At 40.1% G+C, this 115,073-nt stretch overlaps 1 protein-coding gene across 1 annotated transcript; it reads right to left on the minus strand.

The window, feature by feature from the left end:
• Positions 1-31,791: 31,791 nt before the first annotated feature.
• nalf1b (NALCN channel auxiliary factor 1b) lies at positions 31,792-108,381 on the minus strand (the record flags this gene model as incomplete). The annotated part of the gene is given in 4 exon segments (XM_083921024.1): positions 31,792-32,093; positions 34,688-34,859; positions 107,651-107,742; positions 107,745-108,381. Coding segments are annotated over 4 exon segments (1,203 nt in total).
• Positions 108,382-115,073: the final 6,692 nt, after the last annotated feature.

Consider the following 115,073-nt stretch of genomic DNA (forward strand, 5'->3'; position numbering starts at 1 on the left):
GGCTGCAAAGCCAGGTGCATGCATGACAAATCCGCTCAGCAGTGGCAAAATGATGACAAAAAGAAGCTTGGTTATCTGAATTGCAAATACAACTTTTTGCCTGAATCCTCAGGCAATGTTACGGAATTGTTGGTACTGCAATGGTTATAATTTCAGCTCGCCATTTAGGAGAAGATATTTCATATTTCAATGTTTTCTTGACCCGTCCATCCATTCAGCCCAACCAAACAAAGGCAGATTTTTCTGGCTCTATAATAATGTCACCTGACTTCCTTTGCTCCTGTCAAAATCACAACCGTCGCTAAGTCTATATCACTAACGTGAATATTTGTTGTTTTGGGGTACTTTGTGAAATGACTGGTGCTGTTGGTCTTCTTCAGAGGACATCCTCAATGCCTCTGGGCAAATAGATAAGCTGACGGGCACATACTGATCCCCCACCGCTCTAATTTTGTGCAATGGGTCTTAAAGTTCCAGTTATGTCCAGAGCAACCTGTAGCCCAGTGCTACAGTAGAATGAATCCCTAAAATAGCGGTCTATTATCGTAATTTTAATAAAAAATACTCTATTAGAAATATGCATAATGCGATTTTAGTATAAACTAAAATAAGAAAGCACTAAAACTTGATTTTAACACTGGGCCCTACGAATTCACTAACACATTTGCAATTAATCAATTTACCAAAGCCACATAGTTCATTTGGGGCTTTTGGGGCCTCACAAGGTCTAAAGCCCCCACAAGAGTTTGTCTGGCTGGCAGTCCAGGCTGGCTCTTCTGATTACATATTTCATTGTCGATTAAAAGCAACAGAAAGCAAACAAACAACACAATGCAGTCTTTTTTTGAAGGCTGTCACAAACATCTTTGTTTGATTGCTTTCCTGCTCATGTGCAGCAAGTTTCATTGTGAGTTATATTTTAATATAGTCTTCAACGTTGTGTCATAATGAAGATGTAATCGTCATTTCAGCCATCATATCAATATGATCCATGTGGGGTGAATGTAGGAATCATATTGTGGAACACGATGATGAGGATTTAAGGCTGTGTCGTCTGGGTATTGTTTCATTAGTGTTGATGTTTACTGTCTCTGGGGCGGATTTGGATTCGTGCAGCCTTCTTCCTGTGAATGTGCAGCAACAAGCCTTCTTTAACAGCATGCAAATAAAAATTGTATTTGCTCCATAGCTGTGCCGATACCTGTATCCTTATTAATATACATATATTATTCTGAATTATACTGAAATCAGATGTTAATAATATGGAATATTTAGTATATGAAGTATTCTCTTGTATATTTGCTTAGTGATGTTCCGTGGAGGAAAGAGCTGATCTTGTGTTTCAGTGATCTGTAATAGTGTTTCATGTTTCTAAGCAGCTGGTTCATACCGCAGGCTCATATGGGATAAACAGGGATGAAGGGTTAGAGAAGCATACGAGGGCACATTTAGATCTACTCCAATGGTCACAGTTGCCAGGCCACCATTGCCTTAAGTGTGTTTTGAGTGTACAGTATCTGTATGTGTGTGTGTGTGTGTGTGTGTGTGTGTGTGTGTGTGTGTGTGTGTGTGTGTGTGTGTGTGTCTCTCTCATGCATTTACTGTGTGTATACATGAGTAACTGTTATTTGAGGTAAAAACGAGAGCTGGAGATGAAAGCATTAGGCAGCCTTGTTTGCCCATCGATGGAAAAGACGTGGACAGAGGTTACTGCGACTATTATCTATTCTGAAAAAAACTTTGAGAAAACAATCTGTGAAAAATAGTTGATGTGGTTCTCTTGGCTGCTGTCCACGCTGTTATCTTGACAAGTACGTTTGTGCTGCTATGACGCTATACAGCCTTTAATGTTTACTTGTAGTTTGGAATGTGTAGTTTTCCGTTCTGGTTTATGCTCTAGACGGAGGAGGTTCAACCGGTTAACCTCCCTTATGACAGCGCAGATTCATTGCTATTATGATTGTCATTAAAGCCACTATTCATTGTTTCTGTCTTAGCAGACAGAGGGGACATGTTATCTCTCAGCATGAGGATCATCTGGATAACATTTTTGCTTTCTACCTAAGGGAAGTGTGTGTGTGTGTGTGTGTGTGTGTGTGTGTGTGTGTGTGTGTGTGTGTGTGTGTGTGAGAGAGAGGAGAGAGAGAGAGAGAGAGAGAGAGAGAGAGAGAGAGAGAGAGAGAGAGAGAGGAGCCAGGATCATATGTAAACTGCCAGCATGACATGAAGTATACTGTATAAAAGAAATTGTTTTATTTAACAGTTACAATACTGATACAGCACTTAAAATACAATTTTGACGTTTTTTATTAATTCTACTTTAACACTTTATCCTAAACCAAAACTACAAAAATTTGAAATTCCTTTGTTATATTTTACAGTTCCTTTGTTATAGTTTACAAAATACAGTGATTGGAAATTTTAATTTACAGCTTCATGGTTGTTTTTTTCATGAGATTTTGTGCCACATACTGTATCTTCAATCAGATTTGATGTTGGCTATTGTGGCTTAATTAATAGGCAATCCTAATGTGTGACAGATTTGACAGACACATTTTGTTCTTCTCTGTCTCTCTCTATGTCTCTCTCATACACACCGTAATGAATGTGTATGTACAACTGGATGTCTAACCAGCTGGTAGTACTCTGCTTTTTTGTGTAATGTTATTTATGTCTAATAAAGTCTCTATGTCAAATTATACCTCAAACCTCCTCATGTATTCTTTGACATCCCATTGAATTCTAAGTGATTTTTTATTCCCCTGTGCTTTGGATGCTTTTCATGAATTTGAAACTACTTTAGTGACCATTTAAATGGGAACAAAAACATCATCAGGCTCCTGTAAGCAAAATACAAGGCCATGCTGAAACTCTACAAGGTAAAGTGCACAGTCAATGCCGATGACTCATTCTCTTTGTTACTTGATAGTTCTGCTCAGAGTGATCTTAATGGAATCAAGAAGAAATGTGATGTTAGCTTATACATGCTCTCTCAAAACACCGGCAGCATGCATAATGTAAATAAATCTATGTAATGTACTACTAAAACAACCACTTGTTCCTAATGGACGGTAAAAACATACAAAAAACTGTAAAAAGAGCATTCCATCACATGCTTTAATGAAACACTTCATGCATGACAGCTACTACTGTTTGAGCACCGATGGCTTGACCTTCAAAACACAATCCATTTCAGTTGGCATGACTTTACAGCATTTCAATTATAATAGTTAACAGAGTGTGCATGAAGAGGTACTCGCTGTAAACTGAATACAATATGGTCAAAAGGTTATGTGTAATGGATGACTATTGATGAAGGGAGGACTTGCTATCAATATAGCGACTCTGACCAGGATTAGCACCGCCTGACTAAATTGGTAAATGGATGAGCATTTAGCCTAACAATCAATATAGAGTTTTCATTATTCCTTCCTGTCAATACTGACACAAATATCTTTCTGCGCCAACTGAATCGGAAAGGGTGCTCTCCTAAGGCAAATTTTGGTGCAGTAAAGGCTCTTTTTATGTAAAAAAACTTGTTTAGGGGAACTTTATGGTGAAATGGTAGAGGAGACAGCTGTCCTATGAATCACTTGGGGCTCCTCTCTCACCGTCTTTAGGGGCAAGTCCTAAGGATGACCTTGAAGACCCAGCTGCTCGGCTGCTGAGTGAAGAAGCAAGGTACGCCTTGAACCACCATCCAGTATGGCATACATCTTCTATGTTTGAGGAAAACACAGTGTTCCTGTGAAGGTTTGCCAATGTACAGGACCTCTTCTGCTTCGTTTGGCTGAGTAGACTTGACTGGGCCTGATATTGCTGGTGCAGGCTTGTTGTCAACCATATCAGATTTTCCAGGGGGTTCACACTGATCTCGTGTAGAGCAAGCAGATTTTCGCAACACATTTTCTGGTCTCACACGACCACACAATGGTTTCTGACTGCAAGTGAGAAGCTTAAAGTTGGCACAGTTGTGAGTGCTTGTTGTTGTCTCGTGGGTTTGGTTTGCCAGTAGAAGAAATGAGGCCTTAGTAGATTACTTAGTTTCACTTCTCATGTCTTTGTGTTTAGAATTGAATGCTTGTAAGGTGGAGTGATTAAATAGTTAAAAGTGATGTACCGTATCAATCATGAAATGCCTTTTTTGTCCCTATATGAGATACAAGCAAGCCACCAGCCATATGGTCTGACAACTGTCGGATATACAAATATGTAGGCTGTTAGTCATGGTGATGGAGAGACAGAGTAGTACGTAAACAGGCACGCAAGCAGAAAGATTGACATACAAAGCACCATAATGAATCCCATCACTGCAATACAGCAGCCTGCAGTTTACAGGGTTAAAGATAACAGGACCCCTCAGAGAACAAATAAGAGAAACACAATGCATTTTTTGGAAGTCTTTTGAATGGAACATTTCATCAGTGGATTTGAGTAACTTAGCAACTAACTCTGTGATTAAAAAGAGGGAAATAAGATCTTTTGTTTGTGTCACTGTGGTGGGATGCAAGCTTCTTACCATACACAGAAAAATAGCTAATAGAATATATGCATTAATGCCTGCCATTCATTTAAAATGAAAGCACAGATAAAGCAAGATAAATTATAATTCATTTAATTAAATTTTGATAGATACTAAATGCTCGTGTGTGTGTGTGTTGGTTAAGTTATCGAGACATTTCATGATAGATACTTTTTCTGAAGTTGGGTTGGGGATACATTTAAAAGCCTTATCTGGATGTGTTGTATCTGGGCGATAAAAACAAAAATATAAACAATCAGTTTAATATACATTTCCTTATCACGACGTGTATGATTTGACCTTACTCCCCAAGAAAGTAGTGGATGCGAAAGCATAGTAAATGAAAGGAAGTCAGAGCATCCACACTATTCGCCATTAAAAACACCAACTTCTTTTCTCATCCTATTAGAATCAGAATCAGATCAGAATCAGAATCAGGTTTATTGCCAAGTAATTTGCATTACAATTAATTTGCCTTGATTTGACGGTGCTTACATGTAAACAGACATAAACATAAGCATAAAAATAAACCTAAGCATATTATTACAGAGTTGAAGCCTATATGTAAGTATATTGTAGTATTCAGATAAATGACGCTTCTTTAGGAATTCTGGTATTCTGTATTGTCACACTGTATTTCCTACACTTTGTGTTCTTTTCACATTAGTACCCCATATTGTAATTTAGTGTAAAAGTGTAAAATATTAAACACATTAGAATTCACATTGTAAAACAATATGATTTAAACCGAAAGTGACTTTATTTCATGTACATTATTGTCTCCCAGGAGTATATTTTTTATCTATACTCAAATTTTTGACAAAGGGAGTACAATGTTGCATTCAGGTGGGGAAAAACAGAAAAGAAGACGGATACACTAAAAGAAAAGGAAAGGGAAAAGGACATAGTGGTGATCGGTTACTCTTCCATCTCCTCTGACCTAATTGCCACATTAAAAGACAGGATGGAAAAATGGACAGGGCACAGACAAGAGAGACTTTTAATGCAGAGTACAGCAATTCCACAGACCTGAGGGAACCCTGTGTAGATATTATTTCCACCTAGCTAAAAGCCTACCTCAGAGAAGCCTGAGCTCTCTTATTTTCCAAACCTACTACTTTAAAATCCATTATGGAACCATTGCATTTCCTGCCTAGAATATAGACATAATCCAATAATTTACAAAATTAGGCTGTATAAGGAATCTGACAATTTCTGTTCTAAAATAAGAGCACAACAGTCTTGAACAAATGCAGAGTTACCCTGTAACACAATCAACTGGAATCCAAACGTTTGCTGTTTAAGACTCCTGAATTAAACTTTTAATTATCAAGATCTAAACCCTCATATGCTAACACCGCCTTTATTTTAGGAGAGGAAACTGCTGCGTTTTAGGGAGTGGATAAGAGGTTAAGGGATTGTAGGCCTTTATTCAGACCTGCCAATTGGATAGACAGGTGACCTTTATGTTGTTGTGCCATGCTAATAGGATATCTCCACAGGGAGAAGGGTAAAGTGCATTAGAATCATTGCTGCCATCATCAGGGACGCAATGTGATGGAACTGCTGATTAATTCAAAAATCAATAGTTTTAGGCCGTTTCAAGGTCACTGGAACTCAACTCTCAACAAAGCATCTCAAAATCTAGATCTTAAATTTGCATGTATTTGAATCAATAATTTAAGTAGTCATGCTGCATTTTTTTTCACCATCAGGTATTATAATCTTCTATCTGCCATAAAATAAAGAAATGTGTTCTCCATTTGCTACAGACAATTGGTCACTTGTTTTAATGTCAGTTTAGCCTTTACCCTTTTCCATCATTTTTTTGTGGATGTTTAACTGCATATGTCAATTATGTCATTTGTAGCATGCATATGTTGCAGTATAATACATGACCAATACTACTTGGAAAAAATATGCTATTTAAAGGTTCCAGGGTGAGTTGTCCTTGCAATTTACATAGTATCATGCAGTTCATACCCTCACACATTTACATACATTACCCTTCAAAGGTCCAGCAACATGAGCAAGCTGTTAAGGCAACAAAACTACATGGTTAGGTTTAAGATCACTTTGACGTTAAATTAGTTTGTTTGATGTTTAACTCGTATATGTGGCGTTCAGTTCGTAAGTTGTAAGAAGAAGAAGAAGAATACCGACTCTATCAATCCAGGGGAAATTAAATATGTTTCACTGATTTTATACATAATACCCATACATGCAAACAGAGCCAATACACATGCATTTAATGGAGAGATGTCGGAGCGAGCAGGTTGCCTGTCAGTTGAGGGTTCCGTGCATTACTCCTCCACAGTGCCAACGAGGTGAACCGACACCTCTCCAGGTACCAGTCCACACTCCATACTAGGTCCATGTATGGAACTAGAACCGGCAACCCTCTGGTTCCCAAGCCAAACTTAACTTGACTTGATGGTAAAGAAGTAATATATCTAAATACTTATATTCAGCAACTCAATCATGCATAACTCTGCCAGGGCATAGTTTGTGTTGCTGTACATGTACAGTGGAGATCAGAATTAGAGAACAACTAATAGATACTTGATTTATTCCTAAATACTGTTATTTTGTAATGTCCATAATTTGACAGAACATCCGCTGTAGCTGTACCACTACTGTACTAACATGTTTTTTTCTAAATAACCAAGTGCACTTCATTGATGAAAGTGCGTTCAAATTATTTGGGTCTGATAGGAAACATTATGTTCGGGGTAGGATTGGGGAAAGACTGAACCCAAAGTGTGTTAAGAAGTCAGTTAAATTTGGAGGAGGATGTGTCATGGTTTGGGTGATGTTTTCTGCAGCAGGAGTTGGGACTCTTGTACAGCTACATGGCAGGGTGAATGCAAATATTCAGCAACATGCAATACCTTCACTGCAATTGTCTCCCAATCAGCCTGCAATTTTCTTGCAAGACAATGCTTCCCGTCACACTGCAAAGATGGTTAAGCGGCTCCTTTGAAGTTATGAGTATATGAAATGGCCAGCCCAGGGTCCAGATCTTATCCCTGTAGAGAATCTCAGGAAATTCTTTGGCAATGACGTGATGGCTAAGAAACCTACTACAGTTACCAAACTCTAGAAAAGCGATTGAAGAAGAAAGGACCAAGATCGAACCAGAGCAGTGTGAGAAACAGTGATGTCCTGTGGGCGCAGATGTTCTGAAGTCATTCAAAGCAAGGGTCTCTGCACTTCCTATTAATGTTTTTATCCTTTAGCCCTAAGATAACATTCTTCAAATCATTTCTTCTGACAAAATGTTTACTGTTAGTTTGCTCACTTTCTTTTTGTGTGGTATAGCCACAGCGGATATTCTATCAAAGTATGGACAATAAAAAAAATAAAAAAACGTATTTAAGAAAAAAAAAATTATCTCCACTGTAAAGTATACATACAGTATATGTAAATATATAACCAATTCATAGTTTTGTTGTAGCGGTTCTGTGGAAGGCAAACATTTCCTACCATGAGGCGTACTTTGCTTTGAATGTTCAACAGCTCAAACAACGTTAGGCTGCAGGATTGATCTAATATTTTTATTCCTGTTTCTGTTTTAGACCACTTCAGGTGGTCTCAAGATCCTTATTGAATCAGTCAAACTTTGAGGTTACAAGATGATAAATTAAACCGATGCTTCAGCTACATTATTCGATTGTAGCAAATACCAGTCAGTTCAATTGACATTGAATTAATTAGTGTCCAAAGAAGCCCACACATGCGCACAAAAATGGTTAAACTGTTGTTCGTGCTTTTGTGCAGACAGGCATGCTCACACACACACACACACACACACACACACACACACACACACACACACACACACACACACACACACACACACACACACACACACACACACACACAAACACAAATCCTAATTTTAGTGTGGGCTCCATCTCATTGAAAGAGTTAAAGTTAATCATGGATTTCAGGTGCACCTCATTCCCTAACAATGTTTGATGTAGTCTGTAGGAGGGAAAGAAGTATGGCTGTGGCGTAAATTCAGTGTCTTCTCTGTTTGCCTGTGGGAAACTGGTAAATGGTAAATGGACAGAGCTGAATTCTAACGTGTTAATCAAAGAGTGAGACAGTTTTCCCATCCATCCATCTTCAAAAGCTTTTCCCTATCGGGGTAGCAGGGGGGCTGGAGCCAATCCCAGCCAACCAAGACAGTCCCTCCCACGCACTGAACCACACAGCTGTGGCAAAGTTATGAGACCAGGGATGTGACTAAGAGTATTTAATAACAATAATCACCCCATCCACTAACATATTCACCTTCAGCCAGCCCTATTGCACATTGTGCTGCTGCACATACATGAACCAAAGTAGAGGGTATCCATGCGCATTATACCTACCACCTTGTGCTTGGAATTTATTATTAAAATCCCAACTAAATTTTATGAACTAGCAATGGCCTGATAAATTAACTTAGTCTTCAGCAAAGACCAGCCGTGAATGTCACAGGGATGAGGAGGGAGTCATGGTATCTTAAATAATAAATTAAATATTAATAGGCAAGGCGAGGCTTAATATGTGCGCTCTGCTTCAGGCATGAAAGATTTCGTCAACCTTCAATTAACCTTGCGGCTCCTCATCTCCGCATCTCCTCTGCCCCTTTCCTCTTGTTTTTTTGAGGTGCGGATGTCCATAGGCACAGTTTACAGTTGTACCGCAGGTTGACTAAGGTAATCAAATCTATCAGCGCTAATTGCTGGCTTCCCCTCAGTGCCTCTCACTGGAGGTAGAATCTGTGCTGTATCAAAACAGAGCAGCAAAAAAGCAGCAAAAATGATTTCACTTGTTAAGGTGAAGAAGATGTCTTACATCCTTCTGCCTCTTCTTTGTCCTTTTCAGCCAGCGTCTTCTTTCTCTGACCCTTTTTACCGCACTTCCTGCTTCTGTTTTATGTGATTTTACTGCTGCAAGTTTTCACTTTCTTACAATCTTTTTTTCGTTTTTTTAAATGAAAGGGAAAATGCTTGAGTTGTCTTTTCATTTTTGGGACTTAATGGACGATGGGAGGCCAGAACTGCCTCACCACCAGCCTCTGCCACTGAAAAGATGCCCGCTGACACCTTCAGCTGTCTCTGTCTTTCAGCTGTCTCAGTCTTTCATATGACACTCGCTTGCATGATACAGGGATCGCTCGAGTCTTCCACTTTAGGCATCCATCCGTGGAGGCCAGGCAAGGTTTCAACCTGATGACAGGCTGACCTGTCATCATTTGATGAACTGGTCCAATTTAGTGCATACACATTCAATATAATCTGGATGTCAGTGAGTAGGCATGTCAGTGGCTGAGCAAAAATTATTCTGCTTTAGGTTGTTTTTTACTGCTCTGCATAAAATACTTTATAGACATAATATAATTTAGTTTTAAATATCCTTCAGTACCCCGACTATTCGTACATGTATACAGCGTTTTCGGAGTATGATTGGGTTAAGCTTCTTCTGCGCATGTTCCGTGGGTTATAAGTCCTTCTCCCCAACTCGGCGGCAGTGGCTTTTGACCCAGAAATAGAATAGATCAGGAAGCAACAGCGCAGAAAGAATGTGAAAAAATCACGACAACACAAGCATTACCTTTAAACCGACAGAGGACTTCACAAATGCAACATTACTACCAAGGACACCCATTTTGGTCTTAATTCTCTCAAAAAGTAATCTACCCTACCACGCAGCCCCCCACCCCCCTTATAAGTTGTTGTGAACTGGAAGAAAATGGCCGATTCCGACCAGTTGTACGTTGGCACAGCGCTTCGCCACCTACTGTGTTTGAGGTAGGCTTACTCCTTGAATTTCCACATTCACCCCATTTCATTTATACGTTTGGAACAATAACCCAATTATTCACCAAACAGGAGTGAGGCCATACTCTGGTTACTGCTGTGCATGTAAACCCACTCTGTGTGTGTCAGCCCTGTGATAGTCTGGCAACCTGTCCAGGGTGTACCCTGCCTCTTGCCCAATGTCAGCTAGGATCAGCTTCAGCCCCCCTGCGACCCTGAATAGGATAAGCAGTAACAGATAATGGATAGATGGATGAATGAATGAATGGATGGATGGATGGATGGATGGATGGATGGATGGATGTCATGGAGACTGTAACACAGTGTCTGCCTGCTGTCGACCACCCAACTCATAACAGTAGACTGACCTTGGGACCTCTCATCAGCCTCTCTGATGGAAAACAAAGATGGTAACACTGCCGACTTTGTATGATAAGGACTGGTGATAAAGTTTCCACTTCTGGGCGGAAAAGTACATGACACAGACAACACTCAGCCTTGACGGGTAGGTGCCCACCCACAGCAGCTTAACTGACTGGAATCCCCTGTTGACGCACTGATCTGGTAGGGCTTAACTGGTGGCTCAATACAGCATGCAGAAGAAATAGGAACACGTCCAGAAGGCTTTACCCACTGTGTCCTTTGCACTGCATTCATTATCACAAACATCACACAGTGTATATACTACGTGTTTGATCAGACACACATAAAGACAGAATGACTCACTCAGAGGTTGAAAATCTGAGAGAGAATAAGTGCATCTATTCCCAATACACAAAAGAATGACAGAGAGCTAGAAAGTTAATTATCTTGCTATGCTAAAACATTTGATTCTCAGAAGCAGAGAAATTATGCGAGGTCGAATTGACCTCAGCATTTTGATTCCTGATGTGCTTTTATTGGATTAAACGGGCAACTAAAAGCCATTGGCAGGGTTGCTACAGTTGTACATTATAAACAACTATTTAACATAGGTTACAAAATTTTGTGCACTCTTTTTTGAGGTCTTTTTAAAGCTCATGTGTGACTTTGGTATTTTTCTGCGATTTGCTGCAATTCATTTATACACCACTCTCATAAATATGGACAGCTGTACAGGTGCATTTCTTATGATTACATTAATCATGATAAAAAAAAGCTTGTAGATAACTTTGCTAACACAGTCAAACATCAGGAAAAATGCAACAACACAAGACATAGCAAGCCAGCTAATATTGCTTACTAGTCAAACAGCAAGATGGCCAGCTAGGCGTCTGTCTTACATTCTTACGCAAAGCTCTCACCAACGACGAAACACCAGTCTAAGATTTACTCTTGTGGTGGACTCTCACTTGTTCACTCTCTCCTTCTTAGTTTCAACCATCAGTGTTCACTTTAGTCTCTATGCCTCCACAATGATATCCTTAGAGGCTGCCTTAGTCCACTCGCCTGGCATAGTGCTGCCAGGACACCACTTTCCACTCCCCTCCAGAGCATGTAAGCGAAGTAGAGCACCGCAAATTCCCCCTCCTTGCTTGTGGCGCTATTGGTTACCACTCAAAGCCGTTCTGGGTCACTCACCACTCATTTCAAAGAAATAGTAATAGCTGTATTGTATTTATCATCTGCATGTACTACCACTCTGTAGTATCACAGAGAAAATAGTTATTGGGGCGACCAGTGACTGAGTGGTTAGAGAAGCCGCCCCATGTGTAGAGGCTGCAGCAGCTGCGGGTTTGACTCAGACCCGCGGCCCTTTGCTGTATGCACCCCAACCCCATTTCCTGTCTGTCCTATATAATAAAGGCTTGAAAAACAAAATACATTAGGCCAAAACAATGATTTGGATTGAATTTTTTTTGTGTGCTTTTTAAAAAATTTACTTTAAACACATAGCGGCTTAATGTTTAACAGCAGGTAGATTATAATGCAGGTGATTTATGAAGTGAATGTTCGATGCTATGTGAAAAGCCCTTGTGCTGCCAGTGCAAACAGTGAGGAGAGAGCCAAAGTGTGTTGTCAGGACTGATATTTAGAAGGTCTGAGCTGGGGAGGACTGCACTCTGAGCACAGCTGGGGTCCAAGCAAGCACTAGTTGCTATTTTTACTCGCCAAGCCGCTTAGAAGCAGTATTTCATAACATTGGTTTATATTTTTGCACCACGGCGAAAACATCTGTTTATATACAGTCATACTCCTTTCAAATTCAATCGGGTGTGAGGATTAACTACATTCCAGGTTCAGGGGTCATGTGTTGGTCAGCTAAAATGTTTCCTTTAATTTTATTCCTTTCTGTCTGTAAATTGAGCTGTGTTTGTGAAGAATGTTAAAAACATGAAGACAGCAAATTGATTGAAAAAGATGAATACAGCCTATGTTAGTTACACAAGCACACCTGAGACTATACACTTAGTGATGCCTATCATATTAAATGCTAGTGACAGCTAATGACAGTTTCTTTCAAATGAACTTCAGTATTTCTTAAACCTTGATTCTGACATTTGCTACGTGCCTGCTTAAACCCGTGCATGATCTTTAAACTTTGGATTCCGTCGCCTGCCCCTCCACAAAATTTGTTTGTCTATTTGGAGGTTGGATGCTTGCCTGCCTCATGATTTCTGTACCTGGTAGTACTTTATGTAATCACTGAAATGATCCTGTCTGCCGGCTTAGTCTGTGTAAAAAAAAGAAGAAGAAATTCCTAGTCGTGTCGCCACATACGTACCTCACAGGTACAGGTAAAAACAGTTGGTGAGGCAGCTGCATTGGCAGCTCAGTATGTTCTGATGTACCGCAGTGATTGGGGACATGTACTGGTCTAGGGGGCAAAAAAAATGTCCTGACTTGTTTTTATTGCTTTGAACCAATCACAATCATCTTGGAGAGATGCTAAGCCCTGCATGCAGAGACATTACCTTAGCAGAGATGAAAGAATTGGAGGAGAGTGCCGTCTGAAATAAGTGGCCAATAGCAGGATCTTCACTAATAGTTTCCATCCGGTGAGTCACAACAATCTACATCTGACTACTTAAAGCCTAGTTGGCTAAATAAAACAGCTCAGAAGCTTTCTGGCGTCCTGAGCCTGCACTGGGAGGTCTTCTGTGCTGCTGTGCTGATGACAACATTGAGTTAATCTCTGCTCAGCTAGTCTGGTCTTTCAGCCTGAACGCCCCAAAAATCCTCCTTTGCAGGTTAACTGCAACAAAAGGTTTGTCAAGTACAGTATCCAATGTGAACCCAAATATTTGCTTTGTGCAGGGGGTTTGTCAGCATTTTACTTGAATGCTGCCATTGTAAAGTTGCAGACCCTATGAATTTACAGTGCTGATCCAATATAAAAATCTATAATTTATATTGGGTGTACATGTATCTTGTTTTGGTTTAACACTTAGGTATACAGTACACATATACATTTTGGATTTAACACAGCTTTTACATTACATTTACTTTCAACACTTTATCCAAAGCGACTTACGCATTCAACATTGGGGGCAATCAAAAAAATGCAAGAATCATGAGTAGCAAACTGATCGACAGTGGTGGTTGATGGTTTGTCCTGGATGAAGGATGGTCCTGAGTATCTCTGAGATTCTTTCCTTCACTCTGTAATTCTCACATTCAAACATACAGTATATATTTCATGTTCACTGAGTGCGCCTGGCCTGAGTGGTGTGCTTTGAACTGTATTTCACAATTACTACTTCACTCAAATACTACTTCACACATTATGGATTCTTTCATTGCTGACTTTGTAGGAAATGTACTGTATGTACATAGCATTTTTAGCTGGTGTAATCGATAATAAATCATGTCCCATTTGCTAGAGTTAGAGTATACATGGACACTGTGAGGCATGATAAACAGGAAAGCAAAAACATATAAGAAATCTTATAAGGGAATATGAAAAAAGCCTTTATTATATTGGCTAAATCATTTAAAAAGCCTACATGTTTCAGACAATGTATGTCTTTGTCAGGGCTTTTAACAAACAATGTGAAGCATATTTTAAAACCACAACACACATCCAAGGATAGTCCAAATTTAGACTCGCTGATAAAAAAGATTGTTTTCAAAAACACTTAAGCTGAAATCAGATATCACTCTTTTGAATCCAAATGTAATTGCCATAAGGTAATGCTAGAAACAGAGCAGAAAGAAAACAGCCATCGCTGCCTGCCAAGGTGATGTATGGGTAGACAACGTCCTGCGTTCAGGATATACTCTGCTTTCTCTGTATTAGATTTTTTTTGCATTAAAAAAATCACTAATGCTTCACTACCATTTCATTTGACTGTGTGACACAGAATAACTAGGTTTAAAGTTTCTATCTCTCTGTGTAATGCCATTTTATTTGTGTGTCTAGACATTATTCTGCCAGCAGCAGGTAGTTTCAGTTAGTAGCAACAATGAGTGGTACAATAGCAGTTTTACTGACATTACAATTGTCATTCTGTTAGATCAGTGACCAGGCAATATTCTAAGTTAATCCCTCTAAAATCCTTATTGTTCATTATTTGTAGGTACTTTATTTTGTAACAGTTTTAGGCTAAGTCTTGCTAAGATAGCTCTGCTATTTTACCCTTTTTGCTTTAAGTCTGGTTGGCTCGTATATGTTGACTCGATTAGCTATTACTCTCATCAATGTAAAACATTATTGATCAAGTGTATGTTCTTTCATTGGTGATCATTTGTTTCTTGAATAAGGGATGAAATAATTTGGTCATACTGTTTCTGAATTTGTTTTTTTTCTTATTTACAATTATCATCACTAACTTAGTTATTATCCAATAGTGTTAAGAACATTTGAAGGCCAACTTTTGTCCTAAGCTTTCATTTATAGTGGGTTTTTCTTGCTGCATAGCTGTGCACCTACATTCATGGTGAGGGCAGAGGATGCATATGAGGTAACAAAGTTGTAATCAAATGAAGTAAACTGGAAATATATCTTTTAAATTATATCTGGCAAAAGAACAAGGGTGATTTACAATAGTGGTTTGCATGCTTTACAGCAGAAATCCTTCACACTCCTTGTTAACTGTTCTGGCATAAAAGTACAGGGGCAGTTGTCTCAATATTTTACATTTTTACATTGTGGTTTATTCCGTGTTTTTTTTTACAGGTTAAGCAAACCAGGGTGCATTATTACTTTGTTCAATCTGTTTTGAGTATATGATTCAACAATATTGGCCGTTATATTATTAAAGCATCGCAAGCATGATTTGTGCGGTGTCAAGATTGTGTGCTGCAAAGTAAAATACATTATTACATTGACCTTCTTATCCTGGCATAAAGGAAGATAATTAACCATAGTTATAACCTTGAGCTTTGTTTTCTGTGGCATGGTAATGGGTTTATACAATCTGGATATGTAGACATTATCGAAAGAAGCACAGACCTCTGATTAAAAGATTTAACATTTTTAAGCTCCATTATCATTAATATCTTAATGAATTATACCCTATACCGAGGATAGACACCATGGAAATATATCCAGAGTTCTTTAGATGTATATTAGAAAAGTCTAGGTCTTTTTACTCTACACAATGTGTCATATTCTACATCATGCTCCCTCTTTCTTGCACACGATTACTCAATTTAAGGTCAAGGTTCAATCTCTGGTAATGAGTTAATCGGGATCAGTCGTGCCATCCCTATGATTAGGTTAATATCATGTTATCAGCTGTGCTGTGAAGTCTGAAAAGTGCATACATATGTGTGTATGTGTGAGGACTTGGGGGAGGAAGGAAGTCATATGACGGAAAAAAGAAACATTTCATAAACTTTCATTTCAGTGCAACCATTACATTCATGAGCGATTGTTTAATTTCCTGTTATGGTACTTCCATTCTTAGTATGCTATTTACTCTATGTGATTCAGTTCCCCTGAGGCCACAGCAGCATATTTCCTCTGAGGCTGTGGTCCCTTAGGTCTATTCCTCGGCAGAAATAGTGTGTAGCCTGTATTTTATTGTATTTGTTGTGAAAATTTGCACAAAATGTTGCTTTGTTTGTCGCTCCTTCCCCTCGATTTGGCACTGTAAATGCCTGAAGGGGCGAATGTCTCCCTCTCCATCCATACACAGTCACTCTCCATCTCTGTCCGTGTGCTGTCTTTATCCTCTATTTCACCCCCCCTCCATTTCCTTCTTCTCATCCACCTAAATTGAACTATTTGTCCTGTTGAAAGTAGGTATTCTGCATCTCTTTATTCTTTTTTTATTATGAAGCGATTTGTGCTGGGAGACGAAGTGGATCATTCAGTTTATCATATGGTTTGGATGTTGTTTGCATCATGTGCTGTTGTTCTGACTGGTCAAACGGCTTTTCACAGGTCCACCTGGCGCAAAGCTCTTTATGACGAAGAGATGCAGAATGTAAGCTAACATAGGTTTGATTATAGTTTACACATCAGATAGTAATCTAATTTTCTCACCAATGACACCCTAATAAAATATAGGCTCTGATTGGATTGCTGTAAATAATTAATTAAAGGCTATGCATTCTGTAAGTTCTCAGTCATTGTTTGTTTTCTGCTCCCAGCTCGATGAACATCTCATTGTGGGCCTTTTCCACTGCAGATGTTTTAACTTGTCCTTGTAGGAAAAGCCCATACAAATAACATTAAGATTGATTCTGTTCCATAAGCCATGACAGTGTGACAGTGAGCCAACATGAACAACAATGCTTGGAAATTCAGCTATATGTTGGTGCTGGGCTTTAAGGAACCAGCTTACAAGTTGTTGAGATCACAACCGTTTTAACAGTTTTGGCACTTTATTTAACACAAACCAAATCAAATATGAATTGATATTATTTTGCGCTGCATAAACAACATAATGCAAGTCTCGCCGTGAATGCTCTATTTATTGCAGACACAGTCAGCCCATCATCCTCCAGCCGGCTGATGTCTGCGGCAGATGGCATTATAAACAGATGCTATCAGTCAAGGTTCAGTTCCATTTGAGTCTAATAACTGATGCTCTGTGAGACCTGTGTATGCGTGTGCATGTGTTAATGCGTGCATACACATGTGCATGTGAGAAAGAGAGACAGTTGAGTATTTATGTCAATGAATTTAATCCCTTAGCTCCTGTTGAGACAACTATAAATTGCTTACTACATCAGCATGGTGTGTTTCTGTCTACTTACACAGTGTGTGTGTGTGTGTGTGTGTGTGTGTGTGTGTGTGTGTGTGTGTGTGTGTGTGTGTGTGTGTGTGTGTGTGCGCGTGTGTATACAGGATTAGTCTGGCCATGCCGCAGTAGAGAGCTAGACAGACAACAATATTACCCATTACCCAATCACTTTTAAATCTTCTGTCCATCCCATCTGTGTGGCCTGTGACCTCTTCGGTGATTGTGATACAGCGTGTACACTGATTTAGCTGTAACAGTAATCACAAAATCAACTGCAGCTGGATGTCTATGTTAAAACTTCTTGTTCATTGACGAGCTCTGTAGTAGGGAAAAGTAAAGAGACACTTCAAGAGCACAACAAAATCGGTGGTTTTGCTCTGGCACTTTTCACATGTTGAAGGTATTCATTTGTGACCCAAAAGTGCCAGAAAGTAAGAAGATGAGGGATTGAAATCGGGGGAGCTATAACATCTCAGTAATAGGGCAGATCTTCTTATCCAAGCTTTGAACATTTTAAATATCAGGAGACTCATAGTCTTATTGGGGAGAAGTATTTGATGGCATGTGGCTCCTACTCTCCATTATGTCACAATGACATGCAAACTTGGGTTAGGACAGCATAAATAGCTCTTTGAAGTATGACAGAAAGAGTTGTTATTTTGGAATATATTGAGGAGTGCAGTTTTTGTCCTTTTGATCTAAACTGTTTTGAGTTGAAATGCATATTCTCAGATGCATTTAATAACTATCACAGCTGATTTTTCCATACATCATCATCAATTCATCAATTCATCAATTTATCATCCATCAATCCATCAATCCTAATCTCACTTAAGAGTTGCAGCAATAGGCAATCTGGAACCATTGTCATTTCCTTATACACAATCTTGGCTCTGGTGCAAAATAAGTAAGATTTATATACTCATATGTTCAAAATGTTAGTGTTTAAGTGCCCCATCTCCAAGACAAGTCTCTAGGAATGGCACACTAGAGTTTCAGACCAGAGAGCTATTTTACAAAAGCAGAATCAAGAATTCCAGGATAACAGAGAAAGCCACGCCTCAGTGCATCCTGTCTTAATGTGCTTCACATTGGCTAAGCAAGGCTGAGTAGGTGCGACTAGGTCAAGCCAGGTGTAAGTAATTCAGATTAATTCACATTCATGGCTTTCTTCAACAGACGAGTTCTATCACAGATGTACTGATGCTGAAATGAAAAGGAGCCGTTCCTTGTACTTTACACCCAGTAAGCAAAATCTACTAATGGAAGCTAAAAGGGAAGTAAAGCATACATATAAAAAGGAAACACGGCCGCCGTAATAAACTGCAAGAAATAGTGGCAGAGGTCTTTATCTCAAATATGTGAAGTTTTGTGGCTGTGACTGTTAAAAATCAACACTATGTACATCACCTTCTGATGGTATAACCATATCAATTTGATCAACTCACCCACTCACTCTCTCACTCACTCATCTTCAACCGCTTATCTGGAGTTGGGTCACAGGGTTAGCTCTAGCAGGGGACCCCAACACCTCCCTAGGGAGGCACCCAGGGAGCATCCTTACTAGATGCCCGAACCACCTCAGCTGAGAGGCAAATTTGGTCAACTATCAAACATATTTAATCGGTCTTCTGACTCCATCAATCAATGTGCATCACAATCCTCATACACAACACACCTGCTCCTCCCCCTGACAGGGTGCCTGCAACAACATTCTGTTTACTTAGCAAATGCAGTGATGAACATAAAACAATATTTGCATCCAGATCTGTAACAGCATTCTGCAATGCAGAGATTATCAAATCTGCATACTTTGAATAATGAACAAGCCATAACCTACTCTATAACTACAGCACAATGAACAAACAACAGGCAAGATTCAATGTGACTGTGTGTTCTACCAGACTTTCTAAATTTAAGTAGTTGTTAAATATTGGATACATCTTTGTTTTGTTTTGTTTAGAGCTATGCCTTTCCTGTCCTTGCTGTTTACTGCATGATTTATTTCTGGTAGCTTTTCCAAAAATGCAAAACACAGGTAAAAAACTGTTGACAAACCAATAACTTTTTTGTCTTTACATCTCATTTGACCATGGACATGTGCCACTATTGCACATTAGTTTTAAAGGCCATTTACTGTATCTACAAAAATGTATTTTTTTCTCTCTAAAGGTCTATCACTTTAGAATTTGATAATGTGGAGATCGACTATCCACTGGACTGTTTTAGAAGTAAAGGGATACTTTACCTTTTTTATTTCAGGTCTGTTTCATGGCAAAGAACTAGTGTCTCAGTGGTGGAAGTCCCCATGACACAGAGCATTACCTGAATACAATACCCACATTGCCATGACACAGACCTGGATTAAAATCAGCAAAATATATCCTTAAAGATGTTTCATGAATAATCAAAAAGACGTCATTATTTCTGTCTCGTGATGATCCCAGGCATCTGAACCACCTGTAAGGTAATTTACACCATGTGTTCAAATGCACGTACTAAAGGTCTCACGTCACTCATGTAAGCGTGGCTTACAGGGCATTTAGACTGAGAAAAGCACTGCATTTAAAAAAGACAAGGAGCTCTTTTGGTGTTGCGTCAGACACTGGTGAGGCAAATAAACATGATCCAGGAAGTGCAGATGGAGTACCACATCCAGAAATGTGTCTGGACTAAACATTGCACAACTGTTTATAATACAGTGAGACAGGATTTTGAATTTTTTTTAAACTGTGGAAGTTATCACAGCGATTGTCTTTGACCTCTGCTTAGGTGAATCCAGAAATGTAAGCTTGCATGTGATCAGCCAAAGCAATGCATTGCCAGATGACATCACATTGAGTTATGACCATGTATTTTTTAATCTGAGCCCTCTGCTCGGCCCCTGTATTGTGTCAACATGGTGGTCTAATTTAATTAATAGGGCTGTGGCTTATGGGTGGGTTGCATGGTTGTATTATTTGAATTTATTTTATTTTATTCATTTATTCGAGTGAAAGTTGCTCACAGAAGAAATGGCAAAAAAAAAAACCTTACTTATAGTAGTGGAAGACATATTCAGAGCTGTAGCAATACTAGAGTGAAAAATGTCTCCGTTACAAAAAAAGGCTTGCTTATAGTACAAGCATAAAATTTACTTATACTCATTGTGCAGAATGGCCCATGTCAGAATCATATAAGATTACTGGATCATAATTAATTACGCATTCATGTATTCATCACTTAAATGTTGCAGCTGGTGAGGGGGGAGATCATTTTAATGATCTAATATACTGCAGGGTTTTAACCTATAATACTTTATTATAATTTATTAGTTGATTTATATTTTTCACTTATAATCTAATCAAAGTGACTAGTAGCTGAAGTTAACAAATAGTAGAGTGGAAGTATTAAATAGCATAAAATGAAAATACACAAGTAAAAAATAACTAAAAAAATTAATATACTTGAGTAAATGTACTTAGTTACATTCCGCCACTGCTTATTCCATTTGTTTGAGCTGGTTTCAATGCTGTCGAAGTCTGGTATGGACCAAACAACTGCATTAATGAAAAGCCTGAAAAGGAGGGTTTTCAGTCCAAGCAAACTCTCAATGACAGGAGGATCAGAGGCTTCATGATGGTCCTCTGATGGGTCCATTCTCTGTATTAGTTCAGTCCTGCCACCACTAAAAAGCACAAGACAGGATATGATATGAAAAGACACATCAGCCCTATCCATGCAAGCATCCTCTTAGATGTTGAAGTAAGCTTGTGGCAAATGCAGACCTACTCGAAAGTGCATTATATGGTAACAGGGGGATAGCTAAATAGGATGCCTGCTCCAGCCATGTAGATATGTGCAGCACATATTAATGAAGCTGGTGTTATTCACTTGAATAACATCAACATTTGGATGTTGTCTGTTCCTCCCAACCGAGCAGCTATTATTATGCAATTCATAAAAACATTGTAACATTTATTCTTAACTCCTCCCCGTGTGTCAGTGTTTACAACTTTGATAAGAGCATGAAGAGGAACTAAAATGAAAAGAGGAAAAGCAGCAACATCCTGAGAAAAGAAGCAAATGCAGAAATACCAAAAAGTGCAGTTCATCGAGCGGTCACCCAAGGCTGCAAACAGGACAAATCTCTATACAGCCCTTTGTTACAATGCCCAACTTCACAGCAGAGATAAACATGTTTATAGCCTGGTGTAAATTGTTTTGGCTTCTACAGCTAATTTCACATGATAACACATCAGTTTAACTTATGACCTAAATTCAGTTAAACTGATTTGCTTCAAATTGGGCTAGACCCAGTTCTGCTGCTACTGCTGGCCTCCAGCCTGCTGTGACCCCCTGGGCTGCAGTTCTGCACTGCCTGAATCCAGAATGATACAGCCGCTAACTCCATCTCCAGGCATCCGACCTCATTTTTTAGACTAGCTAGATTCTTAGCATTGCTTGTTAGCCTTGCTAGCTTGGTAGCTTTGAGCCAGACTTTGTTCAGCAAGCCTCAGCTCCACCTCTTTGCCCATTTTTGGATTACCTGGGTGCAGGCTGAGTCATGACACTGCAAAGATGGTGATGGCCGGAGTCCCCAGGAGCCGCCCACTTTGAGCCTCATTTCGGCTCCCGGAACGGTGAAGTCACAGAGACTATGTCCATATTTTAGTTAATGTGCTAATGATAGTTTGCACTGCATCTCTCTGTACTCTGTCTGTCTGTCTTGCTAACTTAGCAGTCAGTCAGTGCATCTTTCAATCTCTCTGTGTCTTGGTTGTTTGCAGCCCCTTGCACCTCATCACTAACCAAGGGACAGTGACAAATAATCATCAGTCTAATTGGGCTTCTCTGGCTGTGACTGACCCTTGCCACAGTGCCACTTATTTTGTCGTAAGCAACATTTACAACCCAGTGTCCAACTCTGCTCATTTAATTCATTAAGCATCTGTTTAATTATGCCTAATCCATGGAGCCCTTATCAGAGACCAACACTGATGCTCACAGATCAGAAACACTGCAGCGCAATCAATTAAGTCCCTGTAGTCAAAATGTTGCTTTTGCCCCCTCCTTCTTGTTATACAACCTGAACAACACACTTGACACGCAAAAACTAGTGGGAAAAAACAGGAGAATGCGCCAGAGACTTGGCTTAAAGGAGGGACCATTACATAAGGACTTCAGAGGGTTTAACTTCGTGAAGTATTAAACAATGCTTTTCTCAGGCCTGTGATGCTTTTCTCCACTCTTTTCACAAGCCTACACAAGAAATATATGCATAATCAAAATCCAAAATTAGAGAACAAAGAATTTAAAACTGGATTTATTCTGAAATATTGTCATTTTTTATCATTCATAATTTGATAGAATATCCACTGTGGCTTTACCACTGCTGTACTAGCATGTTTTTTCAAATAACCATGGCACTTCAACAAAACCCTTTATTTTGTGAAGAAAAAAAAAACACGTTAGCAAAATTAGAGAACAGTAACTATTGTGCCAGGAGAGAAGATTTAAACAATGTTTTCTTAGGGCTAAATAATTTAAAAAATCAACTGGAAGTGCAGAGGCCCTTGCTTCAAATGACTTCAGCACAACTGCGCCCAAAGGACATCACTAGTTTCTCACACTGCTCTGGTCTGACCTTGGTCCATTTTTCTTGCAGTCTCTTCCACGGTTTGGTAACTGTTGTGGGTTTCTTAGTCATTACTTTGTTGCCAAGGCTTTTCCAGAGATTCTCTCTGGGGTTTAGATCTGGACTCCGGGCTGGCCATTGTTTCAATATTCTTAGCTTCAAGGAACTGCGTAACCCATTTAACAACGTGATAGGGGACATTGCCTTCCACGAAAATTGTGCGCTGTTTGGGAGACAATTGCAGAGAATGTATTGCATGTTGCCAAAGGAGGTTTACACAAACATTTGCATTCTCCCTGCCATAGCTTTACCACAGGCCCAACTCCTGCTGCAAAAAACATTCCCCACACCATGACATGACATTGCTAAAGTTCAATTTATTTGGGTCTGATGGGAAACATCATGTTTTGCATTGGACTGGGAACGACTGAACCCAAAGTGTCTAAATAAGTCAATTAAATTTTGAGGAGGAAGTGTTAGAGTCCAGATCTAAACCCCATAGAGAATCTCCGGGAAATCCATGACAAAGTAATGGCTAAGAAAGCCACTACAGTGTGACAGAAATTTATAATTATGACTCTGTGTAACTCAAAACACAGAACAAGTCACCCTTGTGTGCTGTTATGTTGCCGTACACATCATGCCAGCTGAGCTGTTTGCACTATCTGTATTTAAACTCTACAGAACCTGAACTTCGAGGCACTCTTCCTGATGGGAGCCGTTTTTGCAGGCATCATGAAGATGGCTTTCCTTGCAAGAAAATTGTTTGGAAATAAATTCACATGGAGAAAGTCGATCTTATTGTGTCTTTATCTTACCCTTATTAACTACCACAACAACAATTACGAAACTGTGGAAGCGACTGCAAGAAGAATGGATCAAGATCAAACCAGAGCAGTGTGTGAAACTATTGACATACTGTGGTCACAGCTAAAGTCATTCAAAGCAAGGGCCTCTTAACAAAAGCTGAATCCTATAGCCCTAAGAAAACATTGTTTAAATCTTCTCTTGTAACAACAATGGTTACTGTTCTCTAATTTGCTCACTGCTTTTTCCACAAAATTAAGTTTTGTTGTCGAAGTGCCTTGGTTATTTAAAAAAAAATGCTAGTACAGCAGTGGTATAGCCACAGCGAATATTCTATCAAATTCTGAACAATAAAAATAACAATATTTCAGAATAAATCAAGTTTTAATACTTTGCTCTCCAATTTTAATCTCCAGTATAAGTAGCAACACTTCCATGAGAGACAATGTAAGTAATTTATGCCAAAGTAAAACTAGGGGGTGGTGAAAGAGGGATTCGAAGCCTGTGTAAAATGTTTATTCATTCCTGTTATTCCTCACACTTACAAAGCTCCCAGCAGAACTGACAAATGGTTGTTCTGAAGGATTAGCTAACAACCAATTAACAGCATTCAGACTGGTGGAAAAAAATACATGCCTCAGTCCAAACAAGCTCAGCTCGGCACAGCTTGGTTCAGGGGTCTCGTCCCACCCAGTTTCTGCTTTTTGATTGAAGGATTGTAAGGATTTAAAGCAAAAACACACATGTATAGGCTTTTGGCATTTGTTGTAAAAGCAATTCCATTGAACAATTTTTGTTTCCAAGGGCCATGTTGTCTCTAAAATACATTTTCCCTTTAATAATTGAAACCAAGCTTAATATATACTGTAGGTGATGTTATATTTCCTTTAATGCCTACATTATACTGACCTCTGTTGGTGGGTGGATGGCAGCACATAACCCATCCATTACATTCAAGAACTCCTGACATGCAAGATTGATAAACCACTGTTTAAGTAAAAATATCATATAATATACTCTATCGTTGTTCATTTGTTTTACTGACTTACATGACCAACTGTACTACCACTCTATCGAGAGTGCTGCATGCCAAGTTCTTCTTGAAAATATACAGTAAAACCTGACCTTTTAAAAGCACATACACACGCACATGCACGCGCGCGCACACACACACACACACACACACACACACACACACACACACACACACACACACACACACACACACTCGCTCACAAGGGGAATATTGGATGCTGACTATTGGCGGGCTAGTTGAGGATTAGTCAGAAGAGCTCATCCCCCCCAACAAGCTGAAATAGAAATGAGGGCTTTAATCCAAAGTGGAAGGGCTACTGGCACACATTGGAATATATGCAATTTGTTATTGTTCCTCAGTTTTATAATCCACAATTACAATATCACTGAATTTGGAGCCTGTCTGTATGCAATATAGCCTAGTGAAAAATAAAGATCAGGCAGCCCATCTCACTGACATATCTCAGCAGGTCTTGGTCAGCATTTTCATAATGCATGACCAACAAATATATCCAGGCTGAATTCAGCTCAGAGGGAAAGGTGTATGCTGAAAGTATGTGGTATGAGCTAATCCCGGAGCTGATGTGAAGATGCACCAAGTTCAGCAGTCAATAAATGCCCAACATTCATTCATCCCTCTGGTCATGCTGTCTAATTTTTTTTTTCATGGTCAATTCTAGTGCTGCTGGATTTACTCACTACCTCTATGCTGATACTGCCATTTTGTGGATTTAAGTGGAACTGCAAGTTGTGAAGGTGCACAGCTTTTCTTCAACTCATGGCTGGATACAGTATAGACTGTGGGGAATCTATTAATTTATCATAAGAGGCCCCGGGGTAGACCCAGAACAAGCCGGAGAGTTCAAATATCTCGTCTTGATTGGGGACGCCCCCGGGTTTCCCAGGAAGAGCTGGAAAATGTTGCTTGGCAAAGGGTCATCTGGAATGCCTTGCTTAGCCCGCTGCCGCTGCAACCAATCATCATTTAATATTGACAGGTGGGTAAACTTTTCCTCCTAGGCAGCTGATAACATACATTATTAAATCTGAAGAACATGACATTATCACCCACCAAAATGCATCATAAGGGATCATTAGCTGTTGTCAGCACCTGCATCTCTGTAGAAAACATGTCATATGATTGCTCTCTGTGTCCACATTGTGGTTTGTTAACAGGTTGTGGAAACTGACGATTCAGACACTGATTGGAGGCCCGCCCTCGTCTTTTGCACACTTCAAGGTAAAAACAGCCGCCCTTCCATTTTCAGTTTATGAAAGCCTGTTTTACAAAGATACAAAAAGCTGCCAAGCTGTTTTTGCATTTTAAGAAACACATCACATCATACAAAAACACAACAGAGGAACAGATTATATGTCTGTATTTATTTTCATCAGAACACAATTTTAATCATTGTAGCAGTAGTTTTCATACTTTTCGAAAAGATCATGACTTGTGAGAGTGTTTTATAAATCATTTCATCAAAGTTGTTTGTAAAAAAATTAAAGAAGTTACTTGAACTAAAGCATCTATAATATTACAATATACTGGTAGTATAATAGTAATCATAATAATCATAATCGCAATGATACTCCTATATGACTTTGAACCTTTTTCATTTCTATAATCATAAATCTTTCGCGTTCACACACAGAAACACAACCTTTCACAATAAGGTTGCGAAGCTGAGGACAAGTCTATTGGTTAAACCTCACCACATTCTCTTTTAACATCAATGATTTCAGAGGCTCAGAAAGAAAAAAATAATAATTATAAGAAGAAGAAAGTAACTGCATGACATCAACTTAAAATACACAAGGAAACCTGGACGTAAAGACATACATTGTTCAGCATACTAGGAAACGTATTTACAACCAAAAAAGAAATGGGCTTCTGCATAGATCCACAGGATAGAGAACGGAACTATTGTGAAAACAGAGACAGGCTGAGAGGGAGTGAAAGAGGGCAATATTTGTGTACATACCATTTGGTTGTGGGTGCACAAAGGATTAGGGGCAAGAGGCATACATAGTCTATATATGCAAGGGAAAAACACAAAATTTGTTTTTGTAGGTTGGTGTGTTATGGAATGTGACAGACCATACCCTACGACTGCTACAGACCATTGTCAGGGATCTAGACTGAATCTATAGGACCCTACACAATTTCTTCTCAGTATTATGCAGAAAAATGTGACAAACCAAAACACAAAAAAAAATAAAAATTTATCACAGCAGAGTAACTGTTGCATGCACGCCTGAATTACCAACAAAAGTCAAATCAGAGATATACATCAGTCAAATCTAATTCTATTATTGTCTGGAAGAAACCTCGGACGCAAGGTCCATCCTAGGTGCTAACATGTCTGAAGTGGCATGAAGGACAGCACATATGCACAGCATTCACACCCATGCAGCCACAGTGAAGATGCATTTCTGCATGTAAAGCAGACCTGGTTTATCATCTGGATAAATGTCAAACAGTTGGTTTGAGATGGCTGTTACATCACGGCATTGACTGCTGATATGGAAGGCAAAATTAAATCACATGTACGTTTGTCTTAAAGAGATACCTTACATGTGTTTATGGTGAGGGTTGTGTGATGCTCAGGAGACGCAATCCCCATATCGCTGACATGGCACATAGCTCTAACACTGACAGACCCTGTTTTCCTCCTGTGACCATTATGTTTGATTATGAAAAGCAGCGTGTCATATCAGATTCAAACTGGCTTTATTTGACTCAATAGGTATGCTTTGGCACCAATTACAGGTCATTGCCCACCTCATTCTCCTTGTCCATGAAAAAATATTGTGCTGGGGGAATAAGCTAATAGGCAAGTTAGTATGTTTTGGGTCTTGGGGCACTGAAACAGTTATAATACACTGCACAGGAGCTTTAGGGATGCAGTGAATAATGAGAAAACTATGCAGCAGGTCCCTTCGGGTCTAAAGACATTTTGCCACACCTGTCCTGTGGGCCCAAAGGTCATAGCAATGCTAATTAGCTCTCTAGAGAACACAATTTAGCAACGCACACACACACACACACACACACACACACACACACACACACACACACACACACACACACACACACACACACACACACACACACACACACTTAGGTCACTTTTGGGGACATTGACTCACAATAATGTCTTTGAGACCTATCCTAACCATAACTACTATTTTCCTTACCTTAACCTAAGCCTAACCTACACACTGACCCCAAAAATCAGCAGTCCCCCATCAACTGGTCTTTAGTCCCCAAAGGTAACCTAAGTTAGAAACACACACACACACACACACACACACGTATGCACACAACCACAAACTTTTACTCACAGGTCCATCACTTTTTTATCCAAAGCTCGGCGTTCCTGACCCCTGTCTGTGATAGGTCTTAAGCAGCAGTAGCAATATAAAAGAATAAAAATATCTCCATCTACTGGTGACAAATAGAAGAGCAGCATTTTTTCGATCACTGACCAACCAATATGGGTATGGATGTGCTGTGCTGAATGACAATGAGCAGATATGCGTTTCATTCAAGCAGGAATGGTAATGTCTAGATTGGGGCAGGGTGTCAAAATAAGCCAATATACTGGTTAGATATAGGTATGATGTGAATTATGATGAATGTAAATCCTCATATAAGCTGTATAATAAAATTCTTGACATCAGATATCAGATTGGACATCTCATTTAAGTTATCAACATACTTGAGAGTGGAAAAAAAATGCATTCAACAACATCTGTTTATCTTTGAATACCTGATCTCACAGCCTTGTTCATCGAAGAGACAAAAGAAAACTTAGAAACTGAAGAAGAAGTCAGCCCTTAAGGTCACACGTTCCTTTCTGTTCACACGCTGGTAAACATTTATAAAATAAAAATAAATGTCAGCTGACTTAGACGATTATCAGGTTATGCCATTAGTGCTTACACTAACAGTGACATGCTCCTCTCTGCATTTGTCTCCTGCTCTCCAGCAACAGCCAGTGGAATGCCTCTGTACTGCAGGTATCCAGCTGTTAAGACGTGACATAACACCCTTTCAAAATATGATATGTGGGTCCAAGCTGCTCTGAGTTGTTTCAAGGGAGCGTTTGGTCCAAGAAATTGTATTTTGAAAGGGTGTTACGTCAGACTTAACAGCCAGATACGAGTTTAAAAAGAAACAGGAAGTGAGCCATGTTTTTTGTGTGTCTGACCATGTTGATGATGTTGGTACTGTATATCTTAATAAGCCCTTTACTTAATGAGACATTAGTTTGATGTTTTGAGGAGAAAAGTAGAAGACAGTGGGCATGCTACAGGAGCTGATTTGGGCTCAAATGTGGAGTGCGGAGCGGGGCTGACGACAATCAACAAAAGGGGCTGTCATAACCTTGCAGAGAGCCTCCACATGCAGTTTATGGAAATAAATTACACATTTTGATTCAACAGAAACAAACTGGCAATTTATAACAAGTTGTGTCTGTGTTGGTAATATGTAGAGTGTGAGTCTATACGTACGGTATGGTATGCCATGGGGAATAGACTAATACACCTTTTAGTTGACAGAGAATTTCCTTTCCTCCAACACTGCATGGGACTGCATGGGATTTACAGTTAACCAATTTATAAAAAGTCCTTAAAGGTAACATCCAGTCATCATGTTTCCTGTGTATAGAAAGGCCTGAGGTCAAAATGTCACCCCTGAATAGACTAAATATATTTTTCGAGGGCAAACTGTAAATTGAGTTTTGGTTTGAGTGATGATAGAATAAAATGATTTACACTTGAACTGCTGGTCATATTTAATTATTAATTAAATGTGACGAACAGGGGAGAAAGAAAAAAACAAGGCTTTTGAGGCAGAGGAGACGAATGGCCTTCAATAACCATAGTTTTTGTTGCGGATTGTTTGACTGGATAGTACCTTTGAAATACCCTCTAAAATAACAACAGTTCTTCAGCTGGAGCAACAGTGAAAAGTATTAATTGATCCAGTGCTATCACCATGATGTCCGTTAACTTTACTGAGCAATATTGCTGAGAAGTGACCACAAACTGAATGAGGTTTTGGTAAAACGCCTGAAATAACATCTTTGGTTAAGACCAGCTTAACACAGTTTCATGTTTTGTTCTATGAGATAAAATGATCCTATCTGTGCTTTTTCTGTACAGTAATTAACAAAGTTGCTAACAAGTGGCTAACTCTTTAAAAACTGAAGGACAGAAGATCTTTTGCAAAAATCTTCATGTTATTTCCCAGCCTTTAATAGCTAACCTTTATTCCAGGTAAAATACCTCTTCAACTAGTATCAGTACTAGTATAAAAATATATAAATATATATTTTAAACTTTTTTAAAGTTAAAATTCATTGTCAGTTTGTTATTTTATAAGTATTTTGGTTCCGATTTTGTTCATTTGGCTCATCATCGTCTTAGCCTGCAGCTGAGATGATCATTCTGGTTTAATACAGCTTGGGTCATACTCTTATAGTTTTGCTGTAAGTTTGATTTATTATGATAACATTTTATTAGACAAAGTAACTGTTGAGACCAGGCAAAGCGCCAATATCACTGAAGTGAAGTCCAATGGTGCAAGAAAAGCAGTCAGATGACATTTATTAAATAATTATTATTAACAAGTTATTATTTAGCCAGAATATATAAATCATTGTATTTGGTGTAAACACTGAAAGTGAGTGTACCGGAAAAAATCATAATGATGTTTAATTGCACACAAAAACTATGTGCATACACTCAGTATTCAATTTGTCTCCAAAATCTTTTTGTCTGGTGGGTTTTGGGTTTGTCTAAACTGCTCATGTCTTTCTCCATGTAAGACCTCAGTGCCGTGAGAGGAATCACAGTCAAAACTATGAAAAGAGGTCCCAAGTTGTAAATAAAAATTGAGAAACCGATATTGGAGGAATACACCCTGTTTGTTCCTGAAGTGTTTCACAGTTTGGCAGGTGTTAGCAATTTACTGATGCTAATTACAGAAATGTTTGGATCCTTTAAAACAGTGTTAATAGGCGAATATTATCTCACAAAACAAAGTGTCCATCAACCTGTGTTAAATGCAGTGCTTATTATGGACATCAGAACCACATTCAAAACCCAGTGAAGTTTTAATGGGATTGTGGCCAAAAAAACAGCATGGCAGAGCTAAGTGACATCTGGGGGAGGCCTCCATAAAAACATCATCGCTGCGCCAGCCTGTTAAGTAGACTTTTAGGGTATGTGCCAGCAACACACACTCACTCACTCACACACACACACACACACACACACACACACACACACACACACACACACACACGTAAAGACATGCATACTTGCACACATACACAGTCATTTAATCTGGAAACACAAACCATCACACACACATACTTGCAGCTAATTATTTTTTACACATTATCTGTCTTATTTAGAGAACACATTTTCTTCCTGTATGAGATAACCAGAAAAAAAAACACAAAAGATGAACATTAGAAAGAGAATATGATTGTGTTATTCCATAGTCAGCCAGTGCAACAGAAACCAATAATTGGAACACAGTGTAAAAAAGCGTAGTGAGAGAAACTCAGCCATGGGGAAGCCGACCTTCCCACTCAACAAAGGCTGTGGCATTGTCCCCTTTCTAGGTAAGGAACTGCTCGAGTCCCTTAATATGTCTATTTGTTTACTTATTTATTTGTCTTGATTGATTTGTGTGTCTTTCGTCTCAAATCCTCCCACATTTTCCATTTGCCAGAAAGTGTTGCAGAATGTCCACAGGCACACATCTCCAGGCGTTTGCACAACTGTGGCTGTATTTTTCCACATCGGTTGTCATGGTGAAGGAATTCCCCACCCCGACAACCTCACCTCCTCCTGGCAGCTCCATCACTCCTCATTGGCAGGGCTCTCCTCCAGAGGCGTGATGGTGGGGAGGCCCAGTCCTGTTGCATTGTGGGATGCAGTGAGGCTGGCAACAGTGTGTAGGAGGACGAGAACCAGCAGGCAGAGTTTGAGCCGGCTGTTACACAGTCTGCAGGCTGCCGAGGAGCTGAGGGAGGTACGGTACTGGCATGGCGGGTGAGTTCTTTTCAGGGTCCCCTGGGAACGGTTGTTCACTTTCAAGTCCCACCGCACATCACAGCACTCTGCCCTGGGGTCAGCACCTGATGGATAGTCCTCCAGCAGCCCTAGTAGTTGTTTTGAGGTAAGGGGGATGGTGGAGGTGATGGAGATATAAACCGTTAACACACAAGTTGTCTCAAAAATTCCGCATGTAGCATTTTTTTTTAAATTTATAAATCCTGTCCTTGCTTTCTGTCACAAAAAGAGCATTGTTGTTTGTCCAGCTTCCCCCTCAAGCACTGCTTTGAGAACCAAAAGAAATAAAAGACAATAATGACAAAAGATCTCTGTGAGATTTTATTATTATGAACTTGATCATTATTAAAAATATAGTTTGAAAGCACCACGGCCAAGAGAGAATGTAAAACAATGCAAGCAAATGGGGGGGAAAATAGCACAAAAACATTGTTACTTAATTTTCCAACTCAAAATCTTTCCTCGACACTATCGGTTTTAACTTTTTATTGTACCCTGAAAACTTGGTAGTCAATTGACAGAAAATTAGTAGAAAACAATAGTTTTGATAATACATTACTTTTTCAAGCAGAAATACAAAAACATCACTGGTTAGAATTTCTCAAATATCCCTATTTGAGGAATTTCTGTATTACAGTATCAATGGCTTTACTGTTTGGATTGCTGTTTGGACATGATAAGCTGGAATATGTCCTATTGGGCTTTCCGTATAATCTGACATTTTATAAACCAAACAATGAATTGATTAATCAGCATTTGACAATAATTGATAGATACAGCCCTTATGCAGTATTATTTTGTTTCTGTGACAAATCTTATTTTTGATGTATGAATACTTTACAAATTTTGTCCAAAAGTATGCAGTATTTGGTGATTTTTTTTAAAGAAACATTAAAAAACAAAATACATACTAAAGATGAATTCAATTTAGCAACAAAAGTATTATTCATCAAAATGTACTGCATGGACACACAAAGAATGAAATCACAAACTGACACTCTCTACTAGCAAAGACCGTTCATCGTAGACTGTATGCATGCAAATGTGGGGTGTGAACTTTGAAGGAGCTTGTGCCCACTCAGCAAAGTTTGACTGTCAACAGCTTAACTGTTTGTGAAAAGAGGAACCATGTAATTACTGCATGTTACTGATGAACCTGCATTTAGAGCTACCACGTCTGCAGAGTTATTGACAAAATACACACATACATGCAAAGGTGAAATACTCTACCGGAAGTGATGCAATTGCTGCTATCATGTCACTAATTTACCTATTCACCCAAGTACTTGCTTTTTCTTTCCCACTACATCAGCTTGTGTTTACAGAGCAGCATGTACATTTACAACTGATTGCAACATGGTACCACCTTTTCATCTTGTTAAAAAAGTTCCGTGACTTTTCTTTTTATTGTCAGTAAAGCCGATGAAAAGACCAAACCAATTAAGTGATACAACTAACTAAGTCATATTAACTGCAATCAAAGCCTTATATAGTTTATATGGATGTGCCATATTTCTCCATAATTGTCCAACAATTATTTAAATGTTGCTTGTTTATTTTGACTCCATCCCAAGTACACAGTCCTGTTGCCGTAAATACTCACTGGAGCAGTGAACGTGTATTAATCTACCAGACAAATATACTATTCGATCAACTGTGCCAAACTGATTTAGCAAATTATCGTTATGTATGTTAAAAATGTAAGTATGTACAATGTATGCGATATGTTTATAAGGATCATTTTCAATGGGATGAACGGGTAGAAAATAGAGAAAATTGCCAGCCTTCTCCTTCATTTTCAAAGAGAGACAAAGACGCCTTGTTTAGTTTTCTTCATAAATACATAAATCAATACAAATGATGATTGGAAAAACATGCACAAATAAGAAAACAAACACTATTATTAATGTTTTCTGCCATACTGCACGAGTGTAAGCTGATACTTAAAATGACCACCAGAGAGCAGCACCAACATGTGGTCTAAGTGTACTTTGCTTCTGTGGGGACAAAATTCTGCTCATAGTAATTGTGTGCCCCCACTCTCTCACTTCCCATGTTCATGGAGACAAAAATCTGGTCCTGACAAGATTAACTATGTATCTAGGATTCGGATTTCTACCCAGGGCATGTAAGCACTAACACTGACCCACAGTGTGGTGCTATATGCTGTTCAGTACAGGAAGATCATACAGACTTATTGTCACAGTGCTACAAAGTACAAATGTCTCTTGGTGCTGTGAGGAATTGGCATTATTGTGTTGTTATGGTGCATGACCCTGTTAGTCTGGTGATTAAACAGAACACCCTGTAACTGTAAAGTCACAAGTGTTCACTCTGTGACCATCATAGGTTGTGTGTCCTATTGAAGTATCATTGAGCAAGACTCCTCGCTCACTCTGTGCTCACTACAGTATGTGTGCGCGGTGCACAGTACATTGGGTTAGAGAGGCTTGTTACTCATGGCTATGAATCCCAGGATTTGGGGAAGTAATGCTCTTTTATCCCTCAAATAGTCAATAAAGCTCTTCGCCCCAAGCTGTTGAGTACTAAAGTTACACTGGGCAGTTGCATGTACTGAACTGATGCTTATCTTTAAAATAAGAATACAAAAAAAAAAATAACACAGAAGCTAAAAACAAAACAAACAGAAAAATTCAAAAACTGTGAGATGATTTTTGTGTACCTGTGCATATAAAACTGGGGCTGCCTCCATGAATGAGATCATCATTGTCGGGCAGGACGAAGGGGCACCGCTGCTGTACCTCCAAGCAGTACTGACCACAGGGGATTCGCTTAGTGCAGTGCATCTGGGTGGTCTGGAAGTACTGAGAACACAGCCAGGGCTTATAAACCATCTAGGTGGGAGACAGAGAAGTGAGGGCAGGGGAGAGAGAAAGACAGATGGAGGGGGTGCAGAGAGAGGATATTGATGAGTTAGTGAGGGTTGGATACGCACATGCACACTCTCACATGTATTTGCATCATCCATGACCTCTCCAGCCATTGATTCACACAGGACTGAGAAGATATCCTGGCGGTCCTGATATTCACTGTTTCATGAATGTGGCAGTTGCTGTGCAGTCATCACTTTGTCAGTCAATAAACAGTATTACCCAACCTTCTCTTCAGAACAACGTGGTATCACTGTGTACTGTGGCTGCATTTCACAGCTTTCAGAAGGTGGCCTTTGACATGCACACATGCACTTCACTACTCATTCATTCATTAATTCATTAATTCATTTGTATTTCTGTTATGCAAAACATTTGGTCATTCCCACATGCATTTACAAGATACTACTTCAATAGTTTGAAGTTAATACTGTTTATACACAATTGACCCTTAAAAGGATCAAGTGGAATGTTTTACTTGGAAGTCATGTATTTACATTGTTGCGGTTATTGTGAAAAAGGCATCGGATGTGCAGGAAACACACATTTCTTGCAGTTATTCATTCATTCATTGGAGCTAATTTTTTTGCTCCTTGTCTTATTTTAAGGTAAAATTAGGAATATAACAGAATCAGAATAATTTTTGAAAGAAAAAAAATAAAGTTTGAAATAACTGACTTGTCCTTTTGTGCTTTATAATCATATTGAGTATGCAACACAGAGCATGGCCAGGGTGAGTCTATAACACTGGATTTGAAAATGTTTGTTAGAGACTCCATCTCTGTCACTTTAAATCTAATGGCTAAGAGCTTTTTGAAATTGCCTGTGTTCGTTTTAGAGCTAATGGTGGGTTGGTGGTGCTGAAGTGGGTGTGGATTAGGGACCCAGGTTGGAGAATGTTGTCACCCTGTACACAATTCCCTAATGGGTTGCCTGGCCCCAACACCAAAAATCATAACGACAGATTAAAACCTGTTATCACTCTCTTAAGGCGGGGACTAACATCGCCAATAGCTGGATCATATTTACAGTACTGTTTCCTGAAGCTATTTAGGATTTGTTTACATCAGTCATGTAAAATAGGCCCGCAATATAATGATCCATTACAAGACAACAAAAGTTGTCTCCATGACAACTGGGCAAACTGTGATGTGGTTGGGAGATTTAGAAAAGCTAGTAAGCAGGACTTCAAAAATCGAAACAACAAACTGGACAATGTATCTCTCAAATGAAATGCTCTAATATCAACAGTAGACAACGATCTAAGTTATTAATGGTATCTGTCTGATGTTGTAAGGTTTGTTTACATCAGGGGGCTAATGCTTGTAAATGCAGCAGGAAAACTGTCTTGGATTTAGAATCATCATCATATCACTCACACCTCATAACACAAACACTGGTGTTGTGTTAAGACAAATTGCATTGTAAATTATGTATGTGAGATTTGCTGAAATATGCCGTATATGGTCAGAACAGAACAGGGCTGTATTATGTTATGTTTATGTGCGGTAATTTGGTAATGTTTTCTCACCCATTTTCTCAACTCTTCAATTGCACAAGTGGGGACAAATTATTTACTTAGCACCTTGTTTTTCTTTTCTCGCTCAATAAGCTAGTTGCCTTATACGGTATTATCACCTGCAGCAATTTGCTGGCATTTCCTGTGAAACACTCCAGGGACTGTGAGGCAAGCTAGCACCTGCTATGGCGCCTTAAATCAGTGCACCAAACCATACCGATACATACAGTACGTAGGCTACTTGTTGCTATTGTGTGTGTGTGTGTGTGTGTGTGTGTGTGTGTGTGTGTGTGTGTTTGCGTGTGTGTGTGTGTGTGTGTGTGTGTGTGTGTGTGTGTGTGTGTGTGTGTGTGTGTGTGTGTGTGTGTGTGTGCTAGAAAAAGAGGAAGAGATTAAGATGTAATGTGTATGTTGATATATTTATTTATTCTTCTGGATAAAATACAGAAATACAAAAAACTGCGTGGGTATAGTATGAGTACAAAAGCTTTCTTTCCTAACTGAACTATTAATCAATCTGTAGCTGTAGATGGCTGCAATCTAGCCAAGATGAAAAACCCAAGACAGGACAAGAAAAAATATTGATGGTAAAAAAGGAATGAACACAATACAGGGTGAATATCAGACATTGTTTGCTATGTTTTGGGATAACAAAGCTAATGAGGATAATAATATGGGGATTTAATCTAACATGACTAATCATCCTATTATTAAAACATTTTTGGCAATTCTGTAATGCCATCACAGGTTCGACTATTATTACTATATGTTTGTGAATATAAAGATAAATAAGAAAAAGAAATGGCCATATGTGATTCGTCATATTGGGAACTTACTTGGATCAAACGCACTTGGACTTCAATTTTATCTAATTACACAACTGTAAAGTGTTGTGACTGTACGGTTGACAGTATCACGGTGACAAAATCTGTTCACATATACACACCTGAATACTAAATACTCAATGCCTCTGTGTAAGTTCCCCCTACAGTAGATGTTGCCAGAACCACATTTTGCCATGATGACACGCAGACACACACAGACTCACTAGGTGAAAACAATACCAGCATTGTTGCCATGGCTGGTAACAATGGTCTTTATTGTGACAAAACCTGTTGCATAATAAATATCCTTTGTGCCTTTAATGACCATACTGGGATGTCATTTTGTAGCACATGACATTTATCACACCATAATATAATTATGTAAATATTGCTTCAGCATAACATAGTACCTGTTGCTTTGAATCATATGTCATGCTTATTTACAGTGAGAGGCAAATACTATATGCATGACTGAACACATGCACACTGACATTCTGCACACAGTAAATTGCTGTGCCTTAATAATTAGAAAGCCATGTAAAGAACACACACACACACACACACACACACACACACACACACACACACACACACACACACACACACACACACACACACACACACACACACACACACACACACACACACACACACACACACACACACACACACACACACACACACACTGTCCTTCTCTCTAATCTATCACTGTGTAAAAGTCAAATCTTGTAGGTATACGTACAGCATGGATACATATTTCTAAATGATCAACTTTCTGTGCGTCAGCGTACGTGTAAATAAAGTATGTGTGAGAGCACTCAGTTGTCTTTTGCATTTTGCTTGTGCAACACATTTTCCACCTCATGTCCTACTCTGTGTTTGGACAGCTCCTCATCCTGTAGCTGTCAGCATGGGGAGATAGAGACAAAACAGGGTGAAATTCAGCAACATATCACGTTGCAATAACAATGTCACTGGCAATGAGTGTCAAGTAGAGTCTGTTTCGGTATTTATCAGACATTTTCAGTACTCAGCAGGATCTCAGAAAACAATGTTAAATCAAGGTCCGTTTGGTTGCACCTAGATGGGACATGAATTGAAAAGCTGAATACTCAATGACATCACAACTGAAGAGATTATCTTTAAACAGCACCTTGATCCTTGATCTTGATCCTATCAAAAAAAGGTCTCACACAAGTGGTCACCTTTTGCTTATCCGTTTCACATTCCCATACATTGGAATTCAAGACACTGAGTAGGCCTGTGAATGTTCTCATTTGTCCAAGTCATCGTTATCCCCAAAGCAATTTCAGTCAAAAATTGGTTGCTGAGTATGTTCACAAGTACACTAATATTCCACCATATTCTGAATAAGACAGAATTGTGTATCCGATAAAGGTAATGTAAACAGTAAACTTCAAAATAATGTTATTTTTATGAATGTAGCGTTGTCCAATTAAGATGTGGCATATGCCTGTATTATTCAGGACATGTATACAGCAAATATGTGTCTCAGTTGAGGTTTTACTGCAGTTTAGAGCCAGTTTACAGCCTGTTGTCTGTAATGGTGGAAAAAATAATTTTCAAAATTTTCAAAAACGGATATACAGACAATATTTTGTTCATGCTAACGTTGTCTGTGTTTAATAAAGCTCATTTACAAGGACGTAGAACTAAAGTAGGTTGGATCTAGAGGACACCTACCCTTGCCACTAGAATAAAAGGGCAAACATGCCCTGTGAGCCTGCCAGTCAACAGAACATCTGTCTAAAGTGCAACAGATGCAGTTTCTTTTTGGCCCTTTGCCAAACAGTTGCATCCTTTTACACTCAGTTGTCGTTAGTGAGACTCACTGCCTCCTACAAGATCTCTGCTCCCTCAACCATCATTCTACTGTAGAGCCACGGCTAGTAATTTATCTTCCTGCTGTCAAATCTCAGAGAGGGAGAAAGAGACGAGTGAGGGAGATAAGGAGAGAAGTGGCATGATAGAGATAGTGGTAAGATGGACTCTTTTCCTCCTTTATATAACTTTTTCCAATCTGGTGTGTTCTGTCAACCCTCTAGGGGAGAGAGTAAAATACTGCTTCCTCCTCAATCACTGACTTAGTGAGTTAGAGGTCAGGCAGGTGGCTCTCAAATTTTTATTATCCTTATTTTTGTCACCTTTCACTTGCTTTTACAACTCCTTTTCACTTTTGCTTCCTGAACTCCTGTCATTGTGTCATTTTTCTCATGGTTTGATTTGTTTTTGATGCTTTTATCGTAAATTCACAAATAGCAGCACACATGGAAAACCTACTCAATGTATTTCCAAACAATGACAACAACCTATAATGTACTACAATGGATCACAACACTAATTCTGTCTGGATTACACCCCCACACACACACACCTTTAAATTTAGGCTATTTACACACATCAGTACAGCATAGTCTTGTAATTCTCAATGCTCTGTTGCTTTTAGCTTTTCTTTTTTAAGGAATTACTGTTTTTTATTCACAAAGTATTTACAATCACTTATATCTGTGGTGCAAAATGTACATTGCTTGGGTAAAAGCCTCGATAAAATGTACTGTAGGTATATAAATGTAATACATGTAAATGGATATATGCAGTGTAAAATAATATCCTCATGGAGATGAATAACAAATGTTAAACTGTTACTTAGTCCATGGAAAGAAGACAGTGGAGATGAACAGACACAAACATGCTCTTGTCTTCAACTTCAGTGGATATTTGTGATTGATGAGTATAGAGATCACAGACTGTATGAAGAGAGATATCAGCATAAGAGTCTGCTCAGTGCAATCACACAGAGGGTTGGCACCTGCTTTAACAGCAAATGTCAGTCACGAAATGTATTCATTGCTTTTTGCCAAAAAGACTAAAAACTCTCTTGAAAGTTTTGAATTTTTGAGATAAGACACTTAAATTTATTTAGACAATGCATACCATTATTGCATTGCAAAATATATCAACACAATATTTTGTTACAACCAACTCTGCTTGCCTGCTGGATATCTGCAGAGTTGAGACTCAGCTGTCTCCACAGTAGATTGGATTATTTCATAACGATTAGGCTAATAAGGTTGTAATTGATGGAAGGCCTTACCCTACCCTGTGGTATTGGTTTTAAGTGGCCCCGGAGGCCCTGCCTTGTCTTTAATGTTTTATCTGAACTTGTGGTTGTGGCTGAACTGCTGACAGAGACTGAGGGAGCTGGTAGCATCACACCAGATTACTGCAACCCCTTCCTCTCTCATATGCAGTACAGAACAGTAGTGCTACAGAGAGGCACAGACGCACCTAAACACAAGAGTCTCATGAGCTACATTGTCAATTACAACTAATACAGCCATTCACTGCCCCACTGCTTTTAGGCTATCCACTTTTCTTTTATCCTCTTTTCTGCTTAAACTGAAACTATCCCCGGCTGAAATAATGGACCAGGACAAGTGTACAGCACAATAGGATGAATTAGCATACTTTTAACCTGTGTCAGCCTGGGGCATGGGAGTAAAACCATGGAAGGAAATGATGAGAAAATGTCTATACTCAACAATTTTAGCCAGCTTTTCTTTAGGTTTTCAGATTTTTAAACTGATTATATCTGCTCTATTATTGTCCCATGCTGCAAAAAGTACCTTACAATCAACAAGCACAGCAGAAAACACAACTGCATCATATTCCTTGCAAGTGTGTGCAAGAACTACAGTAGAAATGGTTAAACTACAGAATGCTTTGGCATTTGTTTGCCTTGTTTTGTCAAATTCTAAATGAAAAGATACATTTCAAGATTTATCTTTTTAATAATGAATGAATTAATAGACCCTATACACTGTATAGTGTCCACTGACGTAAATGCAATTTCTTTCCCCCAATCCACAGAAGTACAGATTATCATTCTGCAGGCTTTCTACAGTGTTGGATGAAATGAGCAGTCCATTCAAGCAGTGACACTAAGGCAGTACAAGATATAAGGGTCAAATAGAGGTTGTTCTTTAGTAGGACCCAGCATGTAAACTATCACTTTAATTTCTACAGCAGCAGTAGCAGCAGTGCCCCATGGGAGTTCCACTACAAGATGGGGGCTGAAGGGTCAAATCGCAAAGGTTACACCAAATATAATCTGTAAAACAACATCCACATTCACATATGCAAACAAACGAGTGTGCATGGCTAAACACACCAGTGAGTCAATGAATGTAATCAAGCATGAACTCAAACACGAAGAAAAAACAAACCCCGGGTCTCTGAACGGAAAATGCATGTATAATCAGTTCAATATCATTGCAGAACAACCCTGCTAACTCAAGCAGATAACATTTGATTGGCTGTGATGTACTTATGTGCAATTCCTTTTATGTACATTGAAAACATGCATGTTTGTATACTAGCCAGGGGCGCCAGCACAGGTCTGAAAAGCACAAACTGTGTCAACAGTGGTTATATAAAGAAAATGTAATTTAGCTAATGATCTTCGCCAAGGTGGTTAGAGGAGCCAATGAGAATGTAATAGTAAAACAAAGGATGAGCGAGGCTGTCGCAGACTGAAGCCACAGCACAGTACATTGATTGAAAGAGAAGTGGTGCAGAAGACACTCATGCAACTCCCTGAGAGGCACCTATTTAATTACATTCATATTATATTTGAATGACTGTGTGGATACATGACGCCTGGTTTCTCATTATGACCCACCTGCTGTTTGTGGTGGATGCCCACACACACACACACACACACACACACACACACACACACACACACACACACACACACACACACACACACACACACACACACACACACACACACACACACCATCACACACCATCACAAACAGCTAAAAAACACCTCATATCTTTTAATATGGGCTGCTCATTTGGCAAACAAAATCCACACTGATGTAATTACCGCACACCGAGGACATACAGTGTTATATTGAGTGAGCTTATTAAAGGCAGAATAACCAAGTTCTCCATATAGTTATGCCGAGACATTTGACATGGCATGTTTCATTTTGATTCTTGTGAAAAGGGAAGAATAAAAACAAGCATTTTGAGAGCTGAATCGCAAAATAGCAGCGGTACACGGATACATGAAAAATGAATGAATGAAAGCTACGGCAGTGCATGAATCAATAATGAAAGCATCATCCGTGCAGGAGAAATTCAGTGCCTACAAGAGTGTCAGGTAGAGCAGGTGTGATCCTCTGTTAGGATGTCTATCTGGACCAGTTGATTGAGCTATCACAAGCTATACTATCGCACACACACATTTAGAAACATAGACTGTGTAAAACAAGTGCTATTTTGTAAAACAAATTTCACTGTTATTCTATTGTTTGTTTGTTGTTGGTTGCATTTATTTCGAATATTTCTCAAAAAAATAATACACACATATGTGTACATACACATAAATGCACATACATATCTACAACAGTAATCGCATTCATCATGAAATAAAATATTCGAAAAGGAGTGAGAAGAAGTTAAACTTATAAACTTCCACCCCTTATCCTTCTTTATAACTTACAACAAAAATAGAAATGAGCTTACTAGCCCAACAGATTTCTTATATATAAAAAAAATAAAATAGAAAACGCTTTCCCGAGTGCTAAGCAAAAAAAAGTCCTCAACGCACAATAAAGTAACACACATATAGCTGAACGTGTGTTTACCAAAAAATTAATATGTGATTCAGATACACACAGAAAGATATAGAGAAAAAAAAAAATCCACCCCCATACTTTACAGTACACCCCATCACACCCTTGTGCCCATTATACCACTTAGTGGTCCTGGGTAACTTCATCCCTATTAAGACAAAACTTGTATGGTATCATTGTCCCTTCCTTTCTGTCTGCTGTGTGTGTGTGCTTGCTGTGGAGTTCTGATTCAGGAGCCAATAAACACAGTCAGTGGATTACACCTGAGCAGTTTGGGCCTTATTCACAACTATAAATTCACTTTTCGGCATGGCCCTAGATAGACGGATTTTTAACATATATTCATTGTTCCCAGAGAATAAATCCTGATTAATGGTTTTGATGATCCAGACTTTTCCTCTAGCACTACCAGCAGGTTGACATAACAAATGAAGCTTAGCGATGCTTACTCTATTAATTTATTCTCTCTCTGTCTCTCGCTCTTTTGAATTATGCACAACAAGTTCCTGCAAATGTTTCACAATAAAAGCCTTGTTAATAAATGAGGGGACCCACTGCAATGCTACAGGGCATTTTAAAAAGGATACAAGAAGTATTTAACAGGGCATATGAGAACAGATCATTAAAGAAGAAAGCTACTAAAACATTTCCAAATTATCAATACATAGTGAATTTCAAAATAAAGGACTGCTTGAAATAAAGGCCATGCACCCTTAGCAGTTCTGTTACCAGCGGAATCACTGTCACTTATTTGGAAAGAGCAACAGTCAATGGGGGAACTCATTGGTTTTTCTGGGGCCCAGCCAAGGAGAAAAGATTATTGTCTTGACAGCACCCTGTCCCGGTAGTCTAAACCTAAAAACAGAGAAAGTGTCGCAGAAAGGTACGACAAGTAATTATGGATGTGAGGATGGAGATGGGTGAAGAAGGAGGAGGAGGACATTTTCTTCAAAGAGCACATCCATATGCACAAACCATTTGCCCTAAAATTAATTTTGTTGATTAATCGAGGTTATCTGGATGTAATTCATCGGCACTGTCATGCTGACACTTACACTGGTAATTAATTTGACAAAGATAATTATCAGCAAGATGGGCCTACTGTTAGTTAGAGTGATGAATCAACACCCACTGCAATCATGCAGCCTGCTGTTAGCTCTATGGGCCATGCTTGTATGCATGTGTGTATAGGCTACCTGCAGCTCAGTAATCAACTCTCTCTGCCTCTGTGGGGTCCTATTCTTGCATCCTCAGCAATGCAAAGCTGTTATCCAAGCATCAGACAACTGTTCACCATAACCGCACTATCACAGGAAAATCCCTTTCTCTTTGCTGAACTGCTATCTCCCCTGCTGCTACATACCCCCCCCCCATACAATCCACCTCACTCCCCCCTTGTCTCCCTCTGCAGTGTGTACTGCAGCAGTTGGATGAAAAATGGCCTGGAAGGGGGGGCTGGCGCAAGGTTGCCAGCAGAGACATAACAGATATACACGCTCACCTTCAGACACACACTGTGTGCTCGCTCTCTCTCTCTCTCTCTCTCTCTCTCTCTCTCTCTCTCTCTCTCTCTCTCTCTCTCTCTCTCTCTCTCTCTCTCTCTCTCTCTCTCTCTCTCTCTCTCTCTCCCTCTCCCTGGTGTTATTTCTCTAGCTTGCTTTCTTTCTGTCTCTTTTACAGGTAAAGCAGAACAGAGAGAAAGAGTTGCATATAGACGAGGAGGGACGGAGGTGTCTTAACAGGTTATTACAGTATAAAAACCGTACAGTTGTCATAGCTTGTTAATCAGATGGCTTTCCTCCCACAGGTGCCACTGACAGGCCAGCCCTGTCCGGCCCTGTGGTGATCACTCAAAATTGAGCCCATGTCCTAAATTGTTAAATCATATTCCTCTTTGTTTTAAAGTTTGTTTCAAATGGGCACAGTGCAGACATAACAACCACATGTGTGAATCCACGTAGATACAACTTTACAACTTTGCTTTAGTAACTCCCCTGTGATGTTTTGCTATTTGCATCATTCCATCAATGTTTATCTGGAACAGGCATCAAAAGATAAAGTCAAAGAGAAAGGAGGGAAGAATCCTAAAGGGTGTCAGTGTATAGTAATCAATCATTCATCATCATTTTGTGTACAGTTTAAGACTATGACCATCAACCCATTTTAACAAAACATGTTGTCCTTCTGTCAAGATACAACGCAATGATTTCAAAGTCATGCAGTAACTGTGGGTCGATTTCCTATTCGTGTTCGAGTGGTTTCTGCTTAAGTCAGCAAATCCTACTACACACTGCTGCTAAAGCATGATGCAACATCTCATGCATGAGCTAATCCAGACAGATTTTTTTAAGATTACATCATATGTTTGAAAAGTAAAATTTTCCCATTTTAAAAACATTCTGCCATATGGAGATACTGTAATGATTATGTTCACTGCTGCTAACAAAGTTCAAACATTGTTTTTATTTCATCCTTTTGGAGCCAGAACTGCTATGCTGCATTCAAGTGTAAGTAGGACGGTCCAATTACTGCATTGTTTTTTATTCTTCTATTCAAGAAACTGTGTCTTTATCGTCATTGTCTTTATTTCAAGCTCACCATTAATAATGTGACCTTGAAAAGTCACCCTCTTGCTCAGTGTCCCAAATCACTTTTAAGCTGAGAAAATAGAATAATATGATCCTGACAGACATCCATTTAATAATAAATAACAAAAATAATTAGGCAAGTAAATTTAGATTTACATAAAAACAAATAAGGTGCTTTGTACATTCAGACTGAAACACGTGAGTCCTTTCTGCATATACAAGTAGTATACTCATGTACACACACATGCACAATATCTTAGAACACAGCAGAACATCAGCTCCACCACCTGCTTAATTATCAGATGAGCTGCTACCAGAGTTGAAGAGGTACAGATAATGGAGGTTTTGTCTGGGCAGGTCCAGCCACGTAGTGAGCCACACACACACCCACACACACACACACACACACCCACACACCCACACACACACACACACACACACACATCTGACAACGACATCTAAAGTTCTACTCTCTTTATAAACTAATTTTCATTCTAGTAAAATGAAAACATTGCACTACCCATGTGTTCTCAGACTTGGCTGAAGGTCAAAAAAATTAATAAATGAAACATTGACTGAATCAAATAGCTAGCAAACTGAATGGTACATTTAATATACAGTAATGTTAACATATTAAATTAATCAAATGATATACGATTAAATTAAATACTGAAGTGTTAAAAGAACCAATTACCCAAATTGCATGATTTCACAGTGTTCAAAATAAATTGTCAACAAATCATTTAATGATTATATTTGATTAGCCTGACATTCATTCCTCAACAAAAATGTAAACAAGTTGATTTATTACATCATTCAAGCTGACATCTAACCACCCAACACAAACGTATCTCCCCATTGATAATGCCATCCCAGTGGGTTTGTGCACAGTAACTAAAAAGGTGTCACACATTCTTATGGTCTCTAACGGAAAACTATGGAACAGTCTCTTGAATTATTCAGCATCTTTGTAGCTACTTACATGACAAACCACTGGGACAAACCCAGGAGGTCCTGTTGAGTTAAATACTGTGACCTCCATATCATCTGATACCTATCTATTCCACACCTCATATCAGATTATATGCTTTTATGGTGCACAGGGTTGTGCCTACTGGTTGTGTATAACAATGCAGAGCCTGTTTTGGCTTATTTATGCTGCTAATTCAAAATAAAGGCAGGACAGAAGGAGGCAGTTGCGTGGTTTCATGAACTAGAAAAAAATACATATTTCGCATTTTTTGCATACACAAATAGTTGGACTTCTATCCACACATAGGTTGACATATGTGCCCTGCCAACCCTGTATTGATATACACACTTGACATGCTTTGCAAGTTTTGTCTGCTGGTGTTGACTTCAACAACAGAGGGCATGAAGAGGTGTTTATGACAGTTTAGGTGAATCGTTTTCTGATCAAAGGTAAAGTGAGAAGCTGCCATTTCACTATCGAGAGTTCACTATATCCTGATGTTGTTGATTGCAAAACAGGGACAGGGAACAGCAGCTCTTAAGCGCATCATCATTGACAGGACAAGTACTGTATGTGTTTATTTAGGATATTTTTGGAACAGCTCAGGTCAAACAAAACATGCTTTGCCAGCAATGCTTCTGAGAAGATGAATTTCTAATAGCATTATCCCACAAAGAAGGAGCAAACTCAAGGGCAATGTCCCAAGTTATTTAATTTTATCTGTCTTATGTTTATCTGTGTTTATGCATATGCACACGTGCACACAGATACAGTAAGTGCAGCACCCCCCCCCCCCCCCCCCCCCCCACACACACACACACACACATGCACAGACACTATGTAGAACTCATCACTATGGTGGCAAAACCTTTCTTTTTGTTTACTTTTGTTTGCAAATCAAGGACGTTATAATTTCGCTATCATTGTAAAGTGCACACACATGCACAGACACTATGTAGAACTCATCATTATACCATTACCAATGGTAGAGCCAGAGCCAGAGAGGTCAGTTTTTACCTAATGAATCATTAACCTGGGTCACAATTCCGTAAATCCCTCAACATGTCTCCACCTGTCACTTTTCCTACCTTCCCTCTTACTCCCATCTTTACTGGTTTCTCTGGTTACAGCGTGGCATCTGCTAAAAGATCACTGATCTCTTTAACATTCATTCCTCTTCATTCAAAGCACACATCCATTAACCCACATATTTGCACATAGGGATTACATTTTTGACTCTGATTTTTGCAACAGCACACTAGCACACAGGTAGCTTTTTTTTACTGTCATTTTTACCCAACTCTCTTTCTCAATCAGCTTTCCATCTTTTCATGTTCTCTCTGATGTTTTTGTTTTTTTATTCTCACATACGGATGGAAAAGTGGGCCAGGATTTGGCCTGTGTTTTAAATGCAGGATAAAATTAGAAAGGAATGGTAGAATCCGATGGGTTCACATCGTCTGGGCCAAGCCTGAGACATAGCTGCTTTGTTGCCCCCAATTAGACTAAAAACTACAAGCCGAAAGTCTGATATGTTCAACCAGGCCACATTCCACCCATGTGCTTCTATCTGTCAGAGAAAGAAAGGAAATGGGAGAGCAGAGAGAAATGGGGAGATGCAAACATTAGAAAAGAGAAGGAAGGAAAGACTGAAGATAAATTGGTCAGCCCTCCCCCCACCTCTCTCCCTCCCTCTGCCTCCCTCTCTCGGGACTGCTGTGTGTGAGACTGCAGATAGATTCTGATGTTCTCATTTATGTCTTAATGATTGGGTTAGTATTCAGCTTGTGCTCTGCAATGCTGCGCTTAGACAGGAAGCAAGATCACAGAGGCACACAAGCATACATGGGCTCATAAACACATACACTGCAAGATGAAAGGATTATAAGAGGGATAGAGATCTAATGCATGCACAGGCACATATGTAGATGGATGTTTCAGCAGAACTGGAGATGACACTATTTTTTGCAAAGCCAACTTGGTATGTATGTATATTTGATCAGTATTAAGTCATAATCTTGTACAAGATACACAAGAATGCAATCATATGCAAAGGGGGAATTGAGGTAAGAGAGAGAGGGTCAGACAGAGATACTTGTGATGTACTTGTAATGATATGTCATAACATCATGGGTGGTTAATGCTTGAAATTTCATGATGAGTGTCCTTTTAGTAAACAGCCATATCACTTGAATATTTCATTGAGGACAATTACAAGCTTGTTTACTTATTAATCTGATTGCTGCAGCCAGAATAAGATGCAGCTCTATATAATGGAGAGAATAAGAGTTTGTGCAAGCAGAGAAGAGCAGAACAGAGCAGCCCCCACACTGCTGGTAGGCCTACTGCAGGGAAAAGCATCACATTTACACTGAATTATAATGATAGCTTGGAGAATATTATCATGATGATCGAGTTAAGCAGTCAAGGCCGTATAAGACATGCACCTGTGTATCCATGACCACTATACACTTGTCAGTGCAGAACAGCTCTAATGTGAAAACACCAGAAGCACAAACAGCTATGGATGAAAAGCTAGCATTTCAGAATCATTAAAAGTAACAGGCCATTTGCTAAAGCCCTCCTCCCAAAAAGCAATCATAACTGAGAAACTGTAACAAGGCACAGTAGGCCTGTCAAGCTTTGAATCTCAAACATGCTTGATGAACCAATCTCAAAGTAACGATAGTATCTCACACTCTATATTGTATTTGGGATTGTTTTCCCCCTCAACTCCTCAGTTAGTCCTTAAAGTCTTCTGTCATGTAAAAAAAAATTGTTGCATATGTTTTGTTGCTTTAGTCTTTTGTCTTTTTTGCATCATTAGACATCGATTAGTCAGCACTGCAATCAAAGCATATTAAAACCCTTTTCTATGGCTCTGATTTTTTAACAAGTCAGCTAGAAAAATTGAAGAGTCTAAAAGTATGGCAGTAATACTGCAGCTATCATCTCTGGTGGCAAAAACTTTCTTTTTGTTTACTTTTGTTTGCAAATCAAGGACGTTATAATTTTGCTATCATTGTAAAGTGCAGCCATAACTGAACAGCAACTTAAGGGGCCGAGGCTTTGCAAAACATCTGGTCAACTACGACAACAGTAAACAATGTATTTTCCATTGAACAATAAAGTACAGTTGGTGATAAAAAAGGGTACATAGCCAGGTAGAAGTAGGGCAAGATGGGATTTTCCCAAAACAGCAAAACTAGACAGTGTGTAGGATTTAATGGGATATAGCTGTGAGGTTTCAGATTGCAACCAACTGAAACTTCCCCTGTGTGCCGAGTGTGCGCAAAAATATGCATATCTAGAGCCAGTGATCGGTTTTCAATTATTTTCTGTTCAATTCGTATGTACACATTCTAAGGAAACAAAAACAAAACGATTCTTAATTTTTCAGGTGATTATACACAGAATGCAGAAAACATATTTTATTCCCTTTTTGCCAGTAGATCCCCCTAAATTCTACACACTGGCCCTTTGAAGTGTTGATTAACAGTTTCCGCTCATTATCAAATTCCAAACATCTGAATGAGTTTTTTGCCAAACTGCTGAAAATTACATTTGAACTATACATTCCAGAGCTGTACGGTGCGTCTTATGTTCTGTAAAATGCAGTGTGATTCATACAGGAGATGTACACGTGCCAATGGGGGTTCATGTGTCCTGTGCTGGACCTGTTTATGAGTCACGCTGACACGCTGTCATGTTAGTAGAGACTCCAACCTGCCGTTTAGTTCATACACTTCACTGATAAACCAGAGAATTATACAGTAACACGATATCATGATCAAATAAAGTATTTCTCTCTCTGACTCTCTTTCTCTATCTCTCTTGTATAGCGTGAGTTAACATATAGTGCTGTATGCACAAAAACTTAATATGTTTCTCAGGTCAATGTGGACCATATGTTTAGACCAAGCAATGGCAGGTCCATTAATCTAAGATATATATCCCGTTACAAGAGGCTGTGCTGCATCCCATTACCTGCTGGCTTATTACAACTCAAGGGCCCCATCAAACCACCTTAGCTGTCATCTCATATCATCGATTTAGACTCATGTAACAGAATACATATTTTACACTCGCAATCAGAGAAAAATAATTAAAAGATAATGGGCAAGGAATCCTTTGTCACATCCAGTATTTATCTTAGACAAGAACATGGCTGTAATTCCATTGGGCTTTAATGACAAAAATGGACCATCTAAACGCATCATTGGCTGGGAAAGAGCGAGCCTGGGAGCCCAGCTCACCACTGCTTAGGGGAGTTGATATATGAGAGGATGAGAGGAGAGCAGGATGGTGGAGAGGAGCTTTGGGGCAGCAGCAGTTTCCCATAATAGTAACACTGCAATACCTGCAAACACATGACCATCATGTTGTGTGTACAGCGCAGGTGCACCAGCATAGCAGTTTTACATAAATGGGTTGAGTGCAGTGTGTGTGTGTGTGTGTGTATGTGTGTGTGTGTGTGTGTGTGTGTGTGTGTGTGTGTGTGTGTGTGTGTGTGTGTGTGTCCTTTTCCCTGGGTCAGGCTCTTCATAATCCCAGAGATTTTCCACTCTGCTGCCTCCATTGTGAGGAGGAGAGAACACAGGAACTCTTGGTGCACTCTGCTCCACTTGCAAACACAAGCTCCATGTAACAAAGGGTAATACAGTACTACACTTCAGCCTCATCAAGTATATGTGTCCTCTTCAGCACTAATCACTGTCACCCACTCATAAAGGGCTTGCTTAATGAGGAACATTCTCACCAACTGTCTGCTGTGATGAAAGTGCAACATTCTTTTCCGCGCACAGCAATAATAGATAACTCATATCTCGCTTCAATAATTGATAGCCTATATCTCCCCACAGTTGGTCTGCTCAGCTGGACATTAGAGCTCAGGGCCCTTTCAGATAAATCTTCCAAGAATAGGTGTTAGTGACGAGCTGTAGTAGGATCACAAGTCAGGTCATGTGACCATATCTCTTTCAGAATTCGCTGCAATATTCTGTATTTCTATTATTATTGACAAATCCCATGAAAAAAAAACCCAACAACAATGCATTAGTCCGTCTCTCAGTGCTTTCTGGCTCACTGTGTCTGCAGCTCTCAACCCTAAGCCTGTTCATCTCTATATGGGTATATGAGTACAATATACTAGTTTTCAACAAATGTCACTCAAAAGGAGTAAATACTGCATTTATTGGCGACTGTTTTCAGATGCAGGTGTGATACGCAAAGACAATTGTGCATAGGTTTTTTGTAAATTATCACGAACTCATTGATGAGAAACAATACAGGATGTGCCTGCCTTCTTTTCTTGCTTACAATTCTTACATGTGAACATGTTCAACCATACTGGCAAAATTGTTCAAATAAAAAAAACTTTAATTTAAACTCACCCAAACCCAACGTTTTCAAAGAAACAAAACATGTAAAGATGAATTTGTAAGAATAATGCAAAACATTATAATATAATTATTTATATACAGTATAAATCAATTTTGGAATGAATTAACATGTCCAATGGCCATTAAGAAATAATTGAGATTTGATGCATCATGCATGTAAAGGCTGTAAGGGTTTGCTTAGTTATTAAGACCTTTAATATTCTCTGTAGATAATCAGTAAAAAGTTTAGCCACAGTGGTGTGTTAACCTATGGTGCTATGATCATTCACTGTGCAGTTCCAAAATTGTTCCTGTTCCCCGTAAGATTAAGCATCTGTTGGTGATTGGCTGTAAATTTGGCACCTGTACAATTCTAAATCTCTCTTATTCCAATGCGTATCTTTTTTGTCTGACCTTGACAATTACCCTGCCCTTTTCCTCAATTTCAGTTCACATTTTCTCACCATTTGCCACCTCTTTCATGTGCTTTTTGCTCATTCGCTCTATTTAATTTGCTACCCAGTACAGTTACACTAATAAAGGGGGCATAGATATGATTTATGCGCGGCAGAGTAGTATCTGAGTATGGAGACACAGCTTGCTGAGCCGTGACAATGTGCTTTATGCAATTGTAAATTTAGAATGTATTTCTGCAGAGTCACAGAGTCTGTTATATATCATCATGTAAATGAGTCTGTAAGCGTTAGTCCTGAGAATTTATGAAAGCAGGGCAGATTTTTACAAAGAGTGGGCATACAGTATGCTGGATCCTCCACTGGACTTGGCTGCAAAGGCCGGACTTTTAGCTGACAGAGGTACCATGACAATATACTTGGACAGTAATTAACAGCTTTTGAAATGTAACAGAGCTGCACAGCTTTCCTTGGCATGAAGAAAGTGTTGACCTTCTTCGGCTTATTCTCTGGCAGCTGTAATGATCTCACCAGGTCTTGCCCCTGGAGATCTTTACTGACAACAACCAATCATGGGTAATATGCTCAGGCCTCTAAACATCCCTGTACACACATATATACATATCCCACTTTCGTCTCCACTCCTAGTGTCTCTGCACTTTGCCGGAGCCCACATTCCCAACATTTGCATTTAAATTGAAAACAGAGTAAGTAATTCTTTAATTCCCTGAGAATTCACGGTCCCAGATGACCCCACTCCACAGTGTCCTCCCACACACATCTACAAGAACAGAACAATCTTTTCCTGGATACCGCTGTGTGCTTGACACCTCCTCTTCCTCCCCCACATACTATGCACAAAAGGGTGTACATACAAATATGTGCTTGCACATACATGGACAAACAGACTAAACACGCTTACGGATTATTCTGGCCAAGATCAACGTGATTACCAATATAATCCCGATAATGATCGGAATATACTTAAAACTCTTAAAATGGCACTAAAACATACTGTAATAACTTATACTTATATTTTGTGAAGAATATTTTTATAGCACCACAGATCATCCTCCTTTATAAATAATCACAGAATAGCATGTCATAAAAAATTGATATGTCCGAGAGAGAGGGGAATTTAGAGAAGCCAAGTGGAAATGTTATACTGTAGACGTTGGTGATTGATCAATACAGTGCACAGCAATGTTAATTGTTAATGCAACAAACACTTTCACTTTATAATTCTTCTTTTAAAGGTCCTGTGTAAGTAACATTTCATATATTAAGAAATAGTATGTATTAATTGTTTATCTTATTGCCAATGGGCGAATGGGCGGTGGACTGACTTCTATGTAAAGGTTTTAGGGCAGATTTTCCAGGAAACTCTAATAGATTTGACATTGTCGTGCTCTGTTGCCTTTCTGACTTCAGCTCGCCTACAGCCAACAGTGATAGCTAAATGGAGTCTGCTTATGTCAAAGAATGACTGGCAGACTGCACACCTAAGGTTGACGGCTGTCGTAAAATGGCAGCAGCTAGTTTGATGATCTAGCGGGGAGTCAGACTCAGGACAGTCCAGCTAAGTTACAGATAGCTGGCTATGGTTAGCTTGCTTGATAATGTTAGCAACCTAAGCTTGCTGTGGCTTGGCTGCGCGGGATTTACCAGTTGCTTTGTGGCACTGGCAGAGGGAGGAATAAGCAAACATTGAGCTAACAATATTGTAAATATGATTGTAACTCATTTAACAGCATTCTAACAACATAATAACAATTCATTTTCTGAAAGTTACACAGAGAACCTTTAAAAGGCTACATTAAATGAGAAGATGGATTCAAAATCCACATGATTTACTTTTGAATTCAGCATGGTTAGATAATAAAACTATAAACTGCAGGCAAATCACAGTCAAGTCACTCATGAGGATATCCACAATATTCACGATTATCCTGATTATGTAAATTCACCAAAAGCAACTTACTGTGAGTGTTTTTCTTTGTCTCAGTCCACCATGAAATCGTATATTGTCCCAGCCCTAAACATGCTCATACACACCCACCAAACAATGTCAGTGTCAAGAGAGGATGTGTAAGGATCTGTGTTGTCATAAGGGGGAGTACAGTGACTGCTGCACTGTTGTGGGCTATTTGCTTTCTTAGTGATGTGTCTGTTTTATGTGGGCAGTAGCTATGGTCTGAGGACAACCTTTGTCTGCTGCCTTCCATCAACCAGGGAAATAATGCTAAGGAAGACACAATTAACTTGTAGAAAATGCAGGGAGATGTCAACCATAGTGACATCATTTGAATTGACTTAATCACAAAGTTGAAATTGCCAGGCTACTATTTTTATCAATCTCCTGAAACTCATATTCAGCATCATCCGGCTTATACTCATATGTACTGTTCATAGATCGTAAAGCCCGCTGAGGGTTAAAATATAAAATATTAAAACAAAATGTGTCATTTTGAATTTTGGTGCCCTGCGGACAGGAGATTTGAAGCATCAGTAATCAAACCTGTGGTATGCAAAAATGAAATAAAGTCCAATGGTCAGCTCTATAACATTTATCTATAATCTGGTGATTAGTTTGAACAACTGTGTGTAAATTGTTCTTATTTCAGCCAGCCAACTCACATAGCATAGAATGTATTGAATGTAGCTTTAATGTTTGACATCTATGCGCTGACCTTGTCACTCCTACAATTATATAATACATGAGAATTTACTGGTAAAACTAAATGTAAATGATCTTGTACATATTGGTTACGCTTGGTTAAGGCCTGCTTTGGTTCAATTGTATATTTGTTATTTTATTTTAGCAAAATGTGTGGGTCTGTGACTTAAATAACTGAGATCCAGGGGTTAGCATGCAGGGCTGTGATACTATAGGATATAATGCTAAATTAGGCTAAAATAAATCTTTCCATGCTTTCACATGACACATGACATGATACTTTCACTGCTCATTGGGCTACCAAATTGCATCTAATGCCTCAGGTGCACCATGGCCTTACATGTTCCGCAGTTATATAATACAGAAATGCCAGGATGTGCATCGCCTGCTCTCTCGCGTCTCCTTGCCAGTGCCAGCTTTGTGGCATCAAAACGGATTGTGTCATCTGTACATGACTGGCTCTTCACCACCACCACCGCTGTCTCTCTGCCTGGCAGCTCTGACCTGCAGGCCTGCTGAGCAGCAGTCTGGAGTATAAACACCAGCAGGCTTCACTTTTTTCTTCTGACTTAACTCCAGAGTCAAGTCGTTCCTCGGGACAGTGTGATATTCACCGATGAAAAATAAATGTGCAACTTATAAACTCAAAAATCATTAAATGTATCTTTATACTCTTCCAATCAATGTTTAGCTTTATCTTTCTGACAGAACAACACAGAGAAGTCCATTTTTCAATAGTAAGTGTGTGGTAAGGGTGTGAAAACTTAAAAAAAAAATAATACACAACAGGTGTGGTATGGAGTTATTTCTCTCTTTACTTGAGCTTGGGACTTCCTCTTTCAAAAGATGCAACGATGACAACTTCTATGCTAATAGAGCAAAAAAGCATGTCTTTTGGGGATTCACTCCACTTATCAGTTTTGATATTATGACTTTGGTCTGCCAGTTTACAGCCATGTCTTAATGTCTCCATCGTCTAAATAAGGTTCCCTGACTCCCCACTCAGCTAAATGTCATCAGCATGTGATTGTGGTAGCCACAAACCTCCCATAAGTGGCTTCTGTCTCTAAGCCTTGAAGGGAAAGGTTCCTGCCTTAATATGCTAAGTAAAGATGAGAGCCTCAGTGCTCTCCTGGCCTGTATCAATTATTAATAAAAGAGCTAAGAGGTCCTCTCTCTGGGGTTCTGATCAATGCTGAGGCGCTTAATGTAGTTTAGTGGGTCTAGTGTGTGTGTGTGTGTGTGTGTGTGTGTGTGTGTGTGTGTGTGTGTGTGTGTGTGTGTGGGTGTGTATGTGTGTGTGTGTGTGTGTGAGAGTGTGTGTGTGTGTGTGTGTGTGTGTGTGTGTGTGTGTGTGTGTGTGTGTGTGTGTGTGTGTGTGTGTGTGTGTGTGTGTGTGTGTGTGTGTGTGTGCGTGATGATCAAGATGATTATGATGATGATGAAGAAAGTGACATGGCAAATGTCACCTTGTCATTGTAGGTTACCGTTACTCTATATGCAAACAATATACATCTTCAGAAACTGAATTTAGTTGTAATGTAAGCAATGTAAGCAGGCCATGGACCCGGGCCATGTTTTTGTTGGGTTATTGGGTACCTGGAGGTACTAATATTCTACTTTTTTATTTTACACATAGTAGGTATTTTACTGACTGATGATAATATTGTGGACTCTGTATATTTACCTTGGTTAGCTAGCGTTTGTCTTCCATTTCAAATGCATTGATGGCTTCCATCAAGAGCTTCTTTGGATGAATGTGATCAAAGTAAGTCATAAATAAGTCATAGAGTGTGGTCTATACCTACTCTGAAGAGTGTCCTGAGATAACTTTTGTTATGATTTGGCACTGTAAATAAAATTGAATTGAAAAGTTGAATTGAAAGTAAATGTTAAAAGTAAAAAAGTAGCTTAAGATAGTGTGTAAACTTGACAAAACGTGATTAAATTCTAACTAAAATGTCCCTGATTAAGGCTGTAATGGTATCAGTATCACACTTCAAATAGTAGTAGTCAATAAATTAATCAATTCTTAGTTGTTGTAACACACAGCACCAGCCAAACAAGTATGAAGCAAGTAAGAAACAAATGAGGTGTGTCCTGAGGTGCCATTAGGTTTAAACAACTTAAAACACAGACTCCATGTCTCCTCAACAACTGCGACATAGCAACTTTTAAAAACCATTGACAGGTATGATGTGAATGAGAAGAGGATGCAGCATGGTCAAAATAAAAAAAACCCAATGGTGTTTACAGATGACAAAGACCAGTTGCCTCAAACACATATCTTCACCAAACGATCAAAAAAGGTGAAATCTGCCCATTCATTTTCTCAGTGCAAAGCTGCTGCTGGGCCGTTTAGAAATGTTAGCTACAGTAGCAGGTTATAACTCCCTTGGCACACATAAACAAACCAACATCAGAGGCCAGCAAGATCTGAGTAAGCTACATTGCTTCCAGCTCCTGAAGGTGTGCAAATGTGTGAGTGTTTGTGTGCGCAAACTAGGTCTGTTTATATGTTACTGTTTATATGTAAAATTGAATTATATATTTATATGTTACAGTTGCGTTTCTCCTTATTACTCCTTTTCATCATTTTTAATATAATGTCATGGGGACAAAAAACACAATAAAGGAATTATTTAAAATGATTATTCCCTGTGTTGTGAATGTAATATAATTGTGTATTTACCTGAGTCTTCCCTTACAGCACCTGTAGCACTGAGGTAAACAAACAGCAGATGAGTCACAACTGCAAACACAGAGATCCCAGTTCCTGGATCATCATATGATCAAGTGTATGTTTCTGTTGTTTTGTGTCTTGGTCTGTCACCAATGCCTTTGTGCCAAAGTCTATGTTCCAAGTTCTTGTCTATGACTAAGAATGTAACTGCAGCACTGTGAATTTACCTTGGATGGTAAATCATCAATCATCATTTATTACACCATCTCATCAGGTCTCAGACCTTTTTTTGAGATCTATATTAAATAAGTTTTTCTTGATTATGGCAAGACCTTTCGTGGTAGAGGTTGTTGCTTTAATGTAGTGTGCAGCATAGCACTTCCAACTGTGTACAATACATTTACTGGGGTAACAACACCTCCCCATCCCAAACCAAACAATCATAAGTTTATATTTTGACAGAAATATAAAAATATAAAAAAAGTTTTCTCTCAAAAACTGGTATACAGCTAATAGCTAGAGAAAAATGTTTGGTCTTAGACAGTACAGATAAACTATAAGACCAAGTTTCAAGTCCTCTAAATCGGTCACATGGACATATGAAAGTGGGCAATGTCTGATTGGAAAAAAATCTGATTTTGTCCACATTATCCTGAAACAATCAGATCTGTGTCACATGAGGATCTAGGCCACATTTGCTTGTAATGTTAGTCTGTACTAAAAAGTATTGCACCAAGCCCTGACTGACATCACAATTAACTGGCATCTCAACAAATCAGTTAACTGATCACATAAACAGGGTCACTACATCAATAAATGACTCCCATATTGTCTGTATACAGTAATCAGTGTGCGCATGTGTGTTTGCATGTGTTTCTGTACCTGTTTTCATCTATGTGTTGTACTGCTGTGAGTGTGAGTGAGGATAATATGTCTGATGCTGGCTAAGAGAGAGAGAGAGAGAGAGAGAGAGAGAGAGAGAGAGAGAGAGAGAGAGAGAGAGAGAGAGAGAGAGAGAGAGAGAGAGAGAGAGAGAGAGAGAGAGAGAGAGAGAGAGAGAGAGAGAGAGAGAGAGAGAGAGATTTTGGGGGGTCTCTCAGAATGCACAATGGAGCAAGTGATGGGACAGGAATGTCAATATACCCTATGAGCGTTGCCTGGAATACTTAAACGTGGTGGCAAGTAGAGACACAGTAGGACAGTCTCAGCCTTGAGGTGGTGTGTGTGTGTGTGTGTGTGTGTGTGTGTGTGTGTGTGTGTGTGTGTGTGTGTGTGTGTGTGTGTGTGTGTGTGTGTGTGTGTGTGTGTGTGTGTGTGTGTGTGTGTGTGAGTGTGTGTGTGTGTGTATGTGCGTGCGTGTGTGTGCGTGTGTGTGTGTGTGTGTGTGTGTGTGTGTGTGTGTGTGTGTGTGTGTGTGTGTGTGTGTGCAGCTATAAGACAAATAACCAGTACATACATTGTAGATACTGACAAACACGCACATCAAAATCATGTGCAGCACTTGTGTAATGACTGAGTGAGGGAGACAGATGGTGACTCATACCCCACTTTAGATTGCCAGCACTACATTTCCCATGAGGCCACTCGTAACGCCTGCTGTCAGAGGCAATGTTCTTCCTGTTTTTCTGTGATTGGAGTGCAGCCTCGTGGGAAAAGGTCAGATGTCAGAGCAAGAGAGGGTGACCAGAAGCGACATGTCACAGAGGAAGATTACAAATAGCATCAATTAGTTATGTTCAACGAAGGCCAGAAGTTATTTTCCAATTTAAGTGGTCTGATTTATTTTCTTGCTTGCCTCACGTTATTCTCCTGCTGTGCTTTCACTTCTAACATCTCTTCAATGACTTTCAGTTACCTTCTAAAGAGAAAGGCTAAACTTTGTTATGTGTGACTTTGTTAAATTAGTTTGAGATACGACACTTATTGACACTTGTTGTCTAATCATATATTTTCTGTATAGTAATGGCATCTATAACAATTGATCTGTTTGATTTGTTTACAAGTTATTTGCAAGTTTATACAGGGGTTTATGTGTTAGTGAGTGAGTCAGTACAAGCCAAGTGAAGGTCGTGACCCGTTCCAAACACAGTATGTCTTGTTGATGTGTCCTGTGAGGCAGCTGTCAGCGAAGAGATTAGTATCACTTCCTCATTTATGATGGATTTGTCCTTGTTGAACATTGATGCACATTATATCACTGAGTCTAGAATGAAGTCCTTGACATAATTTCAGAATGCAACTAATTATATTTTATGGTCGATTACTTTTTCAATTAACTGATGAATTGTTAGACTATGAAATGTCAGCAAATAGTAAAAAAAAAAAAAAAAGAATGCCAGAGAAAAGCATCAAATCCTCACATTTAAGAAACTAAAAGCAGATAATGCCATAGTGAAGTAGTAGCAGTCGTTATTTTCTGACATTTACTTTGGATAAATCAGATTCAATTTCATGATTGTTATGTTAAACTGTACTGCAATTGGGGCTGAAAAAAGCACTTGTACCGCAGCTCTCTCAACACACTTTAGCTGTTTATTTGAGAGGTTTAATTTCCAATTTTGGATGACATTTAGCTCTTAGTGCTTGAGTCTCGAGTTTGTACCTTGACTGAAAGCACTATGAACAAAAGCCGCTGCCAAACTTGTAATGTAAATTACTGCTATCCTGCTGGTACTCTGACTGCACACAAAAACACACAAACAATCAGAGGTAGTGGGCAACATTTTCAACCAAAGCAACGCGTTCTCCGAAAAGAGGCAATTACCTGCAAACCACTGGATCCTCTTGTTTACTAAAAACATGAAGGAGCCGCTACATGTTTTTAGACCTAACATGAAACCTCTTTAAAAGGAGCCCCTTAAAACTGACACCTTTAACCTGGTTTCAGTACAGAAATACAATATTTCCATTTCCTGTACCAAAAAAAAAACCAGCTAGACTAAAAGTGAAGTTTTTATCTTTGTGTCATTATACTATTTTTTATGTCACCACAATGACACTGAAATCAAGACCAGAAACCTTTATGACATTGACAGTTTGTCAGTTATGTAAGAGAAAATGCAGCAAAAAACAGAATGGTCAAGGTGAGAACTTTGCCAGTGGCTATTTGTTGAACAGTGTTGCACTGTTAAGGGTGAATTATTCCTTTTACATCATTTATGTTCTCATACTTTGCTATGGAGCTCAAGGCAGGCTGAAAGGTCTTTCTAGCCACCTTGTAATGCCCCGAGGCTAACACTTACAGCGCTTATACAGTTCCCTTGAAGGTAGTGTAAGATTGATGCACCAGTATGAGGTGTTTGTGGATGTAAATGTGTCAAATATGTCTACAGGGACAAACAGATCCTCACCCACAGAACTAAGAGCTGACAGCTGCTGGTCAGACATTGAGCGCAGAAGAAGACACATGTCTACCCCCATAAAGGAAAGTGAGTCAGCTAAAGAGAAAGTATTTCTACAATGAAACTCTCAGAGCTACACAACTACAACGTCTCCATATTCACATGTGCAAGCTCTTGACTGTTGCAGTAAGAACATCTCAAATAGCTTTCAATTTGTCACTGTTTTAAAGTTAGTGCATGCTAACGAACTTGCATCATATTCTCATATTTGGCCTGTTTCCAGGCGATCAAGCTCAAATGTCCAAGGTGGAACGCAAACAGGAAGCAGTCGTACATTACCCGGCATGAATAGAGCGGTTTCCATGACAACCAGCAGACCTAGTTTCACCAACAGCACTTGTTAGGAAGTGTGAGTGGTGAAAAGTAAAACCATGTTTTCCATGGTTACACTTCTCTGTCAAGGGCTGCATTTATAATCTATCACAGTGTATTACAGTATCCATGGAGACTAAATATAGACATAAATATAGCACAATAGATATTTCCAGTTCCATTGTATTACTCATTGAACTTTGTAATCCATAGTACAAAATAAAATGAACAATGTCAAACCTAAAGCTTTAGGCTTTACTACAAATGTGTTATTTATTGTTAAATTGTGTTCCTAAATAGATGTTTGGAACAAAATGATTCAATACACAATTTCAAGATACTTTCAACATTCAGGAATATAAAAAAATGAATTTAAAGCAACCTATAACATATTAAATATTTACAAGGTAACTGCTGTATTACAGTCAAAACAGCTCTACTAGATGAGGTGTTGTGGAGTAATGAACTGTAATATAACTTTGCACTGTAATTAAAGTGTATTATTTACATAACACTTATAGGGGAATTTTGCACCATTGATATATGTGTTGCAAGTGGGCTTACAAAGCATGATATTTTAATATTAACAAACAAATGACAACGTGAAATTCATTAAATTCAGGAGTTTCTCGTCGTGTTGAACCTACAGGGAATTATTACCAGACTCTGCAGTTAAAATTTGCGATACAGGCTTATTCTGCATATTGTAAACACAATATGGTGTCTATGTGTGCCAAGTTAAATAGAGAACATTTGAATACACAGAAAGTAAATTTGCAGCCACACGACTTGATCTTTCTGCAATCTGAGTGAAGTTTGGAGAGGATTAGGAAAAGAAAGGTTTCACTTGGCCCAATCCTAAAAATAAACAACTATATTACAACTGAAGATTTTCTAACAGATTCACAGAGTACAAAACTAATTCCTACTTACATCTCTCCTTTATGCTGTTTATCAGATGTAGCCAGCAATGCGCCATGTCTGCAGGTTTTCATTCCACCTCAGCAGGTGATTTAACCAAAAAGTTCTTTCTTTCTGCTAGAAACTGTGATATTCAGTGGTTAGAGTTTTTGGTTGGAATGAAAACCTGCAGACTTCTGACATAGGGTGGCCACCCCTGCATTATATTAATTAAAAGATGACACCACTTTATTTCCGAAAGAAATACAATAACGAGTCTCTCTCAGATATTTGTAATAAAATAAGAATAATTGCTGGGTTAATGGGAAAGCATAGGCCTATGGGTTTTGTAATGACAACTCCAAATCATGGTCTGTATTGTCTGTATAAAGAAACAAGGATGTTGTATTAGTGCTGAAATTTGAGAGGAAACTTAAATATGGATTTGCGTTTAGTGATTTCAGTTTCTGGCTGGAGCGAGAAACCCCAAATGTGGTCTGAGTGGGAGGTTCAAACTGAGGTGTCGAAGGTTTTTTTTGCCACTACTGGCGATATGGAGCAACGTGTTCCTATTGTATTTGTACTATTTGCACTGCCAGCATGTAGCATGTAAAGATAAACATTCCTGTTCATTGCAGAGGTAAGCAATGCAAAAGTTCCATGCATACATTTCCAAAAGAAGGACTAATGGCTGGAAACATCTCATTAGTTGCATTACAGGCATGTATATTAAAATGCCTAATGTGATGGTTAACCAAACTGGCATTTATTTCAAACGTTGGACATGATAACTAATATGAGGGAGCCACATTTTTTTGCTGATGAAGTGATGGTGGCAGTAAAGCTCCAAGAAACATAGCAAGAAACCAGTATAACACAGAGAAGACAGCTAGCCGAGATAAACATGGTTGTTAACAATGCAAGTTTAAAAAAATTAAAGTCATTGTCATTGCAAATGTTTAATGAGGAATGAGAGGTATATAACAGGCTTGTTAGGCCTAAAGATATTCATAATCTGTGTCGCTACATAAAACATAAATTCAAAAGAAGACATTTAAAGATTAAAAAAAAACAAAAAACAGACTCAATATCAAGGAAGAACAGTCCAATGCCAACCAATGGTGATGATGTGTGATACTGTAACCCCTACTTGTACCTGTTATGTTGAGGCAGCGTAGTATCAAACAATAAAATTAGGGTTAACTTTTATTCTAGACCCGATGAGGAGACTGCTGATATTTACCAGGCTGATTGCTGGACCAGACCTGTAACATCTACCCCAAAAAATTACACCGAAACACAGACTTGACAATTATGGCGCCAGTGCTTCGGTTAAAAATACTGCCTTCAGAGAGAACATGCAAAATGTTGAAATAAATTGAATTACTGTACATCGTATTGAATGATTTCACACTTACACATGTGTCTGTACAGTTAGCTGTCACTTATAAAGGAGCAGAGTGATATTTATAAATATCTGATCAATCAGCTTATCAGGCTTATCTGATAACGTGGTTTCTCTGAAACACAAGTACACACAAAGACACTGATACACAATGAGTGTGTGTCAGATCGAGAGAGGGAGAGAGAGTAGAAAAGAGAACCAGGCTTGTGTGCTGACGTAAAACATTTATTTTCACACCATATTTCTATGGCTGCAGCTATGGAGAGTATGGTGGATGTATCGTATTTTTCTGGGTCAGGGATAGGGCCCCTCTGTTGAATCCCATATTGGCCTTTTTTGCATGCAGCATAACAGAAGATAGTTTATGATGTTCACTTGCCTGTACAGTTATGTACAGTTATGTGATGTATGTTGATTTAGAAGTTAATTATTCATATTAATAATTAGACTAAAACAATAATTGCATATCTATCCATGGACCATGATGACACAGGGTTTGAGAGAGACTATCATCAGACAGAGAAAAGATTGGTTGCTTTGAAGACAGGTTGCCTGGCCAGAATCAAGCTTGTAGTTGAAGCACCCAACACTGATCTCCTACATCAAGTAATAAAAACGGATATAATCAATATCTTTATAACATTGGATCAAACGACTATGTCTAATGTGAAAGAGGTCGTTTGAAGTGACGAACCCACAGAGAATTATTTCCTAATCCTGCAGTTCCCCTCATCGCTAAAGAGATTTATCACGTCTTTCAAGCTTTACTGTTTTGGCCCATTCTCACAACACTCATAGCCTCATTTTGGGCCAAAGAAGGCAGCAAGTTTTAGCTATAAAGCTCTAAAGACCAGATTTCCTCAGGAGTTCATCAGATCACCAGAAACACGACCAATGAGGTCACCAAGTGATATAATAAATTATAGAAGTTGTGAAATAATCACATAAAAGAAGAGAAGATAACGCTCATCCTGACTGCAGTCATTGCTTGTGTGTGCGTGTGTGTGTGTGTGTGTGTGTGTGTGTGTGTGTGTGTGTGTGTGTGTGTGTGTGTGTGTGTGTGTTTGGTCTTGTCCACACATCTTTGCTCAACACGGTGTTTCTCTGATCTCTATCCACATCTCAACAACTTGAAGAAATCAGACAGGCAGTTGAATCTGCTATAGTTCATTCATTCCCTGATTTCATCTGACAAAAATGGCACCATAATGGTTACGCTACTGTATGTGAAACAGCTAACATAAATTACGTTCATCCATTGGTCTAATAAACCATAAAACATGGACTGATAAACTTGCATCAATGTAGCTCTGCCCAAGATGGCTGTGATTGGTTTAAAGAAATACAAACGAGTCAGAGCATTTTTTTTCTTTCTTTTCCACAACGATAAGACAGCTTTGCCAGAGCAATACAAGACTACAGTGTGTGTAACTGTGTGAGTAGTACAGTCCCTTAGAAATTACAGCTCCATCAGAAACAGACCAATATGAGTAATATATCACACAATCAAGCACCAGTATTGTTTTCACCACTTGTACATCACCTCCTGCAGTAGGTCAACTAATCCAGTGCTGTTAGCTTACTAAGTTTTTGACTACATTACCTCTCATTTACAGCTACAAGCAGACTGAGGCTAAATTCCATTGGGACCAGTGTAAGCGACTGTTACATTAAACGGAAGCTATCTGATTTTTAATGTTTGTATGACATAAAAAATTAGTTTGGGATGAAATGATCCAGCTTGTGTGGTAGTCAGCAACTGAATGCAAGGCCGATCATAATGATGAATTGAACTGAAAACTCATCTCACACCACAAGTACTACATTTTTAACACTCCAAAACTAACTGTTTGATTGAATTACTTGAGAAAATGATTAGTTTGTTTGGTGCAAAAATATACAAATAACACACACACACACACACTCACACACACACACACACACACACACACACACACACACACACACACTGATAAGCTGCACAGACAAACACATACTCACCCTAGTGCACACAGGTGCTCTGACCAGTAACTGATTGAATTTACAGCAGCCTAAGCCTGGTGAGTGGTGCCCAGAGAGCGTCCATGGCGTGTGTTTAGAGGTCCCCCTGGACTATTAAATCAGCCCAGAGTGGATCAGGAAGCCATTGCCATAGCGACCAGGAAAAGAACGGGTCTGATTTACAGTGGCCCCACCACATGCTGTAAACACATCCTACTATCATGATCAATCACACATGGTCCCACACTTGCACAAAGATAAACTTCCTGGGCCTCCTGCTTTTCCTCCTTTAGCCATTTAATCTTGGGGTTGATGGTGTAAAGCTGGGCCCTTTTCCCCTAGACAGAGCTCTTGAACAGTGGTCAGTAGCCCCTTCATGGTTCAGTAGCTGAGCAGTGCACAATCTACTCAGCTCCAAGAGAAGGCGAAGACCTTGTGTTACAGAGGAGGCTGAGCAATATTGTATATTTCATGGCCTCAGTGGTGCTATAAGGGACAAGGCCATGTTGGCAATTTGTCCTGTTTAATCAAAGATGTTGTGCTGATTTTAGAGGAATTTTCCACTACAGGGACTAACAGAACTAAAAGCATTTAACTTGTGTAATCATTGTCTCAGGTTCTCCAGCGTCGGGCTTTGGGGGCTCCTGGAACTACATTTTTCGCCGCTGCTCAGTAGGGGACACTAGTGTTAAATTCAGCCTGCAGCACAGAACAGCTTTTGCAACACGTAAAATCCCCAGAGTGCTGGGGAGTACACAACTGGTTTAACATTTCCCAGTATTCAGGTAGAATAATCCAATAAAGTTCAAAATCCTATAACGTACCCATAGTGAGCTGTTTTTTTCTACTGAGGCAGTTTGACCAAACACTACATCCCTTGTTATATTTTGTAAACTCTTGATGATTTTGTTCCTCTCTTCTTCTGCTCTTCCCACATCTGCTGATTCAGGAGATAATAAAGCCGCTGGTTATTTTAACAATTCAGAAAAAAATATTTCCTTCACAGTAGATGTCTGTGTTTCAGAATCGTTGCTGACAGCGGTATGATCAGCCTTTATATGGCTTGGAGTCAGCCCATACCTGAGCACCTGTGAATGAAGACCTGCAGTGTTTACAGAAAGAGGGAGGGAGGCGGAAGGACTCCAGAGCACTGAATCTGTAGGACAGCAGGAGATGTTAAGTTGGAGGTGAGAAATAACTGGTGCAATGCAGGTGAGCGAAGGAGAGGGGGTAGAGGGGAGTGAGACTCAGGCCTCTGCAGTGCTTTGCTGTGGAGAACATCAATCCGGAGCCCACTTAGCTGCCATATTTGCCTTCAGACTCCAATGGGACCCTGCGTTCAGACAAAAGGAAGGACATGAGGCAGCCCTGCAGCACTCTACACTGCTTACTGCACAATGCAACATTATTCACTGTTATTATTGACCCCATGTGTGCATTGCAGTAAATACAATTATCTTGTATTTAGTCCCTTAATCACCCCTCAGTTTTATGGGAGCATTATTGAATCTACTCTACTGTGACAAGGGTGAATGAAGCTATGTTTTTTCTATCAACATGCCACCATGCACTTTATAAATCATCCCATTTGGCTTTGTTCTTGAGGTTTATTCTCCATTTTCAACGGTTTCCGCTGTAATAAGACTCTAAATCTTGCCCTCCTCCTGTGAACCAGCTGTAGCATTAATAATCGCATTACAATTGATACAGCCTCTTCACACAAGGAAAAGGCCACTTCAGCTGTCCAACGCAGATCGTCTGAAACGGGATCCATTATCAGCATAAGTCACAATGCTCCAATGTGTAAAACATTGGCCCGATATCAATTTATGTCTGTGTAGTTTGTGTATATTCTTGTCCCCTTCCCTCTGTGTTGTTTGGTTTGCCTCCCATTAGATTGTTGACAGACAGTGGATGCTCCATGCTGTGGAGATGCAGAGAGCGTGGGAGTTGATGGCCAGGATTATATCACAAAGCGCTGTAGATGCCTGCATCCTAGTGTTGAACCATTACGAGAAAAAATAATCTATATGAAGCAAAATGTACTTTCAATTGTATGTGCTTGGTTGTAGTTGGTGTAGGTTTGGTTTGGTTTGAATAAGCATTTATTTATCTTGTTTGTATACTTTGATTTTGTTTGCTTTTCCCATTACCTGAATGCTGAATATATGTCAAGAAAGGCTTCCATGTTTTTTTTTTTTTTTACATAATTATAATCTATTTTCAATTTAATTTTCATAATATATCATAAAGTAATCTGTTTTATCATATTGTTTTTCACATTTTTCCCCACACTAACCTGCATTGCATATGTAAAAATGTTTGTGCCAAAAACATCTGTGTTAATGCCTTCCTCAGTTTAGCCTCACACCTACTGTGCATCTCCCACTCTGCAGATTAACTGTAGCTATTTTCTCAATATATACATCCTCAGTCCAGTGCCTCTTTTCTATTTAAGTTCTCCTTTTCTTTTCTTCTCTCCTCTCTCAACATCTGCTTCATATCTAGTTCTTTTTAACAGCAATCAGAAAATATGCAATATCAAACCTTAGACATTTTTTTATCAAAGGCTGCTAAACAACAAATATGTGGTCTTCAAAAGTGCAGACTCTTTTGCACTCTCATGAAGAATATAACCCTTGATATAATCATTTTCCTTTATATAACACTTGGTCTAGCCTCAATAGTAGCAATGTTTAGGCATTCAAACAGGTGTCTGCGGCATAAATGTTCCACGTTGGATCTGTTAAAATGTGACAGAACCACACTAAGTAAAGTGTTCTTTATCTTGGTGGCTTAAAGGTACCCTGTGGAGTATTGGTCACTGTTGTCTGTGTCATGCATGCACACATGGACAAACATGGAGTGACATACAGATGTGAGCAGTGCATTTCACTTTCTGCCTTTAGTTCAACGTTATTCCAATGCTCAACACTAATGTGCCAACAAAAGCAGTGAAGAAGAAGACTTCAAGCTAGCAGGCTTGATGTAAAAAAGTGTAGGATTTAAAACATTTTTAAAATGACTTAGCAGATGTTTTATGAAGAAGGAAGTGCATCAAATGCTTCGTTGGGCCTTGATAACACATATGCATTACAGTGAGTAACACTGAATGTAAACTTGTTGGTTTGGTTAGAGGAAAACTTCACAGGACACTTTTAATTAATGACAACTGTGAGTGTGAGTGACACTCACCGCCTCTTCTCACAAGCCAAATCAACCAAGAGATCCCTTAAACTGTTTCATTAGATTACAATCTTACAATCCAACAGCACCCAAGCAGTAGTAAAAAGAAAATACTCGTTTCATTTCTATTTGCTCACACGTTGCAACATTCTGCCAGACTTAAAGGCTACTGTAACTTTATCTTGATAAAAGATAAAGGTTAGAATGATGGTCTGATAATTTGGTTTTTCTGATTTTTTTTTAGATTTTTCTTTTTTTAGTTCTTGTTCTCTTTTGTAGGTCTGACCCAGAAAGACTGCTATCACAGCTTTTATGGAAAGTATCTCGGAGGCCTAATCATGAGACTGACATACATGTAAAACCGCCATCACATTTATGGAGCAAGGCATTTCTGCAAAGGAGTTCTGTAATACGGTATGCTTTCTATCCTTTCTGCCCAATAAATAATGTAAAAAGATAGCTCATCTAACTAATGCAATCTTTCCCCCATTGCCAAAACAAAGGTGGTTTTCTTTCTCCTAACTGGATTATCAGTAATCAATAATGATTATGGGGTGGATGTGCCATGGCCTGTAGATGGGGTGTATGTGCCAGGAGTCAGGAGTCAGTAATCAGTACAGAATAAGGCTGAAGGGGGCCAGAGTCTTTTCTCAGCCAAATAACACTACTGCCAGGTCATCACTATCTACTCCAACAGAGGAATACCCAGTTACACTGCTGCACCCACCAATCCTCACGCATACCGACAGAAAGATAAGCATAGTCCTATAAACAAATGCACATTTGATCACTAGACCTGCTGTTTGTATTATGGAGAAACGTTTATGCAAGAACCGGGACACACACACACCTGCAGTATACACACACACACTATGTAGCTCACATAATATGCCTGGAAGCAACAGTCTAAAAAAAGTAAGAACGTGAGTTATCACTCAGGGTTATTTTCTGATACCCCTGAGGCTTCCTTCAAGCCATGAAGACAATTAGTAGTCATATCTGGCTAGAATCAGGAGGTGTAGGAGTGAAAGCTGCTTAAAACAGCAGCAACAACACCCTAATGTGAGGGTGAAAGCTACTGTAGAATGCTAATTTCCCAACGTGAAACTGTTTCTGCTCAGTGAAACATTGCAGGAAAAGACTGCAAACTTGCCAGCCTGGATCTGAGTTGAAATTCATTTGAAGTGCAAAAGAGGGTTCAAGCTCATGTAGTTGCAGCTATTTAAAATGTAGAAGGTGTGATGCATATGAAAGTGTTGCCTCGGATACTGTAACAGTACGGTGGTTTGGTTACATAATGCCCTCAAACTTCTTAAGGGAACGGTGCCATGCATTTTCTTTGACTGCAGTTACCCTTTAGGCCCCCACCAAACGCATGGAAATACACATAACAATCTGAGAAAATGGTTGGAGGCTAGTCAGACCCTTACTCATGCACATTGTTATATAAAATCATTCATCCAATCAAAACTTGAACACTGTTGGATTTCGTTGGACAGACTTAAAGATACCAACATGTACCATTTATGAGTATGACATCAATAACTACTTGAGTAGGTGATATGATAATGTTTTCCAACTGGCTACATCTTGAAATTACTGATTCCCCTCCACCAATTCAAAATAAATCCTTCATTCACAGAGTAAGATGTGAAAAGATTTTGGCTCAAAACAGTGTTTTTCTCTGCTGCCTGCTGAGCAGCTGTCCGCTGAGCAACAGCTCGGTCTTCCAAGGCATACCACTAAATTAGCAAGATAAAATTATAACAATCACACAAAAGAATGCTCCAAAAATACAACCAACTAACAACTGGTAGTTGATATATTAGTCCAATCATGTCCAATCAATTCTGAACATTCAATTTCTATTATTATGAATAATTTAAATGCGGTCTGTGCATATGGTCTATGCATAAGCTTACAGCACAAATAAGCTGAGATATATTAAAAGATTATATATTATATTAACCCCATAATCCCATAATGTGCTTTCTTTACCTTGGCACTGTTTTCATAGCTCATGTGCATCAGTCTCTCTCTCCGCTCTCTGTGGAAAACTTTATTCACGGACTGGCAAGAAGTTATTGCACAGGGGACTCACAAAAAATCTGCGTTCCTGTATTTGTGTGCATGTGCGCATGTGGGTGTGTGTAATAATTTGTTTTCGAAAATGTTTTGCAGCCAAATATGCGTACCAAAACACTCACCACCGGGAGACCGGGTAAGGATTTCCTGTCTCTGTCTACCTGCTTACACACACCAAGAGCTATTTATTCCAACAACACAAACACACACACACACGCACGCACGCACGCACGCACGCACGCACGCACGCACGCACGCACGCACGCACGCACGCACGCACGCACGCACACACACACACACACACACACACACACACACACACACACACACACACACACACACACACACACACTCTCTCTCTCTCTCCATTGTGATAACTATGACTCACCAATCAAGCACCTGTATCTTTTTTGGACCCAGACTGACATTCACACATCACATGCTTATTAAAAAGAGAAGACGCATTTTCACCTCTGTCTTAACATCTATGCCTGAAATAGCTATGAGAGTTAATTAAGAATTGGAAAATGTTCACGAGAAAAGAGACTTTTTTTGAAGCAACTTTGTTTCGAAAACTAAATCTATCTCTCCAAATTGTCCTCTCTTTATCCATCTCTCTCTCTCTCTCTCTCTCTCTCTCACACACACACACACACACACAAACACACACACACACACACACACACACACACACACACACACACACACACACACACACACACACACACACACAAACCCAGAAGCCTGTAACTTTGTAGCATGTATATGGTTTCTCTCTAAGAAAACAAATACCTTTCCTCAATGCCGCCCTTCTGTCCTTGACTGTCCTTACCTCATGTCCTCACTTTCCCCCTCCCTGGGTCTCCCAGCCCTATTTTCCTGCAGAATCAGACAATGTACAGCCTTAACAGACAAAATTGTATATGCACCATAGTGGAACAACAGCTGCAATAGGAGGTGTATTGTTGGCAATCTAGTGGCACACTACGTTTCTGGTGTGTAAGGTATGAATATGTTGTGCCTTGTGCATCATCCACCTGCTCAGACCAGGTGAAAAGGATACTGCACGCAGCACAAACATGTTTGCTGCAAATTATGTCACATTAAGAAGGAGAAACACCTATACATATACGTAACAAAAGTGGCATTTTCCCATTTCGCATGCCAAGTTGAAGTTTGCTGCCGGTTTCTACAGAGATGTCTTTAGGAGTGGGTGGACAAATAATCCAGATGTACACAGTAGCTTCCTCAGTGGTCTCCCTCAGGTCAGTGCTGACCAAAGCTCCCAGCTGGCAGCAGAGATGACTCTGCAGGAGCTTCTCACAGCACTGACCAGCATGCACAATGGCAGAGCTCCGGGGATGGACGGCCTTCCTGTTGACTTTTTGGTCCATTATAAGACAGGACCTGCTGGAGGTGCTGAACTAAAGCCTCCTGACTGGAAGACTGCCTCTGAGCTGCAGGAGGGCCGTCATCACCCTGCTGCCGAAGAAGGGAGACCTACAAGACCTGAAGGACTGGAGGCCGGTCTTGCTGCTGTGCACGGATTATAAAATCCTGTCTAAAACTCTAGCCCTCAGACTGAGGGAGGTGATAGCATCCGTCATCCACCCTTAGCAGACTTACTGTGTGCCCAGCAATCTCATAAGTGATAACATCACTTCAATTCGAGATTTTTTGGACCTCTCCAGTTCATTGGCTGTAAAAACTGGTCTTATTTCCATAGAACAGGAAAAGGCTTTTGACCGGGCTGAACACAAGTATTTAGGGCAGACTCTGGCTGCCTTTGGGTTCAACCAAGGCTTTATAGCCATGATCCGGGTTCTATATATTGACATTGCGAGTGTCCTGAAGATAAATGGCGGGTTGAGTGCTCCGTTTGGAGTCCAGAGAGGCAGGGCTGCTCTCTCTCTTTGGGATGTTGTACTCTCTGGCCATCAAGCCTCTGCTTCATAAACTAAGGAACATTTTGAACAGTGTGTGTTTCCCCCAGTGTGATGTGTCTTTTAAACTGTCTGTTTATGACCTCATTGCGTTGGTCAATACACAAAAAGATATTGCTGTTTTAACGGATACTGTGAAGGACTTTGGTTTTATTTCTTCGGCAAAGGTGAACTGGGGGAAGAGCGAGGCTCTAATGGTTGGGGAGGAGCTCTGGGAATGGCTCAGGCTGCCCGGTGGCCTACATTGGAAAAAAGGAGGACTCAAATATCTTTGGGTCTTTCTGGGGGGAGAGACCCATAAAAAGAAAAACTGGGAGAATGTTGCCATGAAGATGAAGGGGCGCCTCGACAATTGGAAATGGCTTTTACCTGTCACACAGAGGTCGCACCCTAATCCTCAACAACCTGGTCTCGTCCGCCCTGTGGCACAGGCTGTCCTGTGCAGAGGTGCAACGGGTTTTAGTTGATTTTTTTTGGGACAGGATGCACTGGGTCCCACAGAGTCTCCTCTTTCTTCCGACGGAAGAGGATGGCCATGGAGGACCCTTTTCCTGCCTAACCCTTTTCTTGCAGTGGATTTTAAAGACTGCTCTGGGCCTCTGTTGGAGGCAACACACCCGGTCTCCCTGGAGGGGGCCTCGGGGAAAACTCTCTACAAACTTTTGGAACACTGAACAGGAAAAAACTGAACAAGAAAAAACTGAATGGACGGACGGACACTCCTTGGAGGACTTTTTTAGGGCTGGACCTGGGATCCAGGCCTCAGTTGAGGTCGCTCTACAAGCCTCCACTGTAAGTCCCCATGTCTCTTGCACAGCTGCTCCATGCCATCATGGCAGTGAACTCTTTTGTGGCCATGATAAAGGATTCTGTGGAGGACAAATGCCCATTCTGTGGCTTAAGAGGGAAAATTTTCCACTGTTTGTAGTGTCACCGTCTGTCAGCACTGTTTCTGTTTTTACAAGTTGTTTTTACCAGTTTTAAAGAGAGTTTTAGTAGGCAGGTTTTTATTTGTGATTTTAGATACACTCACCAGCACAAACACAAGAGCCAGCTTTTAAACTTCGTTTTAGGGCAGGCTAAGATGGCGATGTAAGTGACCAGGAAGAGAAAGAGAAAGGTGGAGGAAAACCTCCATGTGGAGTCGGTTCCTGTCTGTGTAAATATAATTAAGGCCAGACTGTAGGTTGATTTTAGTTTTTATAAAACTGCAGGTGACCCAGACTCTTTTAAAGATCTGTGGTGAAACTGTCGAATGCAAATTTCCTCATGTAAATGTTTTATTTATTCATTCATCAAGGCTGCATTTAAAAAAATAATAAATTATTAGGCATTAACTTGTACACTGTGTACAGGTGAAAAATGACTGCCAAATAAAGTAGATTTCAAAAATCAAAATATCTCTCTCTCTCTCTCTCTCTCTCTCTCTCTCTCTCTCTCTGTCAACCTCCAACTGTGCAAAAAAATGATTACTGATTACTGCATTATATTTGCTTAGGCGCTGTGTTTACAGAAACAAATCAGCGACAGGAAATATGAAACACTACAGTCCACATTTTAAGGTGGAATGTTTTCCTCCATGTTACTTGGTGCATGAGTTGACATCGTGAATCAAGCGAGCCACCGTAAATGTCAAAATGATAACAAACCTTGTTTTCTTTTCAATGTTTTCATCATCTTTCTTGAACTACAGTCTGATCTTGAAGTGCTCATAAAAAAATGTCTAAATGTCAAGCAGATTATTCAAACTGTAACTATTCTGGTTTTCTCACTTGGAGAAAGAAGTGCCGCAGCATCACTCTGGTGTATCAATCATTACCCGACAATCGAAGCCCATTCAGTTTGAAACGTTACCTCCGGTCTTTTTTTGTAACGGAGAGATGCTGAGTAAGAGGACATTTGAGAGGGAGTGCCCTGCAACTTTCCTAGTGGACGCGATTTACCGAAATGCACTTTAAGGCTCTGTATTATGTATAATGATAGAAGGGTTGTGATTCAATATATTGGGGATATATTGGGATACTCCAAGCAAGGCGGAATATTGCACTAATTTTACTCTATCATAGTATACAGTGAGGTCATGTTTTAAACAATGGTCTACATTGCTACATTGAAATGGCTACTATTGGGACTAACATCATCATACATGAATACAATTGGATTTAATGAATCCCCAAAAGTCTCACCTTTCCAGTCATACCCATAAAGTAGGTATTTATGTATTGTTGGAGCATTATTTAACCCCTTTGAGCACACTACAGCCTTTTAAAAAATAGTAATGCCGACGGAAATCACCAGCAGTCCCAGGGGTCTCAGACAAGTGATTAAATATCAATACAGTGTTTTTTACAATCAATACAATATCACAAAACATTGCATCACAATACTCAAGTGTATCAACATTTTCCTACACCCCTATATGTTACTCTCGATAAATGGAAGATGGTTTATTGCATCTTGTATTTACTGCACCAGAGTGCTGCAAATACGCACATATGTATACAGTACTCTTCTGCACAGTTTATTCATAGTTACTCATCAGACATGTACTTTAGTGTATCTGAGAAAGTAATGCACAAAGTAGGTACAGAGGAAACTGTCCAGTTAGGAGAAGGAGAAACTCTTGCTACATCAAGGTGGGACACTGCTTTTAAAGGAGATGGTGTAACTGATACCAGACTGTAATCACCCCCTAGCATGTCCTATGACCATGTTTAATAATGGATTACTTCATATTCCACTTTGTCCAAGTTTGCCTGGTTGCATGGGACGCCAAAACATCCCTGCCACACCCTGATGTCTGCACAATGCTTGCCTGACTGTACGTTGCATGTTAAAGCTGCAGTCTGCAAGTCTGGCGGATCGAGTTGACTCAGTCAAATTTGGAATGTTTACAACTCTCACCTGCCTCCCCCACTATCTCCCTCCCATCGAGTGCTCGTCAGCGCGTGCACCAGATTCCTGTGAAGGCGCCCCTGTCTTCTTTCATCAACAAACAGCATGGGGTACACGCTAAGCGAAACTTGGCTGGCTAACTTGCTCATAGATAGCAACTACTAACATTATTTAATGTATGCCTAGCTTGAAGCGTGTGCCTGTGATATTGTAACGTGTGCACAAACTGTGAACTGAGCTGAGTGGACAGGATGATACGGGCGTGGTGGATTTTTGCAAAACAAACAACAAGCTCTAGGTGCAAGTAGAGGCGCATTTTTTTTCTAAAACCGGATGATTTATGTTGTTCTATCCGAGCATAGTGTCGGCTTCAGTGAATATGAAGAAAAAACTTCATGAAGAACTGCTCTACCCCGGTACTGTAAATGTTGTGAAGTGGAGGCCATCTGAAATAGGCTGGTACAGTAAGTGATGACTGTGCCGGCCACAATGACACCCAGGAGCCTAGAGCTACAGCACACTTACTCAGAACAGAGCACAGTCTCTAATTAACTAATGCAATATTAAGCACCTCTTCATTCTCCTTCTATTCTGTCTGCCCCCATCTACACTTTTATTTCCATGCCTCTCATTACCCATCCTCTTTAACCCCATTTTTCACAGATGTTTCATGTTCTGATTTGCCATATAGATGAAGTCTTTCTGTAAAACGAGGGTAAGGTGATAAGATGTATTTGTATGCCATGTTCTCATTTCCCATGATTCATTATAGTCATTACTTGGATGAAATAAATCATGACATTTAAAAATGAGAGGCAAAAGTATAAAGAAAAACGGATGGGGTTTTAATGACATATCCTCTATTTCATTGAAAATACTTTACTTTCCAAAGCAGACCAATCCCATGTTAGGCTGACATTGCACAAGTGTGTGTGTGTGTGTGTGTGTGTGTGTGTGTGTGTGTGTGTGTGTGTGTGTGTGTGTGTGTGTGTGTGTGTGTGTGTGTGTGTGTGTGTGTGTGTGTGTGTGTGTGTGTGTGTGTGTGTGTGTGTGTGTGTGTGTGTGTGTGTGTGTGTGTGTGTGAGTGTGTGTGTGAGTGTGTGTGTGTGTGTGTGTGTGTGAAAGCATTTGTATGCAGGCATGGCTGTTTGGATGTTCAAAAGCATTTTTTTCTTACATGCTATACATGCTTCTTACATTCTATCATAGATGGAAAACAAAACAAGGAGAAAGCAAAAGTGCCAAAATGAAGAGAGAGACACACACACACACATAGAGTACACAAAGAACCCCCCCCCACACACACACACACACACACACACACACACACACAGACACTCACACACAACGCATAACGGCCACTAGATCCATGTGCTGCTGTGATATTGGCAGCTGGGCTCAGTGCCTATCAATAAAGCTCTGGAAAAGGCCAGAGGGCCAGGACCACATGCTGCTCTCCCAGGTGCCTAATCTATATTAAGGTGGGTTTCCAGACCAGCTGAGTTGGCAGGGGGTGCACAGCGAGGGGAGATGAAGCGGCCTGAAGAGTAGTTGGCTCCTGCCACGACTCTCTCAAAAAAACACTTATTAGCCTCACAGACCCAAAGGAGCAAACAGGTTAACACACAGTCCGGAAATTTCCCTTCTTATGACAGTGGTCTGAGAGAGGGAGGTGAGTCTTAGTGTGATCATGGGAGTGTGTGCAAAAATGACTGCATTATAATTGTATTTCTTATCGCTTTATTTTAATTATGTTTATAACAAATTAGTTAACGTGAATACATATACATATATCCATTCATCTTCAACCGCTTATTGCGGGGGGGCTGGAGCCAATCCCAGCTGACATCGGGCGTGTGGCGGGGTACACCCTGGACAGGATGCCAGTCTATCACAGGGAACACAGAGACGTACAGAGACATATATATATATATATCAATTGTGTCTTACTCTTTAGTTACTTCTGCGTCTTGCTGCGTCTTGTTGCATCTATGTGTGATGTTGAGCACTACTGGGTGGACCCGGGAACAACACAATACACAGGCTCTCTGCTATCCTTCAGGTCACTGGGTTTATTTTAGGTGAAACAGCCACTGGTTCTCTCTCCTCAGGCGCAGAGCAGACGAGGCATTTTGTTAAAACATGTTTATGCTACAGAAAGGTCATCCTGTTCTCTATTTCGTAAGTATGATCTATATTTTACATCTCCATTCATTGCACTTTGTTCATCTTTTTTATTTGGTGTTGGGCTAGAATTAAACTCAAAACTTCTAGAAGAGATATTTCACAATCAAAGCCTTCCAGGGACTCAATAGTGGCATAATCCTGATATTTCATAGTTTGCTTTAATGTGAAACAGGACTAAGCTTAAAGTGGAATTTTTGTATTTTATTTTTTTACCTTTACCCTATTCCCCATGTATTTCTGTGTCTGTGTGGCAAGTTTCCATCTTTCGACAATGTAGGCCAACAACCACAATAACAATCTGAGCCAGTGGTAAAAACAAACACTTTTTGTGGACGTATATTGGCCGTTATGACACGGCCAACACCGGGTATATTACTATTTCCAAATAGGCATACACTCACAACTAGGGCTTCCGAGGCTTGGCTGCCCATTCATACGTTTCAGAAGGGAACGAACCGGCTGCCAGGCTAGGGGGTACGGCAATCTTCTCTCCTCGAGGTACTGAGGGTCACTCTTCTCCGCAACTCTCCCCCAACACCTGTCCTCGAACGCTCTCTTAATTACTCAGGCCGGATGGAACTAGGTAAGCCCACCCCCCTAGCCTCACAGCCATACATCACAGCCAATCATAAGATGTGTGTGTGTGCCGTGAGACGGTGTAGTGTTGCCCCGTTTAATTACATTGCAGCCCGGTTTGCAGTGGCCATGCTGCAGCTCTTGCACTACATGAAAAATACTAAAATTCCACTTTAGGAATGAAAGAATCACAATGCAAAGAGATTTGAATTTATCTGAGCTCCATATTAGTATTTGTGTTGAACACAAGAAAAAGGGGAAATTCAGAATAGCAGATTGGTACGTATGATATGCCTATTGATGCACTTATTAATGTTATGTACATTAACTACCATTTACCAATATACTAAATGTACATATGTTAGCAGATCTCCCTTCACATTACAATACATTATGTCACTGTACTACGACTAATTTCATAAGTAACATTGATCATTATGTATCTGATAATGAATGCCAATTTATACCATGGACACTTTAAGATACTCAATCCCTTAGCTTGCTAAAGATACAACTGGCTGCCTACTTTATGATTTCTATTTTTGATAAATTTTAAGACCTCAAAGGGATTTGTAATGATCAAGAAGGAAATCTGTGCTCAATAAAGTTTCCCTACCGTAACATTCAGGCCAACCCTCCCAAAAGCTTCACAGTAAAACAACAAATATGTATTTCAACTTCAGCTTATTCAATATAAAATGAAAAGTAGAAGGTAAACAGTGATGTACACACTATTCTATTGGGAAAAAAAGACTTGTTGACTAATAGCATGTGACATAGTCCTTCTCTTCCTCAAAGCTTTTTCACACAACAGTTATCCTTCCCAGTAGAAATGCAGCATCACTGAAATATTGAGCAGAGGCTTCGACACCTAATATAAACTCACTGTCCTGAAAGAGTGCCTGTGTATCGTGTTGTTCCATGGCCCGCCCAGATGTATTTAACGTCACACATACGTAGATGCAGCAAGTTTTCTAAGGATAAAAAGGGAGAGGAAGATGTTGAAGAGGATGAATCATTTGAGGATAAGGAGAGTTTGTTTGGTCTTACTGAATCAACAATTGCTCATCAAAAATGCTCGCCTGGAAAGCAGACGGTCCTGCTGAGTTCATGTTTAATTTGCTATTGCAGATACATCTGGCCCTTCTCCCATTCAGACACATTTCCAGCAGCTTGAGATCTGATGAGCTCATCACATCCATTTATCAAATGTGGGGCTGGTTTAAGATGACTCTCGCAGTTTTCAAGCTCACAAAAGTTGGATCAAACTGTCAAAATAGGCAGCGCTGATCAAATAATCAAAATCAAAATTCTGTGACTGTATACCTATTTCTCATATAAAATGTATTAAAAAACTAATTTTAGTTACCCAGCCACTATTGTTTTGCTGCTTCAAAACGGACCAAGCCACGCACCAAGCTACACCGTTTCATTACTGTGATTGTTTGTAGGTCTGTCCAATTACATAATTTTGGTCAATAAACATTTAGCCAGGCTACAAAAATTTGTTTCTGCATTTTTTCAGTGGATCAGTTTTTTAACCGTTAGATGTAAGTAGCAGGCGGCAGATTGCTCACCTCCAACTTCTTAGCAAGGTGTGTGTCCCGTTGTTGCGTGGAAAAGTATTCACCTATAGGCAACATGAAATCAGACTGTTGTTGCAATTATTATTGACTAAATTCTTTATTATGATGACATTAGTTTGTTTAGCTCGCTGCAAACAGATACATCATTTGTATGCCTGAGTGTAGCTGCACAATATATATATATATATATATATATATATATATATATATATATATATATATTTCAATGAAACAGTCAAATAATCATTGACCTTTACAATGAAGATAGACTTAATAATAAAATCACCTTTAATCTACCTTGACCGACCTCAGCGATCCCCCCCCTCAGCGTCATCTCAGTGGCAACCCCCCCCCCCCCCCCCCCCCCCCCCCCCCCCCACAAAGGTGTACTTCACAAACCCTCAGCCCTACTTCGCCCCTCTCACGTCAACCCCCTCTACGCCCTCAACGTCCACCTTCAGTAGTTCGTTCCAGCTCTGACGCTGCTCACTCCTCCTCCCCCTCATGGCCACCCCCGCCCCGCCCTGACAGCAGTCCTGAATATTGCTGATACAGAAAAGGGTTCAGCCGTAGACCACATTATCAGCTGGGCCCAAGGCTGCCTATGTCAAAGCTTGGCACCTTCTACATTCCTGTTGTGACTACCGAGAGAGTGAACATTGGGAAACTTAGACACCCTGCTAACCTAAAAAATCTCATTCCTATTCTCTCCAAATCAAAGTCAACATCGAAGCCTGTCAATAAAACCATCAGGATGGGTCTGCTCAATGTTAGGTCTCTGAATAAAAAAATAATTTTTAGTCAATGATTTTATTACCACTTCCAAACTTGATTTTATGTTTTTAACTGAAACATGGCTGGAGCAAAAATAACAGTTCTGATCGAGACAGCACCCCCGAACTATAACTTTATTGATGTATGCAGATCTGGGAAAAGGGGGGGGGGGGGGGTTGCTGCTATATTTAAAAACATATTTCAGGGGAAACAGATGTCCCTTGGTGATTTTACCTCATTCGAATACCTGTGTGCTGTGTCGAAATGCTCTCCCAAAATTCTCCTGTTAATTATTTACAGGCCACCTAAATACCAGATTTTACCGAATTATTGTCTAGCATCTCCACTGACTTTGAATGCCTAGTTATAACTGGTGACTTTAATTTTCATATTGATGATTTGAATGACAAGGGTGCAAAGGAACTTTTTACTATTTTAGATACATTTGAACTGTCTCAACATGTGAAAGGGGCTACTCATTGCAAAGGACACACCCTGGACCTGATTATCACAAAAGGTCTCAATGTTTCTGATGTTCTTGCGACTGATCTTTCATTGTCTGATCACTTCAGTGTTTTCTTTAATATTTCTTTAATTCCGGAGACACAAACAGAATCAAAGATTGTCAAAAAGCGCTACATCAATGAACATGGTAATGTACTCTTCAAAAATGCCATCTCCTCACTACCACCTCTAAACCCATGCCATGCTGATGATCTTGTAAACAACTTTGATTCCAAAATTGTGAATATCATAGATGTCATTGCACCTGTTACAGCTAAAACGATTTCTGGTAAGCAAAAGGCACCCTGGGGAAAAGCTGCTGTTGTAACAGCCCAGAAAAGAGAGTGCCGGAAGGCTGAACGAATCTGGCGAAATACTAAACTTCATATTCACCATGACATCTATAAAGAGAGGCTCCAGGCCTACAATTTAGTCTTAAAAAGTGCGAGAGAAACATTCTTCTCCAATATCATAAACAGCAACACTAATAAGACCAAAACCCTATTTGCAATTGTCGACAGACTGACCAACCCCCCAACACAACACCAGTCAGGATTTCGACCTTTTCATAGCACCGAGACGGCCCTTATTAAAGTTATAAATGACATCCGTCTTAACACAGACTCTGGCGAAACTTCAGTATTAATGCTATTGGACCTCAGTGCTGCATTTGACACTGTCGACCACTCAATACTTTTGGACAGGTTGGAAAAATGGGGGGGGGGGGGGGGGGCTCTCAGGCACAGTCTTAAACTGGTTCAAGTCATATCTACAAGATAGGAACTATTTTGTTTCCATTGGCGACTTTGTATCAGAACAAACCAACGTAACGTGTGGAATCCCCCAAGGTTCAATATTGGGGCCAACTTTATTTAACATCTATATATTCCCACTAGGACAAATCATGCAAAATAATAACATTGACCACCATTGCTATGCCGATGACACCCAAATCTATGTAGCGCTATCACCAAATGACTACCGCCCCATAGATCGTCTGTGCCAGTGCATTTAGCAAGTCAAACACTGGATGTGCCAAAATTTCCTTCAACTAAATGAGGATAAAACTGAGATAATTGTTTTTGGTGCTAAGAAAGAAAGGTTTAAAATCATCCAACACCTTCAATCACTGTCCCTGAAAACCTCAAATAAAGCCAGAAATCTTGGGTTTATTATGGATTCTGAACAAAATAACAAAATCGGCCTACTATCACCTCAAAAATGCAACAAGACTTAGAGGGCTCATCTCAGCTCAAGACTTAGAAAAACTTTTCCATGCCTTTATTACCAGTAGGCTAGACTACTGTAATGGTCTCCTTGCAGGTCTTCCCAAAAAAACTGTCAGGCAGCTACAGCTCGTTCAGAACGCTGCTGCTAGAGTTCTAACAAAGACCAGTAAATGTAAGCACATTACACCAATTCTTAAATCATTACAATGGTTTCCTGTACATCAGAGAATCGATTTCAAAATCCTCCTGCTCACATATAAATCACTACATGGTCTAGGGTCGAAGTATATCACTGATATGCTCCCACTAAATAAGCCTTCTACATCACTAAGATCCTCTGAGGCCAATCTGTTAGTGGTTCGCAGAGTAAACTCAAATCAAGGGAAAGCATCTTTCAGTCATTATGCAACAAACACCTGGAATAAAGTTCCTGAAGATGTGAGACTTTCACCCACTCTGACCACTTTTAAAACTAGACTGAACACTTTTACGTTCACCTTAGCTTTCTGCTAAATCTTTGCACTTTTAACGTCCGCACTGTTTTTATTATTGTCTATTTTTTTATCCTCTTTGTCTTTCTGTAATGCATTTTAATTCATGACATGTTGTGCTGTGAAGCACTTTGAGTCTGCCTTGTGTATGAAAAGTGCTATACAAATAAAGTTGCCTTGCCTTGGCTTGCCTACCACAAACTACAGCAACGGATGAACAAAATGACTGTTAAATTGATTAAAAACCTCTATAAAACAAAAACTGTACTTTATAACCTTCATGAAGGTAATATTTAGTGTAGGGCTGTGTTGTATGCGAAAGAGTACATACATTTTAGACAACTGAGTGTATTTTCCCCATATAATCTGTTGTTAACCAAAAGCTGGAAGAAATGCAAGTCAGCCAATTAAGACTAGATTACTCAGTCTTTAGCCAAAAGGTGCTTTGTAATCATGGTGACTGTTCAAGTCACTTGGTCTTGTGAGAGATTATACGAAGGGATGATAATAAATCCAAAGGGATTTAAAATTTGATTCAGAAACATGCATAGACTTGACTCATGACTGAGATTAGCATGACCACAAGTGTTCAGCAAGGTCCATGGAGGACTCTCTCCCTTTCTCTTTTCCTCTGCCATTGACACCTGGCAAGGAGAAAGTCTACCTTTCATCACCAGAGGTTGATAACATCAGGTTTCAGTGAGGCCATGCTGGCATGGGACAAAAAACATACACAGGTGCACAGATGACACTGACTCTTTCTCTCTTTCTGTCTGCACGCAGGCAATAACATGGGCAAACCTCTGACCCCTAAGGGGGAAACCTTACATTAGCTGCAGGTGCGATGTGTCACCATGACTGCTGTAATATTATCTTTCCCAGACATCTCTGCATACACTGTAGAACAAAATGACCTTTAAACTTATAATATTTAATATTAATAGTATAAATATTGCATAGTTGCTCAAAAATATTCTCAGGGTTATGTAGATTAACACCAAATTTAAGATGTGCAAAAAGCTTTGCAAGTCCATTCCCTGGTATGCCCATAAACATGTTATTGTTATAGGGTTGAATGTCATGAACAATGCACTCTTGGCAGATTGCTATCAATATGCATCACTCACACTGCCAATGTGTCGAATTGTGGAGATATGCGATTAATACGAGAAGACTTCCCTTGTTGAAATACTTTCTGTTAATTTTAGCAATATTATAAACAAGAGGTTTGCCAGTTGAAAAAAGTAGCAAGCATGGTATCAGTATAGTGAATGTAATATATTTACAATTTAACACTGTTGATGTGCGTAGCAGCTTGGGAAATAATTAATACAAGGAGGAGACCCTTCTTCTTAACTTTTACCTGCAGTTTGTTTTCATACATGGTTTAAATCATAGCAAAAGTCTCAAGACTAAAGTTCATATCATTGGTTCACTTGTAACAGTTGTGCTCAAACCTTGCTGGCTGTCCTGTAACACCTTCAAGTATATGCCATGTATAAAATAGCTTTTTTAGTTTTTCTCTTCCCTATTCACTCAAAAGTACTCAAAGACTAGAATTATTGTGATGATTTGATATCCATTCCTTGTTTTAGTCTTATTATTTCTAGGTCCTAGTTAGTGAATAGTTGGATTATCAAAGGACCTGTTCTCACCTGGTATTAACATCCATCCTGAATGATCAGATCACAAGTGGACAGCTCTCATTACGTCTCTTCACACCTGGCAGCAGAATGTGTCTGCAGTGACCAGTACCCACTCTTTATGTCAATAAGCATGTACATAATTTCCGTTTACATATACAGCAGATAGCCCACGTACTTTATTGAAAAATCGTTCTTCACAGTTAAAAGTTAACTAAAGCACATTTCTAACCCTGCGTCCTCCCTCTCTATAGTCTTAAGCACCCTAGAGCAATTTGGAGAGCGTTACGGTTATAAACTTAACCTCAGGAAAAGTAAATATTTCCCTGTTAACTCCCTCGCTGTAGGGCTTCCCCAGTGGCTCTTTCCCTTTAGAAAGGTCACCAAAGGATTGAGATACCTCAGAACCTTTGTCACAAAATCACTTACAGAGCTCTTTGCTAAAAATTTCCGGCCATTATAAGATCTTTGTAAATTGGATTAAGCTAGATGGTCCACCCTCCCTCTCTCTCTGTTGGGATGCGCTGACCTTATAAAAATGGTGGTTCTTCCTCAGTTTCTGTATTCCTTACAACATATTCCAATATTCATTTAAGAAAAAAGTAAATCCTTATTCCCACACTTAATCAAGTGAACACACTGCTATGGTGTAATAAGCAGGCATGTATCCAGAGAAGAGACCTTCAACTTCCCAAGTCTAAAGGAGGCATGGCATTGACCAATTTCTACCAATACTATTGGGCCTGCAAAATCAAGAAACACAAATAATACACCGGGTGAACAACCCCAGTGGGCCCAGATGGAAGAATCCTCTTTGTGTCTCTCATTTTGGTTGGAGGTTTGTTCCCAGTTGCTCAGCTCAAAACTGTAACCAACACATTAAAAATCTGGAACCAGTTCAGAAGACAGCTTGGCTTAAATGTTTCATAAGGTCTAGCTCCAGTCTTTCACAACCATCTACTGTATTTCTACCATCCCACTGGGACAGTTATTCCGACCGGTCAAACAAAGGTCTGCTGATTATTAATGCTGCTATATTCCCCCACAGTCCACTGCTAACAACATGTAGCTACATACTAATTTTAAGAAGGCTTAAATTGTGACTTTTGACTGTTGAAAAAGGGTGAAAGGGGTGAAAACAGCAACCATGAGTAGTATGAGAAAAAAAATTTTAAAAATTGAGCATCAACGCATGTTATAGTAGAAACACAAAATTCATGTATGAACCTGAAATGTGTATAGTAAGTCCCCTTTAATCAGGGTGTGTTTAGATGTTTGCAGCAACACTGTCACTAATAATATGGTGCTAAGACTTAATAATTAATACATTCAGTTAGCACCTAAATATGAACATTATCCACCAAAGAATAGGCAAATTGTAGTTGAATACCCTTCAGCCTGGATGTCCGGCGGTGTATAGGAGAGACCCTGAATATATGCTAAGTGAGTTTTTTAATTAATGAGAAGGTGAGTAAATTAATGATAATTCAATTCCTTTCTGAACTTACACTAATTAGGTCAGTTCAATCACTTGAAAAAGGAACAACTGAAAATTGTTGAATGTAATGGATTATTACACACCCAAGAATTTGTGTTGCATGTGTGTGTAGGTAGAAGATAAGATTGCATCAAATGTAAGCATTTTATATTTGTCTACTAATCTGAATACTTGAAAACATTTTACCTTAAGTATTGTGATGCTAATTTACGTTTCAATGCATAGATGTTACCATATAGTCCTGACAGTCATTTTCTTGGTGCTGTAGTTACAAAGCTATGTTTCCGCCTGCAGCTCTACTGTATGTTCCTACAATATTATTGGGATGTCGTTACAAACATAGGCCACTCAGCCTTGCACAGAAATACTGTTTTTTACTATTGAACCAAAGCCATTTTCCCCCTTTCACCTGTCATGTTCATAGTGAGGAAACATCTGTAACAGTCTATGTGAATGCTCTTATTACTAAAGTAGTAGAGGGAAAAGTACAAAATGCTTCATTCCCTCGAAGAATAGATTTGGTAAAGGCCCAGAAAGACCATTTAGAAATGGTCTTCATGTTCTACATTAAATATTGACGAAAATGATATCAAACATACTTAAAGTGAATGTTCAACCAAATGTCCTCTGTGTTGCAGGATTAAGTGTTCCATCTTGAATGCATTAACCTTTATTAATTAAGGAAAAGTTTTCAGTGGTCCATTTATAGAACCGCTCTGACTGGAATTGCTTAAAGATGACTGGTTAAAATTTTAAACAGGCAGAGAGAACCCATACATTTAATGAACTTGGTCAAACACCTTCCTTCATATGGTAAAAACACTTGATAATTTGGAGCCGTACACATGCTGTCTTTTACCCCCTGGGAAATGCATGAGTGTGTCATCTGCGTGTTTACATTACGAACAATGGATTTGAGGGTGCAAAAAACATTGCATGTGTATGGCCCCTTATGCTTACACTTGAAGCATTAGAACGTCAGAAACAGACCATGCCTAATCAAATGTATTTATGCCTACCTACTATAGGTGTGTAAAACTCTTTTCTCTCCCGTTTGTCTCAAGTCTCATGACTCCTCACCTCTTTTCAGCTTACTGTCCTCGCTCCTTCTTAACCCCCAAGTTGGGTTTCACTTCCAGAGTTTCTTACTACGACACCCTCTGGCCCATGATCGATCCCCATTCAAACTCATCTAATTTTTACCCTTTTGAGTAGAGATACTAGCATCAATAAGATCAATACATTAAAAATACCTCAATTATGTTGGATCAAATGAAATAGGACTGCATCTCTGCTAAGGTTGTATGCATGCACGCAAAAATCCATCCATCTTCAACCGCTTGTCCCTATCAGGGACAAGGGGGGGCTGGAGCTGATCTCAGCTGACATGAGGCAGGGTACACCCTGGACAGGACGGCAGTCTATCGCAGGGCACATAGAGACGGGACGACAATAAAGACGACAATTTAGAGTCATCAATTTTGGGGTCTTTACACAAACACACAAATGGAAATGAAACGGCACGCTTCGCGCAGTCATATATCTCAACATGCACCACGCGTTACTTCTTCTACAGGGGAAAATAGAGTCGGCGGCTGCTTACCGTAGTTGCGAGACCTGTTGTGGCTCAATATTGGTCCATATATAGTAGCCTTATAGTGCAGAAAATACGGTAATTCACACATAATAAATGATAGCATATAGCTGCATAACATGTCATCATCCAAACCAAATTTTGTGGTATCGTCTGCTAATACAATTCTTCTGAATGCATTCTATAGAGATCTTGTGTATTCATAATTTTAGCCAGTGTGTTTTTCTCTCATGCAGTCAACGTTGTAAGAATGTGTTGGCAGTAAAAGTGAGGGTCTGCATGCCTAATGGGTACTGTATAGATAGCTGAAGTGGTAATATGCTGCTGTTACAAGAGCACCACTCAGCAGGTGTGCATAGTAAAAATGTCTGTCAACAAGCTAACTCTGCATGACTAGGTGAACCTGCTTGCTCCCTCATTTACCTCTAAAACAGGGAAATACTATTATTCTATATGATTAGGCTGGCTGTATGTAAGAATTATTTCCATTGAGTGAATGTATATTTACTGTATCTTTGTTTCATAGAAAAGGCAGTTGAGTCTTGAGCCAAAAATATTAGGAGACATATTTATCTGTCAATAAACCAAGCACTTCACCTTGTGTTTCCAACATTATCGTCTTACTTCAGCTTTCTGCATTCATCCTTTAATCTTTGCCAAAACCCTGAGCTATTGATCCCCCTCCCTTACACACACACGCACACACACACACACACACACACACACACACACACGCACACACACACACACACACACACACACACACACACACACACACACACACACACACACACACACACACACACACACACACACACACACATACACAGCATGGTTACAGCACGTAAGCCAAGTAGGAAGTCTATTCATTTCAACACCAAGTTAAACCCAGCTACTGACAATAACATTTGTCAACTTTGTATTGTGCAGCAGATCAACAGAGCTGCATCAGAGACCCCATCTCCTCCAGAAAGAAATAAACTGCTGTAGCAGCCAAGTCCCACTGCAGGTGCCGAATGTTCACTCCTTGAGCTTCAGTGTTCGTCTCATCCCCTGACCCTCAAAATGTACCTTCTCTCTCTCTCTCTCTCTCTCTCTCTCTCTCTCTCTCTCTCTCTCTCTCTCTCTCTCTCTCTCTCTCTCTCTCTCTCTCTCTCTCTCTCTCTCTCTCTCTCTCTCTCTCTCTCTCTCTCTCTCTCTCTCTCTCTCTCTCTCTGTTGTTCCTACTGCAGAAAAACTGCAAGTCTGCGTCACCAAGGACACTAGAGACAAGTCTGATGGATCTACTATCACACTCTCAACTCCTTCTTGCTTTCATTTTTGAAGCCTTTTTCATTAAACCTGGCTTTTTCAAGACAAAAAAAAACATTTATTCAGGGAAAACCCATCCTGAACTACAAAATCCAGTCTGTTTCAAAGCTGCAGCTAAGAAAAGAAAAACCTAGCTTCACTATAAAATGCTAACATTACATCCAATTACAGACCAGCTGTTTCCACTAGCCCTATAAAGTGTCTGCTCGGAAAGTTTCAGGGCAAATGGCCGTTCACTTGGCGTGTTTCCGTTACAAAAAAGGCCCAACAGGGATTTCCGAGACTCAGGAGGGGACATATCACTCTGAATGGGTTTAGAGCGGCGGTGATAAGCTGATCACCGATACAGCACTGCACCCTACTTCCTCAAAGTGAGAAATACAGAATAGTTTGATTTAAGGTGGCCCGTATGATTCACAAAGTCAATTTATGTACAAGTAACTTGAAAGAAAACCCTCAACCTTAAAGATTTGAGGCGCTGTGAAAGTGTGTGTTGACAGACAGGCTGTCATCCTGCTTGCAGTACTAACATTACGGTGTGTATGTGTGTATGTGTGTGAGAGAGAGGGAGAGAGGGAGCATGCAGCAAAGTGCCGTGCCAGTGCAGGCACTGATCATTTTCTGCGCTGCGTTCTACTACACCACTGGATCAAAGTGTGTATTCTACTTCACCGTGTTGTTGTGGCATCTGTACTATCACACGTCACACCCAGCTTAGCGTTATCCAATCAGCAATCGGGTATATCTCAGGGGACAAAAGAGGACCCCTTTACTACCTGGTCAAACGGCCTCCTAAGCAACTCACATGCAAATTAGGGGCTTTTTTGTCGAGATAGACCCGCCTCATTCCGAGTAGACCACCATAGCGTAAACGCACCTATGGATATAGGACCCAAGGGACATATATATGCGCCCGTTTCCCAGTGCAACACTCTTGCACACCACAATATCCTCTAGAGGATATAATTTCTGTGCATAACAGAGATGATTAGCTCTGTGTTAGCATGTTAGCATTATTAGCTCCAGTCACCCCCAGCAACAACTAGTTGGGCAGCTTACTTGTGCATTAGCACTGTAGAGAAAGTGCAGTGTAGATGCCCATATCCTCCCCTGACCCACTTCTCTAGCTCTGGGTCTTTTATTTAATATGCTCGCTGCAAACAACTCAGACTAACTTGGTGCAGAGGGCTCACAGCCATGCTTATTCAAACAGCATTCAGAGGTGGGTCACGGGCTAAGCGAAGGAAAGGGAATAGAGATCATCTCCAGTTACGATAGCCACGATAGACCATGCATTATTATGGTTTCCACTCAGTAAACCGGTCTACAACACATCTTTCACTCAATTCCAGCCCGTTTCCTGTTACCATGGCAACCTATCTCTTCCTTCTTCCCAACTATTCCTTCCTTACACCTCTTCTTTCTCATTCACCCTGCCTTACTTTAGCATAAGCCACATTAAACAGTGTGTCGATAAAGAGAAATGTTAAGCTTTTCAATGAAAATGTGGAGCAGCAAGAAATGATTCATCTCATCCGGTTAATCACACAATATTACTTACTTTATTTTACTTACCCAACTTTTTTATAGTGCATACTACTAAACAAAGCTCATATTGTTTTATCTAATTTTGCCTAAATGAGTAATGAAATCGACAGCCCATTAACAATGACTAAGAAAAGAAAATGAGGAGATTGGGTGCAAGAAATGGTTTGAACTGTTAACTTAAGAAGCTTTTTCTCTCTCTTTCTCTCTCTTTCTCTCTGACTCTCTCTCTCACACACACACACTCACATACACACACACCTACACACATATAGACATACACACATACACACAGACATGGTGGGTAGATTTTGCTGCAGTGGATGTGTTGTTGGTGTCTTCACAGTGATACTGGTGCTGAGTTACAGTGCTAATGAGAACTTTAATGTCACCCACACACAGACTCCTGGCAGACAGATTAGAGCTGTGATTACACTGAGCCCCAAGAACACACAGGAACACAATGATACACACACACATTACACACCAAGCACATGCCCAGATCACGCTCACACATGCCAACAGACAAACATTAAATGGGGGTTTAAGTATCACAAGCAAAGACTAGTAAAAGCACCACATGATCCACCTGCTATTTTCTCCTTTCAACTGTTGCACTGTGCTGCTGTTCATGCAGCTTCAAGAGAGAGAGACACATACAGAGATAGAGAGAGAAATTGAGACAAAGAAATCCAAGAAGGCAGTGGAAAAGAGGATGCACCAATGTTAATATTTGGACCCTGGCCCTAACCTCATTAAGCAGATTGGGTATAGGCATCAAATATCACCAATCCAAACTAAATACACGTTTATGTTGCTGTTTCCACATGATTCATATAAGCCAACATAAGTAAGGCCACCACTTCCTGCATGTGCTTCAATGCTTGTAGCACCCAAACACTACAGTATAGTATGCCTTGCAGTATATTATGCCTTGCCATCACTAACTTTAGACTGGAATGATGGGGTGTTGGGGTGTTGGGGTGTTGGGGTTCGGTTTTCTCAGGTAGCTCTGTGAAACTGGAAATGTTGACATTGACTTTAGAAGTTAGCTTATATTACCGAAGATTAACTGTGTGAATGGTGGATTTAAATACATTTTCCACACTTTTTGTCTTGAAGTCATTTTGAAACACATGGATAATTGACTTGAAGTATCAACTCAGAAAACAAGGTCAGACGGTACCTCTTGTTAACTCTCTTAACTGCAAAGTAGGCTACTACTGGAAGAGTTACATCAGTTTTAGTCTGGTAAAAAAAAAGAGCCACAGTCAGGTGAAGTTGTTTGGTGAAGGGGTGAAGAAGCTGTAATTATGTAGGCCTACTGTAACTATGCTGAGGGAAGCCTTTTCTGTGTGGACACAGAACACATTTAGTGTGGCACTGGCTCTGATCCCAACTGTTCACAGCAGCTCAGTGCTATTTTTCAGGTCTGTTTCTGTTCACAACAGCAGTTACTCTAAAGCAGGGGTGTCAAAGTGATCCAGTAAAGGGCCGCTGTGTCTGCAGGTTTTCATTCCAACCAAGCAAGAACACACCTGATCCAACAAATCAACTGTGTGAAGACAATTCAGGTGATTGCATGACTCAAGTCAGGTGTGTTTTTTTTGGTTGAATTGGTGTGTGTGTGTGTGTGTGTGTGTGTGTGTGTGTGTGTTTGTGTAAGGCATGAACTGGTCATTTTGGAAATAACCTTTCCAAAACGCAAGAAAACGTGTAAAGAATGGATTTAACAGTATTTATCTGCTCTAACATACAGTAAGCTGCAAATGATTGTATGCCAAGATAACGTACTACCTTAAGTAGAAATCGATTTTTATTTCCAAAAGCAAGCTCACTAATCACATGGGGTTACAGCTTAAATTACAAAAAACACCTGTTCAGGACTGGAATATCTGCACTGTGGGAGCCAAGGTGCTACTATATCAGTTGTTCTCTATTTGGTTTGGGGATATTTACACTTCAGAAACTCCAGCCAAACATCTGATAGATTACGTTACTCATTATAAGGTTATTCCTCATCTTCAAACTATTTTCGCTTATAAAAGAAAAGCTAACTGTTTGACCCTACAAACATTAAAGCATATATTTAACCACTGTGTTGCCTGTCCACTGATGCTTTTCTATAGTTAGCATCCAAACCATCCAAGGGTTATGTTAGAACCCATAACATTTGAATTACTGATACAGTAATACAGGATAATAATAATAAGAGGGTTAACTAGCTCAACACTGCAAAACATGAACAATCCTGCTTATTTCACATCAGCTGGTGGGGATGCTGACTTTGCACCCAGGATATGTAACATGATGGAGGTAGAGGAAGAGATAAAAGAGAGAAAGAGAAAGCCAAAGTAATTCTGTCAGTAACAGCCCTGCTGTTCTCTGTACAGGATATGACCCTCATCTTCCCCTATCAATCAATCACCATCATTTCCCATGCCAGAGGTGTGCTAGCAGCATCTGTGTGCCGTGCCTTGTGTGACTGATCAATCATGGATAGGCGAGGAGGCGGGGTGGGGGTAAGGTCAAGCCCCCATACTCCCCATTATCAGCCCTCCCCCTGCGTGTCCACTCTTTTTTACAGGTGTTCAAGCATCATCAGTATTATTCTGTTGTCAATCTCGGCCCCACCCCCTTCTCTTTTTGTCTTTTCTTTCCACCTTATGTCTTTATTTCTCTTGACAACGCCACCTCCCAATCCCTCCCAACCGAAATCTCACCCCTGCCTTCAAATAGGAAATCAATAAGTCAGTTTGTGAAAGTCGCCCTCATTCTCTCTCACTCTCCCTTTCCACCTGCTCGCTCACACAGCCATACACATACAAGTCCCATAAAAAGTAAAATGCCTTCCCTCATATCTCACCAACACTGCTACTAAAACATAAATAATCATTAAATCCTAAATGTTAGAAATGCAGAAAATCTGCCTGACGAATTCACATCTACTTTTCATTCTATCTTATTTAAAGACACTTCACTGAGGGAATGAAATAACACACACAAGATTATACTGTAGGAAAGACAGCACATTATGCTCAAGTGCCGCAATGCATACTTTAACTTACTGACACCAAGAACAAAAGACAAGGCACTGAGGGAAAATTAAAAAGAGTCCCGACATGTATCTGCCAAATGAAAGTGGGGACAGTCACATTTAAAAAGGTGGCTGATTAAACTGAAGGGGAGGCTCCTAGCCCTTGGTTCCCATAGAAAAGCTCAGGGAAGTGGCACTGTGTAGTGGTTTAGTGAAGGGTATCCACAGGTATACAGAGTATACCCACCTCTTATTGTGGCAGTTTGTATGCCCACCTATCAGCCAAAAGCCATTGGAATATATAGAAGAGTATACACACTTCCTCCTTAGTAACCATTTATCTAGTAGTATATCCACCTCATCAACAACCACTACCCCACTGGCTGTGTTCTGCAGGAGTGGGCCAGTTAGCCAGATGTACATTTGTCAAACCAACTACTTAGTCCTCATCCTAGAGTCCATTTTCTTTTAAAAGTTAAAAAATATGAAGTATCTGAAAATTCATCCAACAAATAATAATTTTCACATTGTGTGGCGTAGCCAATTCTGTTTAAAATTGCAGTGTCTTCATCAACTTATTGGAAAACAATTGAGACGAAGATGGGATTTATGCTCCATCTCAAGTGTTTCAAATAGCATAACTGAAGACAAAGTGGACAGTTTTGCAAACATTCATCTTCTTAACTTCCTTACTTTGGATAAGGAACAGCACACAGCCGCTCCCCTGCACTTTTCTATGGGACCTCTCTGAGAATCTGTGAGACACCGTGTGTCCCAAACGGGGCTAGGAATGCCCCGAGAATCATTGTGCCCCAAACAAAGGCTATCACAGTCTCTTATGGAGAGATTTGACAACTTGTTTAAACATAATGCACAACAGTGTTGTAAAAAGCAACTGAATCTAACGCTCTCCAAAGAGCATGGCCCTGTAACAGTGGAAGCTACATAAGTACTAAAAGGGGCATACTGTTGTACTGTTGTAAATCCTGCCATAAGGAGAAAGGATGGGGGACAGCTTTATGCAGCTAAGATCTTGCACAGGAGGATTAGGATGGAAGGGAGCAAGACAGGGAGAGGAGGAGGAGGTGACGAAAGGGGGCAGCGTTTGTGTGACGTGTAGCTACCTTGATAATAATGGTAAGATGAATGGAAGAGTGCCTGACAGAATTATGGCATTGTACCTTTCTGCAAACCACGGAAATATTTAGATTTAGTGCTATTTACTTTTACGTCTATATGCGACCTCCCGGGATATCAACTGACTCCAGTGTCAGAGCAAGTGCTCCAGAAGTCAGGTGACATAGTATAACAAGCCTCATTCCCCTAAGGGAGAAGGTTGGGGTGGATGGTTGGGTCAGTCACACACAAGGCTTTCACCCAGGGGGACCCATGTCCCGTTCGTGTCCCGTTCCACTTCCTGTGTCCTGTGATCCATGTCAAAATTAAACTTAATTACCTAACAGACTTATTTTAACCCAAACAACAACTTTTTCCTCAACCTAACCATGTCATTTTAATGCTTAAACCCAGGTAACATTAGTATTTTTTAATAACAATACTAATCATGTGTTTAAAACTGAAACCATGGAGCTTCAAATAGTGTCTATAAGTGAGGAGTAGGGAATGAGAATGGGTTGCATCAGTTTAGAAACATTGATATTCAACATATCTGTGGTTTGCAGAAAATGCTCAATGCTAACATTTTAATGAGTTGAAAAGAGACTGTGTAGCATTACAGTGGGGAGACGATATCTACAGCAAAACACGTTCATACCCTCCGGGTTAAGGCGCTGCAAATACACACATACAGTAGCAGTCTGTCATAGCTATTTGTGTAGGTGTCTCTCGGACCACAACTATCCATTATGACACACACAGACTCACAAACCTCGCTGTCGTAGCTGGTAAAGAAAAATGAAGCATAACAGCAGGAAAGACGAAGTAAAGGGTGAAGAGTGACACAGCTGCAGTTGACAAATAGCAGACGGCAGCTGAGGGACGCATGGACAAAGGGATCTTAGACATAGAGGAAAACTTCTGCAGGTGGAAAACCCCACTACCCCCCCCCCCCCCCAACACACACACACACACACACACACATACACACATACAGCAGACGAAAAACCATTACAAAAGGTGCCGATAAGACCCTCATCATCAGGTCAAGCTCCGCTCCATTCCTTTTCTGTCTTGCTTTGTTCCTTTTCCATGTTCTATCTATACCCATCAAAACCTCCCTCTCTCTCTCTCTCTCTCTCTCTCTCTCTCTCTCTCTCTCTCTCTCTCTCTCTCTCTCTCTCTCTCTCTCTCTCTCTCTCTCTCTCTCTCTCTCTCTCTCTCTCTCTCTCTCTCTCTCTCTCTCTCTCTCTCTCTCTCTCGCTTTCGTCCACAATCAAATTACTGTCAGACTGGAGGAGGTGTGGGGGTGAGGATACTACTGCTTGGCTTCAGCCCAATCACAAAATCGGACCACCAAAGGTAGTGTAGGTCTCACAACACACTTTAAGTCTGTATTATGCACCAGGAAAGGCTCCTTAGTTGTGAGGTGGTTGCTAGGTGCCGCTGGAATAATGATGTGAATAATCAGCCTCCTTAGCTTCATAATGAGGCCTGCGAGGAGGACAACACAACCTAATTTGCATCAGTTTGAATGAAAGCGTTTAGTGGTATATTGCCTGAATGCTATATTCACCTCACTTGAAAAACACACACACACACACACACACACAAATTAATACAAAATAAAAATATATTGTCTGTATCACACATGAAGGGTTGTCACCGTAAGTGTAATCTTTCATCATGCTGCCCTGGAAACAGCCATGAAATAATGCAATATTGTTGCCATCATTTCTATCATTACCACAGGGACAAAAATTTCCAGCATGACTGAAAACATTTAGAGCGTTGAAAGCAAAGTCACATTTTTTCAGACTTGTTAGAATCCAGAAATAAAGGAACAACAAGCCCCTGTGTTTTTATTTATGAATGTCAACACTGGTTGTCTGATTATCAGGATGTTGCAGCTAGAGCTAAAACAGTTAATTGTTATTAGCTGATCAACAGAAAACTAATCGGGAACTTCTTAGATAATCGATCTATCGTTTCAGTTATCTTTTAGGCAAAAATTCGAAGTATTGTCTGGTGAAAGCTCCCAGAGAGTGATGGTTTGCTTCTTTTTATCTTATCATTTATGATACATTGAATGTCTTTAGTCTTGGATTTATGGTGGAATAAAACAAAACAGTGTATATATATCACCCTGGGCTCAGGGTAATGGGCAGTTTCAACATGATGCTCTCAGTCTCTTTGCTAAGCTAAGCTAACTGTCTCCTGGCCGTAGCTATCAGAATCTGGTTTATTGCTAATTATTTGTTCTGCCATTGTTGTGAAACAAGCAATATAAACATAGAATAGAAAACAAATAAGATAAAAAATTAAAAAAGACTATATTTTTTTTATTTAAAAACCTAGGCAAGAATGTGCAAAAATATGTTCAAGAGGATATTTATATTCAGCCGACATAGATGAGTAGAACTATGGGCAAGAAAGTGAATATATTCATTTTCCTCATTCCCATTATTTTCACTCTTATACTAAATTAATGACAAATAGCTTATGGAAAAGACTGCAACATCCCACTATGCCATGCACTCATGCATGCAAACATGTGGATATGTCACTCAACAAATACACACACACTCATCCATTGACAGAAACACTCGCCTGATTAAAATTGAAAAGGATTAGGTAGTACCAGGTGCTCAAATGAATTGTTTGTACAAAAAAATACAGAGAAGAGAAAATACAAGGGATCTGAAACGAGCCCTCTAATAAAGCCATTGATTTTTTAGTCTCCCCCCCACCCGTCTTGTGTCACCCGATCTGTCAGTCTGTGTGTGTGTGTGTGTGTGTGTGTGTGTGTGTGTGTGTGTGTGTGTGTGTGTGTGTGTGTGTGTGTGTGTGTGTGTGTGTGTGTGTGTCTGTGTGTGTCTGTGTGTGTGTGTGTGTGTGTGTGTGTGTGTGTGTGGTGTTCCTTATGCTACAGTATGTGTCTGCTTATGCCATGTATGTTTGTGTGTGCCGATCTTCTCTCGCTCCTCTGCTGTGCTCTGCCTTGCTCTCCCTGAATCAGGACATGCTGAGAGCGACTGATGGTGACTCAGTAATGTGAGAATGTCACCAGAGTCTGAGAACTATGACTGGTCTGCCGGTGATGTTCAGACTGTAGCTTTCTCAGCATAGCCTACTTCACTTTTGCTGCTGTCTGTTTCCTTTTTGATCTTGTTGTTTTTGTTCCCATTTCAAGCGTCTTTAATCTCAAATCCAGATGCAATTATATAAACTTTTGTTCACACAAGTGTATGCATCTCTGCCAGATTGCAATCTCAGGTTTTCCCAGGTACATACAAATCATCACCATAACTTCGCTAGTAATGTAGTCACAACATTAGCAGCTTAGCCAGTTATCTAACAACTATCCATAAACTAAATGACTTACTTTCTGATCATGACAGTGCTCTCACTCACACTTCCTCACCGATAACAGGACAATGCTCTTTTACCCACACAGATCATTCAGTGGTTAAGCTGATCAGGGATCAGATAAACACCTCAACAGCATGTTATGTTCCCTGTATGACCTGTTGTGTTGGAATCACTGGCCTGCTTTCTTCCTTTTGCTGTTAACGTGACAGGAGCACTTATGGCTAATTCAGTGTGTAATGTCAGTGTCACTTCAGTCGTAATAATCACAGTGTAGGCAGTGAAAGTACCGTAGCTACTTCCAAAGGATACTTACTGACGTAGTTACACCTGAGAGGAAATGATTGTGTTTGCGTCACAGAGAGATGGATTTATTGATACCTCAATATCTGGCTAGAATGCTGTTTTTGTTTGTATATTGTTTTTTTTAATTATTATATGGAGGGTTTGTGTGCAGATTTAAGTCCTGGACAAATATCCCTACCGGAACCATAAAATATATTGCATCGTATTATCGTATTAGGGCAACACGGTGGTGTAGTGGTTAGCACTGTCGCCTCACAGCAAGAAGGTAACAGGTTCGCATCCCGGCCTTGGCCTTTCTGTGCGGAGTTTGCATGTTCTCCCCGTGTCGGCGTGGGTTTCCTCTAGGTATTCCGGTTTCCTCCCAAAGACATGCACGTGCAAGGTTAATTGATGAGTCTAAAATTGCCCGTAGGTGTGAATGTCAGTCTCTGTACGTCTCTACGTGCCCTGTGATAGACTGGCGTCCTGTCCAGGGTGTACCCAGCCTCACGCCCGATTTCAGCTGGGATTGGCTCCAGCACCCCCGCGACCCCGACCCCGGGATAAGCGGTTGAAGATGAATGAATGTATTATCGTATCTCATAAGTCGCCAAAGATGCATGAACTCAAATCATAATACACACCTCAGTCATTGAACAATTTTACAGAGAAGTTTAATGTGAAGACCCTTTATGCTTTCAAATGCATCCAGAATTCAGATGCCTTTGCCTCTAGGACATGAAATGTAAATGAAATGTGATGTGCTGTTTCATTCATTATTTCATCCAATATGAACACCGTCGGGCGACACGGTGGTGTAGTGGTGGTCACAGCGAGAAGGTTCCATGTTCACGCCCCGGCTGGGGCCTTTCTGTGTGGAGTTTGCATGTTCTCCCCGTGTCTGCGTGGGTTTTCTCTGGGTTCTCCGGTTTCCTCCCACAATCCAAAGATGTGCAGGTTAATTGATGACTCTAAATTGCCCGTAGGTGTGAATGGTTGTCTGCCTCTGTTCGTCTCTATGTGCCCTGTGATAGACTGGCGTCCTGTCCAGGGTGTACCCCGCCTCACGCCCGATGTCAGCTGGGATCGGCTCCAGCCCCCCGCGACCCCGACAGGGACAAGCGGTTGAAGATGAATGAATGAATGAATGAATGAATGAACACCTTCAGTTAGCACACTGAAATACTATAAATAGTGTCTAAATAGCACAAACTTGCACTCTGCTTTCCAAATGCCTTCAAATTAGTTCTGGTTAAATTAATTCCATTTGTACACATGACTAATTCCATTCAAATGCATGTCAATACAAAGGAGAACTTGAAAAAAAGAGTCACCTGTTTTAAAATCAGTCTCTTTACGTTATTACTTTGTCAATTTGATTGTTCTCTTGCTTTTGTTCGCCACCATATATCACCGAATAAAACTGAAGTGGCAGATATCAGCCGTATCCTGGACACAAGTGCAAAATCTGTTGCACAGACACATACCAGTTTTTCTCCTTAGGTCCTGAAGATGTCAGCTGTTTTATGTAGATATGGACTGTTAAACACCTAAAATCCTCATTATTATTTTCCAAATAAATGCCTGATGTTTTATCTGAGAGTTTAATGCATTCTGTATGGAGTCCGTTATCAATAGCAGCCATTTCCGCTCTCTGTCGTTCTCTCTCTTCACTTTGTCACAGAAAATCAAACATAACACATCACCCACTCATCAAATCATTCAACCAAGCATACCAGTGAGACAGACGAGAGAAGAGACAGATAGCAAGTGTGCATTTGTAAAAGACGTAATTTGTTTATGACATAGATCTGATTGAATTGGATGCATTCAAATAACTCATTGCGACTTTTATCCCATTATGAGTAGAGTTATTGCCTATAGGGAGTGGCTGGATTCATGCAGCTTTTTCTTGGAGGCAACCACACACATGCATGGATGAGCACAGACTGTTTTCTTTGACTTTTTCAGTTTATCTAAAAGGTACCCACGCACGAAACAGGACCGTACTCCTCCATATATTAACAGAACGAAGGACAGGACTACAGGAAAAAGAGAGGACAGTATACGTTATATATATATGTGTGTGTGTGTGTGTGTGTGTGTGTGTGTGTGTGTGTGTGTGTGTGTGTGTGTGTGTGTGTACGCGTGCGTGCATGTGTGTTGACTGAAGCTGAGGCCCAAGGCAGCGAAGGAGGGAGCTGTACGGTCTCATTGTGCTGCGTAGATGAGGAATAGAGGATGACGACGAGGCGTTTCCATGGGAGTGCTGCTGTGTTCTTCTCAAGCAGACGCATTCCCTTATCTCCTGCCTAGGGAGAAACAAACACTGGCAGCTCATATGAAGGGGAGTTTCCCTGGATCTATCTGAGCTGCAAAGAGAAGGAACAGAGCCCTAATTGAATTTGTGAGAGAGAGAGAGAGTGAGAGAGAGAGAGAGAGAGAGAGAGAGAGAGAGAGAGAGAGAGAGAGAGAGAGAGAGAGAGTGTGTGTGCTGGACTTGCAGTGGGGCAAAGTTGTCTGAGTTGATAGCAGAACAATCTGTACATTATGTGCTGTGTCGAAGCAAATTTTCATTTAATTAACATAAAGCTGTTCACTTTAACAAATGTGTAGTTTAGCACAACATCCATTTGTATTAATGCAAAATTTGCTGAATGTCTAGTTGTCCCTAGTCTCACATTGACTCATGTTTGCAGCCAGACCAGACTCCAGCATTGGAGTATACAAATCTAGCTGCAAACTTGAGTTATCAGGTTCTTATCTGGGGTTCCATTACCTGGAAAATGCCAGTAAAATATGTTGGTAATTATGTAAGTCTGTAAATAAATTAGTCCAACAAATTAAAATCCCTCCTGTCATGATCCGGTGGAAATAATTCCCTCAAAGCTATACGCTTAACTTCTGTGAAAAAATGGTAGGCTAAGATGTAAATTCAAAAGAGTCATCAATAGGTTATGGTAATGTTATTGTTTGTTTGAGCTGAGAAAAGGTTTAAAGCAAACTATCTGATTTGAGTCGGAAGCAGCACATCATGCTGTTATGAGCCAAAAGGCAGACGCCACAGTTTCCGAATGAACCGAAAATATTTTGACACTTCTCAATGGGTGGGGTCCACGCGGTCTTCCCAGGGAATTCATCTCGGCGGGTCATCGTGTTGCACTGTTAGTCCGGCTTGGAAAGGCAAGTACTGCCCGTTACGGCTTTCATGTACTCCCGAAATAGAAGTACATTGCATCTAAATAGAAAATCCTTAAGGTAGCCTACGAGACAGGGGGGCTCACAGCTTCACAGGGCTGTGGACATGTTCTCGCTACACACTCTCTCTCTACGGGGAGGGGCGTGACTCCAAGAGTGACTGGGATGTTGACAACCTACCTGACCCACATAATAGTTATTAATTTATTTTTAAAATAGCGTTATTTAAATGTTAATCCGTTGACGGGAATTATTCCATTTTGATAATAATATATGATTTGTATCGGGGAATTTGTATTTCTTTAATCCAATCACAATCATGTTGGGCAGTGCTAAGTGAGAGACCCATACCCGCTATGTTTCAATCTCACTACTTTTATAACATGCATATCCCCCTCAGGATCAATTAAGAAACTTTTGATGATTCCCTAAAGGTCCTATATTATATAAAGTAAGATTTCCAACTTTTTTAAATAACAAAGTAGGTCTCAGTGCTATATAAATACTGTCAAAGTATCAAAACCCCAATCCACAGAGCACAGAGCCCGTATTCAGAAAACGTGCCTTTAAACGAGCCGGCAGGACCTCCGTACGGTTGTGATGTCACAACTCTACTATATAGAGGCAGAAAGCGCTGCTATTGTGCTCAGTCATTCCCCGGCTGCAATGACAGCCCAGAGACACAGAGAGATTTCGGGGGGGCTTAAATAGACAGACGCTAAAATGGAATGGAGGGAAAATACAGGTATATTCAGACAGACAGTATGAGAAACGTGTTTGTTAAATGCTTTTTAACATTAAAGCATGTAAACATTTTCTAGTAAAAACCCATAACACAAGTACAAACCTGAAAATGAGCATGATATTCCCCCTTTAATTTTTCATCCAGCACCATCATCAAATCAAAAAATGTTGATTGTCAAATTATTTGGTTTATGAACAAAGAATTGCAAAGTTCTGCTGTACTTTGTGTTTAGTGCCAATTAGTACATGTTAGAATCATAACACACTAAACTAAGATGGTGATCATGGCAAACATGTACCTAAACATCTCAGCATTGACTTTTGAAAGCATGTCTGTGCCTACACTATGCACAGCCTCACAGAGCCTCTAGCATGACTGTCGACTCTTTTAAAAACGTACTGCCTCTCTGTTCTGCTTTTTATAATGCAAAATTTCCCTCCTGGGGTAAATAAAATTGTATCTCATCTTATTGCTTTTTTAGTTTTGCTTTGACATACACAGATACTCCAGTGGGGACTTTTTGTAATTCGGTTTTATTAAATGGAAAACACAGTCCGTCTTTTCTCACTGTAGGGTTAAAACGTAAACAGCTAAATAGGGGCTGAGCAGAAAAGGATTGTCGAAAGAAAGAGTGATAGTGGAGAAAAGGTGAGTGAATAAGCAGAAGGCAAGAAGGGCTCTGTGAGGGAGCACACTGTGTGATTTGCGTGGACAGGCCTGTAATTCAAGGGAAGTAAAGGACCTTAACCTAGATCAGTATCAATCACTCCAGCAGGAAAAAAAAAGAGATCAACACCCACATGTTTCTAGGAAGGGAGAGGGAGAGGAAAGCCAAGGCCCCTGATGGGAAGTAAGTCTTTGAGGAGGAGGTAGATAGAGGTGGAGGTGCTGTGGAGACAGATACTGGGCACATGTGTATGTGTGATGTTGGTTCCTGAGAGCTCTGACACAGATGGGAGAAAGACGAAGAGGAAAAGGATGTGAAAGTAAGCGAGAGACACATGACAGATAGAGGGAGAAAGGAGATCAACATGTTTAGACAGCCCTGGAGACACAGCCACCAGAGAAGCAGAGAATTATGGGAGTGCAAATTAAATTACACCGGAAGGGACAGTCAGGTCTGGACCTGCAGGAAACACTGCACATGGGGCTCCTGTGTGTGTGTGTGTGTGTGTGTGTGTGTGTGTGTGTGTGTGTGTGTGTGTGTGTGTGTGTGTGTGTGTGTGTGTGTGTGTGTGTGTGTGTGTGTGTGTGTGTGTGTGTGTGTGTGTGTGTGTGTGTGTGTGTGTGTGAAAGAATAAGGAAAAGAACAGGAAACAAAGAGAAGGGATATACCATAAACTTAATGCATTTTTGCCAATCACACATAATCATCGTACATCAAGATACAGGAAATCAGCTTTTTCTCAATCTCTTTAAATTACTTACACTTTGATGTATTTTTATTTTTCTGATGACAACCCTGTGCTGGTGTATACTGTATGGGCCACACTGCAACAAAAGTTTGTTTTTTTTACCTTTGTTGGCTTGACATAAAAGCCTTGTTTGTTCACAATCATGTGAACTTCCTTTGATACTACCTGCATGCTTGTGTGTACAGTTACTCATGTTGTCATTGTTCCATTTCCAATGAAGGTCTAAACTAATTATCGTCTGAAAACACCATATATTGAGATCCTTAAGCTACTTCAGAGGTAGTTTGTGGATTTTATTGTCCTGAAATGAGTTTCTCAGGGAACACAAGGTAGGATAGACACTGTTCCCATCCATACATACGCTTTTTTTAAAGCATTCATTTTGAATTGTTGAAGTAGGAAAAGCACATGTTACTAATATTACCAATGGCTTTGTTTTATTCAAGTGCCTCAGTAAGCAATGACAGTTAAACAGTGAGCCAGCATCCACAATACGATGCAGCTAAAAGGAATTCAATTATTTACACTTGGGCTTTCCCTGCTGTGACATTTCAAAATGTCCTTGGTGAAAAAAAGGTTTATCAAATGATCTTGTTTATTTTTTTAGTAGGTTAACAGAGGAAGTGGTTGCTGTGAGCTGAGACTGATAATTAAGGAAAGGTTGTCGGATTTGGGTGGGAGTCTGAGAGCTAAGTTAGAGCAAGAAATACCTGTCTCAGTCAAAGGCAGCATCTGATAATAAAGGGCCAGTGGCACTCAGCCCCAAGCCCAATTATTTCTTCTGAAGACGTATATATTTTTAAACGGGTCATGAATATCATTGTTTTATTATGTGTATTTTAAAGGCTGCATAACTTACAGCTAAGCACTGTAGTTTCCATCAGATGTTACTCAAACAGAAGTAAATAGTGCATTTGTTGGGGACTATTTTCAGCCACGGATTAATACACGTTTGGAGCACTAATGGGTGGGCTGTGTGGTTTGACACTGAATAAACTACTGTGCTTATGTCCATGAAAATGAAGAAACATGTCCCCCAGTGCAACAGTACAGCTCACAGAAGTGTTTTTGAATCACTTTAGGCAACAACAGAGCTCTCTGACACAGAGGAATAAGTTCTATGAGGCTTTAGCTACACAGGTAACACTTAACACATCATTCACTGCCAGTTATCAAGGCAGACCCAGTACCATACACCACCCTGATGACACCCAAAGTCTAAATCTGTCCATGTAGATTAGTGGACCAGTTGAATAATGTTATGTGTGTGTACTGTTTATACGTGCTGATATTGTTGCGTCTCTGCAGTTTACAAGTTCCAGTGCAAAGGTATTATTTATGTTAACCTTTGAATCCAAACTCATATCTTCCATTATTCCTTCTCATCTCACCCAGTCATCTGTTCTCCTGTGCCCTAAACTCATACAGCTTCAACAACATACATCTACACAAACCACTTTAACCACCATTTAATGTTTCAATCAATTTAACCCATTTGAAAAGAGGCCTTAGGCAGCTGCTGAAAAAACAGATGGGATGAGAGAAATCACAGAGATAAGAGTGAATAGCAATAACTATTGTTTCAAGCTGTCTAATGTCTTTTAATTGTCCAGCAGAATGGTTCTTCAAGGAGCGGTGGTTTGTGATGCAGGCCAGGGGTACTGTGCTTTCACAAAGGTCACACGAACACTGGAGCAGATTAGCAATTCAGATTGGGCTAAAGGGGCTAAAAGGCTGCTGTAGCCCTGCCTGAGTCTGATTACATTAGCAAAGAGTAGGAGTGCAAATGCACGCTAGTGATTAGATAGCATAAGAAGGAAGCAGCTTTAATTTTTTATAGGAAAAAGATTCATAGCACATACATATATGAATGCACACATATTCAGATTGTATTTTCACACTCACCTCAGATTGTTTACTTGATTGTTTATTATTTATTTGTACTGTATTTTATTGGCTATTTATTAGCTACTTTAGATTTATCTTAATTGTATTTTATTGAATCCTTACTTTATTTTATTTCTACTTATTCATCTTTATGGCTTGTTTCTACTGTGCACGGAGCATTCGAACAAAAGAATTTCCCCCCGGGGATCAATAAAGTATTCTGATTCTGATTCTGATTCTGATACGCAGACAAACAGACCTAACAATAAGCTGTGGCTCACAATTAACAAACATATGAGCAGCACATGATTCTATTGTGAATGTTTATCCTCAGTGTATCCTCCTACCAACTGGCCTTCCTTCCTCTCTCACACACACACACATGGATTATCAGCACCTTGACCATCTGGCCTTGTAGAACACCCATCTTGTGTTTTGGTTGAAGGATCATTTTGAGGGAGGTTTTGAGGAAGATTTCCTGCTTGTACCGTTCCTGGCTTTGAACAACAACATTATAATTCCTCAAAACCTTAATGTTCAGGACAAAGAAAATGTCGTTCATGAAACGTTCATCTGTCAAGCATAAATAAATCAATACTGTAGTATAAGAATGCATGTATTTTATCTGCAGCAGTACAAGCCAGGCTAACATACTGTACAACATACAGTAAATCTCTTTTGTCCTTGACAGGCCATACTTCCGCATTCCCTAATGTCATTACTAAAATACCCCCACACTGCATATTGCAGCCATCTATCAGGTGTGTTCAGCCAAAAAAAAACCTCATAAACCAACCTGATTTAGTAAATCAGATATGGGTAGAGGTGGGAGAGATTCAGTAGTCCGCTTTGTTCAAGAAATGAGGTTGGTGATGGTCTTTGTGTTAATAAAGTGAACTATATGACCATACTTTACAGTCAGAGCATTTAAAACAATTGAAATAATTCACATCATAAGTACACATCTAAAGAATCAAGCATGCTCCTCCTGAAAGGCCTTTTGCGTAGCTTTCTTTCAGCACCATGGACAGCGGGCACAGGAGGATGCACAGCTGTCAGGGGAGAAGGACCCTCTGCAACAGTCCAGCGCACAATAAATGAACCAGATTGAACTGTAATTCCACCAATGTACCCCCTCCATGTTACTATTTACAGGTACATTCCCTTTGTAAAGTAACAAAAGACAAAGTGTGTGTGTGTGTGTGTGTGTGTGTGTGTGTGTGTGTGTGTGTGTGTGTGTGTGTGTGTGTGTGTGTGTGTGTGTATAAATTATGTCGGTGCTATGTTTTTACAACATGTACTCCACAGCCTGATATATGTGCTGTCTGCTGCCATGTTTTTGAAACAACACGCATACTGGGGACAATGCAAAGCCTGGATTAGGTGCAGAAATCACTCATGCGCTATTAACAATATTGAAATGAGTACCACTCAACAGCCCTTGCTCCCCCTCATCTTATAGAGCTGCGGTGCAAGCCTTGCCCTTGCTCCAAATGCCAAATGTCACTTCCACAGTCACAGTTCACAAAGTGGTCTATATTAGAAAGATTAGACTTTTAGAGAGCCAGAAAAAAGAGAAACACGGAGAGGGAGAAAGAAAGATAAAGGACTACAGGAGTCTGTTCACCAGTCCTCTACACCCCTTGTAGCCTGATCTCTGAAAAAACTAAATACCAATTACTCACAGATATGCCCAACGGTTGCCATGACGACTGTGTACCCACCCACTTGTAAACCCACCCACTTGTGTGTGTGTGTGTGTGTGTGTGTGTGTGTGTGTGTGTGTGTGTGTGTGTGTGTGTGTGTGTGTGTGTGTGTGTGTGTGTGTGTGTGTGTGTGTGTGTGTGAGAGTGAGAGAGAGAGAGAGAGAGAGAGAAAGAGAGAGAGAGACCCGGCCTCGTTAGTCCTACCTTGCATTCCTCCATGCACGTCCGAACTGAGTACGCATCCGTCTCGTATTTCTGAACCAGCAGTTCAAACTCCCGGTAGTTGTCTTCCGCCGCTGGTCAAGAAGCTGATAAGCCCGGATACACTTGCTGCATCCCTGTAGATCCACCCCCTTGGCCATATCCAGGGTGCAATTCAAATCGTCCGGACTCGAAAACCCGTGAAACAAATCCAAAAGTGAGTAGGAATTACAAAAAGAAAGGTACAAATCGCTCAAATTTACGTACGCCAACTGTGTCCCCCTTTCCCCTCCACCGGAGAGGCCCAGGCACACGGTCTCCGCGTCCGTGAAAGTAAAGCAGTCTTTAAACAGGCTGTCTGGATGACAGGTGTCCATTCGCCACAGAGGTTTGGTAGAATTCCCTAGAAAAATAACATCTTGCTCTCTGGCGAGACTGTTGGGGTCAAGTGATGTTGGGATATGGTGTCGGTGGAGGGAGTTTGGGTACTCGCCCATGTCCGTAATTGCAAGCCCCTCGGCCGACCGCTTGTCTCGGGTTCGCGTCAATTTCGCCTCCGCGCAGAACCACAAGTGATCAGAGAGTAGGACGGTGATAAACAGCAGAGATGCCAGCGACAGTCGCCATCTCTGGGCCCGCTCCGACTCGGTAAATGGCTTCTCGTTCTCTCGGGGTGCAAACCAGTAGTTTAAGCCCTCATCATGCTGCCGACGCATCCAAGCACCCCTGGTCATATTTTAGGAAAGTGCTGCCCTGGCCGACTCCACCGCGGGGGCTGCTCTGCCACAATACTCATTGACTTGGGGGGGACGGACTCCGGTTGGTTCTCCTCTCAAACGGTTGGGTGCCGTGCCTCCGCCGGTCCAGGGCGCTCCTCTATCGCGCCTGCAGCAATCGGTGCTATTCCGATCCAATTAGCGCGCCCGCACAGATTAAGCTTCGCGCTGCCGCATCCCGGTTCTCCATGGCTCTCCTGGGGGAAACGGCGTCCTCTTTGACCGCATGCCCCCCTCTCCCTATCGTCCCTTCCCGGGTTTGTTCTCTCGTCGGGGGGCGCAGGGAGACCAGCTGTTGTGAGCCTCTTGGTACTGATGCTGCGCGTCTGCCGCCGTTGGGTTTGCAGATTCACTTAAAGGAGAGCAACGAGCCCTCTCGATGCACGCACACTGTCCGGTACCTGGGCGGAAAGCCTAGAATCCTTTCTCCCGTTGGCCATTGTCATCTTGGACCGCGGTTAAGTTGCCGCCATGTTCGTCTTGAAACACTTTTTCGGAGCGCTTGGTCGGTTTGCGTCATCTCCATCGTTGCGATAGCTCCATCGTTGCGCAGTGGCGGAGCAGCTTATTACCTACACACACACACACACACACACACACACACACACAGAGAGAGAGAGAGAGAGAGAGAGAGAGAGAGAGAGAGAGAGAGAGAGAGAGAGAGAGAGAGAGAGAGACACATACACATTCACAGGGAAGGACAGAGAGGGAGAGAGCACAGTCACACATAAAGGTGGTTAAGCCTTTTCAGGCTATCCTCCCAGCTCTTCATGAGTAATAGTTCCCAAATGTTGTCTTGGCAGGGAACAAATGCACACTTTTGGCGACATCTTGCTTTTGGTGCAGGATAGACGTGAGTCCATTCACAAGAGCAACAATGCAGTTAAGACATCACACAGACTTTTTTTTTTCATAAAGTCATTAACCATCATTGATCCGGCCCATTTTCGGCTTGAGCCTCTGAACAAGTGGAAAACAAGTGATCTGAGCAAATGGTTTTATCAGCTGTGTTGTGTTTAGTCAGTGGGTCTTAAGCAAATACATGACTTATACAGGATATAGACCCATGTAATTTCACTGTGCGTCTGTGCATGTGTGTGTGTGTGTGTGTGTGTGTGTGTGTGTGTGTGTGTGTGTGTGTGTGTGTGTGTGTGTGTGTGTGTGTGTGTGTGTGTGTGTGAGAGAGAGAGAGAGAGAGAGCGAGAGAGAGAGAGAGAGAGAGAGAGAGAGAGAGAGAGAGAGAGAGAGAGAGAGAGAGAGAGAGAAAGACAGAGAGAGAGAGAGCGAAAGAGAGAGAAAGACAAAGAGAAAGAGAGGTAGTTGCTCTTAGGGTGCTGAAAGTAAATGACAGAATGTATCCTGGTCCTTAGAGGTACTAATCATTGTCAGTGTGCATAGCTTGGGGTGCTACCAAAGAGAGTGTTGTTTCATGTTAATGGGCTGTATATTGGGGATAAGATAAGAGATGATTACCTGATTAATTTGTGCTCAAGGCAGGGCGGGAGGCAGCTTATTCTACAATTTGTTTTTGAGGGGGAAAACACCAATCCAATTAGTTTTAGTGCAGCCAGTTCTGCCAAAAAATATGCCACAACAAATTGAATAGTGCAGGGAATTAAATGAAAATGTTTTATATTGTTTGACCTTTTTTTCCATGGGAGAACAGTAATGACTAACTCAACACCCACTGTTGGCCTGTGTGGAAGCTGCATTTTCAGAGGACTTCTTTGTAAAACTGCCCTCAAACACAACAAAAGAGGTGTTTATTTCCACCTGTTTTGCTGTTGGTGGCATTGCATTTTCCCGTTGAGTGAACTCAAGAACTGTTTAAAAATAACAGAGCTAGCAACTGATATATCTGCTGATATATCAGCAAACGTCCTCACAGGGGGATTTAATTTGCTGGCTTGTTTTTAAACTCCTTGTTCTGTGATTCACCTCTGATGGTAATGGTGACAGACAGCTCACCATGCAGGCCTCGAATTTTGGTCAGAACATTGACTGAATTTGAAACGTCGGATGGTGTTATGGCAAACATCTGTTGTGTCATTGCAAAGAACGCTCGAATGCTCATCATTCATCACTCATTGCTCTCACACATGTCAGCACAGGATGCTGTGATAATGCCCCGCGGGGAAAGATGTCCTACTTTGTATGGGATTGTCTAGTCTGCCTTTAAATGTAGTTGCTCTATTTCATACTCTGCCTTCGACCTAAACTGTGTGTGTGTGTGTGTGTATGTGTGTGTGTGTGTGTGTGTGTGTGTGTGTGTGTGTGTGTGTGTGTGTGTGTGTGTGTGTGTGTGTGTGTGTGTGTGTGTGTGTGAGAGAGAGAGAGATTGCTAGGAGTTTCATAATGCCATTCCCAGATCTGCAATTTGATTGGTTTGAGCTGAACGCCTGACTTATGTCAGCTCCAAAGAGGAGGCCAATCAACAACATATGGAGTGTGTGTCTGGTACAGCAGAGAGTTGTCAGTTTCACACCTCTCCTAACACTTAACCTACCTGTGTGTTTGTGAATGTGTGTGTGTTTGTTTGTGTGTTGAAGTAGTGTGAGGGCAAGAGTGAGAAGAGAGCCAGAGACAGGGGAGAGAGAGTCAGAGTGTACATCTGTGAGATGAATGCAGATAGCTGGCCCTTAAATCTGGAGCCATCACAGTAACAGTAAGGGTTGGGAAACATGACTCATCCACAATCAATGCTGGAGAACATGTGTGTGCATGTATCCTCTCTAAAACAGCTGTACATACATGTGTAGAATTGATTGTATTATCTCATTGTACTGGTAAATCTGATAAAGGTAAATTTGCACGGAGCACGTCTCGTTTCCTATTTAAGTTTGTACAATCAAAAGCAGATAATAGATGGGTCATCAACATATCTATTTTTTGCATCATTATTCTGTCTAGCTTGTCAAAGTTCAACTATCTATTTATACATGTCTATTTATAGTGTTTTACAAATAGGTAGAGGGCCCATTGCCTTTTTAGTACTCTGTTAGAAGCTTTTTAAGTAATATTGAATCTGACCCAATTCCAACTATTGTTTTTCTTGGATCATACGGTTCACCCCAAAATCCGAAAAAAAAAAAAGTTTTTAACTCTTACCTGTAGTGCTATTTACCAATCTAGTTTGTTTTTGTGTGAGTTGCCCAGTGGTGGAGATATTGGAGATATCTGCCTTTTCTCGATTATAATGGAACTAGATGTCGACGATATCATCCCCCTGAAGGACAAAAAAATATATAACTAATAGTTCAATTTACATTGATAAATAGCACTACAGTTAAGAGGGAAAATATGATTTTGATTTGAGGGTAAAACGTCCCTTAAAGCTGACAATGTCGGTTCTATAAAAAACAATAGTTCAGGAGCATTTTAAGTTTCAATCACCTCGATGTTCATTATCTCATCATGGTTGTGTTTCTCCACCCATCAGCATTCCTGACAGAGGGAGACAGGGAGGAGGGCAGAGGTGGTTGCTAGACTGGACCTAACAACAATCATGGGAGGTAGAGACTGGGGTGAAAGAAAAGAGACAGGTGACATCAGGAAACTGTGCCACAACCTTCACACCTCCTGCACTCTGTGTGAGCGTAGAAATGAACCTCTTTAGGTGACGATGTCACTGTATCTTTTTCCCTCTCTTGTTTGCTCTTTACAGCTGGCTTTAAGATGTGTGGTCTTCTTTTTTCTTCTACTTTCAATGATCCGTCAGTCTTTTCTCTCTTCTTTATAACTGCCACCGACTCGCTCCATCCTTCTCTTCTTGCTTCTCCCACTCAGCTGACCCTATTCAACTCTGATATGACTATTTGTTAAGCTCTCGTTGACCATCACTCTGTCTCTCAGTCTCACCCTGCTTCTGTGCTCTATCTGCCTGACGTCAGAGAGGAGAAAGAGCCAAGCACAGTGTCCCTGACTGGTCGGAGAAGACAACGCCCTCAGCCCTGATTCTGTCCTGTGAGTGGATGTTACAAATTGATAAGAGATGTGCGATTTAAGGTTTGGGAATCATCCCACTCAAGAGCAAAGGGTGTATATGCCTTCAATGCCTGTCAATGCGTTCTGCTGCTCAGTGTGTGTGTGTGACACATTAATATAATTTGACACAAAAGTTCATTTGTGACCTGAGTCGTAGTTTGACAAAAAAAAGCAAAGAGTTCATTTGCAAAAATAGATAAAAAAACAACAGTTTGATTGATTGATTGATTTTAATAGTGTGACATTTGCTTGTCTGATTTAATTAACTTCACTTCTCTGTCGATATTTTGCATTGTATTAAATGTCATAAATAATGTGCACTACACTTCCTCACAACTACAATATAACTTTTACAAAAACAAACACACATTTGATGTTCACTGTGATGGATAAAAACAAATATATATTTGTTGTTCACTGTGATGGATAAAAACAAATTCATATTTGTTGTTCACTGTGATGAATAAAAACAAATACATATTTGTTGTTCACTGTGATGGATTACACAGCCAAAGAAAGTCCACTGATTGATTTCCTACCATACAGAAATTAATGGACACCAATGACTGCCTGCAAGGTGAAAGAAATCGAGGTTTGAAATGCTTTAGTATGGTTTGTGGAAAAAAAAAAAGTCTGCAGTGGTGTAAATTATACATGATTAAATATGTATTCTCACTAGTATGGTCTTTGCATGTATGTGATGAAACAAATGCACATTATTCAGACTGTTCAGCTGGTCACTGAAATAGAGAGGGGATTAGGTGGAAGATGGAGATACCATCATGCAGTTCAACCTGCTCACCACCTCTGCTCCGCCTCAGGGTTTTACTCTTCTGATCGATTGGCTTACCCCGTTTCCATTCCAGGAATCCCTCAGTGGCTTATCAACACAACTCACTTTCCCAAGGACACCTTCTATTCCCATATCCATGATCCCGGATTCCTGGCCTATATTCCCACTGCACCCTGCAACCTGGATCTCTGCGTCCACTCAGCTTCCAGCTTCAAAGTAAATGTGCCTGTCAGGGAAGGCAGCTTTTACCCTGGCAAGGAGACATGTAGAATACAAATAGAGAGCAGAGGAGAGTTGTGATTTACAGGAAAGCACTTATAATATTATGTGTATTATTAGTATTGTTTGACTACTTAAACCACTTGTATATATCCTTAGTATGTCCTCTTGTATAGTCTACATAATATTGTCAACCAAAATATTTGAAACATTCTAGTTGAAAACCGTTTTTGGTGCTACCACTATCAAATAAAACTCTTAATTCATTTGCTCATAACATGAGTAAATGTGTTTGTCTCTGTTAAGGTATGTTTGGCTTCATCCTCTCTTACCCTGCGGTTACCTCATCGACAGCCTGAGACTGTACCCTGATGCTCTCACAGTCTTTACACAATCTTTCACATATGGAATGGCTGCACCCTCTGAGAAGGGAAACGAGAAGGCTCTGTAAATGATTATCACACAGTGTTTAACTCTTTTTACACTAGTTCAGCATAAATATTTTTAAATTCTTGGTTTCTTTAAGCAGCAAGCAAGATGCATTTTGCAGAAGATTTGATATGTGAAATTATTTAAAACTTTTAGCTTGACTTTTTATGTGCCTGTTCTGTCGTGTCCTCATAATGTTAAACTTTGGAGTGCAGGTAATCTCTTAATGTTTAGCCATTCTAGCGCCGAGGTTTTTGTGTGACTGTTTTGTATCTGTACGTCTGTCTCTCCATTGTACCATTTGGTCCAGACTGAAATACCTTAACAACTTTTGGATGGATTACCATGAAACTTTGTACAGACATGCATTCGTTTGATGGTCCTCTGACCTTTCCTCTGGTGGCACCACGCGTCCGTGCAATTAAGTGATGTGCAATAAAAACACAAGCACATTTTTGCATTTTCAATTCCCACATTTCTTTTTTCTAAGCTGTTATGTTGTCAATGTCAAATGACCAGACTGTAGCACGAAGACCAAGACTAATTTCCCCTCTGGGACAATAAAGTTGCTTATGTTATGCTGTTCTATCAGGTGGACATTTGTGTTTTGAGTGAAATGTCTCAACAACTGTAGGACAGATTGCCCCCCAAAGACAAATTGTAACCACTTTGGTACTCAACCCGCCTTTTCATCTAGTGCCAACATCAGGTCAAATTTGAATTTTGTTTCATAACCAAAATAAACATTTCCATCAGCATCAGATGTATTCTGTGTTTATTTCTAATGGTGGAATGGTATAAAGCTTAATGCTGATTAACATCAGCATGTTAGTATTTACATTGTTCATGTTAGCGTGCTGCCAACCTCACATTAAAATGTACACATTTCTTTCCAAGGAGATCTTCCTCCAGATGGAAAGATCAACATCAGCTTCAGCTCTATAGTGTAAACAGCAGAAGGCAGGATTAACAGGAACTCCAGGGCTGAGACTATGGCTCCAAACTCCTGCAGAGATGGCCCAAAGGGTTTTTGTCACCAAGCATCCCTGCTGTCAACCCTTACCTGAGCTGAATCTGCAGTACTTTTCCTGTCTGTCTATTATTCATCTCTCACAGGGTCACGGAGACGATCCCAACTGACATTGGGAACCCTAGACAGGATGCCAGTCTATCGCAGGGCACATGGCAGACAACCATTCACACTCACATTCACACGTGCAGGTAA

Source organism: Echiichthys vipera, assembly GCF_963691815.1.
Source record: "Echiichthys vipera genome assembly, chromosome: 10".
In the NCBI taxonomy this organism is placed as follows: Eukaryota; Metazoa; Chordata; class Actinopteri; order Perciformes; family Trachinidae; genus Echiichthys; species Echiichthys vipera.